Source organism: Spinacia oleracea, chromosome 6 (genome assembly GCF_020520425.1).
Source record: "Spinacia oleracea cultivar Varoflay chromosome 6, BTI_SOV_V1, whole genome shotgun sequence".
Taxonomy (NCBI): domain Eukaryota; kingdom Viridiplantae; phylum Streptophyta; class Magnoliopsida; order Caryophyllales; family Amaranthaceae; genus Spinacia; species Spinacia oleracea.
The window spans coordinates 96409075-96553253 of record NC_079492.1 but is presented as its reverse complement, the minus strand read 5'-3'; the positions used below and the strand labels follow the sequence as shown (position 1 = coordinate 96553253).

The window sequence follows — 144179 nt, the reverse complement described above, 5'->3', positions numbered from 1 at the left end:
GTGAATTCAACGCTTATCATGTAGTGCTTGTGAATCTTCCCCGTTTTCAATTCTTTTATGTCCATTCCATGATTTTTTGGTGTTTGACCCATTCCCTAATCCCGTTTAGCTTTGATTTCTTAGTTTAATTTAATTAGTTTTAGTCGATTAGTGACTTTCCAAAACCTCATTCCGACCTAGCTTATCAATTGATTAAAATAAATTAGCGCACCTTAGTCCTTGTGGATTCCGACCCTTGCTTACCGCTTTACTTGTGTTTAGTGGTTAGTTTAGGTAATTTGTTTGATTAGGAGAGACTAGTAACGACCTAGTTTTCCCCTTGATCAAAATGGCGCCGTTGCCGGGGACTACGGTTTGCATTAGTTTGTGTTAGTTAGATGAGTCTAGGTCTTTGTGCATAATTTTTGTTTTGGTTTGTTCTTTTTCTTTTGAAAATTTCATAAAACATGGCAACTATTCATACCCCTCAAAATGATGAATCGAGCACACTTGATGATTTCACGTCTCTCCACCATGAGCTTCTCCACAATGAATTTCTTAATGCTTTGCAATCCGAGTCGGTCATTTCTTTGTCCGAGTTTCCTATTTTTATAACTCATTTGGATTTTCAAGAAGATTTTAAAAGGGATTCGTTTATTAAGGAATTTGAGATTGCTTCCCAAACTTTTGCAAAAGGCATGGGAGATGTTTCTAGCCTTCTAAATGAATCCATTCGGGATGCTTCATGTAGAAGAGATGAATTTGAGGCTAATTTGCCACCTATGATGCATGACATTGAGCAATTGAGTATTGGGGATTATATTCCTACTCATTTTTCCTTGAATGAGTGCATCGATGATGGTGATGAAGAGCTTTTTGCTCCATTTTGTTTTCAAGTGATCAAATTGATTCTAATTGAGGGCGAGAGTAAATTTTCCAACCAAAAATATTTTCTTGAGGAGAGTTTGTCTATTCCTTTTTCATTTCGTTATTTTGATTCTTCTTTTTCTTCTTTTCTTGTTTTTTCTTTCGATCCTTCCTCTTTTAGGCATCCCTCTCCTTATTGGCATCGAGTTCTATCATACTCTATGCATGCATTGCGTCTTGTCATTGCGTATGATCTATCTAATGAAATGTGTGCTAGTGCATATGATAAACTCTTGAGATCATTGACTTGGTATTTACTAGAAAGGTCATGCTTAGGACCTTAAACAAGCCTTTCTCGGGAAGTAACCCGTGTTTTATTGCTTTCATTTTCTTAATTCATTTGAATTTTACTTATTTTTTCTTTTCAATTCATGATTCTGTTTTAGGTACTTAAGCGGAATAAACGTTCATTCTTGATAGCATATGGAAACAAAGCACGATATTGGAGAAAGTTGATTTCAAATGGAGAAACCGGATCATTCGCGGGTATTTACACCCACCTACTATCCGGTAGTGTCCTTCCTCTCCCTCTTTTTATTACTCCATAGGTTGATTGGGCATATGAATTGATGAGGCATGAGGTTGGATGGTTGAAAATGTTGATTTGGTTGCCTCCATTTCTCTTTCTCTAACGTGTTGTGATTTGCGGAACTATGTATATTGGTTGAATGCGTGTTTTCTTTCCCCCCCTCCCTTCCCTTGAGTGTTTGTTCGTTTAAAGCATTGATGACAATGCTTGATTCTAGCTTGGGGGGATAGCTTTTCGCTAGCTTGGGGGGAGGATTCATTCTTTTCGTTTCTTTATTTTGTTTTTCTTTATAAAATTCAAAATCCAAAAATATTTTCTTTATTTATTTATTTATTTATTTTCTTTATCTTTTTTTTTCAAATTTTTGTTAAATAATAAAAAATATCGAAAAATATTTAGAAAATCCAAAAAAAGTCTCAAGTGATTGAATAAAAGCACTAAAAATGATTTGCTCGTCCAAAGGAAGAATCTTGATGATTTTTAATGTGGATTCCCTTGCTTGTCATTTGGACAATTGAGTAAAGGTATTTCCGTTGAATTTTTGCATGTATGAGTTAGGGCGATTAGAGATAGCTTAATCTTTGTTGCTTGAGTCTCTCCTTGAAAAAGTTTTTGATGATTCTAAATGATAAGCTTTGGTTTGAAAAGAGTCTATTTTGTTCTCTTTTGGAAATTTTTTGCTACCTTAATTCCCTTTGATGCACACTTCATTCCCTTAGGTAAGACCAATGCTAGAGTTAATTGGATTGTAGAACAAAAAGATTGTGATTTATGTTTTGAGTCCAATAAGTGGTGCATTTGAGCCCACAAGGCGAAAGCCTAAGAATCATGTTCGAGTCAATAAGTGGTGCCAATGAGCCCACAAGGCATACTAAAGCCTATTCAAGTTTACAAAAAGAAAAAAAGAGTCAATAAGTGGTAAATACCACAAGTCCTTGAGAAATGTGGGTTAGTTTAGATGATTGAGTGGGAGCTTGAAGATTTATTAAGTAAAGTTTTCCCTAGTGGTGATGAATGTCATTGCGGCTCAAGAATCGAGACTCTAGACCTATTACTCAAGTCCCTTAATCTTACAATCCAAGATTCTCTTAGCAAAAGTCAAGTTTGGGGGAGTGAATGTGCATTTTAGGTGGTTGTGATCATATTTATTCATTTGAGAACAACTTTTGACTTTTGGATGCCTTAGTGAGCCTAATTGATGATTCGATGCTTTGATTGTGATTCTCTTGCACCTTAGATTAGTCTATCCCTTATATTCCTAATTCATGGATGCATTTTGATGATGGTTATGCTTTGAAAGTTTGTTTGAATTGACCATGTTTGGTGAACCATGTATGATGAGACGACTTTGGGTGAAATGTCTTGATTGTGCTTAATAAGAGTTATGGGTTAATCTTGTGGGAAACCCTTGCGAGATCTCACTCGCCCTCTAGAGCGATTTAGGGGTTTAAAGAGCTTATTGCATGTGCTTAAATGCAATCGTGATTCCTACGACAGTGAGTTAGTGTATATTCTATCTCAATTCTATTTTTTATGTTGATTAGCTTATTAATAACCCGTTTTGCTCAAATTTTCTATCCTATTTCCCTTTGTGTTTCATTGTTTTGCTCGTGGACGAGCAAAAGCTCAAGTTTGGGGGCATTTGATGAGTGACATTTATGTCGCTCATAGGGTAGTAATTAGGCAATTATTTGAGTCGTTTTATCCTATTTTTAGTATTTTTAATCCTTATTCCCTTTATTTTCTTATTTTGATTATTTATAGCTTAGTTTAGCGTTTTTAGCAATTTTTGTTAGCTTTTAGGTCTTATTTTCTTAATTTATTTCTTTTTCTTTATTTCGATATTTGTTTTAGTTAGTTTCCCTTATTTATTTTCATTTATTTCTACTTATTATTATTATTATTATTATTATTATTATTATTATTATTACTACTTATTTTATTATTTATTTATTTTTATATTTCTCGTTCTCCACTAGTCTTTTGTTTTATTTTTGTAGGTGTGTGTTGTTCGGAGTGTCGGGAGTACAAATTTCAATAGCCGAAACCAATTGCATCACATGGTCAACACAAAGTCAACTTTGGCTTTGAGAACAGCAAAACAGGGGAAGCCGACTTAACCTTCACCACACATTCTCCAATCCTACACCACACTGTGCCTCCTACAGCAATAGCCCTGTTGTATCCTCTCCTGCTCCACAGTCCACACAACAACAACAACCCCTTGCACCACCCCACTTCTCTTCTCCCTCACATAAGCCCTCAACATCAACACAGCAACACCGCAGCACCACCAACACCGTGCATCATCTCCGCTGCAACTCCGACAAATCAACAAAATACATCAACATAAACAGCAAGCACAACCAATCATCCAAAACAGAGCAAAAAGCAGAGTATTTATGTTCGGGCGAACCTAAATTGAGTTCGACCGAACCCGAAATTTAGAGTTACTGATTGTATGAGGTTCGGTCGAACCCGAATGAGTTCGCCCAAACCAAAACGGGTTCGCCCGAACCTCCATTAAAGTTCGACCGAACATTTGGGCGCTCAAGGTTTGCACGGAATTAATGAAAGTCACGTGCCGGCTTGCTTTGGTGTTTGTTGGTGGCTCGATTCATTGCTGTACATGGTGAATTGATGGCTGCGATTTTGGGTAGGAAATGATGGAGCGATGATAGATGATGATTAGCCGTGTGATTAGGAATCGGAAGCCCAAGATTGAATTCAGATGTTGATGATTGTTGATTGATGATGAGCGACGAGATGATGGTTGGTGGTTGTTGATCGACGATGATGGAGAATGAGGGATGATCGGTGATGATGATAGCTGATGATGATTGATGATTGGAGATGGTAGGAAAGCAGCGTAGCAGGAGGAAGGAAACAAAAAGGGGTGTCTGACTCTTCAAAGTTTTTGGGGGTTTTATTTCCAAATTTTATTTTTTCCTTTTTCTCTTTTAGTTTTAGATTTCTTTTTCTCTTTTTCCTTTCTCTCTTTTATTTCTTTTATTACTTTTTGTTTTCCTTTTTTTTTTTTTTTTTTAAAATTTTTTTTTATTAATTTTGGTTTTCTTTTCTCTTTTTCTTTTTCTCTTTTTATTTCTTTTTAGCTTGGTAGTATATATACCCATTTTTGGGGGTCAAGAATAAGAACCATGTAAATAATTAATTTTAGTTCTCTCATTTTAGGGTTTATTCTTAGTTTTTGAAGAGAGAAAAAGTGAGAAAAATTAATGGAAAGCTTGGATTTTGGATGATTAAAGGAGCAATCTAGAGATTTGAACAACTCTTTAGCTTCACTCAATGAGAATTTCTTACTCTCTCTTCTCTTTTATTTCCTTATTTATTGTTTTATTTAGTTTAATTGTTCATGTTTAGTTTAATAATCCATGTTTAGATTAGTCATTAGTTATTGTTAATGTTTAGAATCATGTTTTTAGTTGTTAATTTCTTTAAATTTCTAATTTTTATGATTATGGAGTAGTGTTTTGATTAGGGTTTGGTGAAAACTCAACATTGATTGGTTTGGTTGTTTGTGATTGGAAATTAGGGGTTTTCATGATTAAATTATTGCATGTTTAGGTATTTCCAATACATGTTGCATTTAACTTGATCAATTAAGTGTTTCATGATTGCTTGGAGTAGTCTAGTTGGGTTAGAAAGGGATTAAAGACCTAAACTTGATTATGTAGTTGAATTAGGACTTTGATTTACCCCGGGTATGATAGGGTAGAACGGGAGTTCATCCTTGATGCTTAGGGAAATTGCTCGCATGTCGCGAGATGGTTGGAGCTATTTGTGAATTCAACGCTTATCATGTAGTGCTTGTGAATCTTCCCCGTTTTCAATTCTTTTATGTCCATTCCATGACTTTTTGGTGTTTGACCCATTCCCTAATCTCGTTTAGGTTTGATTTCTTAGTTTAATTTAATTAGTTTTAGTCGATTTGTGACTTTCCAAAACCTCATTCCGACCTAGCTTCTCAATTGATTAAAATAAATTAGCGCACCTTAGTCCTTGTGGATTCCGACCCTTGCTTACCGCTTTACTTGTGTTTAGTGGTTAGTTTAGGTAATTTGTTTGATTAGGAGAGACTAGTAACGACCTAGTTTTCCCCTTGATCAAAATGGCGCCGTTGCCGGGGACTACGGTTTGCATTAGTTTGTGTTAGTTAGATGAGTCTAGGTCTTTGTGCATAATTTTTGTTTTGGTTTGTTCTTTTTCTTTTGAAAATTTCATAAAACATGGCAACTATTCATACCCCTCAAAATGATGAATCGAGCACACTTGATGATTTCACGTCTCTCCACCATGAGCTTCTCCACAATGAATTTCTTAATGCTTTGCAATCCGAGTCGGTCATTTCTTTGTCCGAGTTTCCCATTTTTATAACTCATTTGGATTTTCAAGAAGATTTTAAAAGGGATTCGTTTATTAAGGAATTTGAGATTGCTTCCCAAACTTTTGCAAAAGGCATGGGAGATGTTTCTAGCCTTCTAAATGAATCCATTCGGGATGCTTCATGTAGAAGAGATGAATTTGAGGCTAATTTGCCACCTATGATGCATGACATTGAGCAATTGAGTATTGGGGATTATATTCCTACTCATTTTTCCTTGAATGAGTGCATCGATGATGGTGATGAAGAGCTTTTTGCTCCATTTTGTTTTCAAGTGATCAAATTGATTCTAATTGAGGGCGAGAGTAAATTTTCCAACCAAAAATATTTTCTTGAGGAGAGTTTGTCTATTCCTTTTTCATTTCGTTATTTTGATTCTTCTTTTTCTTATTTTCTTGTTTTTTCTTTCGATCCTTCCTCTTTTAGGCATCCCTCTCCTTATTGGCATCGAGTTCTATCATACTCTATGCATGCATTGCGTCTTGTCATTGCGTATGATCTATCTAATGAAATGTGTGCTAGTGCATATGATAAACTCTTGAGATCATTGACTTGGTATTTACTAGAAAGGTCATGCTTAGGACCTTAAACAAGCCTTTCTCGGGAAGTAACCCGTGTTTTATTGCTTTCATTTTCTTAATTCATTTGAATTTTACTTATTTTTTCTTTTCAATTCATGATTCTGTTTTAGGTACTTAAGCGGAATAAACGTTCATTCTTGATAGCATATGGAAACAAAGCACGATATTGGAGAAAGTTGATTTCAAATGGAGAAACCGGATCATTCGCGGGTATTTACACCCACCTACTATCCGGTAGTGTTCTTCCTCTCCCTCTTTTTATTACTCCATAGGTTGATTGGGCATATGAATTGATGAGGCATGAGGTTGGATGGTTGAAAATGTTGATTTGGTTGCCTCCATTTCTCTTTCTCTAACGTGTTGTGATTTGCGGAACTATGTATATTGGTTGAATGCGTGTTTTCTTTCCCCCCCTCCCTTCCCTTGAGTGTTTGTTCGTTTAAAGCATTGAGGACAATGCTTGATTCTAGCTTGGGGGGATAGCTTTTCGCTAGCTTGGGGGGAGGATTCATTCTTTTCGTTTCTTTATTTTGTTTTTCTTTATAAAATTCAAAATCCAAAAATATTTTCTTTATTTATTTATTTTCTTTATCTTTTTTTTTTCAAATTTTTGTTAAATAATAAAAAATATCGAAAAATATTTAGAAAATCCAAAAAAAGTCTCAAGTGATTGAATAAAAGCACTAAAAATGATTTGCTCGTCCAAAGGAAGAATCTTGATGATTTTTAATGTGGATTCCCTTGCTTGTCATTTGGACAATTGAGTAAAGGTATTTCCGTTGAATTTTTGCATGTATGAGTTAGGGCGATTAGAGATAGCTTAATCTTTGTTGCTTGAGTCTCTCCTTGAAAAAGTTTTTGATGATTCTAAATGATAAGCTTTGGTTTGAAAAGAGTCTATTTTGTTCTCTTTTGGAAATTTTTTGCTACCTTAATTCCCTTTGATGCACACTTCATTCCCTTAGGTAAGACCAATGCTAGAGTTAATTGGATTGTAGAACAAAAAGATTGTGATTTATGTTTTGAGTCCAATAAGTGGTGCATTTGAGCCCACAAGGCGAAAGCCTAAGAATCAAGTTCGAGTCAATAAGTGGTGCCAATGAGCCCACAAGGCATACTAAAGCCTATTCAAGTTTACAAAAAGAAAAAAGGAAAATTTGGTAATATTAATCCAACCTTTGGCCGATTTTCTTTTATTAATCCCACCTACGACATATTTTTTAATAATCCCACCTTTACTACCCGACGACTTTTATTGGGCTTAAGTGGCCGGTAATCGGTGAAAAAGTCAACGAGATGGTGATGAATTGATGATGATGACTGAATATATCGAGAGAGAGTACTGCCATGTAGAGAAATAATGCCGCTTACAACAGTTTTATGACCTGTTGGGCCCAATAAAAGTTGTTGGGTAATAAAGGTGGGATTATTAAAAAATATGTCGTAGGTGGGCTTAATAAAAGAAAATCGGTCAAATGTTGGATTAATATTACCAAATTTTCCAAGAAAAAAAGAGTCAATAAGTGGTAAATACCACAAGTCCTTGAGAAATGTGGGTTAGTTTAGATGATTGAGTGGGAGCTTGAAGATTTATTAAGTAAAGTTTTCCCTAGTGGTGATGAATGTCATTGCGGCTCAAGAATCGAGACTCTAGACCTATTACTCAAGTCCCTTAATCTTACAATCCAAGATTCTCTTAGCAAAAGTCAAGTTTGGGGGAGTGAATGTGCATTTTAGGTGGTTGTGATCATATTTATTCATTTGAGAACAACTTTTGACTTTTGGATGCCTTAGTGAGCCTAATTGATGATTCGATGCTTTGATTGTGATTCTCTTGCACCTTAGATTAGTCTATCCCTTATATTCCTAATTCATGGATGCATTTTGATGATGGTTATGCTTTGAAAGTTTGTTTGAATTGACCATGTTTGGTGAACCATGCATGATGAGACGACTTTGGGTGAAATGTCTTGATTGTGCTTAATAAGAGTTATGGGTTAATCTTGTGGGAAACCCTTGCGAGATCTCACTCGCCCTCTAGAGCGATTTAGGGGTTTAAAGAGCTTATTGCATGTGCTTAAATGCAATCGTGATTCCTACGACAGTGAGTTAGTGTATATTCTATCTCAATTCTATTTTTTATGTTGATTAGCTTATTAATAACCCGTTTTGCTCAAATTTTCTATCCTATTTCCCTTTGTGTTTCATTGTTTTGCTCGTGGACGAGCAAAAGCTCAAGTTTGGGGGCATTTGATGAGTGACATTTATGTCGCTCATAGGGTAGTAATTAGGCAATTATTTGAGTCGTTTTATCCTATTTTTAGTATTTTTAATCCTTATTCCCTTTATTTTCTTATTTTGATTATTTATAGCTTAGTTTAGCGTTTTTAGCAATTTTTGTTAGCTTTTAGGTCTTATTTTCTTAATTTATTTCTTTTTCTTTATTTCGATATTTGTTTTAGTTAGTTTCCCTTATTTATTTTCATTTATTTCTACTTATTATTATTATTATTATTATTATTATTATTATTATTATTACTACTTATTTTATTATTTATTTATTTTTATATTTCTCGTTCTCCACTAGTCTTTTGTTTTATTTTTGTAGGTGTGTGTTGTTCGGAGTGTCGGGAGTACAAATTTCAATAGCCGAAACCAATTGCATCACATGGTCAACACAAAGTCAACTTTGGCTTTGAGAACAGCAAAACAGGGGAAGCCGACTTAACCTTCACCACACATTCTCCAATCCTACACCACACTGTGCCTCCTACAGCAATAGCCCTGTTGTATCCTCTCCTGCTCCACAGTCCACACAACAACAACAACCCCTTGCACCACCCCACTTCTCTTCTCCCTCACATAAGCCCTCAACATCAACACAGCAACACCGCAGCACCACCAACACCGTGCATCATCTCCGCTGCAACTCCGACAAATCAACAAAATACATCAACATAAACAGCAAGCACAACCAATCATCCAAAACAGAGCAAAAAGCAGAGTATTTATGTTCGGGCGAACCTAAATTGAGTTCGACCGAACCCGAAATTTAGAGTTACTGATTGTATGAGGTTCGGTCGAACCCGAATGAGTTCGCCCAAACCAAAACGGGTTCGCCCGAACCTCCATTAAAGTTCGACCGAACATTTGGGCGCTCAAGGTTTGCACGGAATTAATGAAAGTCACGTGCCGGCTTGCTTTGGTGTTTGTTGGTGGCTCGATTCATTGCTGTACATGGTGAATTGATGGCTGCGATTTTGGGTAGGAAATGATGGAGCGATGATAGATGATGATTAGCCGTGTGATTAGGAATCGGAAGCCCAAGATTGAATTCAGATGTTGATGATTGTTGATTGATGATGAGCGACGAGATGATGGTTGGTGGTTGTTGATCGACGATGATGGAGAATGAGGGATGATCGGTGATGATGATAGCTGATGATGATTGATGATTGGAGATGGTAGGAAAGCAGCGTAGCAGGAGGAAGGAAACAAAAAGGGGTGTCTGACTCTTCAAAGTTTTTGGGGGTTTTATTTCCAAATTTTATTTTTTCCTTTTTCTCTTTTAGTTTTAGATTTCTTTTTCTCTTTTTCCTTTCTCTCTTTTATTTCTTTTATTACTTTTTGTTTTCCTTTTTTTTTTTTTTTTAAATTTTTTTTTTATTAGTTTTGGTTTTCTTTTCTCTTTTTCTTTTTCTCTTTTTATTTCTTTTTAGCTTGGTAGTATATATACCCATTTTTGGGGGTCAAGAATAAGAACCATGTAAATAATTAATTTTAGTTCTCTCATTTTAGGGTTTATTCTTAGTTTTTGAAGAGAGAAAAAGTGAGAAAAATTAATGGAAAGCTTGGATTTTGGATGATTAAAGGAGCAATCTAGAGATTTGAACAACTCTTTAGCTTCACTCAATGAGAATTTCTTACTCTCTCTTCTCTTTTATTTCCTTATTTATTGTTTTATTTAGTTTAATTGTTCATGTTTAGTTTAATTATCCATGTTTAGATTAGTCATTAGTTATTGTTAATGTTTAGAATCATGTTTTTAGTTGTTAATTTCTTTAAATTTCTAATTTTTATGATTATGGAGTAGTGTTTTGATTAGGGTTTGGTGAAAACTCAACATTGATTGGTTTGGTTGTTTGTGATTGGAAATTAGGGGTTTTCATGATTAAATTATTGCATGTTTAGGTATTTCCAATACATGTTGCATTTAACTTGATCAATTAAGTGTTTCATGATTGCTTGGAGTAGTCCAGTTGGGTTAGAAAGGGATTAAAGACCTAAACTTGATTATGTAGTTGAATTAGGACTTTGATTTACCCCGGGTATTGTGAGGGGGTCGAAAAAGCGCGAGGCTAATGCGTGACCTCGTCCCTCGTGGGTGTGACGATTCTTTTTATTCAATCAAGTGTAATTGGATTTCCTGTGAGTATACACCCAATTGACTAGTAATATTGGAGTCGCCATTCAGTTTTTAACGATAATGAGAAAAACTGACAAAACCCGGTTATCGTGACATAAAGGGAGTGCAATTATGTTTGACCACGACGGCCGTAGGTTCCCTTGTGATCCCTGGTGTGGGGATCTCTCAATATACACCCGCAAGGTAGAGATTGAGGGTTCGGGGGACTGTAACTACCGAGAGGAGTACTTCGCTCGTCGATAACTCCAGAGGCAGGATATCCTTACTAGCTCAGCATAAATAATTGAAGGGACATGCATTAACTATTAAACTAATCTGAGTTGATTTTAGCAATATGCAACATATAATACTAATTCGATCGTGATTATCTGATTTAAATAGCATTAAGGGACCTAGCATGATAATCCGATTTCCCAAAAATATTATATTTGTTAGGCGTGATAGAACATTCAGATTAGGTTAGTTTAACAGTTCATAAAAAGGGCGAGGAAAGCAGTTAAATCATCGAAAAGGGACACATTACGACGCACCCTTGAGAGGTGCGTCACGGTTCTCAGAAAACTAACCACTTTGACTTTGCTATTTCTCCTTTTTATTTAACGAATCTCAATTATGGGACAGGATACGTTCTGTTCGATTTATGGATCGATTGCGACAGAACGCGTGAACAGTTTCGCAGCGAGAGGCTTAGGCTAGGGGTTGTAGTCAATACTCAGAATATAATTATGTGTTGTTGTGTACTTTCACGTCGAAACTAGGGGCCTATTTATAGGGAAGAGTTCGTGCAAAGATAGAATTGCAGAGTTCTAATCCATAAAGAATTAGGAAAAAAGACGTACCCATGTATTTTCAGCGCCCAGGCCTGGGCGCCGAAGATTTCGGCGCCCAGATCCAGGCGTTGAAAATAGGGTCTGGGCAGTTTTGTTTAGTCAGATTCGGATTCCTAAAATCCGTAGAGTTTGAGATTAATTCGAGTCTTTTAGCGCGTATCAATTTTATGACGGAATGCGTCTGGGCCCGTTACGAACTCTAGGCTCGTTAGGATTTTAATTAATACGTAACTCTTATTTCCGAATCATATTAGGAATAGGATTCTCGCAGTTTTCTATCTCATTTAGGATTTATGTTGGAATGCAACACCTAATTCTGACAGGTTTCTATCTTTTATGATTTGCCACTTTTAGAAGCTACCTTTTACGGCAGTTACTATTTTTAGCAGGTTTCCATAAATAGCAGGTTTCAGGTGAAATGAAATGGGGAATCGAGATTCGTTTATTTTATAGGAGATGCGTTGTCAAGTGGAGATTTACGCCTTCATCATCGAACCTTTCCCTTGCGGGAATGGGGACAAAAGTAGGTGTCTACAGTTAGCCCCCACTTTGACTGAGTCTTGGAGTAAGACGATGGTCAAAGTATTAGACGGAGTGCGTCACACAAGCCATGGTGTATGTGACCTGTTTTGCGAGGGTCTCACGAGCCCCCGAGTGATAACATTTGACTTAAGGGTCATCACTTGAAGTGTCGACATATCCCTCACGTGTCATTGGGATTTGTCAACTGATAGTATAGAAACTTCCTCACTTTGTCATTGGAAGGATCTAAAGGTGCGTAGAAACTCCCTCACTTTGTCATTGGGAGTAGCTACAGATGTTTTCGAAATTAAACCTGTAAAGTGTAATTGGGCCTGGCCAAGCCCAATCACGAGGTAAAACGTTTTTAAAGATTCTCATTTTCAGGGCTAGCTAAACGAGAAAACCCCTTTGTTTTTATAGGACGTAAAACGAAGGAAAATCCAGCACATCGTTCTTTTTTGGAAAAACGGAAAACCAATCCTTTAATTTTTTGAAAAAGGGGAAACCGAAAAAAGTTATCGCTGCAGCGACTAAGGACCTGCGCGGTTAATGACGCAGACCCCGCCCGCTGAAGGTGGGCGAGCCTGTCCGCTGAGGGTGGACGCCCCGTCCGATAGAAGTGGACGAATCTGTTTTGATGTTTTGAAAATAAGGACCTACGCGGTTTGTGACGTAGACCCCGCCGGCTGAAGATGGCGAACCTGTCCGCTGAGGGTGGACGCCCCGTCCGATAGAAGTGGACGAATCTGTTTTGAAATTTTATTTTTGCTTTTTTGAAAATAAGGACCTACGTGGTTTGCGCCGTAGACCCCGCCGGCTATAGATGGCGAGCCTATTTTAAATTTGAAGATTTTATTTCTTTCGAAAACTGAGGACCTGCGCGGCTAGTGACGCAGACCCCGCCCGCTGAGGGTGGGCGAGCCTTGTCCGCTGAGGGTGGACGTCCCTGAATTCGTTTTCTTTTTGATTTGGGAACTTGCGTGGTTTGTGACGCGATCTTGCCGACTGAAGATGGGCAAGTTCCTATTTCTTTTTTTCTTGTGATTTTTTTTGAGAATTTCTTTTCATTTATTCTTGCAGGAGCGAATTCTTTCGAGGGATGCTCGGATTTAGTTGCAACCTGAATGTGGGTTGACAACATGCTTAGACGGACCATTGTCTTGTGGTCATCATCCTTTATGGTTTTGAGTTAGTCCTTACGGCTCAATTTTGCCACTACATGGGTCCTTGATTAGGGGACTATGTATAGGTATCAACGACGGCCTTTGTCTTGAGGTCCTAAACCGGTTTATTTTTTATTTTTTGAGACATCCAAACACGGGACTTCGTATAGCGTAGTCTGGGAATATTGTTTTTAACTTTGCATAATATATATTTTCTTTCGAGCCCCCAAGCACTCGTGCTTGATAGTCAGTTCTTGTCAAAGAGGTTCTTTGGGGATACGCATTTTGTAATGTCCTTGATCGTGTTTTGGGATCGTGCTCGTAAGTGCGAGCGATCTTTGTAGTGGTGTGCTACTCTTGACAAAGTCGTGAGGTGCGACTTTCAGCAATTTTCAAGTCGAATGAGTATGGCAGGGCCCAATAGAAGTTAGGGCCCCTTTTTTTTTAAGCCTGGGTTCATTATCGGCGCCCAGGCCTGGGCGTTAAAGATTTTGGCGCCCAGCGCTGGGCGCTGAAAATAACTTCTGGCGAGGTTTCTCGATGACATAGTTGGCCTCTTGTTCATTCGTTCATTTCACTTGGAAGTTTTATGTATTCTCTTTTCTTTTGTTTTTTCTTTGTTTTTAGAGCGTGATGATTTTCTTGAGAAGCCGTAGCCGATTGGTGGACTACGGTGTTTATCGCTTTGGGGCGATTATTTAAAGGAACTGTTGCTCTTAAGGTGTACAGTTATTGCAATAGTCGGGCGAGTCTATATGGCCCGAGGAACATACTTTGAGGTGTAAGACTTTGATAGCCCTTATATTTTTTGAACGTGTTCGTGAATGTTCGATACTTAGAATGATGATATGTATGTGCGAACGAGCGTTCAAAGAATGGCCGTTGTGTGCGGTCCATTAATCAGTTTGCTTGAATCATTTTTTTGAGCAATGACTGATTTTGAATAGTTTGCTTAGAGGCTTGCTAGGGTTCAGGCCCATTCATGAAGTGGGCTTAAACATCGTGCCCTTTCGATTGTTCAAACATTTGCTTCGAGATTTTTTATTTTGTTATGGTTGTTTCGTAGCTTGGAGCCCCCAAGTATGCATGTTGGGATGCTTCCTTTTGGCGTACGATTTTTGTAGGTTCTTTCGAGAAATATGCCTTGGGGTTGCGCTCGTGTAGGTGCGAGCTATCCCTTTCGTGGTAGGTAATATTTTGCTACCTTTAATCCTTAATGTAGAAGTGGTGTGGCTTGCATTTTGAATTTGGGCGATAAGTAGTCTTTGCCTCTTTTACACATGCTCTTGGTCGTGCCTACATTAGTGCAATATGCCTTACTCTCTTTTTTAGACTTGTACTGTGGGATGGTTAAACTTTATGGTGCGACGTAGGCTTGTGTGGCCTAACGGTGTGTCTTAGAACATTCCTCCAGGTGTTGGGATATCATTATTATTTTTTGCATTGGAGTACCTTTTCACGCCTCGTTCAGGTGCTTGAACAAGTGTAGCACCTTCTGCGTGGGTTTGCACGGCTTATTACTTCGTTCGATGCGATGATTCATAGGTGTTTCTTTCTTATTTTTGTATCTGGGCAAAACTTGGCTAGCAGAAAGATTCAGCGCCCAGGCTGGGGCGTTAAAGATATCGGCGCCCAGCTCTAGGCGTTGAAATTGATTTCTGGGTATATTTTGATGATTTTTTTTTCTTTCGCTTTTGCTTTGGAACGAGGTAGACTGTGTAACGGGCGCTTATAGGGCGAGCGTTAGATGCGGTAGTTTAATCGGAGTTTTGGTGACTCGCGATTTTCAGTTACCCTTGTTAGTGGGGTGATTTTATATATTCTAAGTAGTGCTTAGAATTTCGGAGGGGTTGTAGCCATTCTAAGGTTCGTTTAACACGATTAAAGCTTAGGATTGTGCCCCTATGACATACGTATAGCATTAGCGTCGAGAATTTGCGATGAAATCGTCATTTCGAGCATTTTTAGAGTGTTTTTCTCAAGCCCCCAATTGTAGCTACGGGATTGGCTTGGTGCTATAATGCTTTGCATACGTTTTTATGCATTCATGGTGACATGGATCATGAATAGTTTGAACCAGACTCGTTTAGTGCGAGGTACGTTCGAGTAGTGATTTTGCTGCTTCTCTTGTAAATGTCGTATTGTGCGACATTGCCATGGTCAAGGTAGTCACATGTTGAAGTGTGCCTTGTCCAAAATCTAGGTGCCTTTCCTTACCCATAATCATCTTTTGACTCACTTGCAAAATTGAGATAAACGCATACTTAGCTTAAACCAACGACACTTTATTATGTTCGAAAAAGTCTTTGAAAATTATTTGAAAACTATTTAAAATCCGAGTCCTACTGTGTACAATCCGAGGTGTCCTAAGTAGGTTGACTTATAGAAGGGTTCGTACAGGATTACACGAGTGAATCAGAATACTGTTACGATTTTTGGAATGCTGTCTAAGGATTTGCTGGAAGCCAGGGTGCAGGCGTCAAGATATACTTGTGCCCGTTTGGCATATGCTTTAGGCTTTTAAGGCCATCTTTTCCAGAATTGCGGGAATATAAACCGTTTTCAAATTGACTTAGATTTACTTGGTGTATGTCTGCACAAAAGGTCAAGGTATACTTAGTTCTTTCCCTAGCTCTTTCATTTCAATTTTTTTAGCCCCCAGTTGCTATTATGTCTTCCCTTTAACGATACTTTTAGATTTCGATTTTAGATGCCCGTGTCATAAGTCTGAGTAGGGTGAGCCTTGGTTAAGTGCCAAGTCCTATTGACAATGTCTGTTTTTTTTTCAAAGGGGATTCGCAAGCATTTGAATTACCATGAACGGGTGCCCTGAGTTCGAAGGAACGATGGGGCAATGTCGTAGAATAATCCTCTTTATTGCAAGCTTACTGCCCTTACTACTTGTTGGCGATCATGACTGTGTCTAGTGATGAAAGAAGGTCTTTAAGCGAACGACTATGTCTAGTGGTGAAAGAAAGTCTTTAAGTGAGTTAGTTCGCTTTAGGGAGGGTCAAGTCGAGTACTTTAGAGGTCATGGACGCTTGCGCTAGCCCCCATTCAATTGAGGCAAAGCGATTTTTTTGAGTCTTGGCTAAGTGCCTAGGAGTGTGAGTGCTCCTTCTGGCAAGGGTACGTGCCCTTTATTATTTTTCGATGCGTGCTCATTTTGGTATCTTGATGACTTGGATTCTTCCTTTGATTTAAATTTTTCTTTCGACTTGGATTGCAAGTAATTAAATTTCAATAAGGGACTTCTATTTTTTATTCTTGTTTTTCTATAGGCTTTAATATTTTGGCAAATTGGTTGGACCGAATCATGGATTGCCTACGTATCCGCCTCAAATAGATTTAATTTGGAATCAGGTCTTGCGTAGTTCTTAGCCTAGAAAATGGTTTCTTAGAATGCCGATTTTAAACAAGTACGTTCTGAGGTGGAAACATATTATTTGAAACGGTGGAATAAGTGAAGTTTATTATTATTTTAATCTGCTGCCTTGCCGTAAGCCAAAAATTTGTTTTATATCATATTTTTTTGAGTACATGTATTTTTTGATGGTACGTATATCTGAATACGTGCTGTACCCCTCCAAGTGTTCGTTATTTTTCCGTGCATGTGCGGATAAAATGACGAGCACTTCTGGACAAATTTTAGCAAGCAGAGAGATTCAGCACCCAGGCTGGGGCGCTAAAGATTTCGGCGCCCAGCGTTGGGCGCTGAAAATGTTTTCTGGGCGGATCTTTTTTGGTGCGCTAAATGCTTCTTTTTCTTTAGAGGCGCTTTGCAAAGTTCCTTCTTTATTATTTATTACTTTTTTGTACTTTTCATTTGTCTTTTTTTTTTTTATTCGTGACTCAAGACGGTTTGAAAGGCGGGTTGAATGAGATAGGATAAGTTGTATAGGTATTAGTCGAGCATGAGGATTACACCTGCTAGGGCTCACAATTTGCAGCCTCAAGCTAGTGTCATGAGTTTAAATCAACCAAGGTCAATGAGTAGTATGGGGATGGCTTAAGGGTATATCAACAGGATGTATCCACACAAGTTATATGGTCATTATGCTAATGGTGGTGTAAGAACAGGTTTTGGGCTTTGGAAATGATGGGCATGACGCACGTGTCAATGGCCGTGCGTGGTTTGCGGTTGATAACAAGTTCAAAAACAAGAGTGGAGGTAATGGTTTCTTGGGTTATGGCAATGAGAACATGGATGGGTTAAATGAGCTGAACAGGGACCCCAGAGCGAAGGCGTCTAAGAGCATAAGGATTGGAAAGGGTAGACATCGTAGAATTTTATGATTTGGATTGGTTGACTCAATTCTTTTCCTTCGTTTACTTAGGTAGATTTCGCACTTTGGGAGGTACGGGCTAAGTATTTCATGGCTCTTTTCGCTCTCCCTTTTCTCTTTCTATTTTTTTCTTTTTGCTTGGGATTTCTCCCCAACATAAATCCTTCGAATTTTTCATTTGGGCTAAAAGGTAGATGGTTGTGGTCTTTGAGTCACGAGGCGAGACTGAGTGAGCCTCGTTTGGTAGGCCTATAGGGGACCTTTAATTTTAGTAGGCCTAGGGTGGACCTTTAAATTGTCTTACTTTGCAAGCGTATTTAGTCGTTTCTTAAAATATGCAAATAGCGTAGATTCAAAATGTTGTTTTTACCTTATTGAATTTTAACGAAAGAATTACATCGAAAGTAATTTTTTGTTTCTTTGAGATTCCAGTTTCTGGGATTTAATTGGAAGTTGTGATTTAGACTCAAACTTTTATTAATCTTTCTGATTATAACCCGTGTATGAATACAAGGAGGTGGCCTAGACTCAAAATAATGACGTGGCGTACGCCTATGATACTTGACCAAGCAACTCTCAGACTTAGGCTAATTGGACCATAACTTTCGTTGGTTGACACTTTAGATTTTAACCCTTGGGTGTTCATTTGTCATGCGCCATTTTGTTTAATGTTGGCATGAAGGAAATAATGCCCTTGGTCCAAGTATGCATTCTATGTTAAGTCTAATAAATGCAGTTCAGTATTAATTAACAAGTTAATAATTCAGTGAGATCAAGTGAGCTGAATGCCTAGCTAGAGGCCGCTTCAGTTCAAGTGGAATTAATGATATTAATCCACAGCTTACTCTTGACTGAACCCGTAGGGTCACACAAATAGTACGTAAACGGATCAAGTATTTAATGGCATTAGATACTCCATCTATGGATATTCGGAATCGACGGATCTTGGTTTCAGTGGGAGCTGAGATCGTCACAGGCAAGAAATGAATACTCCGGAAACGATGATATTGCCGGAAACGGAAATATGGATCGTATCGGAAATATAAATATTATCCAAGTCGTAGATGTTGCCGGAAACGGAAACATGGTACGTATCCGAAAATATTATCGGAAAATGGAAATATTGCCAGAATCGGAAATATTGCTGGAAACGGAAATATTGTCAGAATCGGAAATATTATCGGAATCGGAAAATAATTTCGGAAACGGAAATATTAAATATTTGTTCGAAACGGAAATTGATTCCGGAATCGAAAATATTAAATATTGTTCGTATCGGAAATGAATTCCGGAATCGGGAATTTAATCGGAAGCGTATCGTACGAATTAGCATCGGACGAGGCCCGCTAGACGAAGGCCCAGCACGAAGCCAGGCCGTCGCCCAGCGAGCCAACGCACACCAGCGCACGCCAAGCCTCGACCAGGCCCAGCGCAAGGCCAGGCCCAACCAAGGCCTTGGGCGCGCGCGCGCGGAGCGCAGCAATGGGCCGAGCGCTGTGCGCCTAGCGTGGGCCGCAAGGCTTGCGCGGGTGTACGGTGCTCGTGCATTAGAGTCCTAGTAGGGTTATAATTAAATAAATTAGTATCCTAATAGGATTCCAAAACCCTTTCCATAACTCTATAAATACGTGCCTAGGGTCACATATTTTAACAGATTATTCAAGTATTCAAAGTGAGTTTTTGAGAGAAAATTCAGACACATTTCTTACCTAAGAGTGCCGAAAATCTTTAGTACCTTAAGGGCGATTCTAGTTGGTCAATCTTAAGGCGGATCCGGACGTGCTGTGGACTATCTACGGAGGGACGACACTTGGAGTCCTAAAGACTTGTTCTTGTTCGGTTCGGGCGCAGCTAGGGAAGGCACGCAACAAAAAGTATGCATCTAAACTATGCTATATGATTATGTGTAAATAATATGTATTCCTAGCTAAATGGTTTTTCCGCATGATTTATGAATTGTCATATGTATCGCATGATTTAAGCGAGCTGCGCCACAACGCGCACTGCCTCGCGCAAGCGCGCGCAGCCTCGCGCGCAGCGAGCGCAAGCTCGCGTGCCACGAGCGCTGCGCCCAGCGTCGATCGCGCGCAGCGAGCAATTGCTCGCGCACAGCGAGCGATGGCTCGCGCACAGCGAGCGATGGCTCGCGCACAGCGAGCGATGGCTCGCGTGCATCGAGCGCTGGAGCGCGCGCAGCGAGCGCGCACAGCGAGCGATGGCTCGCGTGCATCGAGCGTTGGCGCGCGCGCAGCGAGCACCACTTGTGCGATGGCTTGCGATGGAAGATGCAGCAGCTATGCGACGAGCGCATGGGCTGCGCGCACATGGCCAGCGATGGCTGTGTGCGTGTGGCCCATGGGCGTGCGATGCGTAGGGTGTTTGCGTTGCGATTAGATCGTTTTGAATGTTTAATTTGAAATTTTTCAGTTTACGTAATTTTAATTAATTTTAAAATTAATAATTTAAATTATTTTCTTGGATTTTAAATTTGAATATTGTAATTATAATAAATTTTATTTATTCTAATTATTTTACTAAAATTAAAATCATGAATTAATTTAAATACGACTGAAATTAAATTAAACTTTTTGGATTCAATTATAAATTCATATGAGCTTTAAATTTTAAGTAAATTTGTATGTTTCCGGTTAGACTAGAAATACATTTTTATGTTTAAAATTAGTAAAGCATATAAATTTATTGGTTTAAGTGGGAGCGCTTTTTAGTCATAAACTCTTGATTAGGTCTACGAATCCTTAAGGTTAAAACAACTTGATTAGAATTAATAAGGACTGAATAATTGGTAGATTATTGGTGCCCTTGATTAATTGCTGCAAATGTTTACGTGATGCATAATGTGTTTTACTAACCAGCTATGTGGGCCATTCATGATAATGAATGGGTGAATGGTATATATTGTATATGTACTGTTTTGCAGGTTATGAAGTGACTAGTATGGCCCAAATAGGATAGAAAATATGGTCTGCGTACCATTCATTTGAATGTAATTGGTCTAAAGTACCAAAGTTGTTTTTCAATTCAAATATGGTCTGCGTACCATCAAATAGTTGTAATTAGTTTTAATTATAGCTTATCCTATTTGAAGAAAATGGTGCCTCCCACGGAGATTTTCAAGACGGACTTTGAAGTTAAAGCTTCAAGATGAAGTCGGGCCATACTAGATCACATTTATCTTATGCATGTTTTAAGTTATTTATTGCTTTAAATATGTCTTAAAATGCATGAGATTACGGCTTGATTATGTTGCATGATTAAGGATTTTAGTTCACTTAAAATCTAACCAACATAGTAAGAGCCTTAAGTTCCAAACTTAAAAATTGAGTTAAAAGGTGCCATGCCAAAATATACACTTGCTTGGATATCCTTTACATCAATCTAGTAATAGTTTTCGCTCAGCGAGGTGTTACTTATTGGTCCTAAAGGGGCAAGGTACACAAATAATTGTGAGTACATGTTAGTTTTGGTGAAACTCAACGATATAAGTAAGGAGTCCTTTTATGTCGTGGCAAATTCGATAGGTTTACCTAATAAGTTCTTAGACGTACCTATCAACCAAGAGTAGTTTCTAGACTATTAGCAAAAGGCTTTTGCTTACCTAAGATGTTTTAGAATTGAGTCGACAAACTGTGCTTAATTCTTCAATGATTTTAGGATCTTGGAATCATTTTATTCACACCTGCCGGAACAATAAATTCGAATAAAATGTAATAACTTGTTTGAATTGCATGATTGCTTTAATTTTCAAGTTATTATTCATGATAAATGTTTAGACTTTGCATGCTTCAATGTATGTTTTAATTATTGTTTATAATTAAAAATCTTGCACTGCGGTAAATCCTTTTAGAAAGGTAACAGTAAATTTCCTCGATTGGTAGTGAATCCAAGAACGATTCACGGAAATGAGAGAGAATGAGCGATTTAAAATGTACGTTTCTTTTAGCGACTTTTATGGTTGTTTTCGAGTATCAAAGTCGAATGGCGAACCGATTGGTGCTTGTGAATTCAAAATACAATGTCGTTTTGAGATCATAAAGCATTGAGTTTAAACGCTCAGCTTTACCAATGGTTAACAACCTAATATCTTTGTCCATTTAATTCTCGAATGAGTCTAGTTCCTAGACATTCGAATAGATCGATACTTAGAGAACTTTAGAAGCTTCTGGTAAGATCATCTAGTTGAAACAAAATATTCAACATAAATTAAAATGGTAAAGAACCTTGTTGGTGACATTGGACATGTCTAACAAAGTATAAAAGTCAACACTAAAGAATTCAATTCTTAAAGACTATAAGAAAGGGTACAAGAAATAGGAAAACGAGGAACATATGAAAGGAATTTACGATTCCGTTTCTACCTATAAGTTTATGTTTAAAGAGAAGTGACCTAGCAATCAAACTTCCTTGGTATCATATACCGCTTGAGGTTCTTACTTCGGTAATAACTCAAACAATGGAAGCTAGGATACACTAATGACCTACAAGTGGGAAATGAAGCATGGCAATGCTACATTAGTTGTAGGGTCATCTAGTTTGTTTTAAGTCCTTTCAAAGGCTGGAACTTAATGGCTATTTTGTTCCATAATCAACATACCTAAATTTCTGTTTTCAAACACAGAAAGACTCACATTCAAGAAAAACAAAAACAATGTTTGTTTGTTTATTTGAATGAAATGGTCAATTGCAGGTTGAGTCAATATGCTTGATTAAAACAAACAACTCTTTAAAGAACTTTACTAGGTTCAAATCAATCCCTTGATTTGAGTTCCACTAATCTTTGGCATTGTTGCTTAGACCATGTCAACAAGTTAACATTCACAAGCTCTATTTTAATGGACTTTTGAAAGTTGGTTGATTTCTAGATCAACTTAAGACAAGCTAGTCTTACTTGTTGAAAGTAACAAAAGATATGAACTATTGTTAGAACGCCTAGACAATAGAGTTCAAAGCTAAAGAAAGATTTTATGACTTTATTATTTCACATGGATTTGAGTGAATATAGGTTTATTTACTCAAATGTGATATAAGTTAAATCTGTTTGGCTAGTTCAAAGATTCGAAGTATAAAATCCACTTGGCAAGAAATCATAAAGATCTAGGTTAGATCATGTTGATGATTACTTGAGACCAAATATGATCATCAATGATTGTGTGTTGTAATTTCACAATATAGCTCCATAAGATATGGCATATCTAAGTTGAAATGATCGAAGTCGATTAGTACTTGATTCGATCAATGATGGATCATAAAGACTTTTTCTTTAATTTCTAAAACAAAATGCTCAACTACCACCAAACTAAACTAAATTCGTCAAAGCTATAGAAAAGAAATTTCAGAATATCTTTTCGATAATATATATCTAGAGAGTTGCTAAACTCAGTGGGAGCTTAGTGTTTGTTATTCAACAAACTAAGGCCCAAGTATAGATATATGTTTCATTGTGATTTATTCAAATGAGACACAAGGGTATTGTTTCTACCACGAATTTTTGAGAACATAATGTTTGGTTGCTCGAAATAATGTCCTTTTGGAGATTCGTTTCCAAAATGACAAGTGGGAGAAAATAGACCTCGAAAGTCTTCGAGGCGAACAACAAACATAAACGGACATTCCGGAGGCTTTTCGAAGTGCTTCAGAAAATCCGAACTTATTCTTTAAGGACTTTAGAAGTGGCTTTAAAGAATAGACATCTCTTAGAAGACTTTACAAGTGCTTCAAGGAGAACAGAATATTCAAAGGACTTTCAAGTGGCTATTGATATTCTATTGTTTGATGTTCTATACCCTAGTAGGCATAGAGTTCAAGTCACTGAAACTATGCAATTCTTCTATTAGATAGTAAAGAAACCTACAACTTGCAGTCAAACTAAAAGAAGTGACTTGTAAGAAAGCTATGACGAAACCCAGATTCCCTAAAATGGTTAGAGGCCATATATAGACTATATGTTTAATTGGTTAAAGGCCATAAAACATACTCAATGTTTTGATGACAAAATTGAAATTTTGTTGATTTGCAAGAATAGTTTCACACCTATTGGTTGCAAGTTTGTTTTAAGGATAAAAACCATCAAACATGGAATTGTGTTCACACACAAAGCTAGATTAGTTGCTAAAGGTTACAAGCAAATTCATGGCATGGATTGTGTTGAAACCTCATGCAAAATCTTAATGCTTAAATCTATAATTCAAGCAATGATTGCATATTGGTACATATGGCAATTGGATGACAAAACGTATTCCTCAATCAAATGTTGGAATATAATATGTACATGGTATGTCATAGAATTTGTGGATCCAAATAAATGCTTGAAAAAGAAAGCTAGCTTATAAAATCTAAGTACAGATTTAAGCAAGCAATTGGGAATTGGAACTGTATTTTAAGTGAAGCTAATAAGCATTTTAGTTTCATAAAATATACAAGAAGTTTAGTGGGAGTACTTAAAACTTAATTGGTCCTATGTGTATTACACACATATCTCTCTATTGTGAAATAACATTCAAATGCTAATGACTTAGATTTGAAATTATTCATCAATGATGGACCATGGCGAAACTTAGTACATACTGGGTATTAAGATCTATTTACAAAGATCTTATGATATTGTTTTGGATTAAGTAATGGCATTTACTAAATCAAACACGAAAGTCTCCATTGGAGATATTCGACCCATGTGAATAAATCTAAGTAAAGGATGTTTGAACTATGTATAAGCATTTACTAAGTTAAACATCAAAGGATCTAAATAAGATTCTTAACCTATATTATATGTCAAAGAATTTAGCTGGATTTAGTATCCACTGAAACTAGATAAACTAAAGTTACATGAATAGAATTCAATTGGGAATTATTCTGCAAAAGAATTTATCATGTATGATATAATATGAGGATCGCCAAAAACGTATCGTATGACTTTAGCCATGACGAACATATACCAATCTCTATTGATCTAAGTAAAGATCAACTAGATTGAGATCAAGAATACTTATGGTACTTGAAAAGGTACATAGGAATAGTTCTTGATTCAAGGAAATAAAGATATGCTAAATATTGATGCTACACGCATAAACACTGGCAAAGGATCAAACAAGACCCTTTGGAGTTAACCATTGATAAGGACGAGCTATAGAGCATCGTGTTTTGAAATGGCAACATGGATTGGAGACCATGAGTTGTTGCGTGGGAAATTAAAATAATAATTTCTATGTTCTAAGATATAGTTGGAGAGTCTTCCACATATCTATGAACTGCTTGGATAGGTAAATCCAAACAAAGCATCACTAGCAACCTATACAGTTGAAGTAAAAGTGATTATTGCCTAAGAAGCAATAAAACAGGGTTGTTTAAAGTTCTTCACTGAACTTGGGTAGATCACCTATCTGCTGGCTTGATGGTTCTTCATTGAAAAATGCGTAGAACCACTCTTGAAGCAAGAAAAACGTCTGCTAACTTGATGGTTCTTCATTGCAAAATGAGTAAAACGACCATCGAAGTAAGAAAGACTAGATCACATAATAAACAAACTCGAAAAGATCTTATCATCATATCTCAAAGAACATTCGATGAAAAGGATGTTAAGATTGGCAAAGCATGATAACTAAACCTATGCAACAAGTAAGAAGCAACACTCACGTTGTAGCACTGGAAATCAAGCATAGCTTTGAATTCCATGAAATGTTTTAAAGATGGGTTAGAGGCCCATGGTTATAAAACATTGGGGTTGAACATTTATCATATATGAAATGTATTTTCATATTCCATTTAATCTTGGTTTAGTATTAAATGATGAGTCCCTTCAAATTTGACGATATATTCAAGATAGACTGTCAGGACCAGTCCTGTGACTAAGAAATGTCTATCAAGTGAACTTGAATGTCAAAGGTTGAAAATGGTCCCTAAGTCGGAGTTTTCTATAAAATTGGACGCATAGAAAACGTTAGACGACTAGAATGCAAGATGACTAGTAGTTCTGTTTCTTGAACTATGTGGACATGGCAATGTCATAATCATTTGCATAGATACTTACTTTGGGAAGACTAGTATCGGACAAGACCTATGAAACTTTACTGTAAGAGATGAAAATCTGTCATAAGTAAATTTCATTAAAATTATTAGACACTAAATCCTCAATACCTGAGTGATTTGAGATTACTTGTTTGAGAACTGGTTGCTTTGACGTTGACCAACCGTCGCACCGTAAAAGGAGGCTATAAAGGCAACGCTCAGGTAATCACCTATCAAACGAAGTCTAATCTCAAGATCGCAAGATTGGGATTGTCCTCCCATAAATCGGGATGAGATGCTTAAAAGTTGTACAAGGCCACTCGGAGAGCTAGAAACTGTGAAATGCATGGCCGTGCTCGGATGAATCATAGGCTATGATTATCTGTTTATTTGATCAATTGAACTCTGAAACCGAGAAACACCTCTGGACATAATAAGGATGACAACTCTTACCTTATGTTCAAGAGCAAGCATCGAGCGACAAAGGAATTAGGAAATGCACACTTGTCCCTAAGGACAAGTGGGAGACTGAAGGAAATAATGCCCTTGGTCCAAGTATGCATTCTATGTTAAGTCTAATAAATGCGGTTCAGTATTAATTAACAAGTTAATAATTCAGTGAGATCAAGTGAGCTGAATGCCTAGCTAGAGGCCGCTTCAGTTCAAGTGGAATTAATGATATTAATCCACAGCTTACTCTTGACTGAACCCGTAGGGTCACACAAATAGTACGTAAACGGATCAAGTATTTAATGGCATTAGATACTCCATCTATGGATATTCGGAATCGACGGATCTTGGTTTTAGTGGGAGCTGAGATCGTCACAGGCAAGAAATGAATACTCCGGAAACGATGATATTGCCGGAAACGGAAATATGGATCGTATCGGAAATATAAATATTATCCAAGTCGTAGATGTTGCCGGAAACGGAAACATGGTACGTATCGGAAAATATTATCGGAAAATGGAAATATTGCCAGAATCGGAAATATTGCCGGAAACGGAAATATTGTCAGAATCGGAAATATTATCGGAATCGGAAAATAATTCCGGAAACGGAAATATTAAATATTTGTTCGAAACGGAAATTGATTCCGGAATCGGAAATATTAAATATTGTTCGTATCGGAAATGAATTCCGGAATCGGGAATTTAATCGGAAGCGTATCGTACGAATTAGCATCGGACGAGGCCCGCTAGACGAAGGCCCAGCACGAAGCCAGGCCGTCGCCCAGCGAGCCAACGCACACCAGCGCACGCCAAGCCTCGACCAGGCCCAGCGCAAGGCCAGGCCCAGCCAAGGCCTTGGGCGCGCGCGCGCGGAACGCAGCAATGGGCCGAGCGCTGTGCGCCTAGCGTGGGCCGCAAGGCTTGCGCGGGTGTACGGTGCTCGTGCATTGCTTGTGCGGGAATCCTGAAGCAATCAGGATTCGAAGTGTGATTAAATCCTAAAACTATTAGATAATGATTATTTAATTAGAGTCCTAGTAGGGTTATAATTAAATAAATTAGTATCCTAATAGGATTCCAAAACCCTTTCCATAACTCTATAAATACGTGCCTAGGGTCACATATTTTAACAGATTATTCAAGTATTCAAAGTGAGTTTTTGAGAGAAAATTCAGACACATTTCTTACCTAAGAGTGCCGAAAATCTTTAGTACCTTAAGGGCGATTCTAGTTGGTCAATCTTAAGGCGGATCCGGACGTGCTGTGGACTATCTACGGAGGGACGACACTTGGAGTCCTAAAGACTTGTTCTTGTTCGGTTCGGGCGCAGCTAGGGAAGGCACGCAACAAAAAGTATGCATCTAAACTATGCTATATGATTATGTGTAAATAATATGTATTCCTGGCTAAATGGTTTTTCCGCATGATTTATGAATTGTCATATGTATCATAACCTAACATGGCAAGGTAGTTAATTGGGGAGATCGAATTTTTATTTTTGCAAGACTAGAATCATTAGTGCGGCTTCTCTCTTAGTGTGTATTGCTTTACCCCAATGGTAGCCCTATTGGTATGCCGATTTGGGTATTTTCATGGTTGGTCATGTTGCATTCATGGAAAATCTTTTAGTCCGTACTTAATAGTATTTCAAGGAGTGAGTGAATTGAGAGGACTATGATAGTCGTGACCCAATGTGATTATAAGCCTTGGGGCCATTAATTTTTTCTTTGCCAATGGTATTAACACCTTAGGTTCACTTTGGGGGTTGTGCGACTATGGGGGAATGATTTCCAGAATGTGACCATTTCCATTTTGCAAATACTATAATATATTCTTTTTATTGGTGAGAGAGAGTATTGAGGCCGTGGATTCCTAGCAAGGGATGACAATTACATATGGGTGCTCATTGATTTAAATGTTAGGAAGGGAGACTCAAATATGGTTTAACCTTTTAACTTGCAGAACGACACCAAGCATTAGGACCGATTCTATGGATAAGACAACTGAGACTTAGGATTCGGATTATATTTTGGCATAGCCTAGTCTAGACTCGGATTTAATTAAACATTTATTTTTTTTGAAGACTTTATTCGAACATTTATTTTTTTGAATACTTCGCCCATGTGACATTCAAGGTTTAATTAGCATGCTCGGCTTTGGTGCCAAACATCGTCGTCGTAGGAGGCCTAACAACGACACAAAGAGTTATTTATTTTTTACAAGTCGCTTTTAGAATCGAGTGCTTTTTCATACGCCCTCGTAGCAATTATTTTTACGAAAAGTTTTTTTTTTTTTGCTACGTGTTTTCTTCATGCGTGGGCACCGAGGCTGCTGTGCCTGACCAACAGGTCAGGAAGCAACTTCAGCGCCCAGCGAGGGGCGTGAGAAATTCTGGCGCCCAGCCAGGAGCGTTGAAAATTCGTCCCTGGTTGGTTCTCGTTTTCTGTCTTCTGTTTATGCGACTTCGATTTGCGTGCTTGCCTAATAACGTCCTTTACGCGTAACAGCGTTTGTGGGATTCGTTACAGGTCATCCCGAGCGTCGCTTATTTTTGTGGCGATCATTCGGGTTTGCGGAACACGTGTTTCGGTATAACTTTTTGGCAAATTAGTCTATGAATGTTTGGCAATTTTTAAGGTCATTGGTTTTCTAGGATTATTTGTCTAGCACTATTCGTATGCACAATCATAACATAGTCACATAGTTCGCTACACATAACTACATTACAAACATGGATTTGAAAATTAAATATGTCACGTAGTTTATGATAGGCTTCTATGGGTAGTATTTGCGCCTGGCTTGGTACCGCTTCTATCGTAGATCCAACACATGCCTCGGTCGAGGTAGTGTCTTCAACAGACGAATTTCGCTCAAGAGGCCAACCCGCAAGTGCAAGCCAAGGGGGCATGCAGGCGAGAGGGACCTAATGGGCGAGCGATTGGGTTCGGGATGGGTGTACTACCTGCACAAGTACCGAGTGGGAAACATGCGCGGCGTATGCACCCCCCTATTGGAAAAAAAGGTATCCTTAGTCCCAATTCCCGAGGGAGCCGAGATTTGTTATGCGGTTCTGCCCGTTCACATTAATATGCTGATTTTCAGGTCGTCCCAACTTGATGGGGAAATAAACGCGGGGTAGGATCGTTTCATCCTTCGACTATTTTGATTACCTACAAGCACGAGTATTTCCTTCACTATCCCCAGTGGAGTCGCCACTGTGAGGGGGTCGAAAAAGCGCGAGGCTAATGCGTGACCTCGTCCCTCGTGGGTGTGACGATTCTTTTTATTCAATCAAGTGTAATTGGATTTCCTGTGAGTATACACCCAATTGACTAGTAATATAGGAGTCGCGATTCAGTTTTTAACGACAATGAGAAAAACTGACAAAACCCGGTTATCGTGACATAAAGGGAGTGCAATTATGTTTGACCACGACGGCCGTAGGTTCCCTTATGATCCCTGGTGTGGGGATCTCTCAATATACACCCGCAAGGTAGAGATTGAGGGTTCGGGGGACTGTAACTAACGAGAGGAGTACTTCGCTCGTCGATAACTCCAGAGGCAGGATATCCTTACTAGCTCAGCATAAATAATTGAAGGGACATGCATTAACTATTAAACTAATCTGAGTTGATTTTAGCAATATGCAACATATAATACTAATTCGATCGTGATTATCTGATTTAAATAGCATTAAGGGACCTAGCATGATAATCCGATTTCCCAAAAATTTTATATTTGTTATGAGTGATAGAACATTCAGATTAGGTTAGTTTAACAGTTCATAAAAAGGGCGAGGAAAGCAGTTAAATCATCGAAAAGGGACACATTACGACGCACCCTTGAGAGGTGCGTCACGGTTCTCAGAAAACTAACCACTTTGACTTTGCTATTTCTCCTTTTTATTTAACGAATCTCAATTATGGGACAGGATACGTTCTGTTCGATTTATGGATCGATTGCGACAGAACGCGTGAACAGTTTCGCAGCGAGAGGCTTAGGCTAGGGATTGTAGTCAATACTCAGAATATAATTATGTGTTGTTGTGTATGTTCACGTCGAAACTAGGGGCCTATTTATAGGGAAGAGTTCGTGGAAAGATAGAATTGAGTTCTAATCCATAAAGAATTAGGAAAAAAGACGTACCCAGGTATTTTCAGCGCCCAGGCCCTTCGGCGCCCAGATCCTGGCGTTGAAAATAGGGTCTGGGCAGTTTTGTTTAGTCAGATTCGGATTCCTAAAATCCGTAGAGTTTAAGATTAATTCGAGTCTTTTAGCGCGTATCAATTTTATGACGGAATGCGCCTTGGCCCGTTACGAACTCTAGGCTCGTTAGGATTTTAATTAATACGTAACTCTTATTTCCGAATCATATTAGGAATAAGATTCTCGCAGTTTTCTATCTCATTTAGGATTTATGTTGGAATGCAACACCTAATTCTGACAGGTTTCTATCTTTTATGATTTGCCACTTTTAGAAGCTACCTTTTACGGCAGTTACTATTTTTAGCAGGTTTCCATAAATAGCAGGTTTCGGGTGAAATGAAATGGGGAATCGAGATTCGTTTATTTTATAGGAGATGCGTTGTCAAGTGGAGATTTACGCCTTCATCATCGAACCTTTCCCTTGCGGGAATGGGGACAAAAGTAGGTGTCTACAGGTATGATAGGGTAGAACGGGAGTTCATCCTTGATGCTTAGGGAAATTGCTCGCATGTCGGGAGATGGTTGGAGCTATTTGTGAATTCAACTCTTATCATGTAGTGCTTGTGAATCTTCCCCGTTTTCAATTCTTTTATGTCCATTCCATGATTTGTTGGTGTTTGACCCATTCCCTAATCTCGTTTAGCTTTGATTTCTTAGTTTAATTTTAATTATTTTTAGTCGATTAGTGACTTTCCAAAACCTCATTCCGACCTAGCTTATCAATTGATTAACATAAATTAGCGCACCTTAGTCCTTGTGGATTCCGACCCTTGCTTACCGCTTTACTTGTGTTTAGTGGTTAGTTTAGGTAATTTGTTTGATTAGGAGAGACTAGTAACGACCTAGTTTTCCCCTTGATCAGTGTTATTATCAAAAATAGAGATAGAGTTGAATACCATGAATCTCAATATTTTTTTGTTAATGTATGTCAAACCGCTTATTGAGATAGCGATACGATGTTACCATTCATATTATTTTAAAAATATGCATGAAATTTGTAATTGAATTTTAGATGATAGTTAAATTAGTTTAAGGGACTAGATCATGGTAAACTATTAGTGTCATATTTTGAATTATGATTGGTGGTTTTAATGGTTAATTACGTCATGTTTAAGAATATGAATAATTTGTGTGCTGATTAATTATTTGTTGTTTAAAATATGGAGGTGCCAAACTATCCTCTTTATTGTCATTGGGGAGGGGAAATTATACAAAGTAGCAGTGATGTTACCTATAAAGGAGGAGAGCAAAAATTTAGGTTTGTTAATTCTCAAATGAGTTATGATGAGGCTTTGAGTAAGGTTTATGATCTTATGAGATTTGACTCAATATATGTGGAGTTGAAGCTACTAATGAGGTATCCAATGATGTCCAGGTCGTATGTAGCTATTCCTTTTGATAATGACAATTCTTTAAAAGCAATGTTGATTTCTATGTCACAAACACAATCAGCCACAATACAATTGTTCATCAAGCAACTTCCAAAGCAACCCAAACCTCAAACTCACATGGAATCCTTTCATAAAATGGATTCATGGGCGAGTGAATTTCCCTACTTGCCCTTGACAAATCAAAGTATGCTAACGGGTTCATTCACAAGAATGATTACTGATGAACAATATGTTAGTGAACACATTTCATAGCTCACTTCTCCAACTCAATCACCACATGTAGAAGTTACAAATGGTGATCCATCTATGATAGTTTTTTATTCTCTAGATCAAATATGTGTTAAATATTTTTGGAGATGAAGCCGTTGGGGTGGATAGTGATGTTGATGAAGATGACGATACACAAGATGCTAATGACAAAGCTATAAGAGAAAGCGCTCCATATAAGTTTTCAATAATGTTGCAGAGTGGGATCCCATTTTGCTTGATTCTTGGAGGACTTGGGCCAACAACGACTCCTTCGATGGTGAATTTGCTACTAGGAAAGAGTTTGATTCATTAGAAAAATTGAAAGACATACTCACAACTTATTCCATAGCTAGAAATCATTCGTTTAAGGTGTTGGAGAGTGAGTCCACAAAATACGTAGTTGAGTGTAAAAGAAAGAGTCCTTGCAAATGTTCATGGAGGTTACGTGCAATCAAGGATCCTTGTCTTGCGTCATTCAAAATTTTGAGGTATACTGGCCCCCATGCAAGTACTTGTGTTGGTGACATAAACTCAATCAATCATCATCTTCTCTCCTCTGATTTTGTATGCAATGTGATAAAAGATCTTATTTGTGACGATCCTTCTTTGAAAATCTGTGTTATCATACAAGTGGTGAAATTCAAGTTTGAGTATACCATCACGTACCTACAAGAGAGCTTGGTCAGAGAAACAAAAGGCTATTGCAAGCATTTTTGGTGATTGGGAGAAATTGTACGAAGAGTTTCCCAATTACATGCAAGCATTGAAAGAGTCTAATCCACGAACCGTCGCGGAATGGTGTACATTGGCTTCTAATGAAGATCCTTCCGTTCACATTGTTTTAGAGTGTTTTGGGCATTCAAGCCTTCCATTGATGGGTTTAAGCATTATCGACCCTTAATCACCATAGATGGAACGAATTCGTAAGGTAAGTACACGGGCACCTTACTCATAGCCATGGGTACCGACACGAATTTTCAATTATTCCCTGTTGCTTTTGCTATTGTTGAAAATGAAAATGGTGAAAGTTGGAAATGGTTTATGAAATTCATTAGGCATTTAGTTACTCGGAAGGAGTCCGGGATTCGGGCAAAGGTGGTAACTTACACACTGTTAACCTTGTAGCCAGAACTTGCACTTGTGAGAAATTAAAAATCTACATGTTTCCATGCTCCCATGTGATAAAGGGAAAAACTATGTCGTTGCTAGTCTTATACCTAAATCAATTCAAATACCTAAACTAACCACTAGAATCAAGTAGAGTGGCAAGAAAAGGGTCGATATCCACAGAGAATTGCGAGTTTCGTAGCTAGAAATGCTAACATAAGCTAGTTCGAAAAGGGGTTGGTTGTTGAAAAAGAAAATTCAAACTATACGACTAGAATGATAAACAAGGATTAAAAACACTAGGGAATTGGGGTTCACCAAGGGGTACATGTAATAGGGGATTAAGGATTTGGGGATTAACTAGACTTGCAAAGACAAATTGAAAACGGGAATCGATCTTTAATACTCTCAAACAATGAATCATGCTTCCGCATCAACCCAAGGGCTAAGAATCAATCAAAACAAATCCGATCGAAATCATACAACGCAATGACTCACAATCCCTTGCCAAATCAATGTATCGTATTCCATTGACCAAGCAAAGTTACGTCTAACCAAGAAAGCAACAAGGAACCCCCCAACTTATACATTTAATTGCAAAAACTAATAAATCCTACCTTAAAACCCCATACATGGAAACCCTAGGCTACACCCAAACCCCTAGATGAAGACTACTCACTCATGGAATTGACCACAAATTTCAACATGCTATATTCAATAGGAGTATGCATTTCCGAATAATCAAGGCAAAAATCTCCAACCAAATGGCTTAAGCTAATTTCATCATGGCAATCAAATCTATAAGCAAAACCATCATCAACAATACAATCAAAATCACCAAATCTTAAAAGATTAGCAAAGAAACTAGTAAGTCTAATCATAAAGGATTAGGAAAAGCTAAATAATCAAACAAGTAGGAAGGAAAAATATAAAAATGCCTATTTTTGGGGGTTTTTGATTAATGAGAAAATAAGAGACAAAAGTAAGAAAAATCAGAAATTAATGACAATAAATGGAAATAAGAGTTGAGAATTTTTACAATGAAGCTTCAAATTCAAGATTAGGGAGAATCCCAAGCAATACAATGAGCAATGAATCAAGTTCTCCTCCTTTCTCTCTCTAAAATAAATTTCAGACTACTTTTGTAAAAAACTAGGTATTCTAAAAGTTCGTAAAATGCTTTAAATAGTCCCGAAAAAACGGCTTAGCGCTGGCAGCAGGTTCGGCCGAACAAAAAGAAAGTTCGGCCGAACTAAGAGGCAGGTTCGGCCGAACTAAGAGGCAGGTTCGGCCGAACTAAGAGGCAGGTTCGACCGGACATGAGGAGAAATAGGAACTGCTCTTGGAGAGGTTCGACCGAACTTTTTAGGGGAGTTCGGCCAAACATAAGGAAGTTCGGCCGAACCTTCAGAATTGTTCGGCCGAACTTTTGGGCTTGTGTGCTTCAGAAATTCTGCTTCGGTTCGGCCGAACACTTCTGAAGTTCGGCCGAACATCTTGAGTTCTTGATTCCTTGACTCCTTTTTTCACTTCGAGCTTTCCTTGGGTACCGTTGACTTCCATTGACTTTTTCGTCCATTTTACTTGTTTTCCTACACATTAACAAACCCGTGAAAAGCAAAAGCTTGACAAAAAAATAAGAAAAACAAGGCAAAAGGACAGTAATTAGGAAAAATCGAGTCAACTAAGCATGTAAGAGCAAAGGGGATTAAAATAAGCACAAAAGGGGAAGAAAACAAACAAAAACAAGAATAAAAAGAGGCAAAGTACTATCCTAAGAGTGACATAAATGTCACTCATCAAACTCCCCCAAGCTAGACTTTTGCTTGCCCTCAAGCAAAACAAGAGAAGAACGAAGGAAAGATGAGATTTTATTCAAACAAAACAAAAAGGAAAAACGAGGGTGAGAATATACACTAACTCACTGTCGTAGGAATCACGATTGCATTTAAGCACATGCAATAAGCTCTTTAAACCCCTAAGTCATTCTAGAGGGCGAGTTAGATCTCGCAAGGGTTTTCCTCGAGTTTTACCCATAACTCAAATGGAAAGAGAAATAAAGAGAATTAAACTACACGGTCATGCCCAAGTTAACCCATCACGAAAGTGGTCCACAAATTAGGACAATTGAGTGACTTTTCGGAAAAGCTTCTTCCAAATGTATGCCAAGGTTAGGAGTAAAGGTAAGGACTAATCTAAATTGCTAGAGGACACTTCTATTAGCGCTTTTACTTGGTACATTAGAGCACATCTAGCTATTCAAAAGGTTTCATAAGCTATACTTTGGCTAAAAGAATCCAAGAATAATGGTCCACCTCCCCCAAATGCACGATTAGACCCCCTTTTGCTTCCCTCTACTCAAGACATGACCGAGTGAAAACTAAGCGTGGGAGGCATCCACAAATTGACCTCTTATTAGACTTCCTTTTTTTTTTTTTTTTTCACGCCTTTTTTAACTGTTTTTGGCCTTTTCTTTTTCCCTTATTATGGGAATTTCTCTTTATAAGAATAAACTTTATTTGAACAAAGAAGATGAAAAATATACATGTGGCTTATGATGCCACTTATTGAATGATACGAAGGTAGAACTAAGTCTTTTGTAGAGTTTCACTTTGGAGGGAAAAATGGTACACTTAGGGGCTCAAGGGACCACAAATTGGGCTACTTTTATTCAATGATGAGCGAATTAGACAAATTTTCAAGCTAGATGGCAATTTCACGGTTGAAGACTAACTTTAGTGGTACAAGGAGCAATAAAGATTAAGCAACTCCTAGAACACCCTAACTCTAGCACATTTTTCCGAGAACAACTCCTACAAATTCCCACAAAGGCCTAAAAAGGGAACCACATTAGATTTCATCATTTGGGCATCGTCCTTGGGCATTTTTGACCGTTTATTAAGTAATAAAGAAAGACGTTTTTTTATATATATATTTAATTTACAAAAAGAAAATTGCGAAAGTTGAATAAAAAGGGAAAACAAAAATAGTAAATGAAAATCTTTTTGTAATTTTAAGTTTTAGAAATTAAGAAAAGAAAATAACAAAAATTAAGAAAAGAAAGTGAAAAGAAAATAGCAACAATTAAGAAAAGTGAGAGAAAAGAAAATAACAAAAATTAAGAAAAGAAAACTCAAGTGAGAAAAATTGTTAGTCACTTTGGATTTTGAGAATTGGGAGCGATCATCCACCAAGGATACCAAACAAGTATAAACCAATGACCACGAACATACACCAATCATACTCATAGCAAGCGAAATCAAACAATCAAGCAAGACCGACCAACAAACAACTCCAAACGAGCAACATCAACCAACAACCAACACAACCAACACGCAATAGCAACAACCAACAACCATCACCAATAAGAAACAACCACCAAAAGCTACCCCTTCCAACCCACCACATGCTCCCAAATTAACATCCCCCCAAGCTAGCTAAAATCTTCCCCCCAATCTAACCATTTGCTCGTCCTCGAGCAACATAATCCAAACAAGGCACAAATAGGGAGGGGGGGGGGGGATGATTCAAGCATCGTCCATACGATCATCACCGTCCTCTTGAGGAGGTTGGTAGGGATAATAGATGCCCGATGGATCATATTAACTAACAAAATCGGACGGGGTCGGGGAGAAGTTGTATTGGCTATCCACATCGGGCCCGAAGGCGGCGGTGTAGGGTGGCCAATCATACCTAAGGGTGGTAGGGAAAACCAACATGGATGGTGCTTGGTATGTCCCCAAACATGCCCCCCAATTTTCAGAATGGGGAGGGTAAACATCGGGGCATGCCGGGTCATACGCAAAGTCCGCCCCGCCCAGCCTAGTCCAATCATATGGAGGGGGGGGCAATTCTCTCCTCGGGGGGAACATGGACACTATAGTATGGGTAGCAGAATGGTGTGCCATCTCCCCCCCCCCCCAACGAGGAATTGGCCCTTCTTAGGTGTTAGGTTATGATTCATATGACAGTTCATAAATCATGCGGAAAAACCATAAAGCCAGGAAACATATTATTTACACATAATCATTTAGCATAGTTTAGATGCATACTCTTTGTTGCGTGCCTTCCCTAGCTGCGCCCGAACCGAACAAGAACAAGTCTTTAGGACTCCAAGTGTCGTCCCTCCGTAGATAGTCCACAGCACGTCCGGATCCGCCTTAAGATTGACCAACTAGAATCGCCCTTAAGGTTCTAATATTTTCGGTTAGGTAGGCAAGAATATTGGCTGATTTTTCTGCTTAAAAATCTTAGTTTTGAATACTTAAAACTTGTGTATAAATAATGACCCCTAGGCCTTTATTTATAGAGTTATGGAAAAGGAATCGTAATCCTAGTAGGATACGAATTAATTGAAATTAGAATCCTACATGAATTCTATTTAATTAATTTATCCAATTAGGAATAGGAATTTAATCATACACTAACTCTTGTAGATTTAGGAATCACGCATGAGCACAAACTCACACACACACGGCAGCCACAAGGGCTGCCCATGCGCGTGCGAGCAGCAGCCCACGCAGCGCGGCCCACGCATCCGTGGCCTTGGCGCGCGCTGGGCCTGCCTTGCGGTAGGCCTGGGCGCTGCCTTGGCTGGGCTTGTGGCGCACGTGCTTGCTGGGCGATGGCCCGGCTTCGTGCTGGGCCTTCGTCCGGCAGGCCTCGTCCGATGCTAATTCGTACGATACGCTTCCGATTAAATTTCCAGTTCCGGAATTTATTTCCGATACGAACAATATTTAATATTTCCGATTCCGGAATTAATTTCCGTTTCGAACAAATATTTAATATTTCCGTTTCCAGAATTATTTTCCGATTCCGGTAATATTTCCGATTCTGACAATATTTCCGTTTCCGGCAATATTTCCGGTTCTGGTAATATTTCCATTTCCAATAATATTTTCGATACGTACCATGTTTCCGTTTCCGGCAACATCTACGACTTGGATAATATTCATATTTCCGATACGATCCATATTTCCGTTTCCGGCAATATCATCGTTTCCGGAGTATTCATTTCTTGCCTGTGACGATCTTAGCTCCCACTGAAACCAAGATCCGTCGGTTCCGAATATTCATAGATGGAGTATTTAATGCCATTAAATACTTGATCCGTTTACGTACTATTTGTGTGACCCTACGGGTTCAGTCAAGAGTAAGCTGTGGATTAATATCATTAATTCCACTTGAACTGAAGCGGCCTCTAGCTAGGCATTCAGCTCACTTGATCTCACTGAATTATTAACTTGTTAATTAATACTGAACCGCATTTATTAGACTTAACATAGAATGCATACTTGGACCAAGGGCATTATTTCCTTCAGTCTCCCACTTGTCCTTAGGGACAAGTGTGCATTTCCTAATTCCTTTGTCGCTCGATGCTTGCTCTTGAACATAAGGTAAGAGTTGTCATCCTTATTATGTCCAGAGGTGTTCCTCGGTTTCAGAGTTCAACTGATCAAATAAACAGATAATCATAGCCTATGATTCATCCGAGCACGGCCATGCATTTCACAGTTTCTAGCTCTCCGAGTGGCCTTGTACAACTTTTAAGCATCTCTTCCCGATTTATGGGAGGACAATCCCAATCTTGCGATCTTGAGATTAGACTTCGTTTGATAGGTGATTACCTGAGCGTTGCCTTTATAGCCTCCTTTTACGGTGCGACGGTTGGTCAACGTCAAAGCAACCAGTTCTCAAACAAGTAATCTCAAATCACTCAGGTATTGAGGATTTAGTGTCTAATAATTTAATGAAATTTACTTATGACAGACTTTCATCTCTTACAGTAAAGTTTCATAGGTCTTGTCCGATACTAGTCTTCCCAAAGTAAGTATCTATGCAAATGATTATGACATTGCCATGTCCACATAGTTCAAGAAACAGAACTACTAGTCATCTTGCATTCTAATCGTCTAACGTTTTCTATGCGTCCAATTTTATAGAAAACTCCGATTAGGGACCATTTTCAACCTTTGACATTCAAGTTCACTTGATAGACATTTCTTAGTCACAGGACTGGTCCTGACAGTCTATCTTGAATATATCGTCAAATTGAAGGGACTCATCATTTAATAAACCACAAATTAAATGGAAAAATGAATTCCTTTCATTTATTGTGAATGATTAACCAATAATGTTTTACAAAGATTTAAACTCTAAAACTTTAAAACATTAAACAGAGACATCAAAGCCATTCTCCAATATGCTTGATTCCCATAGCTGCAGTGTGCGAGTTGTGCTTCGCCTGCGGCAGAGGTTTAGTTAATGGATCTGATATGTTGTCATCAGTTCCAATTTTGCTTATCTCGACTTCTTTTCTTTCAACGAACTCTCGTAGAAGGTGAAATCTACGAAGTACATGCTTGACTCTCTGGTGGTGTCTAGGCTCTTTTGCCTGTACAATAGCTCCGTTATTATCACAATACAGGGCTATTGGTCCTTTAATGGAGGGGACTACACCAAGTTCTCCTATGAACTTCCTTAGCCATATAGCTTCCTTTGCTGCTTCATGTGCAGCAATGTACTCCGCTTCAGTTGTAGAATCCGCAATGGTGCTTTGCTTAGCACTTTTCCAGCTTACTGCTCCTCCGTTGAGGCAGAAGACAAACCCAGACTGTGATCTGAAATCATCTTTGTCGGTTTGGAAACTTGCGTCAGTATAGCCTTTAACAATTAATTCATCATCTCCACCATAGACCAGGAAGTCATCTTTGTGCCTTTTCAGGTACTTCAGAATATTCTTGGCAGCAGTCCAATGCGCCTCTCCTGGGTCTGACTGGTATCTGCTCGTAGCACTGAGTGCGTACGCAACATCCGGGCGTGTACATATCATAGCATACATTATTGAACCAATCAATGATGCATATGGAATCCCATTCATTCGTCTACGCTCATCAAGTGTTTTTGGGCACTGAGTCTTGCTTAGAGTCATTCCATGAGACATGGGTAGGTAGCCTCGCTTGGAGTCCGCCATCTTGAACCTATCAAGCACCTTATTGATATAAGTGCTTTGACTAAGTCCAATCATCTTTTTAGATCTATCTCTGTAAATCTTGATGCCCAATATGTACTGTGCTTCTCCTAGATCCTTCATCGAAAAACATTTCCCAAGCCAAATCTTGACAGAGTTCAACATAGGAATGTCATTTCCGATAAGCAATATGTCGTCGACATATAATACTAGGAAAGCAATTTTGCTCCCACTGACCTTCTTGTATACACAAGATTCGTCCGCGTTCTTGATGAAACCAAAGTCGCTGACTGCTTCATCAAAACGTATATTCCAGCTCCTGGATGCCTGCTTCAATCCGTAGATTGACTTCTTTAGCTTGCATACCTTTTTAGCATTCTTTGGATCCTCAAAACCTTCAGGTTGTGTCATAAACACAGTTTCTGTTAAAACGCCGTTTAAGAAAGCAGTTTTGACATCCATCTGCCATATTTCGTAATCGTAATATGCAGCGATTGCTAACATTATTCGAATAGACTTTAGCATTGCAACTGGTGAAAAGGTTTCATCGTAATCCACACCGTGGACTTGCCTGTAACCTTTTGCAACCAATCTAGCTTTGAAAACTTCAAGTTTCCCATCCTTGTCCTTTTTCAGTTTGAAAACCCATTTGCTTCCAATGGCTTGGTAGCCATCTGGCAAATCGACCAAATCCCATACTTGGTTTTCAGACATGGAGTCTAATTCAGATTGCATGGCTTCTTGCCATTGCTTGGAGCTAGGGCTCGTCATAGCTTGCTTGTAAGTCGCAGGTTCATCACTTTCAAGTAATAGAACGTCATAGCTCTCGTTCGTCAAAATACCTAAGTACCTTTCCGGTTGAGATCTATATCTTTGCGATCTACGCGGGGTAACATTTCTAGATTGACCATGATTCTCACCAGATTCTTCTAAAGATCTCTGAGTTTCATCTTGAATGTCATCTTGAGCATTCTCTAGAGTTTGTTGTTCGACTCGAATTTCTTCGAGGTCTACTTTTCTCCCACTTGTCATTTTGGAAATGTGATCCTTCTCCAAAAAGACACCATCTCGAGCAACAAACACTTTGTTCTCAGATGTATTGTAGAAGTAATACCCCTTTGTTTCCTTTGGATAGCCCACAAGGATACATTTGTCAGATTTTGGATGAAGTTTGTCTGAAATTAATCGTTTGACGTATACTTCACATCCCCAAATCTTAAGAAAAGACATATTTGGAGGCTTTCCAAACCATAATTCGTATGGAGTCTTTTCGACAGCTTTAGACGGAGCTCTATTTATAGTGAGTGCAGCTGTATTTAGTGCATGTCCCCAAAATTCTAATGGAAGTTCGGCCTGACCCATCATTGACCTGACCATGTCTAGCAAGGTTCTGTTCCTCCGTTCTGACACACCGTTCCATTGTGGTGTTCCAGGAGGAGTCAATTCTGATAGAATTCCACATTCTTTCAGATGGTCATCAAATTCATAGCTCAGATATTCACCGCCTCTATCAGACCGCAGTGCCTTGATCTTCTTGCCTAATTGATTCTCTACTTCACTCTGAAATTCCTTGAATTTGTCAAAGGATTCAGACTTATGCTTCATTAGGTAGACATAACCATACCTACTGAAGTCATCAGTGAAAGTGATAAAGTAGCTGAAACCACCTCTAGCATTTGTACTCATTGGTCCACATACATCTGTATGGATTAAACCCAATAGTTCATTTGCTCTTTCTCCAACTTTAGAGAAAGGTTGCTTTGTCATTTTGCCAAGTAAACATGATTCGCATTTACCATAATCCTCTAAGTCAAATGGTTCTAGAATTCCTTCCTTTTGAAGTCTTTCTAAGCGTTTCAAGTTTATATGGCCTAATCGACAATGCCACAGATAGGTGAGATCTGAATCATTCTTTTTGGCCTTTTTGGTATTTATGTTATATACTTGTTTGTCGTGATCTAATAAATAAAGTCCATTGACTAATCTAGCAGATCCATAAAACATCTCTTTAAAATAAAACGAACAACTATTGTCTTTTATTATAAAGGAAAATCCCTTAGCATCTAAGCAAGAAACTGAAATGATGTTTTTAGTAAGACTTGGAACATGGAAACATTCTTCCAGTTCCAAAACTAGCCCGGAGGGCAACGACAAATAGTAAGTTCCTACAGCTAATGCAGCAATCCGTGCTCCATTTCCCACTCGTAGGTCGACTTCACCCTTGCTTAACTTTCTACTTCTTCTTAGTCCCTGTGGATTGGAACATAAGTGTGAGCCACAACCTGTATCTAATACCCAAGAAGTTGAATTAGCAAGTATACAGTCTATAACGAAAATACCTGAAGATGGAACGACTGTTCCGTTCTTCTGATCTTCCTTTAGCTTTGGACATTCTCTTTTGTAATGGCCTATTCCATCACAATAAAGACAGCTTGATGTGGACTTGTCCTGCTTTGATTTAGCATTGCCCTTGGACTTTCCACCTTTCTTGAATGGTCTCTTTCTAGCCTTGAGTAAATCTTTGGCTTCACAGTCCAGTACTATTTCAGCCTTTCTGACAAGGTGAATAAATTCTGCAACTGTTTCTTCTCTTGGTTCACTTAGGTATAGTTGCTTGAAGCGACCAAACCCACTGTGTAGTGAATTGAGCAAGACAGAGACTGCCATCCTTTCGCTTATTGGTGTTCCTAGTAGACTAAGGCGATCAAAATATGAACACATAAGATCCACATGGAACCTCAGTGGGACGCCTACCCTCTGTTTAGTGCGAAGGAGCTGAACATGTGTTTCTTGGACCTCCATCCTATAACACCTGTTGGGAGAACTAACCTTTAGACCAGACATTGATTCAATCAACTCATGGACGTTCAGGTCCCTGTCCTCCGTACTTCCACGACAGATATCCCTCAGATTCTTGATGAGCGTAAAAGGTTCATAGGCTACAAACCTTCTAGCCCAATCATCAGGGATATTGTTCAGCATGAGACTCATAACCTTTTTGAGATCCGCATCCCAGGCGTAAAATCTCTCAGGGGTCATGTCTCTGGCATAGTAGCTTGGCATGGGATGTGACAGTACATACTCAAGTCCATTGAGTTTGACTATTTCAACTAGCTTAGCTTCCCATTCAAGAAAATTTGTCAGGTTCAGCTTGACCATAAGCTCAGAACCCATGATGATGTTTTGATTGTTGTTTGCCATATTAAAAACTACAATTGAAAAGAATAAACAAATAAATAACCATTCACAGTTTCTCTTAATAAACTTAAATTCTAGCATACATGCATAATTCAATGTTTATTAAGCATTTTATTCAAGTTATGTGTTCCGGCAGGTGTGAATAAAATGATTCCAAGATCCTAAAATCATTGAAGAACTAAGCACAGTTTGTCGACTTAATCCTAGAACATCTTAGGTAAGCAAAAGCCTTTTGCTAATAGTCTAGAAACTATTCTTGGTTGATAGGTACGTCTAAGAACTTATTAGGTAAACCTATCGAATTTGCCACGACATAAAAGGACTCCTTACTTATATCGTTGAGTTTCACCAAAACTAACATGTACTCACAATTATTTGTGTACCTTGCCCCTTTAGGACCAATAAGTAACACCTCGCTGAGCGAAAACTATTACTAGATTGATGTAAAGGATATCCAAGCAAGTGTATATTTTGGCATGGCACCTTTTAACTCAATTTTTAAGTTTGGAACTTAAGGCTCTTACTATGTTGGTTAGATTTTAAGTGAACTAAAATCCTTAATCATGCAACATAATCAAGCTTTTGATCTCATGCATTTTAAGACATATTTAAAACAATAAATAACTTAAAACATGCATAAGATATTTGTGATCTAGTATGGCCCGACTTCATCTTGAAGCTTTGACTTCAAAGTCCGTCTTGAAAATCTCCGTGGGAGGCACCATTTTCTTCAAATAGGATAAGCTATAACTAATTACAACTATTTGATGGTTCGCAGACCATATTTGAATTGAAAAATAACTTTGGTACTTTAGACCAATTACATTCAAATTAATGGTACGCAGACCATATTTTCTATCCTATTTGGGCCATACTAGTCACTTCATAACCTGCAAAACAGTACATATACAATATATACCATTCACCCATTCATTATCATGAATGGCCCACATAGCTGGTTAGTAAAACACATTATGCATCACGTAAACATTTGCAGCAATTAATCAAGGGCACCAATAATCTACCAATTATTCAGTCCTTATTAATTCTAATCAAGTTGTTTTAACCTTAAGGATTTGTAGACCTAATCAAGAGTTTATGACTAAAAAGCGCTCCCACTTAAACCAATAAATTCATATGCTTTACCAATTTTAAACATAAAAATGTATTTCTAGTCCAACCGGAAACATACAAATTTAATTAAAATTTAAAGCTCATATCAACTTATAATTGAATCCAAAATTTAATTTAATTTCAGTCGTATTTAAATTAATTCATGATTTTAATTTTAGTAAAATAATTAGAATAAATAACATTTATTATAATTATAATATTCAAAATTAAAATCCAAGAAAATAATTCAAATTATTAATTTTAAAATTAATTAAAATTACGTGAACTGAAATTTTCAAATTAAACATTCAAAACGATCTAATCGTAACGCAAACACCCTACGCGTTGCACGCCCATGGACCGTACGCACACAGCCATTGCTGGCCATGTGCGCGCAGCCCATGCGCTCGTCGCATAGCTGCTGCTTCCCTATCGCAAGCCTCCGCACGCATTGGTGCTCGCTGCGCGCGCCAGCGCTCATCGCACGCGAGCTATCGCTCGCAGTGCGCGCGCGCGACATCGCTCGCTGGGCGCGCGAGCCATCGCTCGCTGGGCGCGCGACATCGCTCGCTGGGCGCGCGACATCGCTCGCTGTGCGCGCGAGCCATCGCTCGCTGGGGCGCGACATCGCTCGCTGGGCGGGCGACATCGCGCGCTGTGCGCGCGAGTAATGCTGGGCGCAGCGCTCGTGGCACGCGAGCTTGCGCTCGCTGCGCGCGAGGCTGCGCGCTCTTGTGCGAGGCAGCGCGCGTTGTGGCGCAGCTCGTTTGCTGCCCACACGCGACTGCCTTGGCTCGCCCTTCGCCCATGCCCATTCGTTCATTGCTCGTGGCACACGACACAAGGCAGGGCTGCTGCCTTGTGCTCGTGCACTACGCCCTTGCTCATTGCATTCGTGCCGCACGGGCGACGAGCTCCCTTGCTCGTCGTCGCATGCCCGCATTATACAACACCCCTTAAGGGTAACACGAAGCGTCCATTGCTTCGTGCGTGCAAGTTTTATGAACGAATCGCATAAAAATTTAAATTTTATATTTAAAATTAATGACAAATTAATAAATAATATTAATTTCATAATTTTAGGGCGAAAAAATCGAAAATTTATTATCCAATTGATTTCCGATTGTTATGGATTCAAGTCTAGGTCATAAAAATTTAAAATTTATCGTAAATTTACAATTTTTATGGTGGTTTTTAATCATAGGTTTCTAATTAAATTACAATTAATTATGAAAATCAAATTAATTCTAAATTATTTTAATTTTCAACAAATTAATCATAATTACAAATTAGATTGCATAATTAACAAGACTAGGCATTCAAACTTGTTAAACATATGCAGTAGGTCAATCAAAAATTCAAGATTTATCAACAAGAATCGCAAATATTTAATTTAACATCTTAAATTTACGAAATTTTGCATTCGAAAAACTAAAACCTTCGAAAAGTCATAGTTAGGCTTCGAATTTGGATGAGTAACGAAGAAACTGCCGAAAAACTGCGTACGTATAATTAAATAAACGCAATTTGCAATTAATTAACAATTACGAAAATTAATCACCCCTTTTAATTCTTGCAAATTTGTAATATTTAACCATGTTCATGCAATTTAGATTATGAAAATAATAAGGGGCTCGTGATACCACTGTTAGGTTATGATTCATATGACAGTTCATAAATCATGCGGAAAAACCATAAAGCCAGGAAACATATTATTTACACATAATCATTTAGCATAGTTTAGATGCATACTCTTTGTTGCGTGCCTTCCCTAGCTGCGCCCGAACCGAACAAGAACAAGTCTTTAGGACTCCAAGTGTCGTCCCTCCGTAGATAGTCCACAGCACGTCCGGATCCGCCTTAAGATTGACCAACTAGAATCGCCCTTAAGGTTCTAATATTTTCGGTTAGGTAGGCAAGAATATTGGCTGATTTTTCTGCTTAAAAATCTTAGTTTTGAATACTTAAAACTTGTGTATAAATAATGACCCCTAGGCCTTTATTTATAGAGTTATGGAAAAGGAATCGTAATCCTAGTAGGATACGAATTAATTGAAATTAGAATCCTACATGAATTCTATTTAATTAATTTATCCAATTAGGAATAGGAATTTAATCATACACTAACTCTTGTAGATTTAGGAATCACGCATGAGCACAAACTCACACACACACGGCAGCCACAAGGGCTGCCCATGCGCGTGCGAGCAGCAGCCCACGCAGCGCGGCCCACGCATCCGTGGCCTTGGCGCGCGCTGGGCCTGCCTTGCGGTAGGCCTGGGCGCTGCCTTGGCTGGGCTTGTGGCGCGCGTGCTTGCTGGGCGATGGCCCGGCTTCGTGCTGGGCCTTCGTCCGGCAGGCCTCGTCCGATGCTAATTCGTACGATACGCTTCCGATTAAATTTCCAGTTCCGGAATTTATTTCCGATACGAACAATATTTAATATTTCCGATTCCGGAATTAATTTCCGTTTCGAACAAATATTTAATATTTCCGTTTCCGGAATTATTTTCCGATTCCGGTAATATTTCCGATTCTGACAATATTTCCGTTTCCAGCAATATTTCCGGTTCTGGTAATATTTCCATTTCCAATAATATTTTCGATACGTACCATGTTTCCGTTTCCGGCAACATCTACGACTTGGATAATATTCATATTTCCGATACGATCCATATTTCCGTTTCCGGCAATATCATCGTTTCCGGAGTATTCATTTCTTGCCTGTGACGATCTTAGCTCCCACTGAAACCAAGATCCGTCGGTTCCGAATATTCATAGATGGAGTATTTAATGCCATTAAATACTTGATCCGTTTACGTACTATTTGTGTGACCCTACGGGTTCAGTCAAGAGTAAGCTGTGGATTAATATCATTAATTCCACTTGAACTGAAGCGGCCTCTAGCTAGGCATTCAGCTCACTTGATCTCACTGAATTATGAACTTGTTAATTAATACTGAACCGCATTTATTAGACTTAACATAGAATGCATACTTGGACCAAGGGCATTATTTCCTTCATTAGGGTGTGTGTTTAGGGTAATTCAAGTACAGGTCAATGAAGTTGTTCCTCACATTAACATCATAGTTCGCCCGTGCATAGTACCCCCAATGATCTTGCCCGTGAAGGATATCACTAGGGGTACTTTGAATACCCTCAAAACTAAATGGGGAGGGGGTAGAGGAAGATGACGTACCTTGCTCCTCGTGGGGAGCTTGTTGGCGGGGTACTCTCACCCTTTGTTGCAGTGGGTCGGTTACCACCAAGATTAGACCATTCGGGATGTCTTGCGGACCGATGGACTATGGGTCGGGCTTGTTGCGGTCAATCTTTGTGAGGATGTGGTTGGGGAGGACATACCATTCTTGCTCCTTGTAAACCACGGCGATCCACCTAGCATCCTTCCTTTTGGTGTAGTTGATGAACCTTTGGCTTTGGAGGGCCGTGATGTTGAGAAACTTGTCATCCGGGCCGCCAATGCTAGCAAGACCATTCAACCTTCCCGCAAGTTTCCCTTTGTTCATTCTCTTGGCAATGAGGGTCACCATGGCTCCCATGTGGATTTCTCCCTTCAAGGTCCCATCCCTCGTGCCCAAGCATCGGTTGATTAAGGATGCTACACAATCGTAGCGGAATTGTGGCCGTGGTTTGTCGGCCAACCATAGAATAGCAACCTCATCCTTAATAATGGCTCCTAAGCTTGCCTTGAAGAAGATGGAATAGGTAAGAATTCGAGAAAAATATCGGAGGGCTAGGTGAATGATTTCCGAAGCCTTGGATTGGTTTGTTTGGAAGTGGGCATGCTCGGTGATTTAGCTCCACCAATCGCTCTCATTATATGCAAACCCATTGACTACTATAGTGGTGGCTAAGTTGGTGTGGGCTTCACCATCTTGGGGGTAACAAAATAGTGCACCAAACTCGGGGGAGCTGAACTCATGTGATTCATTGAATAGCCGGAAATGCACTTGCAACCCATCATCCAATGAAGTTGTCTCTATGGAGGATAGGAACTCTAAAGTGAGCCTCGGATAGGTCTCGCAATTTAGCTTTATGAACTCCTTCAATCCAAAGTTCTCAACCAATAGCAGCACTTCTTCCTTAAGCCCAAGTGAAACTAGAGTAGGCTCATGATAGAATTTTGTGGGTCGGATTTTTCGAGAGGAGAGCCTCTCAAAGTTGTCCCAATGCTTTTGGGACTCAAATTGGATGCCATAGGTTGTGACATTGGTGGGTGGGATGATTTGTGAGGAAGAACCAACATCTCCTCCCCTTCTCTTCTTTGTTGGCTTAGGAGGCATAATGTGTTTGGGGGTTCGGTAGAGGTTTCAAAGGTTACTTCACAAGGTCCTAATGGTTTATCAATAACAACAACAACAAATCCCCAATGTGAGAGACAACTATCAACTCCAAGAACACACCCACAACAAATTTCAACCCAACCTCCAAAAACTACAACCACACCTGTAGAAACACAATACATACAAAAGCAATAATCCATCAACAACACATACAAACTACCAACAACACACAATCCATCAATAAAGCAAATAAAAATCAATAATTTCTCAACTCACAATCTACAATTTCTCAAACCCTAACATATGAATTCCGGAGATTAGAGCATGAAAACAAGTAATATGATGCAAATTAGACTACTCAAAACCATTAGGGAGATGAATGAGACAATAAAACACCCTTACTTGCAACCAATTTGAAGAATTTGAGCACGCTGATGAATTCCCCAAATTTGCAATGTTGAGAAAAATCAGATTTTTTTGAAGTTTTTTGGGGACTTGAATGTGGATTTTGTTGTTGTGGAGTTGATTTGTGAGTGGAAGGAGTAAGGATTTGTGATGGAGTATGGAGAAGTATTAGATTTGAGTTGTGATGGAGTAGGAGGATGAGAGGAAATGAAAGAGGAGAGAAAGGAGTGGTCGAAAATATTGAAAGTTAGGAGAGAAAATCGGGCACAAAAGAATTAAAGAGGCCGAAATTCGCAGCCGGTTCGGCCGAACATTAAGAGAGTTCGGCCGAACTCCTTAATGTTCATTCGAACCTTCTGCGAAGTTCGGCCGAACTGGCAAAATGACTGCTTCGGTTTCCCGATTATTTCGGCCGAACAATTTCAATAGTTCGGTCGAACTTTGCTTAAAGTTCGGTCGAACCTTTGGCAAAGTTCGGCCGAACTGACATTAATTAGGTTCTTGATTCTCATGGAAGTTCGGCCGAACAACAAGGAGTTCGGTCGAACCTATTAAAAAGTCCGGCCGAACTCATATTTTTGGAGTTCCTGATCTTCTTGAATGTCCGGCCGAACAAGAAGGAGTTCGGCCGAACTTTTCTTCAAGTTCGGTCGAACCTTAGGAAAAGTTCGGCCGAACCCATATTTTTGGAGATTCTGATCTCATGAATGTTTGGCTGAACAATAAGGAGTTCGGTCGAACTTTTCTTCAAGTCCGGTCGAACTTTTCTTCAAGTTCGGTCGAACCTAAGGAAAAGTTCGGCCGAACCCACTTTTTTGGAGTTTCTGATCTCCACCTAGTTCGGTCGAACCATGAGGTGGTCCGACCAAACTTTTTGACTGGTTCGGCCGAACTGCTCCATTGTTTGGCCGAACTTGACCTGTATCAAAACAAGTCCCCCCTTCCCTTCTCATTCAATCCATGCATCATATACTCAAAAACCGATGACTAACAACAGCTTACCAAACACCAAAAATGCCAAAAAGTAAAGAAATGAAAGAAAAATTAAAGGACAAGGGTTAGAGATCATTGGGTTGCCTCCCGGGAAGCGCTCTTTTAACATCACTAGCTTGACGTATCTTCACGGAGAAGATCAAGTGATTGCTTGGAGATGTGTTGTGCAAACCGTCCCAATGTGGGCTCCTTCGAAATACTTTTTCACTCTATGGCCGTTGACCTTGAAGAAGTCGCATTTGTCTTTGTTCCAAAGCTCCAATGAACCATAAGGTAACACTTTCTTTACCTCAAAGGGGCCGCTCCACCGGGATTTGAGTTTTCCGAGAAAAAGCTTCAACTTTGAGTTGAAGAATAGGACTTTCTCACCTTCTTGAAAGTCCTTCTTTGTGATTTTCCTTCATGATATTCCTTACACTTGGCCTTGTAGATACTTGCCGAATCATACGCGTTCATGCGCAATTACTCTAGCTCATGCAAGTCTAGGAGTATCTTCTCCCCCGCTCTTTAGATCAAAATTTATGTGCTTGGTGGCACTTGAGGCCTTGAATTCCATCTCTACCGGGAGGTAGCAACTCTTCCCATACACGAGCTTATATGGTGTTCTTCCAATGAGAGTCTTGTAGGCCGTTCTATAGGCCCATAGGGCATCATCAAGCTTCAAAGCCCAATCCTTGCGGTTCGAGGCTACCGTTTTCTCAAGAATGAGTTTGATCTCGCGGTTGGAGACCTCCGCAAGACCGCTTGTCATAGGATGGTAAGATAAGCCTCGCCTTTGGAGGACACCATATTTGGAGAGAAGGTTTGAGAAAGCACCCTTGAAATGAGACCCACCATCACTAATAATTGCCTTGGGCATCCCGAACATAGGAAATATCACCTTCGTGAAGAATTGGATGACCACTTTAGCATCATTTGTAGGGGTGGCAATGGCCTCAATCCACTTGGACACGTAATCAACCGCTAGAAGTATGTAGGTGTTCCCTTGCGAAGATATGAAAGGCCCCATGTAGTCAATAGCCCATAAATCAAAAATTTCAAGCTCAAGGATGGGATTTTGAGGCATTTCATCCCTCTTGGAGATATTCCCTACTCGTTGACACCTATCACAAGTCTTCACAAAAACCCAAGCATCCTTGAAAAGAGATGGCCACCATAGAAGAGATTGCAAAACCTTTGCCGCGGTTTTGGAGGCACCCATGTGACCACCACTAGGTGACGAATGACACATATGAAGAACACCTTGAATTTCATCATCCGGAACACACTTCCTCAAGAGATCATCAACACCTCGTTTCAATAGACACGGATCATCCCATATATAGTGCTTGCAATCATGCCTCAACTTCCTCCGTTGTTGGGGGGTGAAGTCCGGAGGAATCGCCCCACAAGCTAGAAAATTCACAAATATCGGCATACCAAGGAGTGGCCTTGGTTTGAATAGCATAGAGGTGATCATCCGCAAAAGTCTCATCAATGGGGAGATTTCAACCAGTTCCCTTCACTTCCAACCTAAACAAGTGATCCGCCACTAGATTTTCGGTTCCCTTCTTATCGCGGATCTCGATATCAAATTCTTGAAGGAGAAGGATCCAACGAATAAGCCTTGGCTTGGAATCCTTCTTGGCGAGAAGTTACTTCAAGGCCGAATGATCCGTGTAAATGACAATTTTGGAACAGAGAAGATAAGGACGGAACTTTTCCAAGGCATAGACAACCGCAAGAAGCTCTTTTTCCGTAGTGGCATAGTTCGCTTGCGCGTCATCAAGAGTCTTGCTTGCATAAGCAATTGCAAGAAGGGCCCTACCATCTCTTTGCCCAAGCACCGCCCCAATGGCAAAATCGCTAGCGTCACACATAATCTCGAAGGGTAGCTCCCAATTGGAGGGTTGAATAATGGGTGCCGTGACGAGGGCTTGTTTGATCCTATTGAAAGACTCAAGGAATTCATTAGTAAAAATAAAAGGGACATCCTTGACAAGCAAACTAGATAGTGGTTTAGCAATTTTTGAGAAATCCTTGATAAACCGCCGGTAGAAACCGGCGTGACCAAGGAAATTACGAATCCCCTTGACATTGATTGGGGGAGGCAATTGCTCAATCACTTCTATTTTGGCCTTGTCAACTTGGATTCCCTTGCTTGAAATCACATGACCAAGGACAATGCCTTCCTCAGCCATAAAATGACATTTTTCCCAATTCAAAACAAGGTTCACATCTTCACATCTTTTCAATACTTTTCCTAGATTGACTAGGCATGAATCATAGTCTTCTCCATAGACACTAAAGTCGTCCATGAAGAGTTCCATGATTTTCTCAAGAAATTCCAAAAATATTGCCATCATGCATCGTTGGAAGGTTGCCGGAGCATTGCACAACCCAAACGGCATCCTTCGATATGCAAAGGTGCCAATTGGGCATGTGAATGTTGTCTTTTCTTGGTCACTTGGATGGATGGGAATTTGGAAGAATCCCGAATATCCATCCAAGAAACAAAAATATTTGTGCTTGGCAAGCCTTTCCAACATTTGATCTATGAATGGTAGAGGGAAGTGGTCTTTTCGGGTGGCGGTGTTTAGTTTGCGATAATCTATGCACATGCGCCAACCGGTCACAACCCTAGTGGGGATCAACTCATCATTATTGTTCTTAATGACGGTCATTCCCCCCTTTTTGGGTACTACTTGGACGGGGGAAACCCACTTACTATCCGAAATCGGATAAATGATTCCCGCATCCAATAGTTTTACCACTTCCTTCCATACCACTTCCCTCATATTGGGATTCAATCTCCTTTGAGGCTCAATAGAAGGTTTATGACCTTCTTCATGAACAATTAGATGCATGCAAAAATCTGGGCTAATCCCTTTTAAATCACCAATGCTATACCCAATGGCCTTTTTATATTTTCTCAAAACATTCAAGAGTTTGGAAAGCTCTTCATCGTTGAGTTTAGCATTGACAATTACCGGACTTGCATCATCGAGGTAAGCATATTTGAGAGTAGAGGGGAGGGGTTTGAGTTCAAGCTTGCTTACCTCCTTGGTGGTCTCAACGGACATCAAGGGTTCTTCACAATCCATATCTAAAAGCATCTCTTGAGTCTCAATGGTGGCATTGCATTCATTGGGATCATGCACAAGAACATACTCAAGAACATCGTTAGTAGAATGCATATGCATGCTCATAGACTCATTGACAATCTCATCAAGGATATCAATCCTTTTACAATCATCCATATGGGAGGGGCATCTCATGATTTTGTTAAGTTGAAACTCAATTTTCTCCTCCCCCACACTAAGGGATAGTCTACCACCTCTCACATCTATGATTGCTCCCGCGGTGGCAAGAAAAGGTCTTCCTAAGATGATTGGGACATTAGGGTCCTCCTCCATTTCTAAGACCACAAAATCTACGGGAATAAAGAACTTCCCAATCCTCATAGGCACATCCTCTACCTTTCCCAATGGAAGCTTCACCGAACGGTCGGGTAATTGGAGGGACACTTGGGTAGGCTTCAACTCTCCCACATTCAACCTTTGAAAAATAGAGAATGGAATTAGACTCACACTTTCTCCCAAGTCACATAGGGCTTTATCTATGACAAGTTCCCCAATTTCACAAGGGACGACGGAAAAACTCCCGGGATCTTTCAATTTGGTGGGCAACTTGTTTTGGATAATGGCACTACAACTTTCGGGTAGGCTAATAGTCTCAACCACATCCACAACCCTCTTCTTGGTTAGAATCTCCTTCAAAAACTTGGCATATGTAGGCATTTGCCTAAGGGCTTCGGCAAAAGGAATGTTCACACAGAGGTTCTTGAGGACTTCTTGGAATTTTGCAAATTGATCATCAAGGTTAGCTCTGGCAAAACGAGTTGGGAAAGGCAATTTGGGCTTGTAAGGAGGGACAACTCTCTTTGGAACTTCAACAACCATTGGCTCACTCACCACAACCTCTTCCTCATCTAAGGTGGTATCAACAATAGGCTCACTCTCATTAACGGGCTCACTCTCTCCTTGAGTTGGACTCTTAGTAGTTGAATTCACAAGGTTTTTCCCACTTCTTGTCACAATAGCATTAGCATGATGGGTCTCACCTGGACTTACCCCTTGAGGAGGTAAATAACCGGGGACTCTTGAAGCATTAGAGGATGACAATTGCGCAATTTGTGTTTCAAGCATTTTATTATGGGTGGCCATGGAATCAAACTTTTGGTTGACTTGAGTCATGAATGTTTTCAACATTGTTTAAATATTGGACTCTTGAGGAGGTGAAGCGTTGAAGAGTGGTCTTTGAAAACCGGGAGGGGGATTTTGAAAGCTTTGTGGTGGAGGCGGTTTTTGAAATTGAGAAGAAGAGGAGGATTGACCTTGGTAACTCCCTTGACTTTGATAGCTTTGTGGTGGTGGTGGTCTTTGGAAATTTGAGGATTGGCCTTGATTTTGAAAATTTTGGGCATAGTTTTGATTCATTGGACAACCATAATAGCTTGAACTTCCACCCTCATAGTTGCCTTGATTTCAACCATTCCCATGGTTTTGAAATTGGTTTTGACCTTGGGTTTGATCATCCTTCCAACTAAACCTTGGGTTGTGCCTCCAGCCGGGATTATAGGTGTTGGAATAAGGATCAAACCATTGGTTGCTTGCATTATTGAAAGCATTAACTTGTTCCATGGGTTGGACGAAAGGATAGCAATATGAAGAGGGATGCTCAAATGAACCACAATAATCACAAGACAAAGCACTAGACATGACACTAGAAGGGGATAGGGGAGTAGAAGGACAAGGAGGGATAGAATTCGACCTTTGAAGTTGTGTGACGAGAGCATCAAACTTGGAGCTCAAGGCATGGATTGGATCAAGGTCGTACCTTCCTCCTTTCTTGTCACATTCTCTTCTATCATCGTTCCAATCTTCAAAATTTGGACCACATCATCAATGATGTCAAAAACCTCTTCCAAGCTCTTCTTCATGATTGGCCCCCCGGCTTCTTATCTAGGGCTGTCCTAGAGGCCTTAGAAAGCCCGTGGTAGAAGCAATGGAGAAGCACCCCCATCTCTATGCCATGATGTGGGCATTGGCGGAGAAGCTCATTGAATCTTTCCCATGACTCTTGAAGGGTTTCATCGGTCCTTTCCTTGAATGTCATCATCTTGGAGCGCTAGTCCGCGGTTTGCGCGGGGCTACTATATTTGTTGATGAATGCCTCCGTCACCTCATTCCAAGAGTTAAGGAGTTTGCCTTCAGGTCATCAAGCCATTTTCTTGCATTACCGATCAAGGAGAATTTGAAGAGTGCCATTCGTATGTATTCTTGGGTTACCCATTGTGTTTCACCATGGAGCAATAATCGACAAAAGTCTTTAGATGCTCCCTAGGACTCTCAAGTCTCGACCTGGTAAATTGGCTCCTTTGAACCATCCCAATAAGTGCGGGTCGTAACTCAAAGTCGGTAGCCTCCAAGGCCGGAAGTGAGATGGCACTTTGTGCCTCATAGGCCCCGAGGGCACCATAACTCCTCAAATCATGCGCCATTAGAAATGTATCACTTGTAATACTCTTGAAAGATCGGAAACTTTCCGTTTCTCCGTCTGAATCTTCTAGTTCTTCGTGCACAAAAGGAAAATCGTGTTCCTCTTGATGATCAATGTTGTTAGATGCTCGTTGCGAGCTTCGTCGCCTAGCACGAAATGTCCGCTCAATGTCCCGATCTTGAGGAATGAGGGGAGAGGCTCTAGGAATTCTTGGCATGCACACTCAAGCAAACATTAGCATTGACAATAAAAGGGAAAAGGAAAGCAATTAAAAGAACTAGACTCATACACTAAAAGCTACTAAACTTAGCCGCAACTCCCCGTCAACGGCGCCAATTTGATAAACGGAAAAACTAGGTCGTTGCTAGTCTTACACCTAAATCAATTCAAATACCTAAACTAACCACTAGAATCAAGTAGAGTGGCAAGCAAAGGGTCGATATCCATAGAGAATTGCGAATTTCGTAGCTAGAAATGCTAACATAAGCTAGTTCGAAAAGGGGTTGGTTGTTGAAAAAGAACATTCAAACTAAACGACTAGAATGATAAACAAGGATTAAAAACACTAGGGAATTGGGGTTCACCAAGGGGTACATGTAATAGGGGATTAAGGATTTGGGGATTAACTAGACTTGCAAAGACAAATTGAAAACGGGAATCGATCTTTAATACTCTCAAACAATGAATCATGCTTCCGCATCAACCCAAGGGCTAAGAATCAATCAAAAAAATCCGATCGAAATCATACAACGCAATGACTCACAATCCCTTGCCAAATCAATGCATCGTATTCCATTGACCAAGCAAAGTTACGTCTAACCAAGAAAGCAACAAAGAACCCCCCAACTTATACATTTAATTGCAAAAACTAATAAATCCTACCTTAAAACCCCATACATGGAAACCCTAGGCTACACCCAAACCCCTAGATGAAGACTACTCACTCATGGAATTGACCACAAATTTCAACATGCTATATTCAATAGGAGTATGCATTTTCGAATAATCAAGGCAAAAATCTCTAACCAAATGGCTTAAGCTAATTTCATCATGGCAATCAAATCTATAAGCAAAACCATCATCAACAATACAATCAAAATCACCAAATCTTAAAAGATTAGCAAAGAAACTAGTAAGTCTAATCATAAAGGATTAGGAAAATCTAAATAATCAAACAAGTAGGAAGGAAAAATATAAAAGTGCCTATTTTTGGGGGTTTTTGATTAATGAGAAAATAAGAGACAAAAGTAAGAAAAATCAGAAATTAATGACAATAACGCTCCCTTTGGTACAATGTAAAACGGTTTCAACCGAAAACAGTTTTACATGGAAAACCATTTACGGAGGAAATACATTTTCCTACAAGTTTTCCTTTGTTTGGTTTGAAGGAAATTGGTTTTCTTTTCTTATCATTTTACATTGTTTGGTACAACTGAAAAGCAACTTCACCAACTATCCCCTTCTTCTCTTTTCTTTTCTTTTTTATCCTTTACTTTAGGGATTGTTCTCCCTCCTTTTTACCAACTACAGTAGTATATACAAGTACATAACATGGAGTATTAATAAGTAGAGTCAATAATAATAATCAAAACCTAAATATTTCACTAGTAATATTATCAATAACATATGATCAAATATCCAAGTACTCAAAAATTTCACAAGCTTCGTATATAGTATAACTTGAAAGAAATAATAGTTCACAAACTCATTACTCAATTTCAACACTCTATGAATGTAGATACTTTACGAACTTTTGGAGCCAAAGCCTACGAAGTGATTCTCTCTTTGTTAAAAATGCTTTAGCTAGCATCTCACGCTCAACCAAATGATCAAAGGCGGCATCACGAACTAGTTCATCAAAATCCTCCATCTTCATTATCTCTTCATGAAGCTTTTCCACATCAAGTTGGTTGTTCGAGAATTTTTTAAGAGCACCAACGACTTCTCCTAATTGAGTAGATATTTGTTGCAAGTCACACCCTTCCTCTTCAACTCGAGTCCTCTTCCGATGTGGCCTAGGCTCTGAAGAAGTAGCACTCTCTGATTTAATTGGACCATTTTCAGTAGTGGTTGTCGGCCCCTGCCCACTCTCAATGCTAGTCACTTCAATGTCAGCAAATGACTTAGAAAAGTCTCCTCTAGCCATGTCTTTTCCATCAACAATTGATATTTCCTCGAACATATCAATTTTACGATTGAGATACCGCTCATGAGTTGGGTATTGCTGTTTAAAAAAGGAAGGATATTATGAGCAAGATTACAACTGAATTATGCATCTTACAACTAGTAGTACTCTGTATATATTCTGAAACAGACTTAACAACAGGTCATATGTACTTCTTGTTCCACTGTTTTAGTCAGACACCATGAAAAAGAGACACACGGATAGAGATCCAGACCCATCAATCACTTATTCCTAATTTACAATTTAAATTACTATTTATGTTACTATAATCCAACATTAAAAAAATAAAAAACACTTGCAGGAGACCATAATTAAGTTACTGATACACCAAAGACAATCAAAACCTTGTATTAAACAACATTAAGTGGAGAAGGGGTTTTGATGATGAGCAAGTGGATTTAAAGACAACCAGAATTCAGCTTCAGCATACTACAGCATCTACATGCATCTAAAGTTCTAATTATAAATCTGAAACATAACAGTTGCACCAATCTTAATACGGAGTAACACAAAAGGATATAGAAGAACAGAAGTTCCATCTGCCACTGTAAACAATTAAATTTAGAACTACATTCATAAGGAATCCTGACAGACAGGATGACTAATGCAACTCCAGATTCTGCATTTGTATAAAGATTTAGAAAATTCTCAACATTCTCGTCCAAATATTTAATCTTTCCCCTAGATTTGATTGATCACATAACATTCAATAAGCAAAACTTCAGTCTGTGTATCAACAAAAAAATATCCCATTTCCTGTGCAAAACATTCCCCATTTTGTTTTGTGATAACATTGCACGAGCATTTACAAAATTCCAGTGTACATATCAGCCAAATGAGTATAATTAAACTAAACTACAGGAACAACAAGAGAAAAGCAAGAAATAATTAAACTAAACTACAGCAACTAAAAAGTAAGGCAAAGCCACTGGAAGCGAGTTGCTGCAAACAGACTAAACTTTAAAAGATATGCAGCAATGAGTTATTTATTTACCTAAACATAAGTAATAAAAGCATTAGGAGATACTGTGACCATCTTCACGTTGTCATCCCATCCAAAGCCAGCGGTCCCTCGAAGTTTTGATATGATTCCCCATGTAGCTCTCACTGTCCTCATATGGTTCTCAACATGATCAGCAGTACAAGTAGTGTGAAATACTTCAGAAATATTCTTTGCAGCTGCTACAAAAGAACTAGTTCTGAAAGAGTTGTTTGGTCTGTTTCCTTTTCTCACTTCTTCAGCAAGAAATTCCAGCAATACCTTGGACATCGATTTTGACCAACGAAAATTCGCTTTCTTTTCTTCCTTTTTCACCTGCATTTGCATTTGAAAATACATATGTACAAAAGACACAATAAAGAGAATCAATGAGAAAAAGACAGCATTCTAATAAATCGATATAGTCAAGAAAAAAAATATAGCATTCTAATAAACTTTCATAGTTCACTCGATTACATATAAGTTTATCCCAGATGGTTGAGAATCAAATAGATGGATGAGTTTGATTACATAAGAGTTTACATTGTCCGAGGCTTCTTATATGCCTTATATGCAGTCCACATCGCCAATGATATGGCATTTCTCTTTTTTCACACACTCTTTTGTTTCTTCTCTCACTTCCCTTCGAGTAAGTGGTGCTCTTGCTGTTAGGTTATGATACATATGACAATTTCATAAATCATGCGGAAACAACCATTAAGCCAGGAATACATATTATTTACACATAATCATATAGCATAATTTAGATGCATATTCTTTGTTGCGTACCTTCCCTAGCTGCGCCCGAACCGAACAAGAACAAGTCTTTAGGACTCCAAGTGTCGTCCCTCCGTAGATAGTCCACAGCACGTCCGGATCCGCCTTAAGATTGACCAACTAGAATCGCCCTTAAGGTACTAGAATTTTCGGCACTATTGAGCAAGGAATGTGGCTGAATTTTTCTCTCAAAAACTCACTTTGAATACTTGAATTAATCTCTTAAAATATGTGACCCTAGGCACGTATTTATAGAGTTATGGAAAGGGAATTGTAATCCTAGTAGGACACGAATTAATTAAACTTAGAATCCTACAAGAACTCTAATTAATTAATTTATCCTTTTTAGGAATAGGAATTTAATCATATACTAACTCTAATAGTTTTAGGAATCATGAATGAACACAAAATCACACACACACGACAGCCACAAGGGCCGCCCATGCGCGTGCGTGCGAGCAGCAGCCCACGCAGCGAGGCCCACGCAGCCGTGGCCTTGGCGCACGCTGGGCCTGCCTTGCGGTAGGCCTGGGCGCTGCCTTGGCTGGGCTTGTGGCGCGCGTTTGGCTTGCTGGGCGATGGCCCGACTTCGTGTTGGGCCTTCGTCCGGCAGGCCTCGTCCGATGCTAATTCGTACGATACGCTTCCGATTAAATTCCCGGTTCCGGAATTCATTTCCGATACGAACAATATTTAATATTTCCGATTCCGGAATCAATTTCCGTTTCCGGAATTATTTTTCGATTCCGATAATATTTCCGATTCTGACAATATTTCCGTTTCCGGCAATATTTCCGATTCTGGCAATATTTCCATTTCCGATAATATTTTCCGATACGTACCATGTTTCCGTTTCCGGCAACATCTACGACTTGGTTAATATTTATATTTCCGATACGATCCATATTTCCGTTTCCGGCAATATCATCGTATCCGGAGTATTCATTTCTTGCCTGTGACGATCTCAGCTCCCACTGAAACCAAGATCCGTCGATTCCGAATATCCATAGATGGAGTATCTAATGCCATTAAATACTTGATCCGTTTACGTACTATTTGTGTGATCCTACGGGTTCAGTCAAGAGTAAGCTGTGGATTAATATCATTAATTCCACTTGAACTGAAGCGGCCTCTAGCTAGGCATTCAGCCCACTTGATCTCACTGAATTATTAACTTGTTAATTAATACTGAACCGCATTTATTAGACTTAACATAGAATGCATAATTGGACCAAGGGCATTATTTCCTTCAGTCTCCCACTTGTCCTTAGGGACAAGTGTGCATTTCCTAATTCCTTTGTCACTCGATGCTTGCTCTTGAACATAAGGTAAGAGTTGTCATCCTTATTATGTCCAGAGGTGTTCCTCGGTTTCAGAGTTCAACTGATCAAATAAACAGATAATCATAGCCTATGATTCATCCGAGCACGGCCATGCATTTCACAGTTTCTAGCTCTCCGAGTGGCCTTGTACAACTTTTAAGCATCTCATCCCGATTTATGGGAGGACAATCCCAATCTTGCGATCTTGAGATTAGACTTCGTTTGATAGGTGATTACCTGAGCGTTGCCTTTATAGCCTCCTTTTACGGTGCGACGGTTGGTCAACGTCAAAGCAACCAGTTCTCAAACAAGTAATCTCAAATCACTCAGGTATTGAGGATTTAGTGTCTAATAATTTTAATGAAATTTACTTATGACAGATTTTCATCTCTTACAGTAAAGTTTCATAGGTCTTGTCCGATACTAGTCTTCCCAAAGTAAGTATCTATGCAAATGATTATGACATTGCCATGTCCACATAGTTCAAGAAACAGAACTACTAGTCATCTTGCATTCTAGTCGTCTAACGTTTTCTATGCGTCCAATTTTATAGAAAACTTCGACTAGGGACCATTTTCAACCTTTGACATTCAAGTTCACTTGATAGACATTTCTTAGTCACAGGACTGGTCCTGACAGTCTATCTTGAATATTTCGTCAAATTTGAAGGGACTCATCATTTAATACTAAACCAAGATTAAATGGAATATGAAAATACATTTCATATATGATAAATGTTCAACCCCATTGTTTTACAACCATGGGCCTCAAACCCATCTTTAAAACAGTTCATGGAATTCAAAGCTATGCTTGATTTCCAGTGCTACAATGTAAGTGTTGCTTCTCACTTGTTGCATAGGTTTAGTTATCATGCTTTGCCAATCTTAATATCCTTTTCATCGAATGTTCTTCGAGATATGATGATAAGATCTTTTCGAGTTTGTTTATTATGTGATCTAGTCTTTCTTACTTCGATGGTGGTTTTACTCATTTTGCAATGAAGAACCATCAAGTTAGCAGACGTTTTTCTTGCTTCAAGAGTGGTTCTACGCATTTTTCAATGAAGAACCATCAAGCCAGCAGATAGGTGATCTACCCAAGTTCAGTGAAGAACTTTAAACAATCCTGTTTTATTGCTTCTTAGGCAATAATTACTTTTACTTCAACTGTATAGGTTGCTAGTGATGCTTTGTTTGGATTTACTTATCCAAGCAGTTCACAAATATGTGGAAGACTTTCCAGCTGTATCTTAGAACATAGAAATTAATATTTTAATTTCCCACGCAACAACTCATGGTCTCCAATCCATGTTGCCATTTCAAAACACGATGCTCTATAGCTCGTCCTCATCAATGGTTAACTCCAAAGGGTCTTGCTTGATCCTTTGCCAGTGTTTATGCGTGTAGCATCAATATTTAGCATATCTTTATTTCCTTGAGTCAAGAACTAATCTTATGTACCTTTTCAAGTACCATAAGTTTTTCTTGATCTCAATCTAGTTGATCTTCACTTAGATCAATAGAGATTGGTATATGTTCGTCATGCCCAAAGTCATACGATACGTTTTTGGCGATCCTCATATTATATCATACATGATAAATTCTTTTGCAGAATAATTCCCAATTGAATTCTATTCATGTAATTTTAGCTTGTCTAGTTTCAGTAGATACTAAATACAGCTAAGTTCTTTGACATATAATATAGGTTAAGAATCTCACTTAGATCCTTTGATGTTTTAACTTAGTAAATGCTTATACATAGTTCAAACATTCATTACTCAGATTTATTCATATGGGTCGAATATCTCCAGTGGAGACTTTCGTGTTTGATTTAGTAAATGCCATTACTTAATCCAAAACATTAATATAAGATCTTTGTAAACAGATCTTAATACCCAGTATGTACTAAGTTTCGCCATGGTCCATTATTGATGAATAATTTCAAATCTAAGTCATTAGCATTTGAATGTTATTTTACAATAGAGAGATATGTGTGTGATACACATAGGACCAATTAAGTTTTATGTACTCCCACTAAACTTCTTATATATCTATAAGAATCATGTACATTTTATGAAACTAAAATACTTATTAGCTTCACTAAAATACAATTCCAATTCCCAATTGCTTGCTTAAATCTGTACTTAGATTTTATAAGCTAGCTTTCCTTTTCAAGCATTTATTTGGATCCACAAATCCTATGACATACCATGTACATATTTTATTCCAACATTTGATTGAGGAATACGTTTTGTCATCCAATTGCCATATGTACCAATATGCAATCATTGCTTGAATTATAGACTTAAGCATTACGATTTTGCATGAGGTTTCAACACAATCCATACCATGAATTTGCTTGTAACCTTTAGCAACTAATCTAGCTTTGTGTGTGAACACAATTCCATGTTTGATGGTTTTTATCCTTAAAACAAACTTGCAACCAATAGGTGTTAAACTATTCTTGCAAATCAACAAAATTTCAATTTTGTCATCAAAACATTGAGTATGTTTTATGGCCTCTAACCATTTAAAACATTTGAGTCTATATATGGCCTCTAACCATTTTAGGGAATCTGGGTTTCGTCATAGCTTTCTTACAAGTTACTTCTAATAGTTTGACTGCAAGTTGTAGGTTTCTTTACTATCTAATAGAAGAATTGCATAGTTTCAGTGACCTGAACTCCATGTTTCTTCACTATCTAATAGAAGAATCTCATAGTTTCAGTGACTTGAACTCTATGCCTACTAGGGTATAGAACATCAAACAATAAAATATCAATAGCCACTTGAAAGTCCTTTGAATATTCTGTTCTCCTTGAAGCACTTGTAAAGTCTTCTAAGAGATGTCTATTCTTTAAAGTCACTTCTAAAGTCCTTAAAGAATAAGTTCGGATTTTCTGAAGCACTTTGAAAAGCCTCCGGAATCTCCGTTTATGTTTGTTGTTCGCCTCGAAGACTTTCGAGGTCTATTTTCTCCCACTTGTCATTTTGGAAACGAATCTCCAAAAGGACATTATTTCGAGCAAACAAACATTATGTTCTCAAAATTCGTGGTAGAAACAATACCCTTGTGTCTCATTTGAATAAATCACAATGAAACATATATCTATACTTGGGGCCTTAGTTTGTTGAATAACAAACACTAAGCTCCCACTGAGTTTAGGAACTCTTTAGATATATTATGAAAAGATATTTTGAAATTACTTTTCAATAGCTTTGACGAATTTGGTTTAGTTTGGTGGTAGTTGAGCATTTTGTTTTAGAAATTATAGGAAAAGTCTTTATGATTCATCATTAATCGAATCAAGTACTAATTGACTTCGATTATTCCAACTAAGATATGCCATATCTTATGGACCTAGATTGTGAAATTACAACACACAATCATTGATGATCATATTTGGTCTCAAGTAATCATCAACATGATCTAACCTAGATCTTTATGATTTCTTGCCAAGTGGGATTTATACTTCTGAATCTTTGAACTAGCCAAACAGATTCAACTTATATCACATTTGAGTAAATAAACCTATATTCACTCAAATCCATGTGAAATAATAAAGTCATAAAATCTTTCTTTATCTTTGAACTCCATTGTCTAGGCGTTCTAACAATAGTTCATATCTTATGTTACTTTCAACAAGTAAGACTAGTTGTCTTAAAATGATCTAGAAATCAATCAACTTTCAAAAGTCCATTAAAATAGAGCTTTTGAATGTTAACTTGTTGATATGGTCTAAGCAACAATGCCAAAGATTAGTGGAACTCAAATCAAGGGGTTGATTTGAACCTAGTAAAGTTTTATTGTTAAAGAGTTGTTTGTTTTAATCAAGCATATTGACTCAACCTGTAATTGACCATTTTATTCAAATAAACAAACAAACAAACAAAAAATTGTTTTTGTTCTTCTGAATGTGAGTCTTTCTGTGTTTGAAACAGAAATTTAGGTATGCTGATTATGGAACAAAATAGCCATTAAGTTCCAGCCTTGAAAGGACTTAAAACAAACTAGATGACCCTACAACTAATGTAGCATGCTTCATTTCCCACTTGTAGGTCATTAGTGTAGCCTAGCTTCCATTGTTTGAGTTATTACTGAAGTAAGAACCTCAAGCGGTATATGATACCAAGGAAGTTTGATTGCTAGGTCATTTCTCTTTAAACATAAACTTATAGGTAGAAACGGAATCGTAAATTCCTTTCATTTGTTCCTCGTTTTCCTATTTCTTGTACCCTTTCTTATAGTCTTAAGAATTGAATTCTTTAGTGTTGACTTTTATACTTTGTTAGACATGTCCAATGTCACCAACAAGGTTCTTTACCATTTTAATTTATGTTGAATATTTTGTTTCAACTAGATGATCTTACAAGAAGCTTCTAAAGTTCTCTAAGCATCGATCTATTCGAATGTCTAGGGACTAGACTCATTCGAGAATTAAATGGAAAAAGATTTTAGGTTGTTAACCATTGGTAAAGCTGAGCGTTTAAACTCAATGCTTTATGATCTCAAAACTACATTGTATTTTGAATTCACAAGCACCAATCGGTTTGCCATTCGACTTTGATACTCGAAAACAACCATAAAAGTCGATATAAGAAACGTACATTTTAAATTGCTCACTTTCTCTCATTTCCGTGAATCGTTCTTGGATTCACTACCAATCGAGGAAATTTACTGTTACCTTTCTAAAATGATTTATTGCAGTGCAAGATATTTAATTATAAACAATAATTAAAACATACATTGAAGCATGCAAAGTCTAAACATTTATCATGAGTAATAACTTGAAAATTAAAGCAATCATGCAATTTCAACAAGTTATTAGCATTTTATTCGAATTATGTGTTCCGGCAGGTGTGAATAAAATGATTCCAAGACCCTAAAACCATTGAAGAATTAAGCACAGTTTGTCGACTCAATTCTAAAACATTTTAGGTAAGCAAAAGCCTTTTGCTAATAGTCTAGAAACTACTCTTGGTTGATAGGTACGTCTAAGAACTTATTAGGTAAACCTATCGATTTTGCCACGACATAAAAGGACTCCTTACTTATATCGTTGAGTTTCACCAAAACTAACATGTACTCACAATTATTTGTGTACCTTGCCCCTTTAGGACCAATAAGTAACACATCGCTGAGCGAAAACTATTACTAGATTGATGTAAAGGATATCCAAGCAAGTGTATATTTTGGCATGGCACCTTTTAACTCAATTTTTTTAAGTTTGGAACTTAAGGCTCTTACTATGTTGGTTAGATTTTAAGTGAACTAAAATCCTTAATCATGCAACATAATCAAGCTTTTGATCTCATGCATTTTAAGACATATTTAAAAGCAATAAATAACTTAAAACATGCATAAGATAAATGTGATCTAGTATGGCCCGACTTCATCTTGAAGCTTTGACTTCAAAGTCCGTCTTGAAAATCTCCGTGGGAGGCACCATTTTCTTCAAATAGGATAAGCTATAACTAATTACAACTATTTGATGGTACGCAGACCATATTTGAATTGAAAAATAACTTTGGTACTTTAGACCAATTACATTCAAATTAATGGTACGCAGACCATATTTTCTATCCTATTTGGGCCATACTAGTCACTTCATAACCTGCAAAACAGTACATATACAATATATACCATTCACCCATTCATTATCATGAATGGCCCACATAGCTGGTTAGTAAAACACATTATGCATCACGTAAACATTTGCAGCAATTAATCAAGGGCACCAATAATCTACCAATTATTCAGTCCTTATTAATTCTAATCAAGTTGTTTTAACCTTAAGGATTCGTAGACCTAATCAAGAGTTTTATGACTAAAAGGGCTCCCACTTAAACCAATAAATTCATATGCTTTACTAATTTTAAACATAAAAATGTATTTCAAGTCTAACCGGAAACATACAAATTTAATTAAAATTTAAAGCTCATATAAATTTATAATTGAATCCAAAAAGTTTAATTTAATTTCAGTCGTATTTAAATTAATTCATGATTTTAATTTTAGTAAAATAATTAGAATAAATAAAATTTATTATAATTACAATATTCAAAATTAAAATCCAAGAAAATAATTTAAATTATTAATTTTAAAATTAATTAAAATTACGTAAACTGAAAATTTTCAAATTAAACATTCAAAACGATCTAATCGCAACGCAAACACCCTTCACATTGCACGCCCATGGGCCGCACGCACACAGCCATTGCTGGCCATGTGCGCGCAGCCCATGCGCTCGTCGCATAGCTGCTACATCTTCCATCGCAAGCCATCGCACGCTGTGGTGCTCGCTGCGCGCGCGCCAGCGCTCGACGCACACGAGCCATCGCTCGCAGTGCGCGCTAGCCAGCGCTCGCTGCGCGCGCTCCATCGCTCGCTGTGCGCGCGAGCCATCGCTCGCTGTGCGCGCGAGCCATCGCTCGCTGTGCGCGCGAGCCATCGCTCGCTGTGCGCGCGAGCCATCGCTCGCTGTGCGCGCGAGCCATCGCTCGCTGTGCGCGCGAGCCATCGCTCGCTGTGCGCACGACATCGCTCGTTGTGCGCGCGACATCGCTCGCTGGGCGCGCGACATCGCTCGCTGGGCGCAGCGCTCGTGGCACGCGAGCTTGCGCTCGCTGCGCGCGAGGCTGCGCGCTCTTGCGCGAGGCAGTGCGCGTTGTGGCGCAGCCCGCTTGCTGCCCACACGCGACTGCCTTGGCTTGCCTTTCGCCCATGCCCATTTGTTCATAGCTCGTGGCCCACGACACAAGGCAGGGCTGCTGCCTTGTGCTCGTGCACCATGCCTTGCTCATTGCATTCGTGCCGCACGGGCGACGAGCTCCCTTGCTCGTCGTCGCATGCCCGCATTATACAACACCCCTTAAGGGTAACACGAAGCGTCCATTGCTTTGTGCGTGCAAGTTATATGAACGAATCGCATAAAAATTTAAAATTTATATTTAAAATTAATGACAAATTAATAAATAATATTAATTTCATAATTTTAGGGCAAAAAATCGAAAATTTATTATTCAATTGATTTCTGATTGTCATGGATTCAAGTCTAGGTCATAAAAATTTAAAATTTATCATAAATTTACAATTTTTATGGTGGTTTTTAATCATAGGTTTCTAATTAAATCATAATTAATTATGAAAATCAAATTAATTCTAAATTATTCTAATTTTCAACAAATTAATCATAATTACAAATTAGATTGCATAATTAACAAGGCTAGGCATTCAAACTTGTTAAACATATACAGTAGGTCAATCAAAAATTCAAGATTTATCAACAAGAATCGCAAATATTTAATTTAACATCTTAAATTTACGAAATTTTGCATTCGAAAAACTAAAACCTTCGAAAAGTCATAGTTAGGCTTCGAATTTGAGAATTCTGGGTTCGGCAGAAAAATATTATTTTTGTCAAAATTTTAGAATGCCTTTTACATGCGGAATTGACACAAAAATCACTCGATTTGGATGAGTAACGAAGAAACTGCCGAAAAACTGCGTACGTATAATTAAATAAACGCAATTTTCAATTAATTAACAATTACGAAAATTAATCACCCCTTTTAATTCTTGCAAATTTGTAATATTTAACCATGTTCATGCAATTTAGATTATGAAAATAATAAGGGGCTCGTGATACCACTGTTAGGTTATGATACATATGACAATTTCATAAATCATGCGGAAACAACCATTAAGCCAGGAATACATATTATTTACACATAATCATATAGCATAATTTAGATGCATACTCTTTGTTGCGTGCCTTCCCTAGCTGCGCCCGAACCGAACAAGAACAAGTCTTTAGGACTCCAAGTGTCGTCCCTCCGTAGATAGTCCACAGCACGTCCGGATCCGCCTTAAGATTGACCAACTAGAATCGCCCTTAAGGTACTAGAATTTTCGGCACTATTGAGCAAGGAATGTGGCTGAATTTTTCTCTCAAAAACTCACTTTGAATACTTGAATTAATCTCTTAAAATATGTGACCCTAGGCACGTATTTATAGAGTTATGGAAAGGGAATTGTAATCCTAGTAGGACACGAATTAATTAAACTTAGAATCCTACAAGAACTCTAATTAATTAATTTATCCTTTTTAGGAATAGGAATTTAATCATATACTAACTCTAATAGTTTTAGGAATCATGCATGAACACAAACTCACACACACACGGCAGCCACAAGGGCCGCCCATGCGCGTGCGTGCGAGCAGCAGCCCACGCAGCGAGGCCCACGCAGCCGTGGCCTTGGCGCACGCTGGGCCTGCCTTGCGGTAGGCCTGGGCGCTGCCTTGGCTGGGCTTGTGGCGCGCGTTTGGCTTGCTGGGCGATGGCCCGACTTCGTGCTGGGCCTTCGTCCGGCAGGCCTCGTCCGATGCTAATTCGTACGATACGCTTCCGATTAAATTCCCGGTTCCGGAATTCATTTCCGATACGAACAATATTTAATATTTCCGATTCCGGAATCAATTTCCGTTTCGAACAAATATTAAATTTTTTTTTTCCGGAATTATTTTCCGATTCCGATAATATTTCCGATTCTGACAATATTTCCGTTTCCGGCAATATTTCCGATTCTGGCAATATTTCCATTTCCGATAATATTTTCCGATACGTACCATGTTTCCGTTTCCGGCAACATCTACGACTTGGATAATATTTATATTTCCGATACGATCCATATTTCCGTTTCCGGCAATATCATCGTATCCGGAGTATTCATTTCTTGCCTGTGACGATCTCAGCTCCCACTGAAACCAAGATCCGTCGATTCCGAATATCCATAGATGGAGTATCTAATGCCATTAAATACTTGATCCGTTTACGTACTATTTGTGTGACCCTACGGGTTCAGTCAAGAGTAAGCTGTGGATTAATATCATTAATTCCACTTGAACTGAAGCGGCCTCTAGCTAGGCATTCAGCCCACTTGATCTCACTGAATTATTAACTTGTTAATTAATACTGAACCGCATTTATTAGACTTAACATAGAATGCATACTTGGACCAAGGGCATTATTTCCTTCACTTGCATCTTGTGAATTCATCTCCATGTCAACTTCTCTTGCAATTGGGTCATTTGGATCTACGCCTCTAAGGTAGTTGTGTATCAAACAACAAGCTAGAACCACATCAACTTGTGTTTTGAATGGCCAAAATGGCTCGGCATCCAAGACACGAAACCTCTTCTTCAGTACTCCAAATTCCCTCTCTACACACATTCTAAGTGAAGAATGGCGAAGATTGAACAACTCTTTTTCATTTTCATGAGGGTTGTTAGTATACTCTTTCAAATGATAACGGACTTTCCTAAATGGAGGCATAAAACCTTTACGATCACCGTACCCTCCGTCAGCCGGATAATACTTGTTAGGTTATGATACATATGATATTACATAAATCATGCGGAAACAACCATTAACCCAGGAATACATATTATTTACACATAATCATATAGCATAATTTAGATGCATACTCTTTGTTGCGTGCCCTCCCTAGCTGCGCCCGAACCGAACAAGAACAAGTCTTTAGGACTCCAAGTGTCGTCCCTCCGTAGATAGTCCACAGCACGTCCGGATCCGCCTTAAGATTGACCAACTAGAATCGCCCTTAAGGTACTAGAATTTTCGGCACTTTTGAGCAAGATGTGTGATTGAATTTTTCCTCAAAAACTCACTTTGAATACTTTTAAACTCGTTATAAATTGTGAACCCAGGCCACATATTTATAGGGGTATGGAAAGGGAATTGGAATCCTATTCAGATACAAATTAATTAAACCTAGAATCCTACAAGAACTCTAATTAATTAATTTATCAAATAGAATTAGGAATTTAATCATTAACCGAACTCTGCATGTTTTAGGAATCGTGCATGAACACAAACACTTACGCACACACACACACGGCAGCCACGATGGGCCGCCCATGCGCGTGCGTGCGAGCAGCAGCCCACGCAGCGAGGCCTACGCGAGCTACAAGCCCACGTAGCTCCTGCGCGCGCTGTGCGCGCTGCCACGGCCTGCTGGGCCTGGCCTTGCGCTGGGCCTGGCGTGGCCTTGGCTGTTCGTGTGGCGCGCTTGGCTTGCTGGGCGATGGCCTGGCTTCGTGCTGGGCCCTCGTCCGGCAGGCCTCGTCCGATGCTTATTCGTACGATACGCTTCCGATTAAATTTCCGATTCCGGAATTCATTTCCGATACGAACAATATTTAATATTTCCGATTCCGGAATTAATTTCCGTTTCGAACAAATATTTAATATTTCCGTTTCCGGAATTATTTTCCGATTCCGATAATATTTCCGATTCTGACAATATTTCCGTTTCCGGCAATATTTCCGATTCTGGCAATATTTCCATTTCCGATAATATTTTTCGATACGTACCATGTTTCCGTTTCCGGCAACATCTACGACTTGGATAATATTTATATTTCCGATACGATCCATATTTCCGTTTCCGGTAATATCATCGTTTCCGGAGTATTCATTTCTTGCCTGTGACGATCTCAGCTCCCACTGAAACCAAGATCCGTCGATTCCGAATATTCATAGATGGAGTATTTAATGCCATTAAATACTTGATCCGTTTACGTACTATTTGTGTGACCCTACGGGTTCAGTCAAGAGTAAGCTGTGGATTAATATCATTAATTCCACTTGAACTGAAGCGGCCTCTAGCTAGGCATTCAGCTCACTTGATCTCACTGAATTATTAACTTGTTAATTAATACTGAACCGCATTTATTAGACTTATCATAGAATGCATACTTGGACCAAGGGCATTATTTCCTTCAATACTTTCCTATATATGTAAATAAAATCGCAAATCATTACCAAATTATCAATCAATCTACAACTACAAAAAATAAGAGACAACAAATACCTTGTGGAACCTTGAACCCCCTTCTTAGTGCATCACCTAAGACCTTCGAATCATGCGCAGAACCCTCCCAACCAGCAAGAACATAAGTAAACTTAAGGTCAAAATCAACAGCAGCTAATACATTTTGTGTCGTCCCACCCTTCCTACCGCGAAATCTATCTTGCATCTCAATAGGAACAGATGCACGTACATGTGTTCCATCTATAGCTCCTATGAAATCCTCAAACCATGGAAAGAACCTAGGGTTGTTTTGGATTTCTGGTTGAAGTGTAGTTGTTGGTGGTTTCACAAATTCTGTGTACAATCGAAGGATAGCTTTAAGCACAATGTGAAAATACTGATGTATGGTCCAAGTTGACCTAAAAAACTTCCCTCCAATTGCTCGAAACCTTACATTATGTCCCAACAAGTGTAAAAATACAAGTACTTGCTCCTTCACACTCATTTGACGACACTCCCACAGTAGTCCCCTCTCAACTAAAATATTGCACAAGCTAAAATAAGCAGCGGGTCTCATACGAATCTGTCCTAGACAATGAGTATCACCACAATATAGAATACTATTGATATTAGCCTCCCTCAAACTATCCCTATTCACGTAAGGTTGCCTTATTATTCTAGGCCCTCTATTTCTAGACTTATAAACTTCAAGAAAAGCAAGAACATAACCAATAATGGTTGCCACAGCACCAACAATCATACCTTTTAATTCACGGGTCATCTACAATAACATAAATAAACAACAATTATCAGAGAATCATTTCGGGGACTAGTGTAACCAACTAAACATTACCATACAGTAATGGACTTTGAATGTATATTTATTACCTGAACTGAACTTTGAGTTGATACTCCGTGATCCGACTCCATGCTAGCATACAATCTGATAATCAACAGACAAAAAGAAACAAGTATTAGTTGAGGCAATTCATCAAACACTTAAAGGGTATGATACAAACATACAAAATATGGAAAAAAAAACCCATTGAGGCATTTCATCAAACACTTTGAGGGAAGAACACTCCAAGGATACAAATTATCACAAAATAATATGATTGATTTTTAAAACAGAAGCCTTATATCCAAATCGTTCCCCTCCTCATTTCCTCAGTATTTATAAGTTCGCGGAAGCCAATGGTTAATGCTTTGAACACAGGGGATTTGCAATAATTCACAACTTTAACTGTATTTTTTGATGCAATTTGCTAACACATTACACCAGCATATAGCCAAACTTTTCATCATCATCATTAATTAATAAACAATCACCAAGTATAATTTGATTCCCGTACTAGATTGTGCTGAGATCAATCAGACCAAATTTTGAGCAAAAACACCCAAAAACAATAAAGTTGAACACAATAAAAACCCTAAATCAAATTATATCAGATAATAGAGAGAGAATAGAGAAGAGGAAAATACCTATTTCGATTTGAAGTACCCCACGCTGAGAGGAGGAGGAGGAGATCTGAGAGGAGAGAGCTTTGATTTGGGAACGAGAGAGTAGAAGGCTTGCTTTTGGGAACGAGCGAATAAGAAACTGAAAACTGTTTTCCCTTCTTATTTGGGGGAAAACGTTTTCAGTGATATGTAAAATCATTTTCAGCCCAACTTTTACATCAGACATCTGGCCCATACCAAACAGCGTAAAACTCGGAAAAGTGTTTTCCGGGAAAAGGTTTTACGCCCTACCAAACAGAGCCTAAATGGAAATAAGAGTTGAAATTTTTTACAATGAAGCTTCAAATCCAAGATTAGGGAGAATCCTAAGCAATACAATGAGCAATGAATCAAGTTCTCCTCCTTTCTCTCTCTAAAATAAATTTCAGACTACTTTTGTAAAAAAACTAGGTATTCTAAAAGTTCCTAAAATGCTTTAAATAGTCCCGAAAAAATGGCTCAGCGCTGGCAGCAGGTTCCGCCGAAAAAAAGAAAGTCCGGCCGAACTAAGAGGCAGGTTCGGCCGAACATGAGGAGAAACAGGAACTGCTCTTGGAGAGGTTCGACCGAACTTTTTAGGGGAGTTCGGCCGAACATAAGGAAGTTCGGCCGAACCTTCAAAATTGTTCGGCCGAACTTCTGGGCTTGTGTGCTTCAGAAATTCTGCTTCGGTTCGGCCGAACACTTCTAAAGTTCGGCCGAAAATCTTGAGTTCTTGATTCCTTAACTCCTTTTTCCACTTCGATCTTTCCTTGGGTACCGTTGACTTCCATTGAATTTTCCGTCTGTTTTACTTGTTTTCCTACACATTAACAAACCCGTGAAAAGCAAAAGCTTGACAAAAAATAAGAAAAACAAGGCGAAAGGACGGTAATTAGGAAAAACTGAGTCAACTAAGCATGTAAGACCAAAGGGGATTAAAATAAGCACAAAAGAGGAAGAAAACAAACAAAAAGAAGAATAAAAAGAGGCAAAGTACTATCCTAAGAGTGACATAAATGTCACTCATCACCATGTGCTTGCGGTTTGTCGTTCTCGCATCTTATCTTATGCCGATTTTGTTGATCCTTTCTTCACCACTGTCGAGATAGGAAAACATACTTGAGGAGCTTTCATCCACTTCTTGATGTTCCCTATTGGTCTCCTCATACGAGGGTGAGAAATGTATGAGACACACACTTTAGTCAAGGAGTTGTTAGGGATACGTCTAGCCTGGTGATGATCAAAAACCTGTTCTTGAGGCGACACTTCTATCACGCCCCTCCTCCCGACGCTGATGATATTGTTGTTGAGAGATTTAGAAGAGCCTATATTCTTGCACTTATGAGGTCCATTTTGTTTGTTGATAAGAGTGGGGATGTCGTGCAGCTCATCTACTTGCCATTGGTTCGCGACTTGGGTAGAGCTGGGACATACAGCGGGGGGAGTGCGACACTTGCTTATTTATATCGGCAGATGTGTCGAGCCTTTTGTAGAGGAGCTCGTGACATTGGTAGTCCACTTATACTTCTACAGTTATGGTCATGGAAGTATATTCACATTGGTTGTCCGAGGATTTCAAGAGTTCGCGATCCTCCACCTCTCGACCCTAAGCGTCCTATTGAGGACGAGGACGATCCATCCATTCTTGGTACTCAACATGAACGTGAAGTTGACCCATTAGCATTAAGGTAACTACTTCGATAAATTAATTAATTTGTTTTCATTTGATGGTTTATTAACACTTTACTTGTTTTGTTTTGTTAGTTGGATTAGGGTTCACTTTTCATGTGGCCATACAGCTAGTGGACTCTCTTACTATAGGGATGCACTTGACCATCAAAACGAGACACATGTATTAAATATCTCATTTTACTAATTACTCTAATGTTTCGTTGGTTTATTAGTATAGGAATGAATAGTTGGTCATGTTCGGTGTTTGAATTTTCAACAAATTTAAGAAATGTTCACACCTAAAAATCAAATAATGTTCACCTAAATTCAGCAAATTTAAGAAATGTTCACCTAGATTCAGCAAATCAACAATTACTGTATGGAATTATTTCAATTTGAATTGTTTCAAATATATGGCTTACCAGAAACCAAGGGACATAAATTGATTCTTATATTTGTTCTTTTTTGTCTTTTATGGAATGCATTTTTTTTAATTAATACTCACTTTTTACTTAATGTAGATGACTTGGCAACCATATACAGAGCCGGTACTTGGTTTATTACCCGAGAATTGTAAATGTGATAGAGATATATGACGCTCAGTTGCACCGTTGATTTGCTTTGACATTGTTGAGTACCACTACCCAAATCGAGTTATGCGCCAGTTTGGATTGGAACAGTTAGTCCCCATTGCGTGTGACACGAGTGTTTATCTTCATAACGTGAATCGACGCATAAAATAAAGAAGTTTGAAGAGATATCGCAAATATGTGGATGAGTGGTGTGGTCGTGAGAGTCGGATTGTTCAAGGCACTCCTTTTTCCGGTCATCGCGAGAGGATGAAGGGGTATATGGATTGGTATTGTCGCATCGTTGGACTCCTCATTACTCCTGTTACACGATCACTCCCCTCCACTCATTATCAACCGTCTTCCTCTGATATTATTTTGGTAATAAATCCTATTTCATTTTCATATATAATGTTTATGCTCATAACTAATTATGAATACTTATTGTTATTTCACTCTTTTTTGTAGCCTCATGCATTGGCTGATCTTCCCTCAAGATGCACTCGAGCTGTGAATTCTGCGAGAGAGATATCGCCCGATCTGACCCTTTCCTTAACTCTTACTACGTTAAGAAACTTGGGTTCATCTTGCAGTGACACCTTATCGAGAGTGGGGAAAGATCATAATATCCTTAAACAATATGATTTAGCCTCGTCTCAATCTACACCCGACACCTCATCCTCACATAGTATACAAATCCCTCCATTGATGTGTCATCCTACTCATCATTGTGTCTCAAGGGCGTAGTTTCGACCACCACGTGCACGCCCTCCCCATCCTCCTTTACGCCCTCCACACCCTCCTCCACTACCAGTCTCACCACCTCTACCTAGCCCTCCTCCTGGCCGTATTGCATCTCCTCTTGCATCACAAGTTATTTCATCTCCTTTTTTGCCCCTTCTCACTTACCGACGACAAAAATATTGCATTCATAACCATCGTTCGGAGACAATTACCAAGGTGGATGAGTCCTCACTTTCATCGTCCGAACACGAAAAGAAACAACGTAGAACTTGATTTTGGTGGCATTAGAAACTCATGTGTAATGTTTTGTTCTTTTTGCTCGTAATGTAACTATTGAAACCTTGTGATTTTGTTTCACGTTACTGTTTTAGCAAGAAAGTTGAAGATGAAATTTTTTTGTGCCAATTTTTTGTTTGCAATTTCTGTGGTCTAAGAGTTATGGTTTGGTTGGTTGGTTTGGATTGTGGAGGTTGTTGAAGCTGTTTATTGTTGTTGGAGGTTGTTGGAGCTTGTTTGATTTGCAGGTTTGTCCGGAGAATCTCAGCCTTTTTGTGGCTCCAAACTGGAAATAGGAAGTTGTAAAAGCCAAGGCAAAGGAAACCGCCAACTCAATTCAAATGGCGGTTTATCTTGAAAGCAAACCGCCATCTGAGTTGGCGGTTCAAATTTAAACCGGAAAAAAAAAATACTTTTCTCTTTGTCTTACTAACGTGGATGATAGAGTGAAAATAATGGTAATGTGACATATTTTGAAAATTAATGCATCTTTCAGCATTATTGAAGGAAATCGCTCGAAATATAGTTCAAACCTAAACACTGGTGATAAATCCAAGCGGACATTCACACATTGGAGAAATATACAGTATATAATCCAATAAATTGATCAAGAAACATTACAAACAGCATCCTCCCCACCCCAGCCTTCTCTCTCGCAACGCTAGTTGTTAATCAGTTCCAGTTAGTCACACGAGATATTATACAATCTAATGAGAAAAATATTATACAATCTAGCGAGAGAGACCTGTAGCGTTGCTGACGGGCGCACTTGATGAGAAGAATCCTTCAGCCGAAGATTTATTCTGGAAACTATTGACTTCATCTACTACCTGTATTAACATCAAAGAAACCATCTCAAGGCGAGAAAAGAAAGATACAAAGATAGTGCAAACCATCTGTAATAGAAACCATCTGTAATAGAGAAGAAGAACCAACCTCTTAAAAACGGCTAGTGCAAACCTCATTGGCTATTTGCTGCAGGACCTCGGTGACTTCTGAAAATTTGGGCCTAAGAGTGGGGTCCTGGTGCCAACATTTCTCCAGCAGATCAGCTAGTTTTGAAGGAGCGTGCTTTGGAATAGGAGGTCGAAGTCCCTAATCATGTTTAATAGAGTGATTATCATATTTGACGGCTAACATTAGTTGACAGTTGGATTGAAGAATATTATTTACCTTTTGAACTACTCCAATTGCAGCTTGCAATGGGGTCAAGGAGGAGTACGGAATCTGGTATCATAAATCATCAAAAAGATAATGCTAAATAATAAATATGGTACCTGGATGAGTTCATACTATAAAGAGAACTGTACGGCAATGGCTCTAACTGGGAATGGACTGGAACGGGTGGGGGGGAGTGAGAAGAACTTACTTCGCCCGTAAGAAGCTCCCAGAGCACTATCCCAAAACTAAAGACATCCGCTTTATGATCATACGGTTTATGTCCAATGACCTACAAATAATCATACAACCAATAGGAGCAAAATAAGCCAGAGTCATTCACAAGTAATTCGCACAAAAAACCTGAAGCCTAGTAGCCAGAGATAAAAACAATAGTATTATGGCTTTTGAACTACTAAGTTTATCTCTATGAAGATGAATTTTGGTGTATAAACAGAGATGCTGCGAAGGGTAAAACAAAAAAAATTGTTTCTTCTTAAAAAAAAATCACTCTTTGTTTCCTTTTCAATTAAAAAAAGACGCTTTTAGTGGATCACAAATAAGCAAAACCTGAGAAGACTTGTAAGAGGTATTAAGACCAGAAGAGAAAAAAAAACTATGGAACAATGAGCGGAGCAACCTATCTGGCCTAACCAGAAGAGAAAAATGAGAAATACTGTCGCTTTACATACACCTGACTTGTTTAAGAGACCAACAGACAACAGCAAATGTCCGAAGCAGCAAAACAACCATACTACGCAGTGACTTGACATCTATGCCCAGGACTAACAACATAAATGGTTGTCACGTGGCAACAAACGTAATTCAAACACAGCTTTTATGCAATTATTATCCAATTCCAGTCTAACTCCTTAATAGACCGAGTTAGGGGAAAATGGGAGAACAAGAAAGATAAAATAATCTTAATAGCTCAGTTTATTCCGAACTAATGATATCCATGAACTTCCATTCATTTAACTCTATTATATTTCAATCAGAGTGAATAAAATTTCAAAATCTCATCTTCACTTGGGCTGATTATCTTCCTATATCAAACTTCAACCAACAAAAATTCTCTATCTTTTCTAATTGTTTTTACTCTTTTTTCGTTTTCTGAAATTTCTTTTACAAATTACAATCTGATATCCTTCCCTTTGCTTCCCTGTATGTATTTGATCTACAAGTCTGCAACAACAGATTACAACCACAGGGCAAAAATTTCAGTTGAACTAATCTTCAAAATTCTGTTACAGTTCTCAACAATTTGATAATACTCAACTTTAGTTATGCAGATCCTTAGTCACAACTCACGAGCGCAATACGATAAAAAGATACATTAACATGATTAATAGTGAAGCAAATTTGAATAAGAAGTTTAGCACTTGGATGCAAATAAACCTCCAAATATCTACAGTTCGTTGGATAATAAATACCTCTGGAGCCATCCACCTATAGGTTCCTGTTTCGGCTGTCATGATTCCCGATTTTGTCTGCACTTTAGCAACTCCAAAGTCAGCAATCTTAACAACCTGCAGGAAGCAACAGTATAAATGGATGAATTAGATCAGGAAGCTCTTAAGAGTAATTTCTTCAATTTATCTTCGAGTCTAGAAGTGCATAAAACACCAGCTCAAGCTACTCTCTCCATTTCGGAATAATTGGCACGCTCCTTTGGGCACATAGTTTAAGAAAATTTGATTGGGAACCTAAAGTGAGTTGTTTAATGTAACGTAAAGTTAGTGGAATCATTTTATATTGTTGAAAAAGGGGACATGTGAGGATAGAGAAAGTTAATGTGACATGGTAGGTGAGATAAATACATTTTTAAACGGTGGGTCTTTTCCAAATTAGTGTTGATTATTCAGAAACGCCCAAAACAGGGAAGTGCGTCAGTTATTCTAAAACGGAGGGAGTTAAACAGATTTAAAGAAGCAGACTGGTTCACCCATTTTAGAATAGCGTTGACAACATTCCAGATCATAGAACTAAAATCTTGTGACAACACAAAACAGCGAATATTTAGCTCCCCCTCTCCAGCCTCTCACAAGTATCTTTTTCACAATCAGATTGTCAGCCCTAAATGCCTTTACTAAAATAAAAATCGACAAAGTCTCACACAATTAATCCAACTTTATCCTCTCCATCCAGCAGAGCTTGATAGCACTTACGACACCCATCCCTCCTTCCTAAAAGTGACCTACATTAGTGGCCACCCAGATATTCCTAGTCATACTAGATCTAAGTATTACAACCTGACATGCAAGAAAGTCTGAACTAACCCAACTAGAACCCTTTCCTACACATGTCCAGTTCAACACATTTTATCTGATCGGGTTAATGGAAATTCCAACAGATAAACAGAGAACAGAATCCTACAATGAATCAGATGTCAAAAGAAAATAAAGTGTTATGAGTTTACTGACTGCATGTGGTACTGGTTTCACCAACAGGCAACAGCACACGTAACCATATTAACTCATTGGAAAAGTAGCAGAAAATAATATGTGTTGTTGTCTCAAGAACTCGTGTTATACACCACCAACTCTCACACTACTTGTACAGAATGATAACACCGTCATCGCCTTCTTTGATGGGAAGAAAAGAATCAGAGTATTTAAAAACTCAGAAACATGATAAGTAATATTTTGATGGTTGTTGCAATCAAAAAATCTCCATCACATTGAGAGATATATATATTAAAAAAAAAACAGTGTTCAAAATTAATTCTAGCTAAATACTCCCTCCGTATGGAAATGATTGGTGCACTTTCCTTAATCAACCGCAATTAAATAATTGGTGCACTTTCTATTTTAGGAAATTTCTCCCTTTATTTTATTGTATCCTTCTTACAAAAAGTACCTCACTACTAATATTTTATCATTTAATCCACACTTACCCCACTTCCATTATCTTTTATTTCAATTATTTAATTCACATTTAATTCACATTTCCCCCACTTCTTTCATTCTTTAATAAAATCAACTTACCTTCACTAAACTCTGGGACGGTCTAAGTGCAACAATCATTACATACGGAGGGAATATTATGGAATGTTCCAGCGCCAGTGACCACTGTAGTGATTGAACCACACAAATAGTGTATATGATGCTAAGCACAACTTCCTCATTTTATATCATAATACAGACACTGGAGGTACTTCATATCATATTCACCAAATCAAAATGGCTCTTAAATCATCTTCGCTTCCTTTCCATGAAGTAAAAGATGGTCGTCCCGTTATGGCTTTTGGGTCAAATGGAAACAACCTCTCTACCATGCAATGCAGGGGTAAGGTTGCGTACGTCCGACTCCCCTTACCCCGCTTGTTGCGGGAGCCTCTCTGAGGCAATGGGGTAATGATAATGATAATGATGAACGATCTGACGTATTAGAGTGTCCATGCCAGAGGAAACTAGTCTTAAGAAAAAGAGAAACAGTCTAAAATTTACGTTCTGCTACCTTAACACACACACACACATCCAACCCCCACCAAGAAAAGTCTTTTAAATTTTAAAATCATGTGAATGCAAAGGGGGATCACTTACTCCATCTTCTCCCATAAGCAGATTGGCAGTTTTAAGGTCCCTGTGTACAATGTTATTTTGGTGGAGGTACTCCATTCCCATGGAAACATCAATAGCTGCCCTTAGTAGTGACTGTAATTTGAACACACCTTTTCTTTTATGCATGAAATCATACAAATTTCCTTTTGGCATGAACTCTGAAAAAGAAAAACACAGATCAATCAGAAAACAGCATGTTTTATCAACAAGAAGCAGTATGCAATTATTCTCCAGCTAAAGATTTAATGGAACATCAAGCAGCATATGAATGTCAAAGCACTTATCAACTTGGAATACTGATTCTACACTTGGAAGATTAAAATATACAGCGCAACTGCGCAAGTAAGCATACACAGATGCCTCTACCATTAGTCGTGTGCACGTCTGTACTACAGATTCATTTGCCTGAGGGCCTTTCGCCGAATGAAAGGTCTGCAACTCATATTCACAACCCCTAGAAACAGAATACCAAGAGTGAGAGGCAATCTAAATTCTGAAGTGGAATTCAAGCCCTAGCTTGAGAAACGTCCATAAATACTTCCTATGTTTTGTTTAGTTCTACTTCTACCCTTCTCGTTGGTCAAGATAGTAGTGAAATGACAAATCCACCCTTGTGAAGCCAAAAATAGGAGTGAGACAATAATATAGAGGGTGGGTAAAGGATAGTGTTGCCACTTATAACCTTCAATTATACCAATGGTAGAAATGGTAGGATGAATAAAGACATCCATATGAGAATGGTAGAACTTAAAAAAACGAAGAAAATATATTATATACCAGCTGACAAAATTAAGCTAAAAGCTGTCGACTTTCACAATTTGAGTAGAAGGTATTTCTTCGAAACATTTAGTACTTAACTCAACAAGATGATGAACATCATCTCTAATAGTAGAAATTCACTGGAGCAAAAGTTGAGCGTTTAAAAAAAAATGAATATTTTCACAAGGCATTACCTGTCACGAGGAAAAGGTTTGGAGATTTTTTGCAAGCACCTATAAATTGCACAACATTCTTGTGCTCAAGTTTCCTACAAAATGAACAAGAGTTATACAGAAGGCGTTAAAGAAAGTCACTGAGCTCGTCATCCTTAAATGAACATCAGCAAGCTGTACAACAATCCTTCTCCCACATTAACTCGGGCTCACTTAAATTACATATACTACTAAAGCATGAAGGACATGACCCCCAACTTTTTTCTAGAATGAACTGCCACTGAGGATAGAGAATCTACAGACACGTTGTCCTAGTGTAGAACAGATTACATAACACATGACTACAGGCAGATTCTCACATGGAAATAAGTCGTACAGGTACTCTTTCGCTATTTGTACCGAAAGACCAAAGGCAAATGACAGGTACAAGCAGCGCACGGAAATACATACCTACATCGTTTGGATTATTTGCTTTTGTAATTGAAAACTAGCAAACATAAACATGTGGAAATGATTAGGTTGTACTCCGTATCATATATACTTTAAGTCTTTAAATACTCAATACCGGTTTTGAGCTGAAATATGTTTACTGTTATGTATGCCGAAACCAAGCAATACTCTGGAGAAGTTCAGTATTTTCTCTCCGTGTTCAACATCCGGGAATATAAAAAGTCACATATTGAATTGGTGTCCTTTGTGATAAGGTACCTTTGACGGATAATGGCTAGTTAAAGTTCATAAGGCTTAGGCACTAGCATTGGGAAACATATGGAATCTTTGAAGGAGCACAAGATCTGATTTCAAAAACAGATGAATATTCTGAATTTGTGCTCAAGAAATGGCAACTTGACCTAATAAATAGAATGACTGCAGTTCAACTCATCAACTGTTGACCTTTACCACCTACGCAATGCGCATTATGTTCAATGTTGACTTCGCTTGAACTACTGGAACAGCAGGAACCCATCTTCTTTCGCATCATCAGGAGTAAACATATAGAAATGTTATGTGCACACGCAATGTTTTCAGCTCCTTGTTAACAAAAAGCAAAAGTGCTGCATTGGTCTTTTGCAGATGTGGTGTCTCCCCTTTTCTTCATCATCCATGTCAATAACCAAAGCGACAAAGGGGTTAACCTAGTTTTCATACAGAATCAATAAAAATAACACCACCAACCTGCCTGTCCGAATCTGAACATAATCTAGTTTGTTGATGAATCTTATACAAAAGCAAGCCGCACTCCCCGCCTACCCTTAGGGCCGGGGCTGCATAATGGCTCACTGGAAAAATATCAAGGACATGCTGAAAGCAAATGAAGTTGAACACTTGCATATATTAAAGCAACAGAATTTGGCATATTGTTTCACACTGTCAAGCAATAAAAAATAGAACACATAAATGTTTCAACTTTCAAGTAAACACTTCAATAAGGAATGCAAGATGTTCCCGATAGGATTGAAATACTTAATGTCATCTCAACATTTGGTTCTAATTTCTAATTCAGCAAAATTAGAAGGAACAAGGAAAGTAGAGAGTAGAATGAAACAGGACATGACTGAAAGTCCGAAAGACAATCAGATATTTCCTACTCAAAAAAAACCATCCAATAGCGCTCCTTTATCTTAAAAACATGTGTCGGCAAGGAATCATTTCCTTTACAGCTCATTGGCAAGTACAGGCTGAACAAAAGACTATGTGTAAGTTAATGAATTCACCGAACAAGGGGAAAGGGCTGGGAATTGCTCATGACCTGAACGAAATTACTCAAGAGGAAATCTTATGCTAGTGAAGGAAATTTAAGGTTTATGACTTGTACCGGCCATGATTTACCAGTGAGGTCAAAATCAAAGCAATCTTAATCCCCCAAAGATTAATTTTGCTAGCTATTCACCCTTTCCATTTATTTTTTTCTCTCTCCTTGACGTGTCTTCCCTGTTACCAACTGGGGGAATCACATCCTTCATATTTCCCCGTCTCCTATCCCCTCTCCCCCCCTTTTTTCAAAGTTCAAGATCAATACAGTCTACAATTATATATTGCATTTCCCTGCAACCTGCATCATGTTCAGGGTAAATATTAAATCAATTGTGTTTCAGATAAATGTTCCAACTGAAAACTGCTCTTCACATTCGTAGATTTTACCCTCCACATCGGGTACAAGCAGACAGCGTAGTTATAGGTATTGGTTATTATTACAGCATGGAAAGGTATGACAAACTAACAAAAAACAACACCATCCATTGTTCCACAGATAGAAATCCGATTCATTTCTAACAAGAAGCTATATGTATTCCCTGATCTATTCTTTCCTTGGGAGAAACCTTTCTTCAACTGATGCATAGGCCATGTATGATATTTCCTGGTATCTCTTCCACTGGACTGGTTTAGACAAATAAAATACCGCCTTCAAATTTCTAAGCATTGGTTATAATACTGCAAACCATTTTTTTTGCTTGATATATGGCAATTGGGGAAAGTGGGTGTTCTAAAAATAGGATTTTCTATCCTGTATCTTTACCAACAAAAGGCCTCATCAATCCAAGTTTCAAGTCACAAATTCATGATGCGACAGGCTTGTATAACTCCACTCACCTTATGCACTTGCTCTGTGGTTCAACCAATTAAATGCCACCCCCACCCCCTCAGTACCCCACGCACTCCACTCACCTGGACAAGAATCAGCTAAAAGATCAAAGCCTTTATGTCCTTCTATACTGTCGCGTGTATCATAAAAACTGGCATCAAGCGCAATGCTGCATGATATTGTAAGCTCGCATGAATCTGTAGGAGTAGAGAACACAGCGACAAGGCAATACATTCCAATTCTTTCCTGCAATGTACAAGATCAACCAGCATAAGATAATACTTGGCGTCTTCACAATGTTCTCCATGCCATACACTTCCTTTTACATCTTTATCTTTGTGTGCATGAACATTAACGATTATCTATCCAAACATTAATGATTATCTATCCAAACAACTACTCCCTCTGCCTGCAAAAAATCCAGTAAGCACAACTAAGCAGAAGGAGGTTTCAGCACAAACAGTTCTCATACCACAGTGACAAAAGACAGAGACTGACGAAAGACGAAGAAAGCTTTTTGGCAGGGTGGTGGGGAGAATGAGTTCGAGGCTAGTAGACTAATAGGACAAAGCAAGACCCAAAGAAAACTATAGCCAAAGAAATACAGAGTACAAAATATTAAAAAAAAAAGGGGAAATTAGGTATGGTACTAGAGGGTTTTTGGATATTTCATTTATTGACCAAAAAAACATTTTAGTTCACAGCGTAACCATTATGATTTCATTTAATTCTAAGTCCATGTGAACTAACAGCCTAATGACATGCGTGAACTAACAGTCGAATTCCATTCGGTTCTTAAATTGACTATTCTAACCTACAGATAAAAGAATTAACCTCATTCTCTCTGGCTCTGACATTTCCCTCTCCTGTCATTTACAGAAAGCATCACAACCTCATCAGCGGATACTGCAAAACTGTTGGTAATATGCACATCAAACCTCACTAATTCACATATACATACTCAGTCTTCAAACAGATATACCAACATATGCCTCCTCTTTCTAAGTTCAAAGCCCACATTTTTTTTTTCTCAGTTTCACTCATTTAGATGTTTCTCAAATGTAAGATGCTATTGTGGCAAAAGGATTGGAAGTGGGAAGAAAGAGAGAAACTGATCTCTAGGGGTTTTAGCGAGCCTAGCCGAGCGGAGCCGAGAACGAGCAGGATGCTGGGGTCGGCTCGAAGATGGTTTAGCCGTTTAGGTAAGGAGCTTGAGATCGAAGCTCGTTGAGCTTGGCTCGAGCTCTAAGTCCCGAGCTTCAAACTCGGCTCGAGCTTAGGCTTACTGATTTTGACTTATTTCAGACAAAATAAGTTCAAATACATTCAAATAAGTTCATTTAATTTATGATAAGTTCGAATAATGCAAGTTCAGAAAAATAAACATTCAGACATCTATTATACAAATAAGTTTATTTCAGATAAAATAAATTCAGATAAGTTCAGATAATATAAGTTTAGACAAAATAAGTCGAATAGAACGGAGCCATAATTGTTCAAAGTTCAAAATCGTTTCGAACTCGAGGGGTTAAATAGCTAGATCTTTCCATGCATGGTAAATCCTTAACACGATTTAACAACGGCCCAAACCCGCTTCAAAATACTCTCTTTATCATTATTTGCTTTTATATGTCTTCATAGTTCCCTTCCTATAGGCCCATGTTTCTATATCGATGTGGGATAACACCCCTCGTTTTCTTTAAGAAATTGGACAACACCCTTTTAATCTTACACTAGGCAAACCATAAAACACTGATGAACACGAAAAACATCAAGAAAAGGTCTTCCTTTTACTCCCTCCGTCCCTAAATATGTGTCTTATTTCTAAAAATGGCGGTGCCTTACCTTTTAAACCTCGAATTTGGCTTTGGATTGCTAGGTATGTTGGATTTTTTATAATTTTTTTAGTTTATTTTGGTTAGTTGACGATTTATGGGTTTATTGATGATTGTTTTGATGATTTTGATTTGTTGATGAATTTTTGTGATTTTATGGATATTTTTTATTTTCCTGGGTCTTTTTTTAGAGTTTATTTTCCTGGGCAGATATTTTTTATTTTATGGATATCTTAATTTTCTGGGTTTGTGTGTTTTTTTTTTATAAATTTAGGGTTAATCTTCGTTTTTTTGATAATTTTTTGATAGTTTTGTACCAATTTTAGTTCGAACTTTTAAAATATTTTTCTGATGATTGTTTGATGTTCGAATTTATGAATTTAAGATTTATCTGAGTTTCTGGATTTGAGTTTTCTGGATTTGTGTCTTTTCGAATTATTGTGAAAGTTCTGAGTTTTTGGATGAATTTTGAGTTTTTAGGTTCGATTTTGTGGATTAATTTCTGGGTTCGAAGGTTCGAATTTATGAGTTTTGGGAACGAATGTATGAGTTTTCTAGGTTTTAATTTTTTTAGGGTTTGGTGATATTTTGATGATTTATCTAGGTTCGAATGTTTGGGTAAGAATTTGAGGAGGGGTTCGTATTTTTGGGTTAGAATTTGAGAAGGGGGTTCGAATTTATGGGTTTGATTTTTTGGGTTAGAATTTTGATGATTTTCTTGGGTTAGAATATTGATGGCCGTCGTTGAGGTGGAGGAGGTGTCGTCGGCGTCGACGTTGAGGGGGAGAAGGCAGTGTTGAGGGGAGGGTTTATTTTCTTTATTGTGGTCCCTTTAATTCTATTGGTGCTTGGATTTTTTGTGCAATATGATTGGTTGTTTTTGTTGGAAGTGGATCAATGACATGGCACTTGGTTTACTTTTTCTGATTAATCCTTTCCACAATAAAAACAATCTCAATCATTACCTCTTACACACTTCTCATTTTTATTAAACACCGCGCAAACCTTCAAATATGACACATATTTAGGAACGGAGGGAGTATAATTTAAAAAGTACTTCCTCCGTCCCACATTACTCCTTACACATCCGCCCCACATTACTTGTTACACTTACCTTTACACAAAGTTTAAGGTGATAAGTGGTTGTTTAGTAACCAATTGTTATTTTATTGAAAAAGTAGATGTGATAGGAGTTAGTGGGATATTCTTTTAATTGAATGACAGAGGACGTGAGAACCAAATTTTTGTTAGAGGGATAAGAGAGACAATACAACAATTGTGGGGTCATACCTAATTTGGAAGTGTAACAAGTAATGTGGTAGGAAGTATAACAAGTAATGTGGGATGGATGGAAGAGGAAACCTGTAACGAGTAATGCGGGACGGAAGGAGTACATGTTTTGCGGAAATAAAAAAAACATGGTTGTAAAATGAATGGCAGATGCTACATTTTGATACTAGTTACTGAAACTTAAGTAGGAATGAAGATTTTTTTTTTTTAGGGTTGTTATTCATGTTGCATTCATTGTCGGCGTGCTAAATTGAAAGTCAAGCTCTCTGCTATCATATCCTTCTCCCTCTTGAAAATTAAGGTATGAAAACCAAACAAATATCATACAACAACTAATGTAAGGATTCCCACCGCACAAAAACTGAAAAATGAGTAATAGCTTGACATATGATCTTTTTCTGCTTAATAATATGAAATTGATATACTCCTTCAATCCCACATTACTCGTTACACTTACCTTTACACAAAGTTTTAGGTGATAAGTGGTTGTTTGGTTATTAATTTTTATTTTATTGAAAAAGTAGATGTGGTAGGAGTTAGTGGGATACTTTTTAACTGGATGAGAGAGAGTGTGGGGACCAAACTTTTTTTAATGAAAAGAGAGATACAATATAATAGTTGTGAGGTCATTCCTAATTTAGAAGTGTAACAAGTAATGTGGGACGAACGAAAAAGGAAATTATAACAAGTAAAGTGAGACGGAGGGAGGGAGTACTATTACATGCATAAATACTCAACACACTCTGAATCTAAGTTTTTAAATTATCATTCTCCACCTTGCTTCTAATTGTTACATGGATTGGGTACTTGTGCACAACATGGTACGTGTTTAGGAGTAGGACTCGGCTATTTTGTGAAAATTATCCATGATTTTGATTCAAAGTAAACTGTCGAAGTGCCCTGCTCATGTTGGGTACTGGAGGTGACATGAGGAATTGGAGTAACATAGGCTTTTATATCTAGGCATACAGCCCTTGCTTGTACCGCTTGCTAATATAGTAATATCTGACGAGAGACGAATTTTTTTTCCAAACTTGCACGGCATTGTCACTTCTATGATAAACATTTCTAAATTATTTTACAACATAATTGCGGATGAGTTTTTTTTTAAATGTTAAAAATTATGTTTATGAAAGTTACAGTATGACTAATTTAACAATCTTATTAATGAACTTTCAAGCAGAACCAAGGCTAGCTAAATGTGGATTATGTTTATGAAAATATTACTATTAGTTTTACAAATCTCTATTAATAAAGTAACGGTAAGAAGTACATAGGGACATGACATAGAACCTGACTAAAATGACAGGGAAACATGTGATTCACCTTATTATTTTAACTTCTTGAAAGAAGTCTTCAACCACATCGGAATTGATATGCCCTGACTTTAGAACTTTGATTGCAACTTCCTGACCACAGTATGTCCCTTTGTATCTGAAGAGGTCAAAACAAATCAATTGGAAAAAGTTCACACAAATTGATGGCCCTACATTAAAATTTTGTGACTTAAAGAACTTACAAATCACCATGTGAGCCAGATGCCACTCTGCATCCTACTTTTAGAAGACTCTGATCAATATCACTCTCATTATTTCTGCTTGGCATTCCCTTTACATTTCTATAACCACATTTAACTGCTTCACGATGATGCTCACCAACAGCTGCCCATGAAAGAGCTTGTGATTCAGGATCCTTCATAATCAAAATGACTCACATTACCACTGTGTCACGCTGAGATGAAGCTTACAAGAAAAGGCTAAGCACGCACTTTCCAACGAGGAACTTGAGCCTTCACGAAGTCCAGAGATATGCATAACATATTACTCCAAATTCAATGATATTGCTGCTCTACCATCTAATAGCTGGTATACAGATTAAGACCTATCATTCTTTCATAATTTCCATCTAGCAAAGGCTTTTCAGTTTTCATCACTTGTTCCATGAAAAAGTGGGTCCATAACATCTGCTCTGAGAATCACTCGACTTACACCATGACATCTACTTTTGGGCATTATGTAATAGCATAGGTCATTACAAATCTCTGTTGTACCCATTACACATATTGAGACAATTGGATTTATATTCAAGAAAACCTCGGGACTCTGTTTTAGACTATAAAATAATTAAACCTCACATTAGAAGACTGAAGACCAGGTGCTGGATAAGCATACTTTTACACAGTCTAAAAACTTATTGAAAAACAATTTAGGGGTCGTTTGGTTCAACAAATTGGAATGGAATGGATTGTAAACCCATACCAGGGAGGTATGGATTGACATCCCCATTCCTAAGTAGTTGTGTTTGGTTCGCTTTGGAATGGATTCTATAATCCTATACCCATTGTTTGGTTCACTTTAGCGATGGATTATGTATCATGTACTATTATTTCATAATAAATCAAATTACCGGCAATATACTTATTATTTTATTCATATTATTTTGAAAAGAAAATTTCATTATCACCAATTAATTTCATCCTACAAAAACAAAATTATTTCATTCCAGAAAACTTCAATTTATTTAAAAAAGAACTGGTTCGTCAATACTCAATGCTTTATTATTTGACTTTGTGTAATTTATTTGATTAATTTACTGATTATGCTGGTGGGGATTGTTATCTGGGAATTTATTTGAAGTTAGAATTTGATCTCCATCTCGGAAAAGTGGAAAACACTGGTTCGCCTTGAAGGTCGTCGGATTGAAGGTTGACGATGAAAGTCGCCGGTGAAGGTCGGCTTGAAGGTCCGCGGTGAAGGTCGACGATGAAGTTCGCCGGTGAAGATCACCTTGAAGGTAGGTGGTGATGGTTTCCATGAGGTCGTTGATGATGCTAGATGGTGGGGCTGCTCTCTATCTCTCTTCCCTCCTTTGTAAATTAGGGTTAGTAACTTGGGTGGAATGGATTATGAATCTTGGGTAAAGGGTGGGTATGGGATTCCAGGGGTATGGAGTGGAGATAGAACCCCATTGGTATGAGACTCCATTCCAAAAAGACAGAACCAAATAATAAAATGGATGGAATGGATTCTAACTACATTCCAATCCATTCCATAATGGTCAACCAAACGACCCCTTATTTATTTACAATTGCTGAAGTGGAATGCTTTCCATTATGTTCAAAGGTAGTGGGACATGCAACATAACCACCAAGTTGCAGGTCCATAACTCTGCAGTTGCAACCATTGGTGAAATCACTAGTGGACCACAATTATTTTCTGAGCTTATAATACCCCACCACCTTATTTAGGACAAAGTAATTCAAGTAGCAGTACAGTAGCTAGGAAACCTAAATGGCCAAGCTTTGAAGACAAAAAGTAAACATGCCACTTATGCCCAAAACCGTCCAGGTAAAAGTTAAAACTATTTCAACACAACTTACATCTTCTGAATGGTCACTACACAAGCCACCAAACTTATGTGGTGGATTTTAAAGATGGAAAAGCGATTAGGATGACACAACCATCACCGTAACTTGAATTATGAGTTGTCAAAAGCAAAAACCTTACTGCATCGATACAGAAGCCAACAAAAAGAGTAACTACGAGGACTATTTTACTTCATAACCAAAACTTCTAATTACTTAATGATCCATGCATGTAATTTTGAGGGCACCTTCTCTCTTAGGATCTACCAAATGAGAAAATCAGCCATTCTTTCCACCCCAATTTGTGCATTTTTATCCTTTTTACATCTTTGGCCACCTGGCCCACCTTCGTTCTCAATCTTTACCCCACTTCCTTTCTACTCCAAAACCTTTCGTTCAACCTCCTTCAGTTTTGTATTTTGAATTTAATGTTTTTTCAAAGTAAAAGCTAGGCCAACCCTTAATGCTGGGGCCGGCATGCTCAGAGATGCTTAGGTGGGTGGTTGTGGGGTTTAGGTTTAATTACGTTTAGTTTAGGGTTAATTGGGGGTTAATTAGGAGTTAATTATCATTAAAAATTTAACGGCGTTAGAATTCTGTTAAAAAATCATTTGATGAATTTCTGAAAAATAGGGGTGGTTTTGGAAAATTAGTGGGCATTTGGTGCATTACGCGAAACCCGGGGGCTCTTCATGAAAAATCGATAGATATAAGTGAAAGAAAATTGTGGGACAACTCAAAAAAGAATGTGTGAATGAAAGTTTGGGACAATCCAGAAAAGTGAAAAACAAACTGTTAAAAAAATTCAGGGCCTGAAGGAGTAACTATCTAAAAGTCGAATGTTAACTTTTCTTTGAGATGAATACACAAAATTGGTGTGTAGTGTGTACATGTTAATTTCACACTGCCAATGTTTTTCTTAGAAAAGGCATTATATCAATCTAATCAAGTTCACATACAGAAAGTCATCCAATGCGTGTAATCTGTATCTAGAATAAGCAGCCAGCTAAAAAATTCTATGTCCAGACTTCTCCAAGCTACCATTACATCAGCCTCAAGATTACTGTAGAAGTCAGCCTATTGCTGCTAGTTCTTCGCAAAACTTACAATTATTTCCTCCATACTTATGCTATAATTTTCCACGACTGGGAGAACATGAGAGATATGTAAATAAAAAGAAGAAGCCCCAGGTTCAAAATAACTAAGAATCCTAAGGTATGTGGTAGGATCCTTTCTCATCATAGAACATTTGGTATCTTTGTGAGCAATCATTTCCATATATAACTATTCTACTTGTATCGGCCCTAGGGAAATTCTGACTTATATTTTGCCTTTTGGGGTTTCTAAACATCTGAAAGAGAATATACAGTTTGCCTTGCCTCTCTTTACCGATTTTCTTCTTGAGGCTCTTCTTTCCCTCTAAATCCAGCACTCCTTCCTTCCCCTTTCTCCTTCCCAAATTATTTAGGAAAATTCTCTTTGGTAACCTTAAGTTTATTATTTTTCTCTTTGGTCAAATAAAAACAAGAATTTTCTCTTCGGTAGCCTTCAGTTTCTATACATAACAAAACAATGGTATAAATGATGATGTAACCGATTTTAGTAACTGTGATTAGCATCTGAATTTACAAAAATACCCTCTTTAATGGGCTAGTACACTATTCACCTCTACTCACTGACTTCCCTTCAATTGAAGCCTTTCAAACAAAAACCATTGCAAATCAATTGATTTATTGTCCGAATGAAAATGTCGGATACTAAAGATGATTGTTTAAAAACATTGCACATTTAACATTTGTGTAAATGTAAGCACTACTGGGTTGCACAATAATGATTTAGGTGTTAAGGTTTATCAGTGTATAAGAGGAGGAAATGAATCAGAGAGAAAGACTATTTTCCTTTAAGAGGGAAAACTAGTTTGAAGGGTATTTAAGTAAATTAATCGTTAACTAACTATAGTTAACTACAATTAGTCTAATAATATAGTTTTTGAAAAATATTACAGTAGATAAAACCATCATTAATGCCATTGTTTACTAAAGGCTGTCATAGAGAAAATTATTGTTTTCATTTTACCAAAGAGAAAAATAAGAAACTTCAGGTTACCAAAGAGAATTTCCCAATTATTTATCTTTAAGTTCTTAACTATCCTGTCTAAAAATATCTACTTCACCAATATCACCTTTCTCGTTTTAACATCAGTTGCTGCTAAATATCTTAAAACAGAAAACAATTATTTATCTTAATTATCCTGTCTCAAAATATCTACTTCACCCATATCACCTTTCTCGTCTTAACTCCAGTTGCTGCTAATATCTTAAAACAGAAACTCATATGCCGCTCTCGAATCTTTCCATCTATTCTCCGTATAACCTAAAACTATACTCCGTACTAGCTAACAAATATACTTTCCCTGACCCAATCTCTTTCACCTCCATCAGTTATCTTACATTTTACTCCCGAGGTTTCAATCTATAACCAAAACAGCGTTGAAGCAAAAAACAGCTAGTAACATACAGAAACCTGCAAGGACCGGATCGCATAATGATCTTGCCAACTACTCCCTCCGTTTCTTTTTGTTGTATCCGTTTCCTTTTTAGTCGTTTCATAATGTTGTATCCACTTAGAATCTTTCCATTTTTGGACATACTTTTTTTCCTAAAATACCCTTATATTTCAATCTAATAACCAAAAAACCTAAAGAATCTACCCATATTTCCACCTAATTTTCCCCACCCATAATATTTTATTCATTTAACCCACCCACCTCCCTTATTAAATTAATAAAACCCTAACGTCACTCTCACCTCTCTCTCCTTATAACCCGTCCCTCTCACCCTCTCTCTCCTCATTCTCTTCGGATCCCTCTCTCCTCCTGTCTCCCTCTCTCTCCTCAAGAAATCTCTCTGTTTCTCTAAAAACCCTAACCTTCTCCGCCCATGTTCTTCGTTTTTTTTGGTGAGATCTCTCAGATCTTTGGGGTTTTCGCTCAAAATTGTTCTCAAACTTTAACCGGAACGACATTCCGGTGAGATCCCCTCTAGTTTTGTCCCCTTTGTCGTCCCAAATCCCGGTTGGTAATCGATTCTCTGGTGAAATTTTTTTGGGGATAAAATCGGAGTTTTATTAGGGTTTTATTAATTTCTTAATGGGATCCTCTTCCTCCAAATATCTTCCGACTTATTCGGTTGGTACTTCTGGGCAACGAATTCCTGACTCAAACTGTGATTGGGGCTCGAAATGCATTTGTCCCAACAACGAGCACTCGTATTCTGGCGAGTATCTGAATAATTTGAGGTTGGCCCAGAAGGAGAACACGAGTACCCGAAATTATCTCAAAGCTTGGTTTGAGAAAATGGAAGTGGAGCCTGGTGAAGAGGTGGAGTCCAAATACGACGATCGAGTCCCCACACCAGCAGATCTGAGATTCTTTGGAGGAGACGAATCTGATGAGGTATATTTCCTTATTTTTGGGTTTTTTTCCTGATTTTTCGAGTTAATTAGGGTTTACTCTGTTTTTGGGATTTTTTGTGTTTCTTGGAGAAAATCTGTGATTTTTGGTTGAAACGTAGGTTTTCTAATAAAATTAGGGTTACTCTGCATGTTCTGATTTTTTGAGATTTTTTGTGAATTTTAATGATTTTTTTTCATTTGTTGATGATTTTTGTGAATTGTTTTAGATTTAACATTGGTTCATTTTTTGTGATCATGCATGTCCCATAAATGTTTGATTTTTGTGTTAAATGATGAAGTTTTCGAATTGCATGTCAGAGATTCGTTGATAATTTTTGTTAAATGATGAAGTTTTCTAATTGCATGTAAGAGATCCCTTGATTTATTTTGTTAAATGATAAATTTTCGAATTGCATGTCAGAGATCCCTTGATTTTTTTGGTTAAATGATGAAGTTCATGAATTGCATGTTAGAGATCCCTTGATTTTTCTCGATTTTTATGAGTTTATTTAAATTGCATGTTGAATACCATGAATGTTGGTCTGTTTTGGTTGATTTGGATGTTCAATTCCATGATTACTTTGATGATGTTGTTCTTTGATCTTGTTAAGTTGATGTGAAATATATTAAACATATTTTATGTCCCCTCTTTATTGCAAGGAACCCAATCACTCTGATTCATTCGACCTATACTATGTGGGTGAGTGTGAGAACACAACTGCTGGTCCAGAGGTTTCTGATGGGCAATGTTCGGTTTCGTCCCCAAACGTGAAGGAAGATGAAATAAAAAAAAAGCCACCTAAGGGTGTTGATGATGCTTAGAGATAAGTGTGTCTTCTATAAACCCTCTTTTAATTATATTTGGATTGCTGGTTAGCTGTGGAGACATAAGGTGGAGTAGCCAACAACTGTGATCTGTTGTTGGCAAGGGGTGTTGTTGTTTTGTTGATGATGTGATAGGGTTTGGAGTGTATTCACGTCCTCTATTATTGCCTTGTTGCTTGAAACATGTTGCCTTGTTGATTGATGAATGTTGCCTTGTTGATTGATGAATGTTGCCTTGTTGATTGATGAATGTTGCCTTGTGTGCTTGCTGATTTAATAATGTTGCCTGTTGAAACTGTCATATGTTTGCTGGTTGATTAGTGTTGCCTTGAGAGGGGTGAAAGCATATGGGATGGGTTTATGAATAAAATTTTAACATGTGATTGGAAAAATACAGTTTCATTAAAGTCCCCTCTTATTGTTTGTCTTTCCTGAATGCTTGGTCTGTGATGTTAGGGTTTGAATGAGGTCTATGATGAGTCTTTCAGTGCTGAGAAACTATCCATGTTTCATAAACCACAGTGCGCCATTAGCATCCAGCCGTAGGCTGTATGAGGCTTTTGTGTGCTAATGGTTTGTGAACATGGTGTGGTTCAATGAAGCTTGGGGACATCTGAGACCAAATTTAACATGATGATGAGTCTTTCATATGCAGAGTCTTTCATATGCTGATGTGTTTTTTCAAGTTACATCGATGATGAGTCTTTCATATGCTGAGAAACAATTCAAGTTACCTACACTCACTCGTGCTGCCATTAGTATCAGTGATGATGCTTCTCAGGCGCTAAGTGTGTGTAGGTTGAATTTGTTTCAATGATGCTTGGGGACATCTGAGATGAATTTTGATGTCATGCATGTTTTACTTTTGTTAGTTAGGTGGTCCTTCAAAGGGGATTGACTTATTTTTAAATATCCAATGCGATAGTTCACAATTTGTCAATTCCCTTTGGAAGGACCACCATGACACTTAAACAACATGTTTGATTGTGGTGTTAATGATAATCAATGATGTTAAAGGTTGATATCCTGAGATTTATGTTTCAATACTTGTCCTTTAACTCCTTTTGTCGAATGGAGTGATTGTCATTTCACATGATCAGTAGTGAATATCAATCATTCCGTTCGGCAAAAGGATGTTAAAGTTGAGAAAATATTGATACAATAGATCAATGATGCTATTCAACAACTCTGAGATTGGAACCCTAATGTTTGCTAATGTCCCATGTGTGAGTTTGGTCATTGTTAAAATTTGGAAACATACTACATATATGCTGTAAATCAACCTATCTGAGATTGTTGTGCCTTGTCCATTGCTGCCTTGTTATTTGTTTTGAGTCATCTATGATGAGTCTTCATTTGCTGACACTCAAACCCTATATTCCATTAACACTCATGCGCCATTAGCATGAATAATGCTTCTCAGGAGCTAAGTGTTGGTGGATGGGGTTTGTGTGAGGGATGCTTGGGGACATTCTGAGATGGTTGTGTGTACTTGCTTCTATGTACTTGATGCCTTCTTCTTCATGCTTTGTTCAATGATGAATTGGTTTAAGCATATCGAATTTTACTTTTGTTGACGCATCGGTATCTAGGTGGTAAGATTTTCCATCTGAAAATGATGTGATATGCATTCTTTCCACTTAGATGCCGATGTGTTTAGAGAAGTGATTTTGCATATGACTTTCTAAGTATGTTGTAAGTAAATACCTTGCCTTTGCTGCCTTGCTCATGGCCTTGTTTTTTTGAGTTGTTCAATGATGAAATGATTTAGTAACTCGAATATTACATCTTTTGACGCATCGGTTTCAAAATGGGAATAAATTCCATCTGAAAATGATGTGATATTCATTCTTTCCATTTTGAAGCTGATGTGTTTAGAGTTGTGATTTTGCATGTCCTGAGTTTCCTACACTTTTAGTATCCTCTGTCAAATGGAGTGACTTTCCTTTCCCATTTCTGTTTGTGTTAGTCATTCACTCCATTTGGGAGGAGGATATTAAAGTTTAGGATTCAATGATGATGAACACATACAAACTGAGAACAACATGTCCCCATGCTTTGCCTTGGCTTGAAAATGAATTCATGTGTTGCCTTGAAAACATAAAGTTGTCCCCTTAATGGTTTAAGGAATGGCTGACTCATTAAATTGGTGTTTTGTGTTTCAATTACAACTACAAATAAGAAACATGATTGTGAATATGATGAACAAAAACTAAACTATGATTGTGATAACCTAGTTATTGTTGCCTTGTTGATGCTGTCTTGTTCATATTGCCTTGTGCATTGCTGCCTAGTTATTGTTGCCTTGTTGATGCTGTCTTGTTCATATTGCCTTGTGCATTGTTGCCTTATGATTTTGACTTATCCTGAAATCATATGTTAATATGCAATGTACATGTTCCCTTATGATTTTGAATAATCCTGAAATCATATGTTAATATGCAATGTACATGAATAACTACAAATATGTGAGTATGATGAACAAAAACTAAAGATTAACAACAACAAATTGATTCATTCATTCTTCCAGTTGATATGTTGCTTCCAAAATGTTTTAAATACATGTGATGCTTTCATTCAAGCTTACAAAAGTGACATTTTGTTTGCTCTTGTAACTTTTAAAACATGTTCCCAAAACACAAAAAGTAATCTCTCGTTCTTGCTCTATACTTCACTGATTTGCTCTCCATTCATCAACAAGTTGTTTGCATTCATTCACAGCCCACCTTGGGGCCTTAACTTGTTCTGGCAGATTCCCCTCATCTTCTAAAATCTTTTTCTTGTTGTGTGGGAGTTGGTAGTCATTGTCCCCCTTGTGTTTCAAAATTTCATTTCCAACATATTGAAGTGACATCCACACATTAGATAGAGTCTTTGCATGCAGTTCATTATATGCCTCAGTCACAGCACCACTTAAATCTTCAACTGTTTTAGGCATCTTTTTGTGCATTAGTGATTGAATTGACCTAAAGAACCCCAAGTCTAATATGTTACAATCTGGACTGTTTGCTGGCTGCTGAGTCAATATCAATGTGAAGCCATCTTGCTTGTAATGTTGCTGCCATTCTTGATCATTTTGCAAAATGTGTGCCTTTGCATTGTCTTGAATGATGTATATCACCCTTTCCCCCTCATGTGGTGGCCATTTCTCTTTAATTGCTGGGATTAGGTAGTTGATTAGCATGGCCCTAGTTGCAATCTGATTAACTGACTTGATTGGTTTAGTCTCAATTGTCCCCTTGACTCTATTTTTGGATGTTCTCTTTGCTGCCACTGCATCTGTGAATGGAAATATACCAAGTTTCCCATCCCACTCACACTGCCCATCTTGTCCCCACCTTGGCCTTGCTACTGCTGCCATAAACATGAACTTTGGAATCTTAGTTCTTGATTTTCCCTTCCTGTGTGGAAATGGTTCATTGTTTGCTAAATAAACTCTTTGACTTTTTTGTGTAAGATAGAACCATTTCTCATCGATGTGAATGAAATCATACATGCTGTAATATGTGGGATCATTTGGTATTGAGTAGTCCATTAAGAGACCAAGTACCCACTTCATCCTTGCCATCTTGCATTCTTCTGAAATGCCTGGATTCAATGGACTTGAATGTGGTTTTATCTGTTTTCTTTTCACCATTCTCCAAACTGTTGTGGGACTCAAATTGAGCATCCTTGCTAGATCAATAATGGTTGTTCTATCCCCCATGGCTATGGAGGCTATAGACTCATATGTTACTTGAATTCTCTTTCTCCCACAGTTGTGATATTTGCTATCATAGAAATACGAATCCATGGCTGCCTTATGTGCCAATGCTCTCTGCCATATTAGTCTAATTGTCTTCCTTGTGTAACCAAACTTTATAACAGCCTGCCTATTTGTCCCATGAATGAGTTCATCTGAATGCTTTTCTTTTCTTAAGAGAAGGAACAACAAGATTTCCAACCTTAATTCGTTGTTAATCCTTGGGGTTCTAGGCTTATGATGATTTTGCTCTGTTTCTGTTTGATGAATTGGAGATGGTGGGAACTCTTGTTGTGTTGGCATGTTCAAATCAAACAAAAATGGAACTGAGTGGTTATCTGATATACCTGATGTATGCTGTGGTCCCACTTCACATTCTTGTGCATATTCTTGTCCCACTTCATTCAGATCTGGCAATTGTTGATTTTGCTCAAAGTCCCCTATTTGATGAGCATTTACTTCACTTACAGCATTTTGGGTTGCTTCATCATCATCATAATCTGAATCAGAGTTCGTCCCGTCTCCTTCATCATCGGAAAAACCGAGGAACTCGTCCTCCTCTTGATCTGAAGCCATTAATGTCCCCTTGCTGATTAATTGTAGTGCATTTATTGCCTTTGGTTTTTTGTTGTTGTAACTGATATTAAAACAGTTGGAATTTATGAGGGTTTTTGGGTAGAAATTGTCCCCTATTTATAAAGGGTGGTAAATGTATAAAGTTTGGAGGGAAAAAGTTTGGAGGGAAAACTTTTTGGTAAATTTCTGTTTTTGGAGGGAAGTGTAAAAAGGGAAGTGGACTTTCCCAATTTGGGAAGTCTTCCCTCCGTTTTTTTCTGTTGCTGTAATCTCATTGGATGAAATAAATCCACCTCATGTACTTTGGTCCCCACTTCAATCAGATTTTTTCTGATTTTTGATTAATTAAATGAAAATATCCCCTTTCCCATAATTCTTTAATATTTTCTCTCTCCTTACTTTAATCTTTAAAAAAGAATCTCTTACACATTCTTACACACAATCATTTCTCTTACACCCAATCATTACACTTATACCCATACAAACCAAGATTCTATTTTTCTTAAAAACCCCCCAAGATTCCAAATGGATACAACATTTAGAAATGGAGGGAGTAGTAAAACAAATTTACTGTATGATATATTGACAACATTATCAAAAGGAAAGTCAAATTATAACACCATCCAGGAACTACCTGCATTTTTTGAATTTCTTTGCCCAATAAACTTCTAAGCTGCTCAGTTTCCTGAAAAATATCCAAGCAAATGTTCAAGCAACAGACTGAAGCAAGCCAATCAGGATAGAACATAATATTGCATTTACATAGCATTGAGTCATTGCAATGGACATAGCCACCTCTTAATATGATGTCTAACAAATCCTAAGATTTCATGTACTTAGATATCTAAAAGGTGTATCGAAGAATAGTTACTCGAAGTATTAAAAGAAAGGAAAAGCAGTAAAACACTGAGACCCAAATCCAATGTCTATTTACACAGCAAGGTCAGTTTATCCTTGTTACATTTATCCTGAAATCCATACTATAACTAAATTTCGACTGTGATTACCCTAAGGCACAGCGGGAAGACAAAATAAATAACAACACATAACAAACAAGGATGATGAAGAAGAGTTTGTTGCTTAAAAACCAAAAGATTATGCATTAAGGTGATGGAACAAATTGCTTCTAGAAGACTTATCTAACATTGAAAAAGAAAAAGAAATATAATGACCCAAAGCAGAAAATGAGATATGATTGTTATATCAAGAGACAAACAAAACCTGGATCATATTCGAAAATGCAAAATGGAACTACAATCCCCGTAGTAGCTAACACAACTGAAAGAGAAAACTGCACACCGTGTCTTAAAAGATGCTCCATCATAAAATAAATAATAAACTTGTCGTACAATTTTCTTACTGATCATACCTCATGAGGCCAACCATCAACCACAAAAACATCTAAAGAGAAGCCATCAACTGTGGAAAAGGCATGAGCCTCTTGAATGTTCAGGCTCATCTCAGACAGTAAGGAAGTCAGCTGAAGATCACAGAAACAACACAGTTGACTTACTAATAAACAGAAGAGAATCTACTAGTAATAAGGAGACAAAATATTTTCGAAAAATCTAGTATACATCCCCTGAGGCTTGTTATAAAAAAATCTAAATATTGAAAATAAAACTGCTGTAATGAACATCAGAGAATCACCCCCATAAACACTGCTTAAAAATAACAAGCTACCTGGTTAAGGAGTTTTGGCTTGTCAACAATAGAAAAGGTGATTTGATGCATCGCCCTGATCATTATCAGTATGCAGTAGCAGTAAGTAAAATTTGAAGAGATATTAGGAGACTAAGCCGTCTAAGCCATGCAAATATTCTAATAAGGACTATGTTATTATCAGAAGTTCAGAACATGTTACACACATTACCTCGTGGAGTGCAAAATGGTAGCATTTACAAAGCTATCTCTATCTTCAACATTGCATTTTACGCCATCAAGACTTGGTAATGAACTGAATGTAGGTGGTAGGTGCAAGCTGAGGGAAAGACTAACACCATTACCCCAAAATATAACATAAGTCATATGCGAAGCTTTACCAAATAAGATAACAGCATAACTAATGCTGAAGTTCAAGTAACGGTCAGAAAGAGTAATACCCCAGACCAAAAGGGTTCTTGACAGAACCTTGACTACCTTCATCCATAGAAGCATGTGAATCGAAAGAATGTCCGTTTGTGGTGAGATTGACCTGTATGATTTGAATAATCAACTAAGAATGCAACGAGGTGTAGATTAAATGATTACATAAAATGCCATGGTATCATTACAGCAAAACAACTGTACTGATGCTGAAAAGCACCAACTCAACACACAGAAATATTGAGGGAAACTCACAAGCATATTGAGAGAAGAATGATTTGATTCACAACACAAGAACAGATACAAAGGGGAATAGCTTTAGGCTATTAATCTCCAAGGTAGTAGCTTGAGGCTACAAGTCTCTTTTCTTAATACAAAACACAATCTCATTCTCTTTCCTTTTTTGCTATTTATACTCTAGGCTTAACAGTACAATGCCATGTAATTAATGCTGCTCCCTACTTCTTTGTCTTCTAGATGGCTAAGGGGCTTCTCCACTCACTTATGTGTTGTGTGCTGCTGCTGTTGTGGTCCACTGCCTTTTACGCCTGCTGTAGACCAGAATAGGTGGGTCAGTGTGGTCCATTACAACACCCCGCCCCCAAAGAACCACCTTGTCCTCTTAGGTGGAAGGCAGGGAACCGCGTTGTGAGCAAGGAAGCCTCTTCCCAAGTTGCATCAAAGGAGAGCATCCCCTTCCATTTGATCAGTACTGCAGTCACTCTTCCCCCCTGAGTACGCACATCCAGTAGCTCCTCCGGTTCAACCACAAGCTCCAGCTCTCGAGTGGAGTGGTAGGCGATGCTAGATTCTCCCCTATGGCCTTTTCCAGTTGAGATACGTGGAAGACGGGATGAATCTTGCAAGTAGAGGGTAGCTTCAATTTGTAAGCCACTTGGCCTATTTTCTAAATTATCTCATATGGGCCATAAAAACGAGCAGCCAGTTTCTCATAGGGCCTTTTTACTAATGAACGTTGTCGGTATGGTTGTAACTTCAAGTAGACTCTATCCCCAATGTCAAAAGCCTCATCCCTTCTTCTAGTGTTAGCATTTTTCTTCATCACCTGTTGAGCCCTTAACAAGTTTAGTTTAAGCTCATCCAAGATTGCATCACGCTCTTGAAGCATGTCGTCTAAGTTGTCCTCGATGTTTGACCCTCACCTATGAGCAGCAATTTGGGCGGATCACGACCATACACTATCTTAAACGGGGTCATTGCTATCGATGAGTGAGGAGAAGTGTTATATGAGTATTCTTCCCATGCTAGCCACCTTGCCTATTCTCTTGGTTTTTCGCCCACAAAGCACTTTAAGCATGTTTCTAGGCCTTTGTTGACATTCTCCGATTGGCCTTTGGTTTGAGGGTGATAAGAGATGCTTCCCTTTAAGTCGATACCATGGAGTTTGAAGAGTTCCTTCCAAAAGACACTTAAGAAGATACGGTCTCTATCCGAGATGATTGAAATAGGAAAACCATGGAGCCTCACTATTTCCTTAATGAACACACTTGTAACAGATAAAGTTGTGAACAAGTGTTTGAGGCCTATGAAATGGGTGTACATCGACAAGCAATCCACCACTACCAAAATAGTATCCACCCCTTTGGAGAGAGGGAAACCTTCAATGAAGTCCATTGACACCTCTTCCCACACTGCCATAGGAAATGGGATGCGTTGAAGCACACCTTGCCGTGTGAGTGTTTGTTTTGCTGACATACAGTCCCTCACACATTTAGCTACCTCCTTTCGCATCCCTTGCGAGAACCATTCGGCGGCTTGGGTATGTCTTCACCTCACCCGATTGACCTCCGGTACGTGAATCATGATATTCACGCAATAGCAAAGGAATGAATGCAAATGTTTTTGCCACTACCATTCTGCCCTTATACAATAGTTTGTTGCCAAACACAGTGAACCTAGCTACCAACTTTCCACCTTCCACCTCTTAGCCTCTAGAAGTACATCCTAGTTGATCCCTTGAGAGGGCCACAGGGTACCTCGACAGCCCCAAATTCTAGCTCACCTTCATCCTTTCGCGACAAGGCACTGGCCACTCTTTTTGCGGTACCAGGCTGAATTTCAAAGTCGAACCCGATCAATTTTTGGACCCTTTTTGATAATCCGCCCCAATCTTGCGTTGTTGTGTGATGTATCTCAAACTTTGTTGATCTGTCCGTATTATAAAGTGTCGGCCAAGAAGATAATGCTTCCATTTTTGCACCGCAAGACAAACGACCATCAACGGCTTTTCATAGATTGATTTCCGATGAGCCCTAGGCCCAAAGTACCCTGTTGTAGAATGCAATGGGGCAACATTCTTGCATCATGACTGTTCCTAACCCGTAACCAGAGGCGTCGGTCTCAATTACGAATAACTTGCTAAAATTTGGCATGGCCAAAACAGGGGCTGAACTCATTGTCCACTTAAGCCTGTCAAACGCTACAGTAGCTTCCCGAGTCCACCCAAAACAATCCTTCCGGAGTTGATCTGTGAGAGGTTGCGCTAATTAAGCATAATTAGCCACAAATTTCTGGTAGTAACCGGTTAGGCCAAAAAGCCTCGTAACTCCTTCAAATTGTGCGGCACACCCCAATCTTGAATGTTTCTAATCTTGTCTTGGGGTGGCAATATGCCCAAGATAGGCGATTTCAACTTTTCGGAACTCATATATTTTAAGGTTAGCAAATAAGCGATACTCGGCTAATGTGGACAGCACCATTCGACATGCTGATGGTTTTCCTTGCTAGCACTATAGATTAGTATATCATCAAAGAAAACGAGTCCAAATTTTCTTAAACAAGAGCAAAATACCTCGTTCATCAATGATTGGAAGGTTGCCGGAGCGTTAGTGAGCCCAAAGGGCTTCACAAGGAACTCATAGTGCCCCTCATGAGTCCCAAATGCAGTTTTGTGAACGTCTTCAGGTCTCACTCGTATTCTTAGTTTTAAAAAGCGCAATTAGCTCACATGAAGCGCAAGGCGACCAGAGATCGCGCCAGGTAAGAATAGGGTAGCGGTATACAGGGTGCGCGCGCGTTTGGCGCTTTTTTTGTGAAGCGCAAGCTTCTTGTATGTGTAGCGCAGGAAAAAGAAAAGATGCTGCTTCACATGAAAATTGCTCACGTGAGAATCAAGTGACCCACTTTAATTGGGTGTTTGCCGGGAATAACGCATAATTGTGTGCGACATTTGGGGTTTTTCTCCAAAACCCTAGCTGCGATTTTGGAGCTACCCACCTACGTTGTTGCTGCCGAACTTCCTCCGGCCACCCGCCACTGTCTCGCCGGAGGTTCCCGCATCTCCAGGTACGTTTAATTTTTCTTTTAATTTCTCTCTTTGTTTTCCACTCTTTTTCGATTTTATATCTTCTCCTCTATTCTTTTTCATCATTTTTTATCGATTTCTTCTTCTCTGATCTCTGTTCTTCTCCATTTCTTTTTATTTTCGATTTCTTCTTCTCTAAGCACTGTTCTTCCTTCTTCATCTGCGTGTTTTATTCGTTTCTGGTTTGAGGGATTTTTTGGCTTTGTGTTTCTGCTTTTTACTTGAGGGGTTTATATATTTGAGGGGTTGTGGGCTCTGCTCTTCTACATCTGGCCTTTTTTATTTAGTTTTGTATTCCTTTTTTTTTACTCTGATTTTTTTATTCTCTTGCTTTTTAATTCTGCCCCACGCATGTTATTATTCTTTTGCGCTTTAGCTCCAGGTCCCTTGTGCGCTTCGCGCTTTTTAAAATTAAGCTCGTATTTGATGATAGCGGCCCGAAGGTCCAATTTGGAGAACACCTTGGCTCCATGTAATTCATCAATCACCGGAATCGGATACTTATTCGGTACCGTTTCCTTGTTCAAGGCCCGATAATCAACGCAAAAACGCCACGACTCATCTTTCTTCTTGACTAACAACACCGGGCTTGAAAATGGATTTGTGGAGGGCCGAATTATCTCTGCCTCAAGCATCTCTATGATTAATTTTTCGATCTCATCCTTTCGTATTTGCGGATAACAGTATGGCCTCACCCCTACCTGGTCACTGTCTTCCTTCAACACTATTGCGTGTTCAAGTCCCCTGTTGAGTGGCAGACCTTGTGGTGTCTCAAAATCCCCCCGATACTCGTCCATTACCCCCGGGAGGAATGCTGGCTGCATTGAACTCACCATCTCCTCGCAGCCCACCTGGTTAAATTCCACCAACACGCCACACCCTTCCTTGCGGATCACCTTTATCATCGCCTTGAGGGATATTTTGGACCGAGCCAACGATGGGTCACCCTTGAAGGTCACGGTTGTCCCTCCCATTTGATATTTCATGACCTGAGTTTTCAGGTTTGTGGTTACAGGTCCCAACTTCTCGATCCATTGTATGCCAAGAATTACATGTGAGTTCCCCAATTCCAACGGCAAAAATCTGGATTTCTATCTCCTCATTCAACTTAGCACTACTGCTTTACACAATCCTCGCCCCCTAACTACCTCCCCGTTACCCAATGACCCCGAAACCCCCTAATTCAGCCATGGGTATATGCAACTCCTCCACTGCCCTTAATGATATGAAGTTATGGGTGGCCCCCGGATCCACCATAACCACCACCTCCCCCTTCCCGATTGTCCCCACTAATTTCAAGGTTTTTGGATTTGTAAACCCAACAATCGAATTCATTGAAACAGTAATAGGACATACCTCCTTTTCGGGTTTCTCAATGGCTTGGAACTCGCCGCCTAGACCCCCGTCGCCTTCCTCCAATTCGTCCTCCTCGTCATCTATCAGCAAAACGCTCATCTCTTTTCTCTTGCACGGATGACCGATTCTCTACCTTTCATCACATCGGAAACACACCCTTTCTCCCTCTTCTCCTGAAGTTCTCGCTCCGTCAGGCGTCTCGCCGGAAAACCGAGTGTTAGAGGTGGTTGACCGGACAGGTACACTGATTTGGTTTATGCTCGTATGATTGTATGACCCAACTGAAGAAGTTGGTTTGAATTGGGATCCTTTGGATGGGTTGTAGTTGTTGGATGTTAAGCCATGGTTTTGGGTTGTTTGGTGTGTGACTATGGGCTGTTGGCCACTGCGCTTTTGCTAAAGTAAGAGAACGACCCGTTTCGGTTCGACCCAGCCCCACTCCCTTTTATTTGTTGACTTTGTGAATCCCTAATGTCAAGCCATAAATCAGAAAAACACCACTGACATACTAGAGTGGTAAATCTTGATGAAGCATATGTAACCATACACAGCGGCAAAAGATTGGGTTCCATGTAATCCAAAATTGAAAAGCCCTGAAATTTTATGCTCAAAAACTGATACAAGTATTAATTTGATGACCTTCAGACACACTCAGATACAACTCATACAAGTCAAAATTAACAAACATTCAAGCTCATTATTAATCTTTTATCGGAACGGGCAAGGTTAGTCACCATCATCGCATAAGACTTCTTAAAACATGTGGGATTTATAAGGTAACATAGGCAACAAAGAACACAAGATTGATGATTGTATTCAGCAAGGAAAAGATGCAGATCAAACAGATTGAATATCACACCTAAGCTCAACCACATTCTAAGTCTTCACCATATAGGCCAATAATTCCAGTTATCTACAAGGGAAGATCTTCTTTTTAACCCCCGCCCCCTTAAAAAATCAATGGAAATACCAACCCCCGAGATTAATACCTAAACTCAAAGATGATTTTAACCGTTTGATGGAACATTATCAGAATCATGTAATCCACCAGCTTGAAGGAAAAAATGGCATTTGTGTTATATCCCCTAAAATTGACTTTTATCATTGTTCAAAACACAAGTGATGTACACCAATAAAGATGCTTGTTCTCTGAATCAAAAAGTATGCTTAAAGCCATTATGATTAATTATCTATGGACCACGCCAAAGCTCAAGACTCCCCTAAAACAAATTTCCTTCACATCTTATTGATTGACGTATTCTCAATAGTTTTAATCCATAGACCGTGAAAATTTTATGATCTTTCCATACAGAAGCACCGAATCACAATCCACTATTGGTAATGAAATTAATTTGTTGACAGGCCATCTCTTAACTGATTCGGCACCAAAGTCCAGAAGATACATCTGGTGATGAAAACACTAAAACAGGTTGTTTTCAAACCATGTTAAAATGAATTGTGGATAAAATAATGACTCTCTCCTAAACGGCTTACTCGAATTCGGCACCGAAATCAAGAAGATACTAGTTGTGATGTAAAAGTTTGTTTTTAAACCATGTAACAATGGATTGAGAACAAAATCACAACACTATTCAAACTTTGAAAAATCCATGTAAAAGGTCAATTCAACAAACAGTTCTAGAATTCCTTTACCTGTACGACACGGACATCATAAGCAAGTACATTAGCATGGTCTTCCGCTTGGCGCAACAGTCTCAAATGCGTCAAAACATCTTCCGCTCTCTCCACGTTCACTTCCAACGCATATCTTACACCAAAATTCAACAATTATTTGACCGAAAACCGAAAAATCGAAGATGACGAAAAAGTAAATAGAGTAAATACCTCGCAGGAAGACGATTGAAGTGAACCCAAAGCTGATCATTAAAGCCAGGAAGCTTAGCATCTTCACAACAACAATCACAGTCTTGAAGCCTGTGAAGAACATCATTGAACACTTCCAGCTTTAATTGTTGATGATTTCTCCGTGTTTTCGGGGAAAAATCGAGCGGTCTACTACTACAACTCTCAGTATCGTCATCGGTCGCCATTAATAACGAGTTCCAAATTTTTTTTTAATAAAATTAATTAAAAAACAAAAACTAATTTAATCTGAAATTGGATAGATTCATGATTCCAGAATCTTGAGGGAGGATCCTGAGTAGGTGAAGTAGAATGACGAAAACGGGGGGTAGGGAAGATATTATATGGGGGGGTGGGGTGGGGGGGGGGGAGGAGGAGAGAGAGTGGAAGATGTCATTTGCGGGGGGAATACCACCTAGGCTGAGCGAAGCTTGGGTCCCATCCTTCGTGGCGTACATAGAAAACTATTGCGCAGTAACAACGGGAGGATTTCTAGACCTTCTTCGTATAATGGATATGGACACGAGCGAGTATGGTATCAACATTAATAATTTAGTACCTAAAACATTGGCTTAGAAGTACTAATACAAGTCATTTTGTGTTAGATGATGTGATATATCGTTGGTTTCGAACTTATGACCTCTCATTTGTTAATCACACATTTAAACTACTACACCACAACTCATTTTGTTGTTTCTTATACGTTCAAAATTATATAATTAGAAAGTGATCTAAACCATTTCTTAATAGTCTTGCACACTACCAATGATGTCTTGGCCTAGTGGTTAAGACTGAGGGCCTGTGTACAATAGGTCTCAGGTTCGAATCCCCCCGCCCCCATTTGTAATTTATATTGCCCTTGTGGCTCATTCGCACCAAAAAAAAAAAAAAAAATAGTCTTGCACACTAATTAGTCATTAATTTTACGAGTTACTAATCCTTATATGATAAAGTTTATTAAAGCATACTCAAAGCAAGGTACATTGTAATCTAACAAATAACGAGTTATATAATAATCTAATTGATCCATTTTTATACTATCCGGGGCATCGCCCGGGGCATTAACTAGTTGGTACTAAAATATTATGTATTGGTACTAAACTTGTTTGTATTGATACTCACTTGTGTCCATATGGACACATGTCACTTGAGGTCAAGACTTTCTCGATATATGGTATGGTTGCGTCAAAGTTTCAACTTAAATTACTTTTTCTACAAAGTACTAAAAAGTGTCTCGTGTTGCCAAATCTGTCGTATCGGGTGGGATTTTTGTGCTGCACCAGTTAGGGATATTAAAAAATACCAAAAATGCTCTTAAGAAAAGAAAACACAGGTGAATCTCAGGCGATCCCGGAAGAACAAGACAAGCTAATCCAATCAAACAAACAAACGAAGCGCAAATCACGCATCTCGTCTTTGATTGGAGAAAAGAACAAGATGATGAAATGATGGAGACTGTTGTGCGAAACACCCAACCTTCAATCGATGATTTAGAAAATGCAGACCCTAGAGGTTTAAAAACCAAGATTCCAACCCTATCATTCAGGGATATGGTGCGAGGCGCTACTCCCACACCACCATTCACCCCCCCTCCTTCGATCAGCAGGAGAATGACGATGATGTATCTGATGATTGAAGGAAATAGTGCCCTTGGTCCAAGTATGCATATAATATTAAGTCTAATAAATGCGGTTCAGTATTAATTAACAAGTTAAGAATTCAGTAAGATCAAGTGAGCTGAATGCCTAGCTAGAGGCCGCTTCAGTTCAAGTGGAATTAATGATATTAATCCACAGCTTACTCTTGACTGAACCCGTAGGGTCACACAAATAGTACGTAAACGGATCAAGTATTTAATGGCATTAAATACTCCATCTATGGATATTCGGAATCGACGGATCTTGGTTTCAGTGGGAGCTGAGATCGTCACAAGCAAGAAATGAATACTCCGGAAACGATGATATTGCCGGAAACGGAAATATGGATCGTATCGGAAATATAAATATTATCCAAGTCGTAGATGTTGCCGGAAACGGAAACATGGTACGTATCGGAAAATATTATTGGAAATGGAAATATTACCGGAATCGGAAATATTGCCGGAAACGGAAATATTGTCAGAATCGGAAATATTATCGGAATCGGAAAATAATTCCGGAAACGGAAATATTAAATATTTGTTCGAAACGGAAATTAATTCCGGAATCGGAAATATTAAATATTGTTCGTATCGGAAATGATTTCCGGGATCGGAAATTTAATCGGAAGCGTATCGTACGAATTAGCATCGGACGAGGCTCGCTAGACGAAGGCCCAGCACGAAGCCAGGCCATCGCCCAGCAAGCCACACGCATCACCATCACACGCCAAGCCTCGACCAGGCCCAGCGCAAGGCCAGGCCCAGCCAAGGCCTTGGGCGCGCGCGCGGACACAGGCAGCAGCATGGGCCGAGCGCTGTGCGCTCAGCGTGGGCCGCAAGGCCTGCGCAAGTGTGCGGTGCTCGTGTACGTGCTATACGAATCCTAAAGCTATCAGGATTCGATATATGATTAAATTCCTAATCCTAAAAGGATAAATTAATTAAATAAGAGTTCTACTAGGATTCTAGTTTAATTAATTCGTATCCTAGTAGGATTCCAGTTCCTTTTCCATACCTCTATAAATAGGTGCCTAGGTCATAATTTATAGACACAATTGAAGTATTCAAAGGTAAGATTTTCAAGAAAAATCAGCCACTCTCTTGCCCCTATTTAGCCGAAATCTATACTACCTTAAGGGCGATTCTAGTTGGTCAAGCTTAAGGCGGATCCGGACGTGCTGTGGACTATCTACGGAGGGACGACACTTGGAGTCCTAAAGACTTGTTCTTGTTCGGTTCGGGCGCAGCTAGGGAGGGCACGCAACAAAGTGTATGCATCTGAATTATGCTAAATGATTATGTGTGATTAATATGTTTCCTGGCTTTATGGTTTTTCCGCATGATTTATGTTTTGTCATATGTATCATAACCTAACAGTGGTATCACGAGCCTCTTATTATTTTCATAATCTAAATTGCATAAACGTGGTTAAATTTCACAAATTTGCAAGGAATTAAAAGGGGTGATTAATTTTCGTAATTGTTAATTAATTACAAATTGCGTTTATTTAGTTATATGTACGCAGTTTTTCGGCAGAATGTTCGTTACTCAACCAAATCGAGTGATTTTTGTGTCAATTCCGCATGTAAAAGGCATTCTAAATTTTTGACAAAAGTAGTATTTTCGGCCGAACCCAGAATTCCCAAATTCGAAGCCTAACTATGATTTTTCTGAGGTTTTAGTTTTTCGAACGCAAAAGTTTGTAAATTTAAGATGTTAAATTAAATATTTGCGATTCTTGTTGATAAATCTTGAATTTTTTATTGACCTACAGTATATGTTTAACAAGTTTGAATGCCTAGCCTTGTTAATTATACAACCTAATATGTAATTATGATTAATTTGTTGAAATTCGAATAATTTAGAATTAATTTGATTTTCATAATTAATTAATAATTTAATTAGGTACCAATGATTAAAAACCACCATAAAAATTGTTAATTTGTGTTAAATTTTAAATTCTTATGACCTAGATTTGAATCCATGTTAATCGGAAATTAATTGATTAATAAATTTTCGATTTTTCGCCCTAAAATTATGAAATTAATATGATTTATTAATTTGTCATTAATTTTGGAAATAAAAGTTTTAATTTTTATGCAATTCGCTCATAAAACTTGCACGCACAAAGCAATGGACGCTACGTGTTACCCTTAAGGGGTGTTGTATAGTGCGGGCATGCGACGACGAGCAAGGGAGCTCGTCGCCCATGCGGTACGAATGCAGCGAGCAAGGCGAGTAGCACGCGAGCACAAGGCAGCAGCCCTACCTTGCGTCGAGTGCTGCAATGATGCATGGGAGGATGGGCGAAGAAGCAAGGAGAGCGAGTAAGGCAGGCGCGCGCGGGGGCAGCGAGGGGTGCCTCGCAGCACGAGCGCTGCCTCGCCCAGCCTCGCCAAGCAACTGCTGCGCTACGAAGCAGCGAGCGATGTTGCGCGCAAGCGTGGCTCGGCTCGTGCTTTGTTGTGCGATCACTCGTGAGGGGCGATGCTGCCTCGTGGACTCGACGGGGCATGGGCGCAATCCCATGGCCTCGTCTTGACCCGATTGATGCGTTTTGAATTTATTTTTTTAATTTTCAGTTCGGAAACGATTTTAATTAATTTTAAAATTCGTAATTTAAATTGTTTTCTTGGATTTTAATTTTGAATATTATAATTATTATAAATTTTATTTATACTAATTATTTTACTAAAATTAAATCTTGAATTAATTTAAATTTGTTTAATTCAACTGAAATAAATTAAATTAATGGATTCGATTATAAATTTATATGAGCTTTAAATTTTAATTAAATTTGTATGTTTCCGGTTAGACTAGAAATACATTTTTATGTTTAAAATTAGTAAAGCATATGAATTTATTGGTTTAAGTGGGAGCATTTTTAGTCATAAACTCTTGATTAGGTCTACAAATCCTTTAAGGTTAAACAACTTGATTAGAATTAATAAGGACTGAATAATTGGTAGATTATTGGTGCCCTTAATTAATTGCTGCAAATATTTATGTGATGCATAACGTGTTTTACTAACCAGCTATGTGGGCCATTCATGATAATGAATGGGTGAATGGTATATATTGTATATGTACTATTTTGCAGGTTATGGAGTGACTAGTATTGCCCAAATAGGATAGAAAATATGGTCTGCGTACCATTAATTTGAATGTAATTGGTCTAATGCACCAAATTTGTTTTTCAATTTAAATATGGTCTGCGTACCATCAAATAGTTGTAATTAGTTTAATTATAGCTTATCCTATTTGAAGAAAATGGCGCCTCCCACGGTGAAATTCAAGACGAAGTTACCATTTTCGAGACGGACTTTGAAGTTGAAGCTTCAAGATGAAGTCGGGCCATACTAGATCACATTTTTCTTATGCATGCTTTAAGTTATTTATTGCTTTAAATATGTCTTAATTATGCATGAGATTGTGGCTTGATTATGTTGCATGATTAAGGATTTTAGTTCACTTAAAATCTAACCAACATAGTAAGAGCCTTAAGTTCCAAACTTAACAATTGAGTTAAAAGGTGCCATGCCAAAATAAACACTTGCTTGGATATCCTTTACATCAATCTAGTAATAGTTTTCGCTCAACGAGGTGTTACTTATTGGTCCTAAAGGGGCAAGGTACACAAATAATTGTGAGTACATGTTAGTTTTGGTGAAACTCAACGATATAAGTAAGGAGTCCTTTTATGTCGTGGCAAAATCGATAGGTTTACCTAATAAGTTCTTAGACGTACCTATCAACCAAGAGTAGTTTCTAGACTATTAGCAAAAGGCTTTTGCTTACCTAAAAGATTTTAGAATTGAGTCTAAATACATAATGTGCTTAATTCTTCAATGGATTTTAGGGTCTTGGAATCCTTTTATTCACACCTGCCGGAACACATAACTTGAATAAAATGCTTAATAAACATTGAATTATGCATGTATGCTAGAATTTAAGTTTATTAAGAGAAACTGTGAATGGTTATTTATTTGTTTATTCTTTTCAATTGTAGTTTTAACTATGGCAAACAACAATCAAAACATCATCATGGGTTCTGAGCTTATGGTCAAGCTGAACCTAACAAATTTTCTTGAATGGGAAGCTAAGCTAGTTGAAATAGTCAGACTCAATGGACTTGAGTATGTACTGTTACATCCCATGCCAAGCTACTATGCCAGAGACATGACCCCTGAAAGATTTTCCGCCTGGGATGCGGATTTCAAAAAGGTTATGAGTCTCATGCTGAACAATATCCCTGATGAATGGGCTAGAAGGTTTGTAGCTTATGAACCTTTTACGCTCATCAAGAATCTGAGGGATATCTGTCGTAGAAGCACGGAGGATAGGGACCTGAACGTCCACGAGTTGATTGAATCAATGTCTGGTCTAAAGGTTAGTTCTCCCAACAGGTGTTATAGGATGGAAGTCCAAGAAACACATGTTCAGCTCCTTCGCACTAAACAAAGGGTAGGCGTCCCACTAAGGTTCCATGTGGATCTTATGCTTTCATATTTCGATCGCCTAAGTCTGCTAGGAACACAAATAAGCGAAAGGATGGCAGTCTCTATCTTGCTCAATTCACTGCACAGTGGGTTTGGTCGCTTCAAGCAACTATACCTAAGTGAACCAAGAGAAGAAACAGTTGTATAATTTGTTCACCTTGTCAGAAAGGCTGAGATAATACTGGACTGCGAAGCCAAAGATTTACTCAAGGCTAAAGGGAGACCGTTCAAGAAAAATGGAAAGTCCAAGGGCAAATCAAAGCAGGACAAGTCCACATCAAGCTGTCTTTATTGTGATGGAATAGGCCATTACAAAAGAGAATGTCCAAAGCTAAAGGAAGATCAGAAGAACGGAACAGTCGTTCCATCTTCAGGTATTTTCGTTATAGACTGTATACTTGCTAATTCAACTTCTTGGGTATTAGATACAGGTTGTGGCTCACACTTATGTTCCAATCCACAGGGACTAAGAAGAAGTAGAAAGTTAAGTAAGGGTGAAGTCGACCTACGAGTGGGAAATGGAGCACGGATTGCTGCATTAGCTGTAGGAACTTATTATTTGTCGTTGCCCTCTGGGCTAGTTTTGGAACTGGAAGAGTGTTTCCATGTTCCAAGCCTTACTAAAAACATCATTTCTGTTTCTTGCTTAGATGCTAAGGGATTTTCCTTTTTAATAAAAGACAATAGTTGTTCGTTTTATTTTAAAGAGTTACTACAACATAAACGAGAAAATGCAATGGTACATTGCAACGGTTAAAGCTAATGCAACAGGCAAGTGCAACGGTTAAAGCTATCGCAACGATCTACTGCAACGGTTTATATTATTGCAACAGGTCATGCAACGGTTATATTTAACGCAACGGTATTTTGCAACGGGTATTTGTAGACCGTTGTAATAGCCCCTCAAATGCAACTATGGATTTAGCTATTGAAACGGTTATCGTGGTAAGGACGGACAAATCGAGACACGTGCACATAGGATATTTTCCAGAACCCTCTTTTCAAAAATCTCTCTCAAGTCCCAAACCCTCCCTTCACCTTTTACCTAATCGTCTTCACCAGTCGTCACTCCCGTAGTTCAATCTCCAGCATTCTCCACCACCTCGTGTCCTCATCTATAGCTGTTCGTTTTGCTCTCATACAAGTTCGTTCTTTTTCTTTCCTCTTTAATTTGTTTCAGTGTTAATTTTTAGTTTCCCTAATATTATCTTCTATTTTCTAATATTGAATCAATGACTCTTATTGAAAGGTTAAAGAAGCCCATCAGCGTCCTCCGTAGCAGCGAAGAACTAGAACCCGTAGCAGCCACCCTCACCGACGCCGCCACCCCACCCCACCCCCACCGACGCCGCCATCAACATCTTTCTCGCGAGTCCTCGACACACCCAACCAGGTAATCTTTGTTCCTTTTGCTTCATTTATCGTGGTTCAATTTTTCAAAACCCTAACTTTTTAGGTAACTTTAAAACGCACAGGGAAGTGTCGCCTCCAACGCTGGCCGGCTCCTCTACCCCATTTGCGCGCGGCTCCCTCACCCAACCAAGGTAACCTTGTTCCTTTTTTATGATTATTATTTACGTTGGCTTAATTCTTTCAAGTATTAGTTTGATTGTCTATGGAGATGAAGAATGAAGTGGTTTGCAAGGCAGAGACTTCAAGTATTAGTTTGAGTATTAGTTTGATTATCTATTGGTTAATTCTTTCAAGTGTTAGTCTTTGGTTTGCAAGGCAGAGACTTCTAGGATTAGTGATTAATTAATCCAATTTAGTAGAAGATTAGTGGGTTGTTGTGTTTGGTTATAAGTCCTTTATAATATATATATATATATATATATATATATATATATATATATATATATATATATATATATATATATATATATATATATATATATATATATGAGTATGGTCATGAAGTGATATTTATTTATACTTTTTCGTTTTAGAATCTGGTATATTTGTAGATTTGGGGCTTCGGGTTTGTTTGTAGAATATGTTTATTAATTCAAACATAGTAGAATATTAGGGGGTTTGTAAATTTATAGGTTTGGGCTTCGGATTTGAATAATTAGTTGAATAATTACATTGGTTAATTAGTGAGGTTTTTTCTGTTTTAGCTATTAATTAGTTGGATTTGAATAATGTTTATTTAAAGGTTTAAAATGATAACTTAGGCTCATTAGTTCAAAGTTGGGAGCGAAAATGCCAATTTGGGCTAAATATGACCTATACCGAACAAATGAGCCTTAAATGTACATAAATAGATACGAATTAGTCTTAGATACCTTTAGTGTGCCGCATAAAACATGTAAAAGGCTTTAAATGATAACTTAGGCTCATTAGTTCAAAATTGGGAGTGTAAATGAGCCTTAAGCTATGGTGGTGCCTCCTTTGCCTAAGGTTTGTGTTCTTTTCCGGGTTTTGTTGTTTGTGTGTGTGAGATTGATCAATATTGGATATTAACTCGGGCTTTTTCTTGGGTTTATACTTAATAGAGTAATGTTTTGTTTAATTTATGTTTCTATTAGTCTGTATACGGTGCTTTTATGAACTTTAATAGTTGGATGTGTAATTAATGAATGATCTTTTTGGTTGGTTTATGCAACTTTGGTTGTATGTTGTTCAGTTGTTGATCTATCCTTCTTACGATTGCCATTGCTATTACTTCTGTATTTCCTATTTTTTAAATGTTATTATTTGAGAATTGATCGAGGTTGTTAGGGTAATATCCTTTAAATGGGGAGGCTGCATATGCCTTCCTGTATTTGGTTAGCCTTTAACTAGTAAGGATGTGTATGCCTTGACCAAATCCGGACTCCTTATACATTGGTTAGGTTGTACGATTGCGTACTCTTGACTCCTTTTTGGTTGGCTTATAATCCGGACTCCCTATACATTGGACTGAACCTGGCTTGCTTGATAGGTTTATTTGGTTTATGAGCAGATAAAGTATGTCAATTCTTTAGTGTGCTAATTATGTTAGCTTTGAGTTGTGTGCTACTGTTTGTGGTATGTTTTAAAAGAAGCAGGAGTCCATTGATTATGTTGGTTGGAAACTTGGAATCTATTATTGGCAAACACATTGCCTGATTAGAATTACATAAGGTATCTGAATGTTAGCCTAGAGATGATGTGGGATAATTTGTTTGTTTCATTTTCTCCAAAGTTAAGCTTATGATTACTAACTAGGGAATGATTATATGATAAATAAACGTCTATGACAATCAACTCATGCAGGCATTCGGATCAGAGATTTTTTTTTTTTTAATTTATTTCTAGTGTTAAAAGACAATTATGTGAATAATGTGGCTGCCTTTACAATTGAGGCATTTATAGTAATTTGAAGTTCTTCATTTAAGGTTCACGAACAAATGAGCCTTAAATGTACATAAATTTTGGGGAAAACCAATAAAAAGTGCCTTATTTTAGCCTAAATATGACCAACAAAAATCGTCTTAGTTGATGGATTCTACAATTCTGCTCGTATACAGCTAGAAGTTTAATTATACTACTATTTCTTTCTACCTGTTGTGATATAACAATTTAAAGGGAGGGGACCTTTGGTTTTGACCACTAGACCAGAGTGACCTAGACATAAACAGCTAGGTTAAGTAGTATTATGATATTAAGGGGCCTTCCAAGAATTTAACTTGGGATAAAAAGCCCTTTGGTTGCCTTTGATCTGATTTGTTCACATTAACTTTGTAGTAGAGTTAGACATACTTGTCCATATCTTTTGGAGCGTAGATTCAGTAGAAGGGCCCTTTTGATTGCTTCTTGTCTGTTAGACCGGCACACGAGGTTGCTCCTTTTATTTCTTATCATTTTAATTGGTACAAAACTACCAAACTGATCTGCAAATTAGACCAGAGACAAATATATGATGAATATTAAAGTCTTTTCTATCTTACTGCATTTCGGCGTTGTAGAGTCTTTTCTTTTGGCACTGTCTCTAATAAAAATGCAATAAAAAGGGATTTTTAGTGTATAGAGAAGCAAAGGTCGATGAAAACAATGTCGTTTTTGGTTCTATGAAATAGATCTTTAATTTGGTACAGTGAGTCATTTATTCTTTTTGATGCATGGTAAGATAATTAAGAGTACTGTACAATTTACTACTTATCATACAGGTGGGCTTGATTTTTTTTCCGAATGATATGTGGTACCACATGAGTAACATTATTATTGAGGCTTCAAGATCATACAGGTATTAGTTTGTAGTCTCCCATTAGATCACTTATTAATGGAGTTGTAGCTTTTCGTAATAATCACATAGCTGCTTGTGTCACCAATAATATTAACATATATTTAATAGTATATTGCACGGATCATAGGAGTGTAGTTAGTTATCATGTTTATTAGCCTTGGATCCATTGTCTTTTTTAACTTTGAAACACATGTTTATTATCATTTTTATCTCTTTGGAGATGGAGTAGTATCTGATGCCCTTATTTTCTAAGTATTAATTATTATTTTCAGGTTTGTGAAGAACAAATGGATTTTACAAGCTAGGCAGAAACAGAGTTTGGTAGTGTATCTTACATGTGTAATTAGTTAGCTCTTATGGTAATATTTTGGTGATCTCAAGATCTCAACTCTCAACCAATGTAAAATGAGAGTATATAATATTCTTTTTTTTAGGTTATTTATATAAGTACTACCGTAGTACTAACGTAGTACTACTTTTTGTATATTCCCAAACCATTGGACATGTAGATATTATTGATCTTTTTAATGAAATTAAATTTTTATGGTCATTAATTTTTGTTTTTTCTTATTATAATTAGAATTAGATCAAATTTGAAATTTCAGGGATTTGACCTGTGCTTAATATAGGCGTTGCATTATCACAAAAGAGTAGTTGCTAAACCTAATGCAATGGTTTCTAGCAAATAGAAAGACCTTTGCATTAGGTCTGGATGATGGTTGCATAAATGTAATGCAACGGTTCTTAGTGAAATGCAAAGGCCGTTGCATTATGAGTAAAACGCCGTTGAAATAGGACTATTGCAACGGTCAATAGTGTAGTGTGGAAGGCCATTGCAATAGGTGAAAAGAACCGTTGCATTTGACCTAATGCAACGCGAGCAACAACAACGGTTGGAAGACCGTTGCAATAGGCATATTGCAACGGTTTTTTGCCTTTTTGCAACGGTTATTGGGCGTTGCTTTTGATCGTTTATGTTGTAGTGAGATGTTTTATGGATCTGCTAGATTAGTCAATGGACTTTATTTATTAGATCACGACAAACAAGTTTATAACATAAATACCAAAAAGGCCAAAAAGGATGATTCAGATCTCACCTATTTGTGGCATTGTCGATTAGGCCATATTAACTTGAAACGCATGGAAAGACTTCAAAAGGAAGGAATTCTAGAATCATCTGACTTAGAGGATTATAGTAAGTGCGAATCATGTTTACTTGGGAAAATGACAAAGCAACCTTTCTCTAAAGTTGGAGAAAGAGCAACTGAACTATTGGGTTTAATCCATACAGATGTATGTGGACCAATGAGTACAAATGCTAGGGGTGGTTTCAGCTACTTTATCACTTTCACTGATGACTTCAGTAGATATGGTTATGTCTACCTAATGAAGCATAAGTCTGAATCCTTTGACAAATTCAAGGAATTTCAGAGTGAAGTAGAGAATCAATTAGGCAAGAAGATTAAAGCACTGCGGTCTGATAGAGGCGGTGAATATCTGAGCTATGAATTTGATGACCATCTGAAAGAATGTGGAATTCTATCAGAATTGACTCCTCCTGGAACACCACAATGGAACGGTGTGTCGGAACGGAGAAACAGAACCTTGCTAGACATGGTTTGGTCAATGATGGGTCAGGCCGAACTTCCAATAGAATTTTGGGGACATGCACTAAATACAGCTGCACTCACTATAAATAGAGCTTCGTCTAAAGCTGTTGAAAAGACTCCATATGAGTTATGGTTTGGAAAGCCTCCAAATGTGTCTTTTCTTAAGATTTGGGGATGTGAAGTATACGTCAAACGATTAATTTCAGACAAACTTCATCCAAAATCTGACAAATGTATCCTTGTGGGCTATCCAAAGGAAACAAAGGGGTATTACTTCTACAATACATCTGGGAACAAGGTGTTTGTTGCTCGAGATGGTATCTTTTTGGAAAAGAATCACATTTCTAAAATGACAAGTGGGAGAAAAGTAGACCTCGAAGAAATTCGAGTCGAACAACAAACTCTAGAGAATGCTCAAGATGACATTCAAGATGAAACTCAGAGATCTTTAGAAGTATCTGGTGAGAATCATGGTCAATCTAGAGATGTAACCCCGCGTAGATCGTAGAGATATAGATCTCAACCGGAAAGGTACTTAGGTATTTTGACGAACGAGAGCTATGATGTTCTATTACTTGGAAGTGATGAACCTGCGACTTACAAGCAAGCTATGACGAGCCCTAGCTCCAAGCAATGGCAAGAAGCCATGCAATCTGAATTAGACTCCATGTCTGAAAACCAAGTATGGGATTTGGTCGATTTGCCAGATGGCTACCAAGCCATTGGAAGCAAATGGGTTTTCAAACTGAAAAAGGACAAGGATAGGAAACTTGAAGTTTTCAAAGCTAGATTGGTTGCAAAAGGTTACAGGCAAGTCCACGGTGTGGATTACGATGAAACCTTTTCACCAGTTGCAATGCTAAAGTCTATTCGGATAATGTTAGCAATCGCTGCATATTACGATTACGAAATATGGCAGATGGATGTCAAAACCGCTTTCTTAAACGGCGTTTTAACAGAAACTGTGTTTATGACACAACCTGAAGGTTTTGAGGATCCAAAGAATGCTAAAAAGGTATGCAAGCTAAAGAAATCAATCTACGGATTGAAGCAGGCATCAAGGAGCTGGAATATACGTTTTGATGAAGCAGTCAGTGACTTTGGTTTCATCAAGAACGCAGACGAATCTTGTGTATACAAGAAGGTCAGTGGGAGCAAAATTGCTTTCCTAGTATTATATGTCGATGACATATTACTTATCGGAAATGACATTCCTATGTTAAACTCTGTCAAGATTTGGCTTGGGAAATGTTTTTCGATAAAGGATCTAGGAGAAGCACAGTACATATTGGGCATCAAGATTTACAGAGATAGATCTAAAAGGATGATTGGACTTAGTCAAAGCAGTTATATCAATAAGGTGCTTGATAGGTTCAAGATGGCAGACTCCAAGCGAGGCTACCTACCCATGTCTCATGGAATGACTCTAAGCAAGATTCAGTGCCCAAAAACACTTGATGAGCGTAGACGAATGAATGGGATTCCATATGCATCATCGTGAGGGGGTCGAAAAAGCACGAGGCTAATGCGTGACCTCGTCCCTCGTGGGTGTGACGCTTCTTTTTGTCAAATCAAGTGTAATTGGATTTCCTGTGAGTTTACACCCAATTGACTAGTAATATAGGAGTCGCCATTCAGTTTTTAACGACAATGAGAAAAACTGAAAAAACCCAGTTATCGTGACATAAAGGGAGTGCAATTATGTTTGACCACGACGGCCGTAGGTTCCCTTGTGATCCCTGGTGGTGGGGATCGCTCAACGTACACCCGCAGGGTAGAGATTGAGGGTTCGGGGGACTGTAACTACCAAGAGGAGTACTCGCTCTTCGATAACTCCAGAGGCAGGATATCCTTACTAGCTCAGCATAAATAATTGAAGGGACATGCGTTAACTATTAAACTAATCTGAGTTGATTTTATCAATATGCAACATATAATACTAGATCGAGCGCGATTATCTGATTTAGATTGTTTTAAGGGACCTAGCATCAATTTCCCAAAAATATTATATTTGTTAAGCGTGATCGAACAATCAGATTTAGTTAGTTTAACAGTTCATAAAAGGGCGAGGAAAGCAATTAAACCATGGAAAAGGGACACATTACGACGCACCCTTGAGAGGTGCGTCACGGTTCTCAGAAAACTAACCACTTTGACTTTGCTATTTCTCCTTTTATTTAACGAATCTCAAATTATGAGACAGGATACGTTCTGTTCGATTTATGGATCGATTGCGACAGAAAGCGTGATCAGTTTTGCAGCGCGAGGCTTAGGCTTAGGGGTTTAGAGTCAATACTCAGAAATATAATTGTGTGTTGTGTTCTTTTCACGTCGAACTTAAGGGTCTATTTATAGGAAAGAGTTCGTGGAAAGATAGAATTGCAGAACTCTAATCCACGAGGAATTAGGAAAAATTACGTACCAGGTATTTTCAGCGCCCAGGCCTGGGCGCCAAAGATTTCGGCGCCCAGAGCCAGGCGTTGAAAATAGGGTCTGGGCTGTTTTCCTTTGTCAGATTCGGATTCCTAGAATCCGGAGTATTTGAGATTTAATTGAGTCCTTTAGTGCGTATTAACCTTGTGACGGGATGCGTCTGGGCCCGTTACGAACTCTAGGCTCGTTAGGATTTTAATTAATACGTGACTCTTACTTTTGAATCATATTAGGAATAGGATTCTCTCGCAATGTCTATCTCATTTAGGATTTATGTTGGAGTGCAACACCTAATTCTGACAGGTTTCTATCTTTTATGACTTGCCACTTTTAACAACTACCCATTACGGCAGTTACTATTTTTAGCAGGTTTCCATAAATAGCAGGTTTCTATAAATAGCAGGTTTTGGGTGAAATGAAAAGGGGAATTGAGATTCGTTATTTTATAGGAGATGCGTTGTCAAGTGGAGATTTTATGTTTTCATCATCGAACCTTCCCTTTCGGGAATGGGGACAAAAGTAGGTGTCTACAGTTAGCCCCCACTTTGACTGAGTCTTGGAATAAGACGATGGTCAAAGTACTAGACGGAGTGCGCCACACAAGCCATGGTGACCTGTTTTTGCGAGGGTCTCACGAGCCCCCGAGTGATAACTTTTGACTTAAGGGTCATCACTTGGAGTGTCGACATATCCCTCACGTGTCATTGAGATTTGTCAACGAATAGTATAGAAACTTCCTCACTTTGTCATTGGAAGGATCTAAAGAAGTGTAGAAAACTCCCTCACTTTGTCATTGGGAGCAGCTACAGATGTTTTCGAAATCAAAGCTATAAAGTGTAATTGGGCCTGGCCAAGCCCAACCACGAGGTAAAAATGTTTTTAAAGATTCTCATTTTCAAGGCTAGTTAAACGAGAAAACCCCCTTGTTTTTATGGGACGTAAAACGAAGGAAAATCCAGCACATCGTTCTTTTTTGGAAAAACGGAAAACCAATCACATCGTTCTTTTTTGGAAAAACGGAAAACCGATCCTTTAATTTTTGGAAAAAAGGGAAAACCGATCCTTTAAGTTTTGGAAAAAGGGAAAACCGATCCTTTAATTTTTGGAAAAAGGGAAAACCGATCCTTTAATTTTTGGAAAAAGGGAAAACCGATCCTTTAATTTTTGGAAAAAGGGAAAACCGATATAGGTTATCGCTGCAGCGACTAAGGACCCGCGCGGTTAGTGACGCAGACCCCGCCGGCTAAAGATGGCGAGCCTGTCCGCCAAGGGTGGACACCCCGTCCGATAGAAGTGGACGAATCTGTTTTTTGAAATTTGAAGATAAGGACCTACGCGGTTTGTGACGTAGACCCCGCCGGCTAAAGATGGCGAGCCTATTTTGAATTTGAAGACTTTATTTTTCGAAAACTGAGGACCCGCGCGGCTAGTGACGCAGACCCCGCTCGTTGAAGGTGGGCGAGCCCATTTTGAATTTCTTACTTTCTTTTCATTTTGCCTATGTAGAAGGGCTTTTGTGATTACAACCTGTTGGTGGGTCGTAATATTTCCCGATTAGGTGTGTCCTACAAGTGGGTCCACACTGTGTATATATTTTTTGTTAACGATATTGCAAAGTACCATTTTTTCCCTTTTTTGAGATTATCCAAACACGGGACTTGTGTATAGCGCAGCCCGGGAATGTGACTTTGATCGCGCGCTCTCTGTTGGAGTATATTTTTCGCGAGCCCCCAAGCACTCGGGCTTTGGTGGTCATTTTTCATAACGTCTTTTAATCATGTTTGGGGTCGAGCTCGTATGTGCGAGCGACTTTTCATAGTGGTGTGCTACTTTGGCGAAGCCATGGGGTGCGACTTAAGTCTTCGGGCGACAAGGTTTAATATCATTCGGTTTAGCTTGGCCCGATTTAATCCTTTGACAGACAAACATTTTTTTTGAGAAACCAACGACTTAACAACATTTTTTGGTGTTTCGAAGAATGACCTTGATATTTTTTATTTTAAAAAGTGTACATACATGTTTCTTGAGACAAGTCTAAGTTTCGACCGAGTTTTACCATTCATTTTTGCTATTTGGGGAGCTTAAAGGTGCTTTTGGGCTTGATCTTAATTGTACATAGGGCTTCGTGTCTAGCAACACGGTTTTAAGTCTTTTCCTGCTCCGCGTTTTGTGAAATCTGGGCCTTGGGCTGCATTTTCGGCGCCCAAGGCTGGGCGTTAAATATTTCGGCGCCCAGCTTCGGGCGCTGAAAGTCTTTTCCTGGCAAATTTTGACTTTCGGATTTCTTAACGCGTTTCCGAATGGGATCAGGATGTCACTTGATGCGTTCAGCTATATATAGGGGCTAGATACGTCCCTTATTTTCCATCACTCTCAATTTCCTTCTTTCTTTGCTGTGTTTTAATTACTCCTTGCTTTCGTCATGTCAATTCCCACTTTCTCACTCCAACGGGCTGTTAGGCGTTGGCTACGGGCCCTTAATCCTACAGAAAAGGCTTTATTGAAAGAATACCACTTAGAGGCACTTTTAGGCTTACAACAAATTAACATTGACTATAATTTTCTGCACGCAGCCCTAAGCTTTTGGGATTCCGATCATCATGTTTTTGTCTTTCGGGGCAACGAAATATGTCCTTTGCCAGATGAATTTGCTGCGATCCTTGGTTATCCTACTAATGCTACCCCTGCCACTCCTGGCACTATCGAAGAGAGTAAAACAACCATAGGGGCTTTCCTAGGACTAGATGCTAACACGCTTGCTGAAGTTGTTGTAGGTGATGAGGTTAATTTGGCAAAACTTGTAAAACACCACTTTAGGCCTAGTAAGAATATGACCGAACAAAAATTGAATATTCGAGCCCTTGTATTTTGCTTGTTGAATCATTATTTGCTGTCGAATAACAATGGCGAGTTCGGTGACATAAGGTTGATCCCCTTGATTAGCCAGATGGAAAGTTGCTATTCTATTATGCCGTTGGTTGTTGCCGAGACTTTGCTGAGTGCGGATGAGCTGAAGAAGGATGCCAAATCTGAACATTTTAAGGGAAGCCCCCTATTACTGCAGGTAATCGATTTTTCTTGCGCACGTACACACATTTTTTTTTTGCATACACATTTTTTATTTGTCCTGCCTTGGGGCTGAGTTTCAGCGCCCAGAGCTGGGCGCTGGAATTTTCGGCGCCTGGTCCTGGGCGTTGAAACTGCGCCCCAGGAACCGTTTTCTTTTATTATTATTTTTTGATCGTACCCGTTTTTTTGCAGATTTGGCTCGTGGAACGGCTTAGACTCTTGGAAGCTCCTGCGGATCCTAAACATTATCGCCCTATAGCCTTGGGTAACCGAAAATACTTGCACCAAGGCCAGGACGAGGCCGAATAGGCCTCCTTTTTTACTTATGGCATTTGTTCTATTAAGTGGGTGGTACCATGGTGGGGTTTGACTACTATGACGGGGGGTTCTGATGTATCGGTTTATGTTTCTTTGTTGGGGATATCTCCGCCCATTTATATTTTCCCTTACCGAGTCATACGTCAATATGGTTTAAGGCAGACTATCCCCTTTTCTGATACGGTACCACCTAAGGTAGCGGCCTTTTCACAAGCACGGGTTCTAGCGTGGGCTAAGTATTATGATGGTTTCCCGCGTTGGGCCGTAGCTACAAATGGCTTTGTGGGTCTTTCTGAAAACTACAAGTTGTGGATGAGCTCCGATTATAAAGCTGTGAGGACCGAGGCTCGAAATGAGGAGCCGACTGAGCTTTTGATACCTCGTATTCGTGTTAAGTATGAGGGTCCTGATTCTGCCAAACCTCGTACCTATGGTATTAAGACTGTGAAAGCTCGTCCTGATCGAAAGCGAAAGGAAGTTCCTCCCCGTTCCAGTTTCAGGCCTAAAAAGATGCCTAACATGAAGGGGCCTGCTGTTGTTAAAAGAAATGCAAGCTCTCGCGGAGATTGTCGCCGGAATAATGTATGGGTTAGGAAGGCTCAGCCGCCTGTAGAAACAGTGGGTAGTCTAGTTGATGATAATAATCCTTCTCCCACCATTGTCTGTGCCCTTGAGGCTGAGCGGGCTATAACTGAGAATGTTTCTGAAGCCTTGGCATCTTTGGAAGTTAGTGTCCAGGCGCCGGTTCTTATGGAGATTGATATTGGGGCAGCGCAGAAGACTGTGGGGGTGGATCCTGCGAACATTGCCCTCTACAAGACTTTATTTGATGATCCGGAAGAACTAGAGTAATGTAGTTCTTGCTAGGGTATAGGTGCCCTTTATTTATTTCAGTTGTGTTTGTTTTTTCATTCCTTAGCACTTTTGTTTTCCTTTTTATTATTTTTCAATAAAGGCGTATTTTACTTTTTCATTTTCATTTCTTGTTTCTCCTTCTTTTTATATTTTTACTTGTCTAACACTTTTTGTACAATTTATGTATGTTTGTTTTTTGATTGGACCGAATCCTTGGTAAGGATTGCCTACGTATCTTGTCAGAATCACGTCGCGCGTAGTTCTGGTTAGAATAAGTTCTAGGATGCCAGATTTTAATAGATATGCCCTGAGGTGGTAGCATATTACTTAATCGGTCAAATGAGTGAAGTATTATCATTATTTTCGTCTGCCGTTTTTTGTTTGCCGTAAGTATTGTTTGCCGTAAGTCGCGTAAAAAAAAATGAAATTCGACTACTTTTTGTATGGCTATATTTTTTGGTGAGCCTATTTGGATACGTGCTGTACCCCCCAAATGTTCATTATTTTTCCGTTATGTGCGGATAAAATGACGAGCACTTAAAAAAAATTTAGGCAGGCAGAGAGTTTCAACGCCCAGACTGGGGCGTCAAAGATTTCGGCGCCCAGCCCTGGGCGCTGAAAATGACTTGGGCGGTCGTTTTTGACGCTTTGCTTCACGTGTTCTTGCATTTATTTCTTTTTTCTCTTTTTTAGTGCTTTGATTTTGCTCGTATTTAAAATCACTTTTGAGGCTAATTCGGAGGCTTTTTGACTGTTAGCGTGAGATGCATTTTTGTCCGGATTAATTTTTTCTATCCTGTGACTCGAAACGACTTTGAAAATGGGGTTAAGGTGTGGAAGATATGAAGATCTTTGTGTAGGCTTTTTGGGTAGATTGAGGTGCGCGTTGTTAGTGAAGGGTATGATGGAATTATGTTTTATGAATCTGTTTTTTTGGTAACATTTGCATTGTTTTGGATTTTGATTTCCTTTGATTTCTTTGGGTTGCATGGTTTGACTCTTTGTGATAACACTGGTTGACTTTTTAGGTTTTTTGGGGATATGAATGGGATGTTGTGGTTTATTTTGTGGGTTTCGGGAACTGGTTCCCATGGCACTATTTCAAGACCGAGTGGGCCTTTGTTGGACCTAGAGTGGGCCGCCTCTTTATTTTTGTATTTTGCAAGTACATTTGGTGTTCACTTAGTGTTAGAATAAAATTTTAGGAGAAATATTACGCCTTTATTAATTTGGAAAGTAAGGAAAACACACTGAAACAAACTTGACCTATATTCTAAGGGATCTTAGGACCATCTAAAGTCTTTATTATTTTTCTACCAATCTAAAGAACTACTAGGCGCTTTTTACTACGGTGCTCTATGTGGCTCAAGCCTTGGGTTTAGTCTCGTAAAACTTTGGTCCTTCACCGGTACTCATCTTGAATTCTATTCCTCTTGCATTGACCCACTGATATGTCTTCACCCATCCGTTCTCGATCTCTTCTAGTGTTGATGCAGGAGCGAGTAACCGGGTTGGATCGAAACCTTCATCTTGTAAAGCTAGGGTAGTCGTCACAGTCTCGTCCTCCATAGGCCTCGATTCGTTAAACAATGTCCATAGAGCCTGGTCGTCCAATATTTCAGTTGTTTTAGTCTTAGTGAGGTGGGGTGCCTCATCCAAGGTGTGGCAGTCATGGAAGATTTCAAATCTTGGTTTTAGCAAGCCATCCTGAACGAAGGGTTCAGGGAAATCACAGCATGGGTGTCCTTCTCCTTCCCGAACGAACATCCCGTTAAGGGTTCTTTGATATGGGGGAAGGAGGGTGGTTTGTTTGGCCTTGTTAAGGCGTAGCCTAGACAGGCGGTCAGCAATATCTTCCTCCGTTGGTTCATAACCTAAGCCAAAGGGAGTAGATTTGTTGGGTAAAGGATGGAATGTGCATCCCTTCTTCCTTATGCCCAATGGGGTTCCAGGGAAATAACCTTGAGCTAACAGCATTCTAGGGATGACTCGGGATGCATGCGGGTCTAGGAATGTTGGATCATAATCTTCGATGAACTGGATTGTTTCTTCCATTTGAAACCCGTAAAGGTCGGTTGCAGTTTCGGCCGTTCCAACCATAGTACAACTGACGTCGAGAGGAGGGGCGCGGATTTCTAGTATTACCCCGTTATGGTTAAGTTTAACCATTTGGTGCAAGGTAGAAGCCACACCTCCTCAGTCATGGAGCCAAGGTCGCCCCAAGAGGAGGTTGAAAGTGGGCTTGATGTCAATTATTTGAAACTCTGTGGTGCGTGCCACATGCCCGTTTTGTATGGTAAGGTTGATTTTTCCCAATACAGGCCTTCGGGAGTTATCATAAGCTCGTACCCTTGTGTGGAGGTTTGGAAGTCATCGTTTCCTAGCCCCAAGCAATGGGCGGTTCGCAATGGGAAGACATTAACCGCCGAACCATTATCTACGAGCGCTAGGGGGATGTTTTGTCCTTTGCATCCAACTACTAGATAGAGGGCTTTATTGTGGGCACCCCCTTCTTTGGGCAAGTCTTTGTCAGTGAAAACTATGGCTTTTTCTCCGGCATCTCTCGTGACATGGCTAACCAGTGAGTCAGGTGTGATATCTGTAGGTACTGAGATGAGGTCGAGTGAGCGAATAAGCTTTTCGCGATGTTCCTTTGAAGTACACATGAGATCCCAGATGGTAATTTCGGCTTTGGTTCTTTTTAGTTGTTTCAAGAGAGGATTTTCAATGACTTCCGCGAAGGTGGTGTGCCGTCCATTCTCAGGAGTTTGCCTAACTGGGATATCGTCCATAGGAGGTGGGCGAATATCCGGTTGGTATATTCTTCCGGATCGGGTGAGGTTGTCGACCTCGGGCTCCTGAGGGGTGGTGTCAATGAGAGCATACCCGGGCCAAGTTTCAGTAAAGAGGTCCTGGCCCGACGCTTGAGATAGGTAAATATCTTCAGCATCATCATCCCACACACCGCACACTTCTCTCTCGATTCGATCCATAGGGACCACAGCGGGTGGTGCACCTTGGGGCGTAATGTACACCGTAGGGTCGAAGTTCTCATTTTCTGGTTGGTCGAGAGAGATGTGACAAGAGCCGAGTGGGATCTTGTTGTTGTTGGGTTTTCCAACGTTAGGGAGAGGTATCACTTCATCCTCTATCATGTCCTGGATCGTATGTTTTAGATTCTAGCAGTTTTCGGTGTCATGCCCATTTCCTTGATGGAATTTGCAGTAAGTACCTTCGACCCAATATTTGTTCTTGACAGGAGGGTCACGGGTGGGGCCTATAGGTCTCAAATTTCCTTGATTGGTTAGTCTTTCAAAGGCTTGTACTAAAGTCGACCCGAGTGGGGCAAACTTTCGGTCTCGGACCCATCTTCTAGGGCTCCTTCGGGCGGGAGTCTCCTCTACGGCATGGACTTCTTGGGCTTGGGATGTGTTGCCCCTGTTGTAGGTATTGCTTTGTTATGCGGGTTTACTTTGTACTGTTTTTGCGAGATTATCCTCGATCTTTATTCCCACATCATAAACTCTTTTGAAAGTGTCAAGTCCCAGGTACCTAAGGTGCTGTCTGTAGGCCGGGTCCAGATTGTCAGTGAATTTTTGTACCAATTCTGGTTCGGGAGGCCTATTGATTAGCTGGGCCGCCTGATCCCTCCATCTAGCAAAGTAGGTTGTGAAACCCTCATTTTTCTTTTGGAAGAGAACTTCCAGCTCACGCATGGTGACGTGAAAATCCATGTTCGACGAGTATTGCTTGATGAAGACATTGACAAAGTCTTCCCAAGTGGGGAAGAGCTTAGGGTCCTGGTGATAGTACCATTTGAGCGGCACAGGTTCCAAGGACAAAGGAAAGGCAGGTAAATACATGGACTTGTCCACGCCTTTCAAGTTCATGGCATTCACAAAGCTCAATAGATGATCACGGGGATTATCCGTGGCTTTAAACTTTGGTAGGTCCGATGAACTAAACTTTTCTGGTAGTTTGCCAGGAAAAGGTTCAGGATCGAGGGAGAAGTACTTGCTCCCCATGGTTTGTTGTAGGACCATTTTTTCAATCCTCTTCTCGTTATCGAGGTCGTTTTTGGCTTGCGCAGCCGCTAAGGCTTCGTTTTCCATTTTCAGTTGGCCCATGAGTTGGGTCATTTGAGCCATCTGCTCTTGCAATTCTTCGATGGACATGTTTGAGGGTGTGAATCGAGGTTGGGGAAGTGGAGATCCTTGAAATGAGGGATGACGGACGGAGCTTGGAGTCACTAAACCTGGTGCTGGCGATATATCTTCAAGGCGCACTAACCGTTGATTTCCTGATCAGCACCAAGTGGCAGGACCAGTCCTATGCATAAGATAAGCTAAAGTTTAGGTCCCAAAGTTTCAAGTATTACTTAATCTAGGCTTCGACTCTCTCTATTGGTTTTTCACTCTTTCTTTTGTTGGTACACTTTTTAGTTTTTTCTTTTGGTCATTCTTTGGATTTTCGAAACACTTGCCCGTGTGACATTCATAATTATTAGCATGTTCGATTTTGGTGCCGAGCATTGTCGTCGTAGGAGGCCTAATAACGACGCAAAGAGTTATTTTTTTTTTGAGTCGCTTTTAGAATCGAGTGCTTTTCTTACGCCCTCGTAGCAATTCTTTTTACGAACGTTTTTTTTTGTGCTACGTATTTTTCCTTTTGCGCGGGCACCGAGGCTGCTGCGCCTGACCAGAAGGCCAAGCAGCAACTTCAGCGCCCAACGTAGGGCGTGAGAAATTCTGGCGCCCAGCCAGGGGCGTTGAAAATGCGTCCCTGGCTGGTTCTCGTTCTCTGTTTGCGTCTACTTTTGTTTATGCGACTTCGATTTTGCGTGCTTGCCTAATAACGTCCTTTACGCGTTGTGCAGCGTTTGTGGGATTCGTTACAGGCCATCCCGAGCGTCGCTTATTGTTGTGGCGATCGTTCGGGTTTGCGGAACACGTGTTTCGGTATAACTCTTTGGCAAATTGGTTTACGAATGTTTGGGAAATTTTTAAGGTCGTTGGTTTTTCTAGGATAGTTTGTCACACACAATCATATAGTTCGCTACACATAACTAACATTCCATCATGAGGCAATAATAATATGTCATGTAGTTTATGATAGGCTTCTATGGGTAGTCATTTGCGCCTGGCTTGGTACCGCTTCTATCGTAGATCCAACACATGCCCCGGTCGAGGTAGTGTCTTCAGCAGACGAATTTCGCTCAAGAGGCCAACCCGCAAGTGCAAGCCAAGGGGGCATGCAGGCGAGAGGGACCTAATGGGCGAGCGATTGGGTTTGGGACGGGTGTACTACTAGCGAAAGTGCCGAGTGGACAACATTCGAAGCGTATGCACCCCCCGGTTGGCGATGGGTATCCTTAGTCCCAACTCCCAAGATGAAACATCAAGGGAGCCAAGATTCGTTATGCGGTTCTGTCCGTTCACATTAATACGCTGATTTTCAGGTCGTCCCAACTTGATTGGGAAATAAACGCGGGGTAGGATCGTTTCACCCTTCGGCTATTTTGATTACCTACAAGCACGAGTATTTCCTTCACTATCCCCAGTGGAGTCGCCACTGTGAGGGGGTCGAAAAAGCACGAGGCTAATGCGTGACCTCGTCCCTCGTGGGTGTGACGCTTCTTTTTGTCAAATCAAGTGTAATTGGATTTCCTGTGAGTTTACACCCAATTGACTAGTAATATAGGAGTCGCCATTCAGTTTTTAACGACAATGAGAAAAACTGACAAAACCCGGTTATCGTGACATAAAGGGAGTGCAATTATGTTTGACCACGACGGCCGTAGGTTCCCTTGTGATCCCTGGTGGTGGGGATCGCTCAACGTACACCCGCAGGGTAGAGATTGAGGGTTCGGGGGACTGTAACTACCGAGAGGAGTACTCGCTCTTCGATAACTCCAGAGGCAGGATATCCTTACTAGCTCAGCATAAATAATTGAAGGGACATGCGTTAACTATTAAACTAATCTGAGTTGATTTTATCAATATGCAACATATAGTACTAGATCGAGCGCGATTATCTGATTTAGATTGTTTTAAGGGACCTAGCATCAATTTCCCAAAAATATTATATTTGTTAAGCGTGATCGAACAATCAGATTTAGTTAGTTTAACAGTTCATAAAAGGGCGAGGAAAGCAATTAAACCATGGAAAAGGGACACATTACGACGCACCCTTGAGAGGTGCGTCACGGTTCTCAGAAAACTAACCACTTTGACTTTGCTATTTCTCCTTTTATTTAACGAATCTCAAATTATGGGACAGGATACGTTCTGTTCGATTTATGGATCGATTGCGACAGAACGCGTGATCAGTTTTGCAGCGTGAGGCTTAGGCTTAGGGGTTTAGAGTCAATACTCAGAAATATAATTGTGTGTTGTGTTCTTTTCACGTCGAACTTAAGGGTCTATTTATAGGAAAGAGTTCGTGGAAAGATAGAATTGCAGAACTCTAATCCACGAGGAATTAGGAAAAAACACGTACTAGGTATTTTCAGCGCCCAGGCCTGGGCGCCGAAGATTTCGGCGCCCAGAGCCAGGCGTTGAAAATAGGGTCTGGGCTGTTTTCCTTAGTCAGATTCGGATTCCTAGAATCCGGAGTATTTGAGATTTAATTGAGTCCTTTAGTGCGTATTAACCTTGTGACGGGATGCGTCTGGGCCCGTTACGAACTCTAGGGTCGTTAGGATTTTAATTAATACGTGACTCTTACTTTTGAATCATATTAGGAATAGGATTCTCTCGCAATGTCTATCTCATTTAGGATTTATGTTGGAGTGCAACACCTAATTCTGACAGGTTTCTATCTTTTATGACTTGCCACTTTTAACAACTACCCATTACGGCAGTTACTATTTTTAGCAGGTTTCCATAAATAGCAAGTTTCTACAAATAGCAGGTTTTGGGTGAAATGAAAAGGGGAATTGAGATTTGTTATTTTATAGGAGATGTGTTGTCAAGTGGAGATTTTATGTTTTCATCATCGAACCTTCCCTTTCGGGAATGGGGACAAAAGTAGGTGTCTACAATCATTGATTGGTTCAATAATGTATGCTATGATATGTACACGCCCGGATGTTGCGTACGCACTCAGTGCTACGAGCAGATACCAGTCAGACCCAGGAGAGGCACATTGGACTGCTGCCAAGAATATTCTGAAGTACCTGAAAAGGCACAAAGATGACTTCCTGGTCTATGGTGGAGATGATGAATTAATTGTTAAAGGCTATACGGACGCAAGTTTCCAAACCGACAAAGATGATTTCAGATCACAGTCTGGGTTTGTCTTCTGCCTCAACGGAGGTGCAGTAAGCTGGAAAAGTGCTAAGCAAATCACCATTGCGGATTCTACAACTGAAGCGGAGTACATTGCTGCACATGAAGCAGCAAAGGAAGCTATATGGCTAAGGAAGTTCATAGGTGAACTTGGTGTAGTCCCCTCCATTAAAGGACCAATAGCCCTGTATTGTGATAATAACGGAGCTATTGCACAGGCAAAGGAGCCTAGACACCACCAAAGAGTCAAGCATGTACTTCGTAGATTTCACCTTCTACGAGAGTTCGTTGAAAGAAAAGAAGTCGAGATAAGCAAGATTGGAACTGATGACAACATATCAGATCCATTGACTAAACCTCTGCCGCAGGCGAAGCACAACTCGCACACTGCAGCTATGGGAATCAAGCATATTGGAGAATGGCTTTGATGTCCTTATTTAATGTTTTAAAAGTTTTAGAGTTTAATTCTTTGTAAAACATTATTGGTTAATCATTCACAATAAATGAATAGAATTCATTTTTCCATTTAATTTGTGGTTTATTAAATGATGAGTCCCTTCAATTTGACGATATATTCAAGATAGACTGTCAGGACCAGTCCTGTGACTAAGAAATGTCTATCAAGTGAACTTGAATGTCAAAAGTTGAAAATGGTCCCTGGTCGGAGTTTTCTATAAAAATTGGACGCATAGAAAACGTTAGACGACTAGAATGCAAGATGACTAGTAGTTCTGTTTCTTGAACTATGTGGACATGGCAATGTCATAATCATTTGCATAGATACTTACTTTGGGAAGACTAGTATCGGACAGACCTATGAAACTTTACTGTAAGAGATGAAAATCTGTCATAAGTAAATTTCCTTCAAATTATTAGACACTAAATCCTCAATACCTGAGTGATTTGAGATTACTTGTTTGAGAACTGGTTGCTTTGACGTTGACCAACCGTCGCACCGTAAAAGGAGGCTATAAAGGCAACACTCAGGTAATCACCTATCAAACGAAGTCTAATCTCAAGATCACAAGATTGGGATTGTCCTCCCATAAATCGGGCTGAGATGCTTAAAAGTTGTACAAGGCCACTCGGAGAGCTAGAAACTGTAAAATGCATGGCCGTGCTCGGATGAATCATAGGCTATGATTATCTGTTTATTTGATCAGTTGAACTCTGAAACCGAAAAACACCTCTGGACATAATAAGGATGACAACTCTTACCTTATGTTCAAGAGCAAGCATCGAGCGACAAAGGAATTAGGTAAATGCACACTTGTCCCTAAGGACAAGTGGGAGACTGAAGGAAATAGTGCCCTTGGTCCAAGTATGCATATAATATTAAGTCTAATAAATGCGGTTCAGTATTAATTAACAAGTTAATAATTCAGTAAGATCCATGAGATGAATGCCTAGCTAGAGGCCGCTTCAGTTCAAGTGGAATTAATGATATTAATCCACAGCTTACTCTTGACTGAACCCGTAGGGTCACACAAATAGTACGTAAACGGATCAAGTATTTAATGGCATTAAATACTCCATCTATGGATATTCGGAATCGACGGATCTTGGTTTCAGTGGGAGCTGAGATCGTCACAAGCAAGAAATGAATACTCCGGAAACGATGATATTGCCGGAAACGGAAATATGGATCGTATCGGAAATATAAATATTATCCAAGTCGTAGATGTTGCCGGAAACGGAAACATGGTACGTATCGGAAATTATTATTGGAATGGAAATATTACTTGAATCGGAAATATTGCCGGAAACGGAAATATTGTCAGAATCGGAAATATTATCGGAATCGGAAAATAATTCCGGAAACGGAAATATTAAATATTTGTTCGAAACGGAAATTAATTCCGGAATCGGAAATATTAAATATTGTTCGTATCGGAAATGATTTCCGGAATCGGAAATTTAATCGGAAGCGTATCGTACGAATTAGTATCGGACGAGGCTCGCTAGACGAAGGCCCAGCACGAAGCCAGGCCATCGCCCAGCAAGCCACACGCATCACCATCACACGCCAAGCCTCGACCAGGCCCAGCGCAAGGCCAAGCCCAGCCAAGGCCTTGGGCGCGCGCGCGGACACAGGCAGCAGCATGGGCCGAGCGCTGTGCGCTCAGCGTGGGCCGCAAGGCCTGCGCGAGTGTGCGGTGCTCGTGCGATGCTCGTGTACGTGCTATACGAATCCTAAAGCTATCAGGATTCGATATATGATTAAATTCCTAATCCTAAAAGGATAAATTAATTAAATAAGAGTTCTACTAGGATTCTAGTTTAATTAATTCGTATCCTAGTAGGATTCCAGTTCCTTTTCCATACCTCTATAAATAGGTGCCTAGGGTCATAATTTATAGACACAATTGAAGTATTCAAAGGTAAGATTTTCAAGAAAAATCAGCCACTCTCTTGCCCCTATTTAGCCGAAATCTATACTACCTTAAGGGCGATTCTAGTTGGTCAAGCTTAAGGCGGATCCGGACGTGTTGTGGACTATCTACGGAGGGACGACACTTGGAGTCCTAAAGACTTGTTCTTGTTCGGTTCGGACGCAGCTAGGGAGGGCACGCAACAAAGTGTATGCATCTGAATTATGCTAAATGATTGTGTGTGAATAATATGTTTCCTGGCTTTATGGTTTTTCCGCATGATTTATGTTTTGTCATATGTATCATAACCTAACAATGATGACATAGCACCAAATTAGTTCCTCAATGATGAGCGATGCCATGCCATCTTGCTTTCTAAAGAGGAGAACGAACAAATGCAAACCATGGAAAAACACCCTCATTATTGTGAGGGGGTCGAAAAATAGGACGAGCGTGCTTTTTCTAAGAAAATGGCTCGAACGACTTTCCCCTCGAGATGTGGCAATCATATTAAGTAAAAGCAGAACTAACTGTAGGCGTTAGCCTCTTTTTACTAGTCTTTAGGAGTCGTCATTCAGTTTTACAACTACAATGAAAAAAACTAACAAAACTCGGTTATCGTGATATGCCCGAAAGGTGAACATATTTAATCACAATGGCCATAGGTTCCCTTGTGATCCCTTTTATGAAGTGTAACGCCCCGACCTCTACTTCAATTATTAGAGCATAATTAGCAGCGGAATTAACCTAATTTGGTCGGGACATTACCTGCCGCAACTCCCTTTTGGGAATTACAAGGCAACCATCAATCATAAGCTTTTAAAACTCCAAATTAATATAATAATCCTTTATATTATCAAAATAAAAGTACATAACTTAATAAAAGTCTTTAATTAAACTTTTAAAACTTTAAGCATAAACTAGGTGAATATTATTAAAGTGAAATTCCTCGCCACTACTCGTGTCCATCGTCCCATCAGTACCTAAAACAAAAAACAAAACGGTGAGCCGAAGACTCAGTAACGAACTATTCTTGCAACGTAAATTCATTTCAATTCATTTTATTTAATAACACAGGGAGAATAGAATAATGTAAAACATTTCATAAAGTCCTTTATTTAATTCATTCAATAACTTTAGGGTGCACATGCTAGCCGTGGCAAGTATGACATGGTGGAACGTCTTCCACGATGGACCGTTGTCCATAGAACATGGGGCCTTGGCCCGAAAACATGAGAGCCTTGGCTCAATGGGCGGATGCCCCATGGGTACATGCATGACCGAGAATCGTAACCTGTGAACATATACTGCCAAACGGACTAGGTTTTTCACTTTCATTTATCATGTTTCGTTTAATTTTACATTTTAACCTTTTTACTTCAGTTGAAGTAACATGTTTCCTTTGGATCATACGATCAAACATCTTTTCTTTCATGGTTTCTTATAAACAACATTTTATAAGAAATTCAATCAATCATAATATCATTTTATAAGAAATTCAATCAATCATAAAACAAGGAATAATTCCATCAAATCATATTATAATAAATTATTCAATCAAAACATAATTCATTTCCCGCAATTCAATAAAACATGTCAAAGCATTCAGATCATAAATTCAATCATATTGTCATGATTTCATAGACACATTTAGAAGGGAATTGCGGGTACTAGCAATAGTCGTTACCTCAATTAACGGGTTGATATCCCTTTCCTTTAGCCTTTGATTATTGTTCTACCTGAGCTCCGAGGGTCGAGATCTTTTTAAACAAAATAAGTATAATTTAGTTAGTAGTTCTATTTAGTAAAATCAATAGTTTAAATACCCTTTTTAAAATAATGAATAATCTTTTCATAAATTCTTCTTAGAAAAATTACGTTAGTTAACCAAAATTCTTAAAATAAGAAACAACCATAATCAAAATATAGGTTTTAGAAGTACTAAGATACTAAGAACTTAGTCAATAATACTTTTACCTACTTTTAGGCTTATTGGGCCAATGATGAGAATGCTGGTCTTTTGGAAACAAGGGTACCATGTTACAAAATTTCAGAATTAGTTCCAAGAACCATTTTGGTTTTTGGTCTACAGAGACACGAAAAGAACAGGGGAAGAAGAGAAAGTGGGTTGCTGCGTAGTTGGCCGACGGAAATTATTTAGCGGTGGCAATGGGATTCCGGCAGAGGTGGTGGAGATGGTGGTTGTTGCGAAGGTGCCGCGGAGGAGAGCGAATCAAGGAGAGAGAAAGTCGAGGAGGAGGGAGAGAATGCAGGGGTTGTTGGGCGGCGGCAAGGGGTCTGAGAGTGGTGGTTTGCAGGCGGCATTATGCCGGAAAAAGGGGCGAAGAAGGTGGCTCCAATGGCTGCGATTTACGGGTTATTCAAAGAGAAATTTAAATGGTAAGAAACTCTATGGTTTTAAGTCTTGAAATTCCATGGTGAAGAGGAAGTTGATGGCTGTTTGATTTTGAAATTTAATGATAATATTCAACATCTATTTTTTTTAGAGATGGTCTGAGATGGAAGGGTGGAAATTGACATGAAGGATATGTGCTAAGTTGCAAGGTATACAGGTGACAGATGTAAGGGAGTAGAAAAGGTAGGTGATGACTATTGTAATCTAATGGTTTTAAGTGGAGTGATTCAGCAAATAGGTGTAATATGTGGCAAGCACCATGGTTGACAGGTTCTCAATTTACACGGCAGAGAAGAAGAGAAAAAAGAGTTGACTTGATTTACAATTGAGTCAAAAAGGCTTTTTGATAAATCTGCAATGTTGGGCACTTTTTAGAATTCTGTTGCTATTTTTGGTTGTTAAACAACATTGGAATAATGTTTATGTCGGAAAACAGTCACTAGAGGAAAAAACCTCAAGTGCGGGCTCATTTTAAGGGGTTTAGTGCGGGCTTTTACATGTGCAGCACATGGCCTACCCGCACTTGATGTTTCTCAAGTGCTGCCAAAATATTGGCAGCACTTGATGTTTCAAGTGTTGCCAATTTGGAAAATGAGCCCGCACTTGACATATTTTGTGCTGCCAATTTTAGAATATGAGCCCGCACTTGACACATTTGGTGCTTCCAATTTTGAAAATGAGCCCGCACTTGACATATTTAGTGTTGCGAAATTTGAAAATGAGCCCGCACTTGACATAGAAATAGGCAGCACAAGCATAAAAATGAGCCCCACTTGATCTAGATTTTTTGTATAACCGATTTCCCTACTACATATTACAATTGGACCACGCCACTGATTAACCTCCATACGTCACATAAAAAGTATCCAATATATAGATAATTAAATTAAATAGTATATAATTGTAAATATAAAAATCGATTACATTACAATCATATGAAAAACTAGCATCCATAATTTAATATTCAGTACAAGAAAATATCAAAGACAATCACTGGTAATGAAGTTTGCCAACATTTCTCGAACTTCATCTATCTCCTCAAAGGTGAAAGGCCGCTCCCTCAGATGATTGAAAACCCTAAAAAGATAGACCATCAAAAAATATATATACACTTTATTTATATCATAAATATTTAATCGTACAATAAATTAAGACTTAATGTGTTCATAACAAAGAAATAATGAACCGTATAATAATAAAATTGGTTAATTTCGGTTTCAACTTTCATCTAATGAACTTAAATGAGTATTTTAAAGTCTTTTCATGTTTGATACACTTAGCTTTATGTTTCAAAGACTCATTCTCACCCATTTTGGTGATGTTATGCACATTTAAGCCTCGTTAGTTCATTATCGGTCACATTTTGACTAAAATGGCTAATTTCGGTCCCAACTTTCAACTAATGAACTTAAATGAGTATTTTAAATTCTTTCCATGTTTAATACACTTATTTTAATGTTTCAAAGACTCATTGTCACCCCATTTTGGTGAAGTTTTGCACATTTCAGTCTTGTTAGTTAATTATCGGTAATATTTTGACTAAAATGGCTAATTTCGGTCCCAACTTTCAACTAATGAACTTAAATAATTATTTTAAAGTCTTTCCATGTTTGATACACTTAGTTTTATGTTTCAAATACTAATTATCACCAATTTTGGTGATGTTATGCGCATTTAAGACTCGTTTGATTAGTATCGGTCACATTTTGATTAAAATGGCTAATTTTGGTCCCAACTTTCAACTAATGAACTTAAATAAGTATTTTAAAGTATTTCCATGTTTAATAAACTTAGTTTTATGTTTCAAAGACTCATTCTCACCCATTTTGGTGAAATTATGCACATTTAAGCCTCGTTAGTTCATTATCGGTAACATCTATATATATTACACTAAAAGAGAGGAAATCAATGTGGTGATGACAAATGTCACTCATTGATTGGCCTCTCTTTTAATATATTAACAAAAATAATTAAAAATATTAGTCAAAATTTATTTGTTTTATTTAAGGAAAATATGCCCAAAGAAAATATTATTGATTGCCATTATAAATCTTTAGATTCTGTTGATAAAATAAACATCCTAAAAATATACCGTAAAAATATAACTTATCAAGATTTACATTTTTAAACATTCTTATATGTTATTTTTTCCTCAAACTATGTACAAATCTGATTACATAGTGATGACAAGTGTCGTTATTTTATTTGATTATCTTATAATCTATATATTATACAAAAAGATAAGAAATCAATGTGGTGATGACAAATGTCATTCATTGATTGTCATCTCCTTTAATATAAATAATTTAACTTAAAAAAATAAAAACATCAAATACTTTACGTGTTCAATTCTCTATCCCACTCTTTTATCCCACTGTGTACAACTTAATACCATTAGTCCACATCATAAAATTACTCAATTTATTTATTCACTTTTTTGTTTAACTGGGTAAATCTTTACCGTCTCTTTTCTCTCCTCCCTCATCCCTTATTGAGTTATTGCAATTCTGCAAACTCCCACTGCTCACTACCATGAAATCTATGTAAATTTCCATACAAAAATGAAAATATTGTTAATCGTTTATAATCATTATCAAGCACAATAATAAATTGTATCTCTACTCTCTCCCAAGATCCTATGCCTTAACGGTTGAAGATCCTAACACTACGTTTAACGATAATTATTATTCGTGCTTTGTACTGTGTAGTATAGTATCCGTGCAATTCACAACTTATAATCTAAATATAAATTAATATGAAAATCTGGTAGATAATTATCATTAAAATAGTGCTTATAGATATTCTCCTAATTAAAATAATGACGGATAAATTATTATTTCCCCTATCAGTGTCTTATTTATTAAAAAATATTAAAACAAATAATGGTACATGGACAAATTATTTTCACCCCTGTCAAGCATTAAGTTATCTCATACACCATTCCTTCGGTAGTCATACCACTTAGTACTTATTTACCTCATTATTTGATCACTTAACGCCTACCCACCCCTCCCAATCCGCGTCTCGAGAGGCCGGGTACAAAATAAAAATTCATCCATACTTCATCACCCACCTTTGCGATGCAAGATTTACAATAGCGTCCACGGCCACCGGCATTCTAAAAATTACTTTTTTATGACGAATAATAATTATTCACTCATATTATTGAAGTCTTAAGGGCATTTTGATTGAAATTTTGACTAATATATAGTAATCTATCTATATATTCTACGTACTAACATAGAGGAAATCAATGTTGTGATGAAAAATATCACTCATTGATTCGTCAATGAGTGACATTTGTTATCATATCAACACATTGATTTACTCTCTTTTAGTATAATACGAGTATAGTACCCGTGCGATGCACGGTTTAATATAATTAAACTTAAAAAAGAAATTACAACAATACAGTCCTATAATCGACATGACGCAAATAGTATGCAAATTCCTAAATATAGGGTTGAGAAACGTAATATCAAATGGTTTATTACTTTCTACCAAATATAATATGTATAACTGACACTTACTAAAAGTGCTACCACGTTGATTATGAATATAAAAAAAATGTTACTAATAACTAAAATATTATAATGTTTTGTCCATTTACTTAATTATTCTAATCATACAAACGAATTGCCAAACACTCTAGAATTAATAGAGTTTTAAATTTGAAAATTGTCTTACCAACAAAAGAATTGAGTCTAGATGTGGGTTTGAGGCGGGTGTGGAAACATGGGGAGGGGCTATGAAGAGGGGATACATTTTTTTTTTGTACCTCTCGAAACGGGGATTGGGAGGAGTGAGTATCATTACTGTCGTGGATGGAGGGGATAGGGATGAGAATTGTAAGGGGGGTATAGATGTGCAGTCCAAAAGTGGATTATTTATCAAATATAGGGGTGTCAGATTTGCCTGTGGATCAAGTTTTTTTGTGGATCCCCATGTGCATCCTTCCTAAGGGACGGGGATAGAGGAAAGTTTGGTGGGTGACGGGGTTTAAAAATGTATGTGTTATGGGGTGACAGGGCGATGATGGATTTTAGATTGGACTCGCCTGCGCCGCTAATCATACATATAATTGATTATGAATAATATAGAAAAAAATACTACTCCGTACTAACTTAAGAGTGCATATTATAATGTTTTGTTTACTTAATTATTCTAATTAAACAAACGAATTGTCAAAAGACTCTAGATTAAAGTTTTAAAATTCAAAGCTCCTTTGCCAAAAAAAAAATGTTGAGTCTAGGGTTGAGTTTGAGGGGGATGTGGATACATGGAGGGTGATGAAGTGAATGCATTTTATTTTATATCTATCAAAATGAGGATTGAGAGGGGTGGGTATCATACCTATCGTGAACGGCGTGGATGAGGATGAGAATTGAAGGCGGGTACGGGTGTGCAGGTCTCACCCTGCCTTAAAGTCATCTCTAAATGAATAAAGTAAATGGTGTAGGTACGTGTTAAATGATCTGGTAATGAGGTTGATGGGGGAACGTGTGTGTATTAAGTGGGTTTTACTATCGAAGTGAAGGGTGGAAGCGATACCTTTATTCTTGACACAAGTGGTGAATGAGAATGGAAATAATTTTATCTATGTACCCAACTTATTTGTTTCAATTATTCCAATAAATAAGACGACGTCGCATGAGCAATAACAAATTATCCATCATATTTTTAACTTGGAGAACATCTATAATCTACTAGGTTTCATATAAATTTATTTTTAGATTATAAACCGTGCATCGCACGGGTACTATAGTAGTTTTGACTAAAAAGACTAATTTCGGTCCCAACTTTCATCTAATGAACTTAAATAAGTATTTTAAAGTATTTAAATGTTTGATAAACTTATTTCTATGTTCCATAGACCTATTCTCACCCATTTTGGAGAAGTTATGCACATTTAAGACTCGTTTGATCATTATCGGTCACATTTTGACTAAAATGGCTTATTTCAGTCCCAACTTTCAACTAATGAACTTAAATGAGTATTTTAAAGTCTTTCCATGTTTGAAACACTTAGCTTTATGTCTCAAAAACTCATTATCACCCATTTTGGTGAAGTTATGCACATTTAAGCC

General features: G+C 38.6%; 4 protein-coding genes, 1 long non-coding RNA gene and 1 other non-coding gene across 9 annotated transcripts; 3 read left to right on the top strand and 3 right to left on the bottom strand.

Moving 5' to 3' along the window:
• Positions 1–55123: 55123 nt before the first annotated feature.
• On the top strand, positions 55124–55225 carry LOC130464679 (small nucleolar RNA R71). Its single transcript, XR_008925041.1, has one exon. It is a non-coding gene; the product is annotated as a small nucleolar RNA R71 (small nucleolar RNA).
• Positions 55226–57322: 2097 nt separating this feature from the next.
• On the bottom strand, positions 57323–70194 carry LOC130463388 (uncharacterized). The gene is made up of 3 exons (XM_056832500.1): positions 69904–70194; positions 58809–59096; positions 57323–57820 (listed from the first exon to the last, which is right to left on the bottom strand). The coding sequence occupies exons 1-3, from the start codon at positions 70192–70194 to the stop codon at positions 57323–57325; spliced, it is 1077 nt and encodes a 358-aa protein (XP_056688478.1).
• Positions 70195–71668: 1474 nt separating this feature from the next.
• Positions 71669–73449, bottom strand: LOC130462594 (uncharacterized). The gene is made up of 2 exons (XM_056831214.1): positions 72581–73449; positions 71669–72473 (listed from the first exon to the last, which is right to left on the bottom strand). The coding sequence occupies exons 1-2, from the start codon at positions 72620–72622 to the stop codon at positions 71715–71717; spliced, it is 801 nt and encodes a 266-aa protein (XP_056687192.1). The 5' UTR covers positions 72623–73449; the 3' UTR covers positions 71669–71714.
• A 3526-nt stretch (positions 73450–76975) lies between these two features.
• LOC110793090 (serine/threonine-protein kinase STY8) lies at positions 76976–108743 on the bottom strand. 4 transcript variants are annotated; one of them, XM_021997927.2, is made up of 16 exons: positions 108368–108743; positions 108176–108290; positions 101859–101950; positions 101630–101749; positions 101440–101494; positions 101126–101236; positions 100391–100441; positions 89316–89488; positions 89123–89230; positions 82109–82182; positions 81138–81313; positions 79026–79121; positions 77804–77884; positions 77608–77661; positions 77371–77529; positions 76976–77264 (listed from the first exon to the last, which is right to left on the bottom strand). In XM_021997927.2, exons 1-15 carry the CDS (start codon positions 108571–108573, stop codon positions 77374–77376), a joined length of 1668 nt encoding a protein of 555 aa, XP_021853619.1. In that variant the 5' UTR covers positions 108574–108743; the 3' UTR covers positions 76976–77264; positions 77371–77373. The 4 variants fall into 4 exon arrangements, with proteins under 4 accessions (XP_021853619.1, XP_021853621.1, XP_056687288.1 ...); XM_021997929.2 differs by having other exon boundaries at positions 101630–101737; positions 108368–108742; XM_056831310.1 differs by lacking the exons at positions 108176–108290; positions 108368–108743 and adding an exon at positions 106523–106853.
• LOC130462625 (uncharacterized) lies at positions 94112–99785 on the top strand. The gene is made up of 3 exons (XM_056831312.1): positions 94112–94614; positions 95274–95441; positions 99651–99785. Exons 1-2 carry the CDS (start codon positions 94309–94311, stop codon positions 95433–95435), a joined length of 468 nt encoding a protein of 155 aa, XP_056687290.1. The 5' UTR covers positions 94112–94308; the 3' UTR covers positions 95436–95441; positions 99651–99785.
• A 6756-nt stretch (positions 108744–115499) lies between the features above and the next one.
• On the top strand, positions 115500–119284 carry LOC110793086 (uncharacterized). The gene is made up of 4 exons (XR_008923192.1): positions 115500–115667; positions 115773–115916; positions 115999–116067; positions 119003–119284. It is a non-coding gene; the product is annotated as an uncharacterized lncRNA (long non-coding RNA).
• The last annotated feature ends 24895 nt before the right edge of the window (positions 119285–144179 follow it).

Bases quoted from the DNA above. Each gene is read 5' to 3' on its own strand.
- LOC130462625 (XM_056831312.1), top strand. From the start codon at position 94,309: ATGGGATCCTCTTCCTCCAAATATCTTCCGACTTATTCGGTTGGTACT. The intron at 94,615-95,273 runs GTATATTTCCTT...CTTTATTGCAAG, and splicing joins GAGGAGACGAATCTGATGAG to GAACCCAATCACTCTGATTC.
- LOC110793090 (XM_021997927.2), bottom strand. From the start codon at position 108,573: ATGGCGACCGATGACGATACTGAGAGTTGTAGTAGTAGACCGCTCGAT. The intron at 89,489-100,390 runs GTAGTTCCTGGA...TTGATTATGAAG, and splicing joins AAGAAATTCAAAAAATGCAG to GATCCTGAATCACAAGCTCT. The intron at 77,530-77,607 runs GTAAATAATATT...AAACATGATTAG, and splicing joins CAATTGGAGTAGTTCAAAAG to GGACTTCGACCTCCTATTCC.
- LOC130463388 (XM_056832500.1), bottom strand. From the start codon at position 70,194: ATGCCTCCATTTAGGAAAGTCCGTTATCATTTGAAAGAGTATACTAAC. The intron at 59,097-69,903 runs GCAAGTGAAGGA...ATGCAAATGCAG, and splicing joins TGGAGATGAATTCACAAGAT to GTGAAAAAGGAAGAAAAGAA. The intron at 57,821-58,808 runs GTATCTCCTAAT...TTTTTTAAACAG, and splicing joins ACAACGTGAAGATGGTCACA to CAATACCCAACTCATGAGCG.
- LOC130462594 (XM_056831214.1), bottom strand. From the start codon at position 72,622: ATGGAGTCGGATCACGGAGTATCAACTCAAAGTTCAGTTCAG. The intron at 72,474-72,580 runs GTAATAAATATA...ATGTTATTGTAG, and splicing joins CAACTCAAAGTTCAGTTCAG to ATGACCCGTGAATTAAAAGG.